The sequence below is a fragment of the Mugil cephalus genome, chromosome 4 (assembly GCF_022458985.1).
Source record: "Mugil cephalus isolate CIBA_MC_2020 chromosome 4, CIBA_Mcephalus_1.1, whole genome shotgun sequence".
Lineage (NCBI taxonomy): Eukaryota > Metazoa > Chordata > Actinopteri > Mugiliformes > Mugilidae > Mugil > Mugil cephalus.
Genome location: NC_061773.1, coordinates 25,515,703 through 25,637,598, shown reverse-complemented (window position 1 = coordinate 25,637,598; position 121,896 = coordinate 25,515,703). Strand labels below are relative to the sequence as shown.

At 41.9% G+C, this 121,896-nt stretch overlaps 5 protein-coding genes across 9 annotated transcripts in view; 2 read left to right on the top strand and 3 right to left on the bottom strand.

Annotated features, from left to right (window-relative positions):
• The first annotated feature begins 402 nt into the window (after window positions 1-402).
• phactr3b (phosphatase and actin regulator 3b) lies at window positions 403-48,306 on the top strand. 3 transcript variants are annotated; one of them, XM_047583891.1, is made up of 13 exons: window positions 403-668; window positions 18,012-18,203; window positions 18,285-18,359; window positions 18,467-18,607; window positions 21,311-21,544; window positions 21,627-21,834; window positions 23,830-24,020; window positions 26,564-26,717; window positions 44,686-44,741; window positions 45,979-46,040; window positions 46,222-46,362; window positions 47,171-47,247; window positions 47,695-48,306. In XM_047583891.1, exons 1-13 carry the CDS (start codon window positions 560-562, stop codon window positions 47,708-47,710), a joined length of 1,656 nt encoding a protein of 551 aa, XP_047439847.1. In that variant the 5' UTR covers window positions 403-559; the 3' UTR covers window positions 47,711-48,306. The 3 variants fall into 3 exon arrangements, with proteins under 3 accessions (XP_047439847.1, XP_047439848.1, XP_047439849.1); XM_047583892.1 differs by having other exon boundaries at window positions 405-668; window positions 18,012-18,170; XM_047583893.1 differs by lacking the exon at window positions 403-668 and adding an exon at window positions 14,576-14,833.
• A 4,665-nt stretch (window positions 48,307-52,971) lies between these two features.
• Window positions 52,972-56,397, bottom strand: LOC125006922 (protein phosphatase 1 regulatory subunit 3D-like). The gene is made up of 2 exons (XM_047583440.1): window positions 55,421-56,397; window positions 52,972-55,313 (listed from the first exon to the last, which is right to left on the bottom strand). Exon 2 carries the CDS (start codon window positions 55,309-55,311, stop codon window positions 54,415-54,417), a length of 897 nt encoding a protein of 298 aa, XP_047439396.1. The 5' UTR covers window positions 55,312-55,313; window positions 55,421-56,397; the 3' UTR covers window positions 52,972-54,414.
• Window positions 56,398-61,290: 4,893 nt separating this feature from the next.
• LOC125007089 (solute carrier family 41 member 3-like) lies at window positions 61,291-74,937 on the top strand. 2 transcript variants are annotated; one of them, XM_047583666.1, is made up of 10 exons: window positions 61,296-62,463; window positions 63,639-63,746; window positions 65,889-65,960; window positions 67,297-67,441; window positions 67,547-67,693; window positions 68,721-68,868; window positions 69,005-69,084; window positions 70,706-70,840; window positions 72,736-72,884; window positions 72,972-74,937. In XM_047583666.1, exons 1-10 carry the CDS (start codon window positions 62,269-62,271, stop codon window positions 73,149-73,151), a joined length of 1,359 nt encoding a protein of 452 aa, XP_047439622.1. In that variant the 5' UTR covers window positions 61,296-62,268; the 3' UTR covers window positions 73,152-74,937. The 2 variants fall into 2 exon arrangements, with proteins under 2 accessions (XP_047439623.1, XP_047439622.1); XM_047583667.1 differs by lacking the exon at window positions 65,889-65,960 and having other exon boundaries at window positions 61,291-62,463.
• Window positions 74,938-75,082: 145 nt separating this feature from the next.
• Window positions 75,083-92,770, bottom strand: LOC125007090 (carbohydrate sulfotransferase 11-like). Of its 2 annotated transcripts, XM_047583668.1 has the most exons (3): window positions 92,239-92,770; window positions 83,225-83,304; window positions 75,083-76,609 (listed from the first exon to the last, which is right to left on the bottom strand). In XM_047583668.1, exons 1-3 carry the CDS (start codon window positions 92,330-92,332, stop codon window positions 75,764-75,766), a joined length of 1,020 nt encoding a protein of 339 aa, XP_047439624.1. In that variant the 5' UTR covers window positions 92,333-92,770; the 3' UTR covers window positions 75,083-75,763. The 2 variants fall into 2 exon arrangements, with proteins under 2 accessions (XP_047439624.1, XP_047439626.1); XM_047583670.1 differs by lacking the exons at window positions 83,225-83,304; window positions 92,239-92,770 and adding an exon at window positions 77,499-77,658.
• Window positions 92,771-105,676: 12,906 nt separating this feature from the next.
• txnrd3 (thioredoxin reductase 3) overlaps window positions 105,677-121,896 on the bottom strand; it is a 19,742-nt gene continuing 3,522 nt past the window's right edge. Inside the window, exons 4-16 of the mRNA XM_047583269.1 lie at window positions 120,310-120,417; window positions 120,003-120,075; window positions 119,787-119,906; window positions 119,485-119,627; window positions 118,012-118,127; window positions 115,358-115,583; window positions 115,175-115,267; window positions 113,297-113,373; window positions 110,960-111,116; window positions 109,731-109,838; window positions 109,329-109,424; window positions 108,227-108,361; window positions 105,677-106,657 (exon numbers count right to left, since the gene is read on the bottom strand). Of these exons, the coding sequence (XP_047439225.1) occupies window positions 106,595-106,657; window positions 108,227-108,361; window positions 109,329-109,424; window positions 109,731-109,838; window positions 110,960-111,116; window positions 113,297-113,373; window positions 115,175-115,267; window positions 115,358-115,583; window positions 118,012-118,127; window positions 119,485-119,627; window positions 119,787-119,906; window positions 120,003-120,075; window positions 120,310-120,417 (1,515 nt within the window). The 3' untranslated portion in view covers window positions 105,677-106,594. The remainder of the gene's footprint in view (window positions 106,658-108,226; window positions 108,362-109,328; window positions 109,425-109,730; window positions 109,839-110,959; window positions 111,117-113,296; window positions 113,374-115,174; window positions 115,268-115,357; window positions 115,584-118,011; window positions 118,128-119,484; window positions 119,628-119,786; window positions 119,907-120,002; window positions 120,076-120,309; window positions 120,418-121,896) is intronic.

The window sequence follows — 121,896 nt, the reverse complement described above, 5'->3', positions numbered from 1 at the left end:
TCCTGTGGGAAGATGCCATTAAAATGTCCCCATTTTCTACCATTCTTACGGTGCCTTCACGGGCTGTAGGATATTTGCAATTTAAAAAGGTGGCCTCAAGTATGGGACGTCACGACCGTGAAAGGAGTCTCTGAAAGGGCTTTTATTGTACTGAAAAATATAAATGTCTTTAGTAAAGGGTACAAATATTGGATTTTCAAATGTTTTGTTCAACAGTTTGTGCACAGGAAATTCAACGTCCCCGTTTAAGACATCCGTATCTCAGATGAATCCAGCTTTCTGTGAACAGAACCTCTAGTTTCTATGCACGTTAGACACACTTTAGGTTTCCTGCTTGAAGAGTCATAAAACGGGGGTTTTTACGAGCAGCAGTTGAAGGCGGCATGATGCTGCGCGTAATGGATTTCCCCAGCGCTGCCGCTTATCGGGGACCAGGAGCCGCTGCTGCAGCAGTCTGACACATTAAGTCTGCTCCTCCACTTGATGCCGGTGACCTTGGCCGTCGGTGATCGCGCCTTTCCTGACTCCGGCTGGGCTCTCCGCTCCTCTCCTCTCTCCCATGGCATCATCTGACGGGCTGGACGAGGACTGCGTTTTGCAGCGGGGAAGATCACAGAGTGACCCCAGCAGCATCACCGAGATCCGCTTGGGTGAAGCTCACGGACCAGGTAAGAGGAGATGATTGAGGGTGGGGGGGTACACGCTTGTCGGACATCTGACATCTATATGCTCATCAGCTGGTCCATGCGCGGCGTCAGGGGTACGCATGCACCCCATTCCCTGTGCGCTTGTGTGCAGCACAGCTGAGGTTGTGTTAAAAAAAAACGTGCTTCTCTTATTCCCCTCATGTGCTCACCGCCTTGGCTGTGAGCTGTGGGCCTTCTGCGTGAAATTACCCCAATTAGGATGTTATTTACGGTGACACGATGAATCAGAGGGATTTATGTAATGCAACACGTACTGGATGAGACGTTTCCAGCTGGTGTCGTACAAGTCTCCACTGAGGACTGTTACTGTTACAACCTTATATTCATTTGATTTATTCCAGTGATGGCACGTGATGCCGGTAACCATTGGTAACCATCGGTCAGCCCCTTACTGCCCATTGCCCTTTAACTCCTCTGAAGATGATTGCATCAGTCCGTAATAAAGACACCAGGTACACATGAGTGCCCTCTGTGTGTTTCTGTGCATGTGTGGGCAAAATAAGTTCGCACCATTAGAAGATAGACTGTGCGTCTCGCCATCACACTGCAGTATGTTGAGCTGAAGAGGCTGATGCTGGTTGTGTATTTGGCTGTTTCCATGGTGATCCAAATGGCAGCAGGCAGCCTTGCTCTAACTGGGAGCCGACATGGCGTTTGTCTGTCCGCTCCACTCCACTGGTCTTTTTCCCCCCCACCCTTTTCTCCCTCCCCCAGTACGCAGCAATTCAGAGTGAAATGCCACTTGTGACTGTGAATTGTGTTTATTTGTGAGGCGGCATTTACATTTCTGCTGGGAATCACTGGGCAGGCCTGCACTGTATCTCAGTGGTTACGTAAAATACAGTTTTGAATGTGAATGATACAACATAAAGCCATTGTGAATCACTTATTGTAACTTGCACACAGCCCTTGGGGATGTGGTTTCCCAGCCGTGTGCTGTAGATCCAGCTGTAGATCAGGTGATGAACAGAGAAGTTGAAACTGTGCTGTTGTATGGGCCAAAAAAAAGGGCTTCAGGTATGAAATCATACGGACCTGAGTGGGTGTTCCAGCAGCTCTAATATACACAACGTATTATTGCAAACATACGCACTACACAACATCAGACTCCGTCACAGCGGTCGGCTATCTTTAGATATGAAGGCCACGGCAAACGCTGCAGAAAGGAGCTTCAAGTCCTCTTGCCAGCGGGAGATACTGTGTTGTTCATGCCCTCGGTTTTCCAGCGCCTGACACGTTGCTGTGGTTGTTATGGTTACGTAACAGCGTTGGTGTATGTGCAACTGGGAGACAGCACTGGCAGGATTGTCCTGTGATACTCCGTTCGCTGTCGCTTTAAACTTCACGTCCAATATCTCTCAGATCTCCCCTTGAAGAGCGTTGGATACAGAACGCATGCAAAGCTTGACGTTTCAAGCGCAGCATCGGGCTGGAGGGGGCTCACATAATGCAGCAAGTGAAAAAAAAAACGACAGCACCCCCCCTGCACACCTCCTCCTCGATGCTTGGTGTTAACCCTTTTGCAGCCCTGGCACCTCTAATGTGTCTCTGATCATGATACTTGAAGAAGAACTGTATCAAATGTCTTCATATTCCACTGTGATACTTTGGCAATGATCTGTTTCACCGGAGTCAACAGGCAGAACAGAACCGCGCAGCGTGGAATTAAATCTCTGTACATGGAGGTGCTGGAGATGGTTTAGTAGGGGGACTGTGAGAAGAGGCCACCTCGTTCCGCACAGACATCACTAGCTCTGTTTCAGATGAGCAGAACAGTAAACGCATGCAACACAATGTAGCCCAAAGGTAGAACTCGTGCTGGTGCTGCATTCGGATTTTAGCATATGTTGCAGCTAGCCGAATATATTCATTAATTTTCTAAAATAAATTGAGTCCGTTCAGCTTCTACAGTCTCCTGACAGTGTGACTTTGGAATTATAAGCTTAGTGGATTTATCCAAATTCATTTATTGTCACTGTGAAAAGGGTGACAGGTCCCGATGAACCCAAAGAGAATCATCGCCCAGTTCTGCTGTTCCTACCAGCTCTGCTTTAAGTTTCCCGTCTTTTGACTTTGCAGTTTGCAGCTTCATTGTGCCAAGTCTCTTCACCTGGACCAAGGGGCCTTTTAGTCAACTGATAAACCTGCAGTGCTCCACCTGCCCAATGGGTGGCGGTGGAGACCAAAGCAGGGCTACAAAATGTAATAAGGCCTGAACTCATGTCATGTCTGACTGGTGTTGCTCTTTTTCTACCCAAATATTGGATCGTTGGGTCATGATATTCCTATTGTTTTGTTGCATGGTCTTCATAAAGCTACACAAATTTAAAGTACAAAATAATGCAAAACATCATTGTCAGCAATTTTTAGAAAATGAGGGCAGACAGACATATGCAAACTGGCTAACGGGAACTTATTTCTAACCTTAAAACATAAGCTTATATCGTCTACCTTTGTTTTCCATATACATTAACTATTCATGGATGTTTTTTCCTGCTTGATGAGGCTTCTACAATAATGTACTGAGGTTGACTGACATCCTGAAGTTGGCCTCATTCTCAGCTCCGTATTTAAGCCCATGTGGATGTTCTGATCTGACGTGCAGCTCTAGTATCCAGAGCTTCCTCCTGGGACAAAGCCGCCCACCACCCTCTGACCACCAACCCCCGGCCTCAGTTTAGTCCTCACATTCACCATCGCTTCACCGACACCAGTTTGTCTCGTTCCGTGGTTTGAACTGGGTTTGAATGAAGACAAAGTCAAACTTGGCTCCTGGCAGCTCGCCCCACACCTTCATGTTCAGCGCACAGCTGAAGATGAGACACTGTGAGTAGCGTTCATAGCTGGAGGTAGAGAAACAATAAAGCAGTGTCACCTTCACTATGCTCAGCTGCCTCTGTGGAAATGTCGGTTGCACGACATTAAAGCAACATTTCACAAAAAATCCGTAGTTTGTCAGAAATCCTTGTCCTGGACTTAAGTTACCCTACATTCTAGTCTGCTTTTTTTTTTTGTCTGCACTAAAAGAGTCTGTGAAAGCACTGAGACATTGACATGAGTGTCATCGTAACTCAAACAGGCCTCTAACTGCAGACTGTGGAGCTCAGGTCTAGGATCCAATCATATGATCAGGATTCTCAGGCATCGTGTCAGTTCGTTTCTGCTAAATCAGTTTAACTATATTTCACTTACGATGTTGCTGCTCTGTGACCTGTGCATAAACAAGACTCAAAGAAGAAGAGAATAGATGCAGTATATTAGCTCCAGTTTCACAGTAATGACATAGTGTTTCCATCTGACTGACACCATGTGCAGCACCATGTGTTTCTTAACAGTGGAAAGCTGGTCTGGCCAAACCTGACAGGCCGATCAGATAGTTCGGTCAGGCTTTATCTGGTGATGGATGGGAGAGAAACTGCCATCACACGAGAGAACTGTTGTGCAAGCGGACAGCACACAGCAAAATAACTTTAGTTAGTAAACTGTCAGTAAGTCAAGAAGCGTTGAACTAGGTCAGCTGGACTTGTAGGATTTCTAGAAGACCTTTCGCCACTTCAAGAAATCCTACAAGTCCAGCTGACCTTACTCAACGCTTTTTGGATTACCATGACCTGGATGACTGAGAACCTTCACAGACATATACTGTCAGTATTTATGCAGGCCATGGACCGCACAAAAATATGGACAATGCATGTCCACTGCCTTGCATTTACCAAACTGATGCTGCTTTCCTGGGAATACAAGTGGCGCCATCTTGCGGGTTTAGAGTCTGGTCAGTACTCGCATTTTCCTTTAATTAATACTACACTCTGACCTACCTGCATCCTTGGAAAAAATACTTATAGGCGCCATGTTTGCTACATCAGAGGTTAGATTCTACAGTGTAACCCTATGGGGCGGATGTGCTATGTTGAAATAAATGTCTTATTTTCACTATTAACAGGCCTATAAATGTTGTTGCCAACGACTGTCAATATGTAAAAGGTCCTCACTTAAATATCCCAGCGTCTACTTACTTTAAATATCTTAAATATGAGCCTGTAAAATGCTTTGTAGCCCAATCACCTCATCAGTCATGGAGCTGTGTTTACCTTCTCCTCAGCCTCTGTGTTCATCCATCAGCGTTAAAAGGTTGAAATTACTCAACTTAATTATAAAAACTCAGAAATAGTGAAATTAAACTAATCTTACTGTTATTGAGTATTGTCATTATAGCATTAGAACGCTTGCCATAATAACTTAGTAGTAACTGAGGGAAAGTTACGTGGGAAAAAATAATATGTTGTGTCACATAACTTGAGATTAAGTGTGATTGACTGCAGATAAAACTAATGGTGAGTGCAGGCTGTGACATCACAAGGACAAACAATTGCATGCGATTTTATGTCCATGATGAAATCAAAATGGATTGCTACCACACTGGTGATCTGATAAGAAATTAATCTAGTCATGCAACTTTAGTTCAATAAGGCTGTTTTTGTTTGCATTCAACAAACTAAAAGAAGACAAACAGTTTGAATGGAAGAATTTATTTGCATGGGTTGTAAAGAATTAACTACAAAGTTTCCCACTAAAAATCAATATGATATATCATTCATACAGGACTTCAAGATTTAAACATTTTGAATATTTTAGGTCTTTTGGTTAAAAAGCCACGGAAGCGACGCACCTCATCCCCCGGATGAGATGAAGAGATGTAAGCGGCCCCCTCTTGAAAACGCAAAGCAGACATGAGAAAAGAGAACGTTTGAAAGGCGCCTGAAGAACTTACAAAGTGGGAATGATCCTGAAGTGGGTTCAAGAGCAGTTGAAAAGTGAAACGGTCAGTGAATCTGCCACAAGAGGGCTCTACTTGGCCGACGGCAAGATGTTGCATAAATGAGGTGAGCTGTCACTGTCACTGCAAGTCCTGCACTGCAGTCACAGGATCTCTCACAAAGAATAGGGACAAAGGGTTTGTCCAAGGTCGTGCTGCTTGCAGAGCGAGACAGAACAAAGACTCGGGATTACTCAGCAATACGCTGCAAGATTTACCATAACTTTGAATTAGTCCTGAAGTGAGAGGAGCTTTAAATGAATACCTACTTTGCGTTAAGTCAAGCCCTCAGATGGACAGACAGTGAGGGATGCTTGTGTTACAGTGAGCTTTGAAATCTTTAGAAATTCAATCTGAAGTTGTTAAAACTAAAAACTCAACATAGAAAATTAAACTTTGCTTAACTTCACATCCCCCTGTGAGTATTTCTGGAGCTGATGCACGTACTCAGATTTAATTTTTGGATCTCATGTCTGTTTAAAAAGTGTAAAGTCAATGAGAAGTGAATGAGGAGCTAGCGTGGAGAGCATGGTCATGATTAATGTGAAGCATTTGCACAGAAGTGATATGACTGCACCTCGGACTATAAATGAAAATGTTGTTTTGCTGAGACAGTAATAGGTTGTTCTGTGAGTGAATTTTACCCTTGAGTCTTTGGTGCAGCATTGATTTTTTTTTTTTTTTTTTTAGTATTAGTTGGCCAAGAGTCAGCGGTAAGATGCCCAATTCAAAAGCACTTTTTCTTTTTTTGCCAACTCATCTCTCATGCCACTATGCAGAGACGTCGCTGGGTCCCACTGTCCACTGGGCCCTGGGGAGCAGCGCAGCGGCCAGGACAAAAACATGACGTCACCCTCGGCCAAAGTGATGAGAGGACATAACCGCCATTATGTGGAGGACTCACATAATGTAGATGCATGTTAGAAATGCTAACATCCTCGCTACAGCCCTAATTTGATGGTTAGGTCTGAATAATAAAAGCTGCATGTGTGTATCTCTGTCTGAGGTTTGAGGCTCAATGTTGCACTAGATGCTACTGGCTTAAAATGCTAGAAACTGACTGAACTGCTGCTATTGATGAATTACATTGTATGTAAATGGCATTAAGTACTTAGCTTTGGTAGCATCCTTTTTGTTGTCCAGGCTGTTGTAAGTCTGAATGTTATCGGAGAGCAAAAACAAGTCAGTCAAATACTGTTTGAACTGTGATCCATCACTGAGATGGACAGATTGTAGTTCTGGTATTTAAGTACTAAATCCAATTGTTTGCATTTTATTTATTTTTTTGTGCTCCAAAGTATATAAGTATATACAAAAAACTAAATCTATTTGCTTTATATCAATATTAGCTGAAGTAAGTTTTATCATTAAAGCATTTGGATTAGTACTGGTGCTCTCGGGTAGAACTGTTTGGATTATTTTGATGGTAAGAAAGGATTTCAGAGCTGGGTGATAATTAATCTGATCCATCATATCCACAGTCCATTTCACATTACTCTAAGTGGTGACTTCCCGGCTTGAAACACAGATCTTTAAATGACTAGCTCTAAAAGAGGGTTATGTCAAAATGGCAAATAATAAATACAGCAGAAATAATGATGGTGCAGAAAATAGTTCCCTTGAGCTCTTGAGCTACTTTTCAGGAGAATTTTTGCATATTTTATGACAGGGCATAGACTGTGCATAAATATGGACATATTTACAAATTGGGGCTCATTTCCCGGAGATATTAGCGACGCCATCTTCTGAGTTTGGAGCGAGAGTCTGATGCACAGTCCAAGAGTGGAGCTATGGATATGATTTACCAGATATAGGATCAAGTAACTAACTAAAACAAAACTTATCAGACACTCCAGCATCCATTCTTATATTAACTACCTGAAATTACAGGAACCGTCCTTGAATAAAATTAATTTGACATGTATTTTAGTGTTTAAGTTTGGCCCATCCACATATATTCATAAGTTGCACCTTATGATCTATACTGCAGCCAGTCACCAGGGGGAGCTATACTTGCTTTGGCTTCACTTTCCTTCTTTTTCCATCTTTATACAGTATGTTGTTCTGCTGACACGGCACAACTTGCAGTTGAGAACCCACAGCTCTCTTTTGCCACTCTTCAAAATGCACTTATTGATTTAAAACTGGTACTCAAAGCAAGCAAAACAAAGTTCGTGCTTTTTCTCCAGAGCGAGAGGCATTGATTTTAACAGCCTCCTCCTGTCAACACTGAATGGTTGCTATATTCAGAGAGTCACCGAGTATAAATATCTTGGTGTCTGGCTTGATGAGTCATTTACTTTTAAACATCACTTTGAAAATCTTACCACAAAACTCAGGCAAAAACTTGGACTTTTATACAGTTTCCCCTTTGACTATCTCCAAAATATACTAACGATTGACACCGTCATTACTCCTGGACATTTTAAGACATTGCTCTCAAACCACCTCACCTCAGTGTGCACCTGCTTCACGGAGAACTGAGTACTGTTTACTGTTTAGTACTTAGTTTAATTTAGTATTTCTATGTTGTTGTACCCCAGCATCATCGCAAATGATGCAAACCTCAATGATTTTCGAGACTTAAATAAATAATAATTATAATAATATGTGGCAGGGCTTAAAGTCATGAGGGGAATGGCTGATTGGAGTAACAGATGGGTGTCGTCGTTGGTTGCTGGCCGTCTGCCAAGCAGTCATCCATAACCCCCGTCCACCTCAGCTCCACCTCTTTGCCCCTTTTTAATAAGGTTGGTGTTAGGAGACAGTCGGCCATTTCTAAGGTAACGCCGAGCTACAAAACACCTCTTCAGGAATCCTAAAGGTGACGGCACGAGAGGGTTTCGTCCGTCTTTATATGCTGTCAATGAACTGCTCGTCCCACTGTGAATGGATAAAGATTGACTCCAGCTGCTTAAAAAGCGGGAAATCAGATTAAGCAACATCTGACTCTGCGGAATAGATTTTTCTTTAATTCACTGCTTATTCCCTGGTGTTATTGTGAATGTGAAGCCAACTTTTAAGCGACTTTCACAGATAAAAGCTTCAAATGAACAGTGATACGCTTTGATTTGAGCATCTTTTTAAATACGGCTAATAGTCTGATGCTAAGCTAGTTAACGTTGTGCAATGAAGCCATCTGATATCATGGGACATTCAACATTAACATCAAAGCTAATTATTTTTTTCCTTCAGATGACAGGGAAAAATAATATAACCTGACAGTCTTGATCTCCACGTTTAGACTTGATTGAGAGGCAGCACCAGCAGAAACATTCATACTACAGCCCCCTTCCCTCCCATCCCCTTCCCTCCCCCCCCACCGCACACATACATTACTGTCTCCCCTCCCCCACCAGCAACACAATCTGAGATCTGAACCACAACAGCAACAAGGATGCATCACGTATATTGGAACTTCCGAACGCTCGTCTGTTGCGTTCACGTCCTTAAACGTACTAGAAAAATGAAAAGCAGAGTGAGGGTGAAGCTTGTGGCTTCGGTTTATTGCTCTGCATCCCACCCATGGCCGGTTTAGGGGTTTCTGTCCCAGCGGAGCTTTGCTTTTATGATTCACTGTGCTTTCTTTGTCCATGATTTGTAAACTACTTGATGCCGCCATGCACTTAAGTAGACGTTGTTCTGCATGTGCGCCCTCTTGTTGGCTCACATCCCGGTGATGTATGTGCACATGCAATAAAATTCTTAATTTTAAGAAAGAAATACAGTGGATGTGAAGCAGAAGCAGAGTTCTGCCCAGCGACTGCAGCAGGCGTGTTGGGGGGGGGGCTACTTGACTTAAGCTGTCAGCCATTTACACATAATGTATCTTTTATGAATGTTTCATGTCCTGACCTAATTCTTTTCACAGACGGGTAAGAGCAATATGTTGCACACGAGAACACAGCAGAGCATCCAGCTGATCCTTCTGACATCCTCATCCCACAACAAGGGGGTGGAAGAGGAGGCCGAATGGAAACAGAGCTGCGATATGATCACTTGGATGCCCGAGGAAGTCAAGAACGAAAGGCTGTGGACCACCGCGGCAGAGCTATTTTCAGACGTTTGTTTTTTTACGAAATCGACGCGGCATCTCACGGAGATGGAGAAAAGAAACAGCCAAGCGGGGGCTTTATCGCAGAAAGAGATACTTTGCTCCCTCCGCCAGATGTAATTAAAGCAAACGCTTAAGCCCAAAGTAGGAAGGAAGGGAGAGACTGATCACTCTGACAGACTTGACTGTCTCAGCACTGTTAAACAAGGAGGAGGAGGAGGAGGAGGGGGGGGGTTTGGAGGGGGGGTAGTAGCTGCAGCTGCAAAAAGCTGTCTCCAGAATCTGGGTGCTAGACTTGAGGCCAAAAAAATAAACGTTACAGCCACTAATCAGCACCAAAAGGATGTTCTGGTGTGACTCGAGCTTAGCCCCATGAGCCAGCATGTCCCACAACACAGACACATGACACTGGTCTAAACCACAGGTGTCAAACATACAGCTGGGGGGCCAAAAGCAGTCCGCCACAGGGTCAACTCTGGGCCGCAGCACGAATTTGCAAAGTGTGAAAATGACATAGAAGATAGCAGTTTCTGTTATCTCTCATTTTTCCACTATGTTAGAAAGAGAAGTGAACTGACCCAGGACGTTTTTTGAAGGTTTATTAAGCATAAACATTATAATTTACTCGTTCTTTTTTTGTGCTAAAACTTATAGGTGGAAAAAATTGGCGTTGTCATTACTTATAGGTTATTATGCTATCGTGTGATTGGTTCTGGAGCTACTCTAGGTCGGTCGCACCCGCTACAGGGCCCTTGCTAGCTAGTGGTTAATTTTTCATGTTGTGGAGCCATGCTTCCAATTCAAAGAGCCTCGTCTCCAATGCTACAAATAAAGTACATTTATTACACGTACCATTACCGTTTAAGGAGACAGAGGAGTAACTAACCACGACAGGATTCGCAGGAGAGAGAAGGAGAGGCAGAGGGATACAGAGTAGCCGTAGCTAACCGCTAAACAGACCAAAGATGAGTAAGTGACACTGAGATGTAAGATTCATAAAGAGTTGAGTGAAATGTATGTAAGAATTCACCACTGTACACAGAACATTTTCACGATGAAGATAAAACAGTCTGCAAACATCAACAACACATGGTGCAGAAACAGGAAGTGACGCAATATGCATGCGTGATGGATGTCAGATAGAAATCAGAAATCAGATCCTTCCAGGGCTCTGGTATGATCCTGGTGTTAAACAGGTTTTGCAGTCTTATTCCAGCACGTAGCTAACCATTTCAGTGGCAGAGGAAGACCCTGCCTCACCATATGATTCATCACATCGTAATCATTTGGTTACCCTGTAAGATTGTTGGTTAGACGAAATGTAAAGACAACAACTCAGGACTCAGGTTCCTGGGAAGTCATTAGATCCCGTCAGGCCCAGGCAGCACCCAGAGTCCGACCTAAGAATCCTGGTCTCCTCCCAACCTTGAAACATCCCCTTCAGAGGAATCCCAGAGACTATTTTGTTTGCAGCTCACGCACTCTACGCAGTCGAAAGCAGCGTCTTCCCCTCTGCTACAGTAGCCCCATCCGTCACTGTGACATTGCACTGGCTCTGAGGCTGCACAGGCTGTGGCTGTACCTGATGAATGATTCAGCAGATTTAAGGGGGATTCATTCTGGACTGAAACAGCAGCAGGGCTTTAGGAAACCTGAAATTTATGCTTTAAACCTGGCAGCACCGCCTCAACGCAAATCCTGCGTCGGAGTTAAATATCAAAGACGTCACAGTCAGTCTCCCACTTACTGCCTGTGGAGGAGCTTTGAGCCTGATGTGATATCTCGCTTCGAATTTCTGCTTTAATGCTCTTTTGAAGCAGTAAATGTTGTTTCTTGAGGCACATGTTTAAATAACAGGACGTGTTTATATAAAATGTCTTGCTGGCTGCTCCTTGTTACAACAATTGTGAATTTCACAGGAACATTGCTAGCATGCTGCTAATAATCAGATTTATAGGCCAATCAGGTTAAAATACTTTTGATTCAGAGCGGACTGCGCCAATCCGGCTTAACAGGAAAATATTGGCGCCCAGCAACCACTTAGATGTTTGACCAGATATGTCTGGCTGTAATAGAGGCATTCATTCTAATCCTGTATGTTGGTAAACATCAGGTGGCGTGATGAGTTTCCTGCGAAGGACGGGAACATGGCGGTAGCAAAACAGAACTTTTTTGTTGGAGACCTTTGAAAAGTTAATGAACCGCTCACTCGCAAAAGGCTTGAAACAACAAGCTGTTCACACAAGCGTTGATCGGTTTTACATTTAACACAGAGGACCTCCATATAGATTGACAACTTAAATACTTTTAATATGAATCTTCCAAGCTAAAGGTTTGATTATATTAACCCTCTGACATGCTGTCAGGCTGTCGATAGCTGCCCTCCGATTCATTGTGGTTAAATTCTGAAGCATGGAAGTTTTCCCATCCCTGAAAACGATGACTGATTTGCAGTTGATGCTTCCAATCAATTGCAAAGTGCTTTGGTGCAAATTGCTCCACAAATGGACACTCCATAACTGCAGTTGAGCAGTTATACTGCTGATGCATGTTTCTCCACTTTCCATCATCTCCCCAGTGGCTGCGCAACACTTAAGCGCTTCCCTCACACGCACGGATTCAAATCCCCACACATGCTAGAGTATAGCCGGGGAAAGTGCAAAACCAACAATGACCACAGCTCAGGAGCTGTAAATGTGTAGTTTTTTGGTTGTTCATTCAGTAAGATAAGACATTTGCTAATATTACCTGTGTTTTCCCTGAAGCATGGTCAGGACAAATGGAGAAGCAATTATCTGAGAAGTGTATCACAACTTTGCCCCGTAGTTGTCAGCAACTGTCAATTTGCAGCCACGTCGGCAGCAAATGGGTTTAAAACCTCTGGGAGATGACGTAGGTGTCCACAGTGCCCCCTGTCTCCAATATAAAAGCACTGAAATTCAGACATCCATGCCAATTAGCTACTGTGCACAACAACATGCTCTAAACTGACACACCAAAGTGGGAAGCAGCAATCATTAAAAACATCTGTTGTTGCAATTGATGCCACCTCAAAGCCAGACACATAGCTACTGAAAGTCTCCAATCAAAGAAGTCGTAACTTCCTAAAGTTTTCGTACTTTAATTGTAAAGCTGTTGAAAGGCAAAATATAGCAAACGTGCTACGTTTCTGTTATAACATATTTATCACCATGTTTTCTTCTTGTACAGCAGAGTCAACTACAAAACGTTGCTGCTAGTGTAATACCATTGTGATATTCCCGAAATGCCCAACTCATATGGCAATTTTTGGTCAAAAGGTGGCAGTGCGGTACTCAAAAAACTTTTTTCCGATAGACTAAGGGAAAAAATTAGACGTCATGACGGCTCCTCTGAAGTGAAGCCAAAGCAAGTAGAGCTCCCCCTGGTGTCTGGCTGCAGTACAGGTCATAAGCTCCACCTCCTCCATGTTAGTGAGTGGGGCCAAACTAAAACACATCAAAGTACTCCTCAAATGCATTTTTTTCAAGGATTGTTTCTGTCATTTTAGGCAGTTATTCACAGTTTCGCTTTAGTTTAGTTTTGTTTTAGTTATTCGACTGTAATGTTACTCCACTCACAGACTGTTTCTGTGCAGACTCTGGCTCCAAACTCGCAAGACAGTGGTATCCCAAGGTTATAGGATACCATCGTCTTGGCCAATGGGCTTTTGGACAATGTGAGGAAGTGGAGAAAGCTTTATTCATTATTTCTACAGTCTATGGTTTTCCTGTGATAACGAACGTGATAGCTAACAAAGTGATATTTAGCTAATGTTATTGCTAAAGAATAAAATGTCTATACGGCTACTGCTAAGCTACAGAGGCGGTGCCATGGATAAATTAATGAATTTACTATCCGCTCACATTGTGTGAACACTGCATTGCTGCATTGTTGCTTCACATTCCTTCATCTTCAAGCTCGGGGTCGTGTGTCAGTTCCTTATTAACTGATCAGAATTTGTGCGCACGCTCTTTTGGCTCGCCTTCCATCCGCGGCCATACCGAACGAAAGCCTCGTAAATATTGAATGAGGCCGGTGTTCGCTGAGTAGCCTACATCATTGTTTATACTGTTTGCTTACTGCTTGTGTGTCCCCGAGGACAAATCCAGACACTGACTTTTATCATCTGTGATGAAACGCAGCCCTTCCTGCTGTTAATGTATGAGTGGCCCCCTAGATCAATCTGAAACCACAAAGGCTTTGTTTACACACAACTGATGTTGCATGAATAATTAATCATTGTTCTCTATAGCCAACTTGGAGTTCATAGAAGTAGAGGGCAGAATGTATGTAAAATAGGTCTAACTATGCAGTTTGCATAAATCAGCTTGCGCTTGATGAGGAATTTAAAATGGTGTTTTTGCATTATAACAAATTAATGGTGTCAATCATGACCCCCGGCTTTTCCTTGAGCCCCACCATGATGTTTTCTTCCTTTGCTTTTGGTGGCATGTGTAGAGTTAACATATTTTGACACGCATTCAATGATAGATGTTGTGACTCATCAGAGAATGGACACAGGCCTTTCTGAGGGTGTCCTGTGGGCTGTATGGGTGGGATCATCCCACAGGTAGAGGCCATAGTCAGCACCTAGTGCTGTTTTTGCTAGAAGCTGCAGAGGCTTTTTATACATTCTCCCTCACTATATTTGATGTTTCTGACCATTTTTGCTGACTGTGATTCCTCCTGTCTCTATGGAATGATGCTACCGTGCCTCCCACGGGATAAATGAAGTGTCTACCTACACCGATCAGGCATAACATTACGACCACGGACAAGAGAAGTAAATAAGCTTGTGCCTCATCCATTCTCCGATGAGGCACAATATCAGGAAGGTGGTCATAATGTTATGCCCGGTCGGTGTAGACTGTACTACTATGTTTTGCAGTAGCAGCGGGTGAGTGTGTGCTTGTTCTTCCGCCCTCCTCCTCCCGCCCAGAGGGGCGGGGTCCACATGACGGCGGACACCGACACTGAACCAGCGCTGAGCTGCAGATGTAACCGGGACGAGCTACACTTTCTTCACTTTCTGCTGTCTCCGACGCCGCTTTGTCAGATGCCATTTTTTTGTTTGTTTTTGTTTTTCACACACAACTCTTAGACGGAGGTTTTTCTTAGAGCATTTCTATTTGTGAATAAAAGGGTCGTTGACTCGTGCGTCTCAGCCCGACCGCGAACATATGATGTGAATATTACGGAGGGCTGGAGGAGGACTGGATAGCGGCGTGTCCTGCGGTAAGTAAGTGCTCAAGAAACTGCCTTTAATATAACACTGTTAGTGTAAAGTGTTTTTTTGTTTGTTTATTTGTTTGTTTGCGTGGTCCTGGTGGTGGTTTAATAGTCCTGCGTTAATAGAGACGCGTGACTTCATTCAAGGAGCGAGTTTCTAGTAATGTGTACTTGTTTATTTTTAATTTTAGATGTATCATAAATAGCCTATAATATTTATCTGGGGAAGTTTATAAAAAAATATATTTTTAAATATAAAAAAGTGAGAGTTTTCATTTCCTATGAGCACCAGCCTCAGTGATGTGGATGGTGGATTGTTCCTCTGTGTGTTGGGCTCATTATCTACCTTTGACCTACGCTTCCTTTAAAAAATAATTCTCCTTCATCTTCAGTAAGACATGAAGATGAAGGAATCCTTCATGTTCAGTCAAGCCCCTGCACCTAACCACTTCAATAAATATTTTAACTTGCCTATTAAAAATCCACTCCCCACCACCAACCTTACATTATGCATCATTACAAGCTGGGCCGTGATTGGCTGCAGCTTTCCGTCTCTCTGTGGCAACAACCTTCCCATCCACCCAGCAACTCCCTATTCCTCATGCTGTGGTGAGTCTCTGCCTCTGAGGGCCTCTCCTGCAGCATCCTGCGTGGTAACCGTGGCAACGGCAGCCTGGCCCTGGGTGTGCTTTTCTGCTGCAGCTACTACAAGCTTGACCTGGATTTGTGGCATGCGTGACTTGGGCAAGTGACCCGCTTCTCACATTGTTTGCTGGTCAGCGAGAAGCCGAGACGCCACACGCTGCTTGTTCATGGATCAATAAACCTGCTTACGATCGAGTCTTTATCACAGGTCTGTTAAATTGCATTGAGGCTGATTGAAACAGCTGGAATAAAGCTCTTCTGGACTGAGGATTTGAACATCTTTGCTATTTTGGATTTGGTCGGCTGAACAATTTAGACATGGAGATATTTTTTTAGTTTTTCTTCTCATCTGTCAGTAGTGAGTAGTAAAATGAACGTTTGATGCACCTGTGCTGGAAGCCTGTGAATGTAGAAGCCGCTCTGAAGTTCGTCTGAGTAGTTTTGCACATTTTGGACAACTTGTTGCGACGTCAGCGATCTTGTTTTTCATGTCAAATGATGAGAAAGTCACACATTCGCTCTTGGTTTCGTCCACACACGGGCCAGTTTCCTGCAGCATCCACCCTCACTTGTGGAATCAAATCCTCACTTCATTTTTACTTCTTACTGTGCGACTTAGAGCCTGTAATTCATGTGTATGTGTTTGTGTGTGTGTGTGTGTGTGTGTGTGTGTGTGTGCATAGCTCATTTCTTACGGGATAAATGAGCAGATGCTGTGGATTTAGACGGCGCTGACAGAAAATGAGAGTGTTCATTGAGAGTCGTCCCTGTGCAGCCCACGGCTCAGCTGTGGGCTCCCCGAGGTGTCAGCTTGTTGTCGGAGCCAGACTTGTGTAGGAGGGCCTATTTTCGTCCTTTCTCCAAGGAACCCGGTTTTGTTTCTCTCTCCGTCTCTGCCGCTCGGTGACAGAAGTCGGCTCGGTCGGCCTCTGTCTGTCTGTCCGTCGGTGTGATCCCTCCTCTACAGCTTAGCCTGCAGCTTCGAGATGCCGTAGGACAGGAGTCTTCAATCAGGCCAAGGACCCCAAACTGAGGGAGAGATTAAGTAGGGACCCCCCACCTACTATATGTGTTCTATATTAAACTAGTGCTATTTATAAATATGCATTATTATTAACATTTTGCATTCAATAGTAAGCTATTCAAATAATACACAGCCTCCTGTACACAGTAGGCCCCGCCCCCTGTCACAACTGTGCCAATCACAACGCTGCATAAACAGCTAAATACTAACATACTAAACTATGTTGGATTTTTGTTGTGTGTGTATAAATTTGTGGGGCAAAATTCAATTAAATTGATTTAAAAAATGTCTAATCAACCAAAGATTTTGCGACCCTCCCCCTCCAGTACCTGTGCCCTGTTGAAGACCTATGCTATACAAACCAGCTGAGAGAAGCAGCCATCGATTGGCCTCGTCTGTGGCCAGATATCACATTCACTGCATGAAATAATCCCATTTTTCTTTTTTCTTTTTTTGGTCTAGCGTGGCAGAGACTCTGAAAATAAATCCCTGCATCTGAGGTCACTTCTTCTTTAATCTGCACATTTTATTCCTGTCAGCAATTACCTGCCAACTTACTGAATGCATATACAAAGTAGAAGCGGTTATTGATCAATCAGTGCACTATGCATTCTCCTTTTTGTTTTGTTTTTTTTTAGTCACAGTATCATTAAGGTAATTATTTGCAGCTTCATCCTCCTAAATGATCATACGGTCTAATTACCACCTTTCTTTCAACCTAAACTCCGCATCCAAACAGTCATGAAGAGAGATTTAATGCAGGACTATTATTACTCGCCTGTACTTAATAACTGCCTGGTGAGCATATCTGGGCTTTATTCTGCAGTTGGGAGAAACAAGCGTGTGTGAATGATGTAAAAAGCCGCGTTGCAAAGGCCACCTTCCTTTTAGAAGCAGCCACTCCACGCTTAGAAATTCTTTTCCCAAAAATAACGGCAAATGCACAAAAATAAACAACGAGGACGTGGAGGCTTAGCCGAGCACCGCCGCTAGCTGTCAGTAGCTGCATGTAAGATTTGATGTCAGACGGTTTAGCAGATTCCTGTGTACTTCACTGGGATAAGTATACAGCCTAAAATAGTAAAAAAAAAAAAAAAAAAAAGGCAGAAAGCAGTGAGCAACGCAGGCTGCAGATGGCTGCGCTGACCTCCAAACAGCAGATTTGATTCCTCCTTCCCCTGTGTGTCTTTCAAGGCGCGTTTAAAAAGCCTCCCATTGTCTGCGTGTTTCATGGCCGGGAAGGTCCGGCTGCCCTGAAACCATGTGAGTCACACGCAAACAACGCCATTCTCTGTCTTCTCCCTCCCCGTGCTGCTCCTCAGAAATTAGATTAGAATCAATAAGGCATTTACAAGCAGTGACCCACATTTGCCACTCTCACATGACGATGGGGTGTCAGTAGCGTTCGGTCGGCCGCGTAAGGAGCGAGCGTTGGAGCATTGATTGATGTCACTGAGTGGATCTTTGATTTCTGCAGCTTGTTTTTTTTTAAGTTGCCTGTGTTTCGTGTTGTAGATGTGATGGACCAGCAGAGGGCGCTGCATTCTGGTTGTCTGGTGTCGGGGGTCCGTACACCTCCCGTACGCCGAAACAGCAAGCTGGCAAGTCTGGGACGCATCTTCAAGCCTTGGAAATGGAGGAAAAAGAAAAACGAGAAGCTGAAACCCTCGGCGAGTGAGTGTCGCGTCAGTCACGAGACGACTGAGGGTGTGTTTGTCTCACGTTTGCTTTTCGTTTCCCACCCGGTCGGTGCACTAAGTGGCTTCTTAAACGCTTGTGTTTTTTCAGCGGCGGAGAAAAAGGCAGCTGTGAGACAGAAGAGAGACGACCCCGTCAAGAGGAGCCCGGGGGAGACGGAGACAGGTGCAAAATCAGAGACGCGCTCAGATATCAGCCCGGGCTCGTTACAGTCGACTCGTTCGGCCACATGATGTCCAACGGAAACTGTGCTCTCCGTGTGTTGTGTGCAGAGTCGGATCTTGCTTGCGGGGGCAGTGGTGAGGACCCAGACACCCCGACTCACTCTGATGGGGAGGACAGAGATGACGAGCCTGTGGCACCTCTGGCCAGCACCAACGAAGACCTGGGCAGTGACTTAGAAGCCTCCACAGGTAAAATAAGATGAGATAATTCTTTCATTTATCCCACAGTGATCACAGCACATATGCACCACTGCATTGTTTTTGTATATTGACTCCAGAGTGCATGGAGTATGATGAGAGTTGATTTTATACATTTGCAGGTCTGGAAAGGTATGGAAAATGAAAACTAGTGTATGGAATAATATTCACGTTTCATGAAATTGATCATAAAATATCTAAAAGTAAAAATGGATTGATCTGTTTTTTTTAAGGCACGGTTGAATTGTTTGTGTGAGAGCACACAGTCGCTCTGTAGATGATCATAGATGGATGATTCATGTGCAATTAGAATAAAAAGAATGTGAACTGATTTTATATGAATGAGCTACATTACCCAACGATAATCTTCTGGAAATGATTTGGTGACATAATCACATTTACAGAATAATGAGAACATCTTACCGAGAAGTCTGGAATTTAGGGTCTGGAAAACGTACCCATACTCAAAATTTCAAATGTGTAAGAACCCCGTGACTCCCAACGCTTGACACCTAGCTAGGGCAAGCTTTAAAAAAATCTGTTTTCTGATTCATATTCATCTTAATTTGAAAGATCCGCTATCAAAATCAATAAAATCCCTGCATATTTTTTATTTTTTATATATATATATATTAAATTCATGCCACTTTCTGCATCAATTCATTGAAAATCTCAAGACTGGCTACGTGCTACCAATGTCGAGCTATGCAGTGACACATGACAGACGTGAAACTAGAGGTTTAATGGTGCGTTCTATTTGTCCTCAGAAGTCAGAATCTTCGAGATTTTCAACTGGAACGTCCCCCCGAAGTCAGATTTTCTTCTCAAAAGTCGTAGAATAATCACTAACCCAGAGCTGAGTTACCAAGATGGCCGCCTCGTGTGTAAACAGTAGTTAAAAGCTCCTGTAATGTTCCGTTTATTAGCACTTCTGATTAGTTTGTGTTGTAATAAATCTGGCGCACAGACAGTGTTTTAACACATACATATGTTGAAATGCTGTTACAGTGTAATTTAAGTTTTTCATGTGTTTTATGGGAACCACGAGCCCATGTCGCGCTAACAACGGCTAAAAACAATAGCCTGGTAAAACCAAAACAGTATGAAACACCATCATGGCAAACTGTGATTATTGGTGTATCACAGTCATGGTTTATGTAAATTAAACAATTAAAACTTTTTAATGTTTTTATACATTTCTGGATCGTGTGGTCTTGTAGGTTTCATCACTGTAAATAATTCTGGTAAAAAACTAGTTGGTTCAAGTTACCTGTTGCATTTACAATGTGTGCAACTTAAATAGCCTAAATTTAGTTTAACATTATAGCAATATTAGTTAATATCAAGAATTAAAAAATAATAATAATTTCACTCTGCACTCAAACATGCGATTATTAAATACACCAAGTTTACACCAAACTATATTCAGACAAGGTCATTTAGTTTTACACCGGTAACTCAGGTGTGACGTCATTCCCGGTGCCAAATTTCACCCTCCGAGGTAAATGTAACGCAGCATAAATATTGCGGAAAACGCCACAAATCTCTGGAACCAATGACAGCGTTAGTTTTGAGATTGAATCAAATGAAATTGGGACCTTGTGAATCGGAATCAGATCTAATTGTGGAAATCGGTAGCAATGTATCCCCAAGTAGCGGTAAGAGGTGACGGTTACACTTATTACTTTTTTTTTACGTATTAGCAAGTAATCGAGTCACAGACGTTAAGATTTTAGCGTCTTGCAGCTCACTGTTTTGATTTTACAGCCTGTGACTTTGCTGTTTTGGTTCATTCTCGTTGCTCTTATGTTATTTCCAGCTGATTTAGTGAAGAAGCTCCTGTAGTCGTATATCCGTACCCTGATATAGATACAGATATAGATTAGATTAAAACCAGAGTGGATGATGCTGGTTATGAGTCGGCAGGAAACACAACTCCGAGGCGACTGAAAGGTGAACGACGCTGCCTCGCGTTAGCTGGTCGTGAACACGGGCCACTGTTTGCCAACTATTAACCTAATCAACTCGTGTTGACATGTCAGCATTCACACTTGTTTCCACTACTCACAGGAGGCCGCAAACATCCGCTGGTGGAGGTTTGAAGCGGCTCTAGTCCATGTTTGTATGGAAACAATGTCTATGTGCAGTGTGAAGCAATGAACAGTGAACATATTCACCACAGCTGCGCCGCTCAGCTGGTTTCAGAAAACCTATTTTTATAAACCCACTGTGCGAGTCTTTGGCAGTAAATGACACTGCTTATGTGATTCATTCATTCATTTTCTGTAACTGCTTGTCCTCTGTCGGGGGGCGGTCGATGGACCCTGGACAGGTCTCCAGTCTATCTCAGAGCTGACGTAGAGAGACATATTCATACTCTTTGGACAATATGCAATAAAAAGTAAATAATATGGCTGATGTAAAGGCTGCACACACTAATCAAAAGTACAAATGCTGGCCCATATACTTTTTATCATAATATATGTATGAGACACTTGAATCCACTTTACCATTTCTTAAATGTAGTAAATTCTTTGCCATATTGATTTAGTTTGATCACGTTTTGGCCGATAATATGAGAAATCCTGTTACTAAAATGTGTTTCCTTCCTCGAGCTTCAGCACGTCTCAGTTTGTCCAGCAGGTGGAGACAGAGCCCAGCCGTTGCGTTACCTCTGTCGATGCTTTATTTCAGCGCAAGATGTGACTGAAGATTCAAAGGCAGCGGGAGATCCCAGCCAGAGTGAAGACGGGGGAGATGAAAGCACCTCTCTGAGCGAGCCCAGCGAAGAGGAGACGGCGGGGAAAGTGGAGGCCGACCAGGGCAAACCGGAGGTGACGGCGGCGGCCAAGCCTCAGAGACGTGCGAGCACCCCCCCTCCGCCCAACCTCCCCGTCAAACTGCTCACGAGGCTGGGCAGCTTGGACGGTGAGTTCACCGGACACACCTGTGTCTCACGGTCACGTCCACACCGCGGTGGTGTCTCACTTTGATGGTTCCCCCCCTCCAGGTGCTCCTCCTGTGCCGGTGAAAAAGTCCCCAGCCACCCTACCCAGGAACTTCACACTTCCCAAAGACCCCCACGGCTCTCTGCTGAGGGGCAGGATCTCCACTCCAACTGGGTCCCCTCACCTTGGAGCGCTGCATCCACAGGTGCCCCCCAGCTGCATCATCGAGGAACTGCACCGCGCCCTGGCCACCAAACACAGGCAGGACAGGTCAGTTTTATCAGGAACTGGAACTTTGTGTTGCACATGTTTGTGTGTAGCTAACGAGATATTTGGTAAAAAGCTGAAGAGAGAGATACTTTGCAGCTCCCTCCTCAGTTCATAACTTCACATTGACAGTGAATGTAAATAACTTGGGTCTTATTGAGAGAACCATTGGTCGGGACCTGGGTTTTTATCCATTTGGCCGTTTCTGCTGCGTTTCTACTTCTGCTTCTTTAGGGATTTTTGTCAGTTTCGATGCTAAAGTGCATTTTATTGTGCTGCAGGCTTAAAATGATTCACTGTGTATGCAGTACACAGTAAATCATTTTAAACCAGACCATTTTAAACCAGACCATTCACCATTTATTCGCCAAAATACGACCTGACACAAAAAAAACGAATGTCAGTAAAAGGAATTTGTGACAACCCTTTACATACACGTCATTTGTGTGAAAACTGTAACATTTATTGCAAAAGTCAGTAACCGTTGTAAGTGGTTTAGTCTTCTACTGTACTACTACGCAGACCACAAGAGCAGTGTTGGACAAGTTACTTCAAAAATGTAATGCATTACTTTTTACTGTAAAGTAATTAGTTACATTATAATATTACTGTCTTTTAAAGTTACTTTCACCAAAAATAACCGTAAATATGGATTTTGTGTTGTCAGTAGATCTTATTTCATTCAGTGCAGCTCATTTCCACATCCAGTAGAAGGTGATGTGACATAATGACTAAGCTAAGCTAACGCTAACAACAGTACAATATAATGGAGCAGTTATGGCTCATGGCTCAACACAGATTAGGTTTATTCATATTGAATTCAATATTACTAGAAGCTACTACTGTTAATTGTAACTGAACCCCTAAAGGAAGCTGCACCACGCTACATGTTTCCTTAAATTACTTGTGTTATTTCTTAAGGTACAGAGATCTTTTGGTTCTGAACACTGTAGTTAAGTGAACTTAACTATAATGTTCTTCGTATCCTTTTCTCTGACCAACTTAAAATAATGAGCATACGTCCATCTGGTGAATGTAGAGTCTGACTCTGTCGCTGCAGTTCATCTTCTCCCCCAATCAGCTGTTCTCTACTAACAGGAAGTTAACATCTGCTCAGATATTTTTTCTCCTCTGCTTATCCTGAATTTGTATAAAAACACACAACTTAATTAATTTAATTAATCTTGGGTTTAAGCTCCATTGTAACGCGCATCACTGACATTTGTACCAAGTTAAATATTACAAGTATTTTTTTGTAATGCCTTATATTACCTCGTTACAGCAAAAAGTAACAAATTACAGTAATTGCATTACCTTTGTAACGCGTTACGCATTAAAGATGGAACACATCGAGGAAAGGTTAACTGAGGAGGTTCAGAGATACAAACGTTTGTACGACTCGTGTCGCCCATTGTTGGAAGTGAAGCAGGAAGTAGAAATAAAAATCAACGTAATTGGCAAAAAGACACAGCGCTGACTAGTGTTTGGGTGGAGTTATTACAGAGCGAGCCAGACTGACGAGCTCTAAAAGAGCCTTTAAAGTAGGACTGTTTAACTCTGAGGGAGGGCCTTGGTTGGCCTTATAAGATAAAGCTATTTTTAGCCTCTTCTGTCTCTTTTGAAAGCTACAGGCTGCAGATTACAGCTCTGAGTCAGCAGAGAGCGTCTTTTACACAATGCAGTTACTTCACAAAGATGAATTAAAGTCTGGAGTTAGCTAAAGAGACCTCACAAAGATTTACGTTTTGATGACGCCTTCACTCTTTCTTTACTTCCAGTAATTAAAGCTGGATTCCCTCTCATGGCCACAGCTGTTTACAGTGACTTGTAATGTTGCACATACATGAAATCCCATCTAGACAGTAAGAAGGGGAGAATCTGAGCTGTGCGCAAAAAAAAAAAAATCTTTTTAACCACTTGGCCGACTCTCTGAAACGTACGCCAAAGCCTTCACCAAGGTTGTAATTGACAGGCCCGTGTTGTGACGTGTGATCTCAGTTTCCAGACAAAGGAAGCACGCCCGTCTCCGAAACGCAGGCTGGACGGCCGTCTGTCGCGCACCTCCAGCACAGAGAGGGACGCTGCCGGGGAGTCGGAGAGCAAGAAGGAGTCCGACGAGAACAAGGAGAACTGCCGATTGGACGCATACCTGAGTGACCAGGACAGCTGGAATGAGTCTGTGATCTCTGGTAGGTCTGCTGACATGCGGACATGTGCTGTGATATTTGCTTTGCCATTAGAGTCTGGGCACCGCGTCAGGGGATAACGAAACGTCATAATCTCGGCTGATGTTTGTTTACAGTCGGAGGATGACAGGGAGATTTGCAGCATTGACGAATAGCAGACTCACTGGTGCTAAGTTTCAGCGGCCCGTCAACATCTGCTCCGTTTGGCCTAATTCTTTGGCCATTCATGTGGGTTGCGTAACGGCGCACTGTTAAAATGTCTGGGGGGGACAAACGTTGGAAAGGTGGAGCTGGAGCGCTGCACGCCAGCAACAAAAAGGGTGAAGTGATACCAACATCTGTTAGCTGCAGACGTAGTAATGGGATAGCAACCGAATGAGAAGAGATTTACAAAATGAATGAGTGCACCCCCATCCCATGGCAGTGACACTCCATCCCCAGCAGGATGCAGCCTGACACAGGCAAAAAAAAAATAATAAAATACATGAAGAACAGCACAAGGTGTTGACCTGGACCCTCCCCTCAAAGCCCCCCCACTAACATCATCCTGTTTCCTGACCCCACATGACGACACCCTCATTCTGTTTTGGAGACACAAGGTAGACCTATTATCAGGAAGGTGGTTTTATTGTTGTGGCTGATCGGTGTGTGACATATTGTGTGTTTATTTTAAGAAGGCAAATTTAACTCCCACTTTTAGTGAAAGTCTGTAATGAAAGAACCTCGTCCATTGTTCACATTGTGTGGCAGCTCTTATTGTTGTGATTGTTTCCCCCCATGTCAGTCAAATTACGATCAGCATGACATCACCACATTTAGAGAAAACCCCACACATTGAGGGTTTGTGCCATAAAATGCAGCATTGACCCACTAAAGGATAAGAAGAGAAGGACAATCATTAACCTGTGTAACTAGTGCAGGTTTCAGAACTCAGGCAAAGATGAAGGCATTTGTATAAATAAGATAAAACTACAGACGGTGCTTATTGAGCTTATAAATATTGAATCAAAACTTGTTTGTGTTTATCTTTTTGTTTTATTTTTAATTGTGAACTTGCCTCTGAACATACAGTATGTATTACTTCAACAGGGGAACCGCGACCTCTAGGGGTTCTGCAGAGGTACTGCAGGGGGGGTCGCACAACCTTTGGTTGATTAGACATTTTATATATATATATATATGTGTGTGTGTGTGTGTGTGTGTGTGTGTGTGTGTGTATGTACACACAAATTTAAATTTCTTTAAAAACATATTAACACAAATTCAACATATTTTAGTAAAGGGATAAATGGAGGCAGCAAACATTTATCTTTTAGTCAACACTTCACATAGTCACCAATACAGGAGCTGTATCTTGTATTTTTGGACTATTTGCTATTTTGCATTTATTTCATATTTACTACTACTCATCTCGACTCTATAGATTCTTCTGCCTTATTACCTCCACAGCAACCACTCACACTGTTACCTGCCTTTGCACACCATATGCTGCTTTTGCCCACCCACCTTTGTGTATTTCTTCTCTTGCTCTTTAATTTTATGCGCCACTCATTGCCCTCCTAATTGCCCTTCGGGGATAAATAAGGTTTTTCTGATTCTGATTCAGAAATCCTCACCGCAAAGCTCGCTGGTGCAGCGATGCGTCTTTCCAGCCGGCAGCTTGAACTCCTGTGCAGGTTCAACGGGAGCATAAATGCAGCAAAATCAAAGAAAATATTTGTTTATCCTTACTGCGAGAGTGGGGGTGAGATTGAACAGTATTTTCTAGAAAGCCGAGCCCGAACAAGAAGATAAAGCTCCACAAGAATGAGCTTAAAACAACAATGTTAATTCCCAGAGACTCAGGGTCCAGACCTTAATCCCAAATCCAGTTTTTGGCTTGTTTGAAAAGTGTTGTTTTCTCATGGTCGTTATTGGACATAATTTTATGACAGACAGAGTTCTGCATAAAGGAATGGGGCAACATATTTGGTTGATTAGACATTTTTTATATATATACATATTTTAATTTTAACCCTCAAATTTAAATTTCTTTAAATACACATGAACATGAGCTCCACCCTAGTCCTGTCAATCTACGCCTCCTATACACAGTAGGCCACGCCCCTATCGCTGCTGAGCCAATCACAAGTCAGCATATTACACTCTGACTCTATCATGTTCCCCGTGATTTGAATAGCTTAATATTGAATGCAAAATGATAATAATAATGTATATTTGATCTGAAAAATGTTGAAGACCCCTGCCCTAGAAGCTGTAACTGATGGAAAATTTAATTCATTAGTAGTTTAAGTGATATATTTGTAATTCAGTTTGTAATATAAAGCATAAGGACGTTCAAATATTTTTAATAAGTTAAATGCGTCATAAGACAAATTAAGAATTAACGTTATTACTGATTTCATGTTCTCAAACAGATACAAAAGTGTGGAGATGCTGTGTGGAGATCAGCATCAGTTCAGCGCGTTTAGCTGCAGAACCAGGTGTGACAGCTCGAGAAGCCACCGTGTCATTTATTGACCCTAATTTGTGCTCGAAACAAACAGGGACCCTCCCACGCAGGATGAGGAAGGAGCTGCTGGCTGTGAAGCTTCGCAACAGGCCCAGCAAGCAGGAGCTGGAGGACCGCAACATCTTCCCCGTGCGCAGCGACCAGGAGCGGCAGGAAATCCGCCAGCAGATCGAGATGAAGCTGGCCAAGTGAGTGGCTCTGTGTGGACCGAGATCAGCCCCCCCACGCCCCCCTACCCCTCCCATCATGCTGTGCCTCATGTATGTCAGTTTCATCACTCAACATAACATCACCATTGTCCACACGTTGCCGTTTTCACCTTTTCCCGTGCATTTTCCCTAACAAGTCTCCTAGAGCAGGATTATTAATGCAATGCTCACAATATTTATGTGATGTGCTGACACACTGTGAAGGGTAAACAAACTAAGCTTTACGTTTTATTCAACAGCAAAGGAATCTTTTTTTTTAAGTAGATAATGTACATAAATGCAGCTTATTGCAAAACGAAATTTATCAAAGAAATTGACACTCGAACATGCGTTATATTAACTGCCTGATATGTTTGAAAATATCATTGGAGAAAAAAATATATATTTGACGCGTATTTTACTGTTTTAGTTCGGCCCAAGTCCCCAGTAGTTGTCGAACATGCACACACACATTGTCTAGTTAAACTCTGATTAAGTGGTATACATGGTGGAGAAAATCAGCCACATTATCTGGGTGTCTTAATCAGATAAGGAGACCTCTGATATTAGCTGGCGTAATGCGTGTACATGTGCGTAGCTTGTCTAGTTAAAGTCGGATTAAGGCAATAATTTGTTTTGTTCATGTGCATGTAAACGTACATGAGATTCTGACTGAAGCAGTGTGACCCTAGTGGACACATTAGGAATAACAGCTACTTCGTCTCCTGTGCAATTTTCACACTTTGGCAGGTTGGATGTTTGACCCCCCTGCCTTAGAAAACTGTGTTCCTTCGTTATGAGGAATGCACCTAAATGGTTAACAAAGTTCACAGGCTAAATCCTGTGTAATCCACCTCAGTGATTAAAAACTGAATCGTACCTTCATAACGCTGATCAGTTTTGTTGTTCCATTTCATTTCAGAGGACGGCTCCAGTATTTCTCATGAAATCTGTTACACTGTGTGGTATACAAGCAGAATAATAACACACATTTCACAGAACATCACAGTAAACAGTCAAAGTGAGAAATATGAATTCATATTTCATTCCAGCCCTGTCACCAGAATCCGTAGTGTTTACTTTGGCGTGAAGATTTGTTTTCTCTTCTTGTTCTTCTTGGTTTTTTCTGGGTCAAGTCGTCTAATTTTTGAAGTGTGGAGCAAGATTTTCTGAAAGGCAGGGGAGGAATGCAACAGAACAGAACCGTACGTGCCGCGTTATGTAAAAGCCAATATGCTGTTATTATGGCGGCTTTAATAGGATTACAAACACAATCAAAATAGATTATTTTGTCGCAGCATGTGCTGGTAGGCTTACACAGTGTTCAGAGGGGCGAGGGGGAAGGTTCACGCCTCTGGAAACATAGTCGCATTACTGCATTTAATGTCAGAAGTTAACACTACAGTTGGCTACACGGTGGCTGATTTCTGGGAATAGACCATCAAGTGTGAAAGTAAAAGTGAGTGACTGGCTTTTTGGACTCGCAGATAGTTAACGCTGCTTGTGTAGCTTTTTTTGCACTTTACCCCATTGCGCATTATTAACACGTTTAATTGTTCTGCGTTAATACAGGCAGCCGTGATCGTAGCCTGTTAGCAAAGTGTTCACGCCTCACTTGGAGCCGAAGGCTGCTGAGCGCTTTGTCTCGAGGCCGACCTGCTTTCGATACAGAAACTGTTGTTCGCACTAATCTCAGAATGTGACAAACAAACTGCAGACCTAATTAGCTTTTTCACATGCGTCGTTACTTTAAACCACTCTCAGCTCAAAAGAGCTGGCTGAACTCACCTCGTAAGAAAAGGCCCATTATTGCTCTTTTAATATGTAATACACTTTACGGCGCTCCAATATTTCTGTCTTTTTTATTCGAAATTTATGCAGTTTAATGTCTCATTTTACTCTGAAATGAAAGCACAGACCAAATAAACAACTGAAGTTAAAACAAAATCATGCAATCAATATATAACCCAAAATATATTCTGAAAACTTTGGACTCATCATCGTAACCATCTTTGGCTGATTTTGTGAACACACATTTTTTCTTTCTAAAATGGAAATCAAATATTTTTTTTCCCAATTTTGTTGCAGAAGTTCCCAGAAATGTGTGTCACTTGCTTCTCTTTCACTCTTCTGTCCAGTTCATCACAAATCAGCTCCACGGGGTTAAAGTCTAGAGACTGGGCCATGGTCCACTCCATGTTTTCAAGCTTTCCATCTAGTTTTTATCCTGAGGTAGTTCTGGTAGAGCTTGGACTAAAGTTTTGGGTCATTATGTTGATGTGGGATGAAGCTCTGACCAACTATACCAGAGGATACTGATCTCAGAGTTTTAACTGGTGGTGTGCGTATAGAAAATCATTATAAACACATTTTAACCAGAAATATGAAATATATGTATCTCAGATTAATTCAAAACTTCAAATCCATGACATATTGTAGCATGTTGTGACGTTTCCTTGTATTTGATAGCTACTAACTGTTGCACTGGTCCAAAATAAATTACTACAATTACACGATATTGCCTTCAGTGAAAATATCAAGCAGACAGGGTCGTGGCCCCAGGCGGCAGTGACGTCAGTGCATACCCTCTATTTGGAATTGACAAGATTTTCAGATACGAGAGGGATGTAGTAGCTGTGATATCGTAGTAGTACCAAAGTAGTAGTTCTACCAATTAAACCACACACGAGGGCGACTAGAGAGTATTTCTGTGGAGTTAGAGTCTAATCATCGTTATGTAATTTTTTGCAGTCACCGCGGAGCCAGTGACCTACAGGGAGATGAGGCTCCGCTGTGTCCTGGGTGTGGTTTTATTACATAGCCAGCACCATCACAGGTCAAAGCAGCTAATTAGAGACACCGAGACTTTGATGTGAGAGAGAAAGAGAGCTGGTTTCCATTCCTGTCCGACCACACCGGGAGGAAAGCGAGCCAGCGAGCGTTTGATGAAGCCTAATTCATTTACAGCTTTGTAACCTTACTGTGAGAGATGAGTAAGACCCGATGACGTTCAGGCTAAATGAGACTGTCCGTGAGCTTCTTTGAGCCCGGCGTCATTCTTCTCCATGTTTCCCTACATCCTCGTCCTAACCATTTCACAGCTGCACGTCAATCTGGATGGTGGCAGTCGCCGTGCATGCGTCCCGTCATAAACCAAAGTCGTTCGCAGCACGCTTTGCTCCATGTGAGCTTGTCCGTGCTCACACAGGCGCAACTTGGCGTGTAGTTGCAGAATGGCTCATGACATCATGAATGCTATTAGTGAGCGTTCCAGTATGGACGTATGAAACTGTTCGTCTCTGGGGGGGGACAATATGGAGAGACACAATGGCTCTGATTATGTAAAGTGAACTCTGCTTTACGCTTGCATAATGAAAACTGGAAGTGATCAATTATGTGTAATTAGAGGGTAGTGTGACGGTGGCATGTTGGGCTATGGACAGTACACAGAGATGAGTGGGGACAGAGGTCAGAGCAGGTCGGAGACAGATTTCCCTGTTGGCCAATCAAACCAATCAATCAATCAATCAATCAATCAATCAATCAACCTTTATTTATAAAGCACTTTAAAAATTGCTGTACACAGACGTGATGACAAACAAAACAAAATTAAAATGTTGCATTACTGCAGTGATCTAAACTACTAAAATGTGCCAAACTGCGCCTCAGTAGTTAAAATGTGGCGTACTGTAGGCATTTAAATTTGACGCCAGCAACAAAGGTATCATAATCCACTGTTGGTCCAGCAGCACGGCAACATGGCAGGTAGCCGAAGGCTAGAAACGTTTTATGGACAAATGAGACCAACATGGACCTTCGTCCAAGTCAAATTGCAAAATTTACATCCTAACATTTAATATTTGGTCTTATTATTATTACTTTTACTATTTTTAAGTCCTTTGTTTGCAGTTGCGACATATTATCTTAGCTTCACAAATTTATGTACCGATGGGGAAAAAAAATGGCGGCTTAGACGATGCCTTCACTAAAACCCGTAAATTCTGGATTCCAACTCGGTATCATAGCGTTCACGTTCCAGATTAACTCCGAGGAGAAAAAAATAAGTTTGGTGTATTTTCACTGTTTGCTCAACATTAAAATATGTGCAGCAGCTGTGAAGCAGTAATTTCTGAGTTTGACAACTCAGAGTTCACTTTTTCCTAAGTTGTCTTGAATGCATCATTCACCACAGACTTTGAGAGGGGCCAGTTTATCATCCTCAGAGTTGAGCAGATTCCTTCCGTTGCGTTAGAAGAATGTTTAGGTTCCTCTTGGAAAATAAATCCACCTCCCACTACGACGACTCCCCGATGGTTCTCCTTCCCTCCCCACAATGTTGTATTATACTTAGAATTTTCACTAAGTTAAAAGCACCCACATCATAATACTATATCATTTTTTATAATATTTTACACTCATCACCTCACAACCCTTTATACCAATCTTCCTTCATCCATTCATCGTCTCCTTTTGCAAATTTCAGTTCAGTTTCACTCTATTTTTTCTATTTCAATAATGTTTTTTCCTAGTTGCTGATGCACAGTTCTTGAAGACACTGGTGCACCATTAGCCACTGTGGTGCTGATGAGCAGAACAGGCCTTGTACATTCAAAAGAGTCATATAGCTGAAGTTGGTTTCTTCTATTTGGTGAAGGGAGCGTTGTTGTGTGCCACTGAGAATGAAATAGGCCTAGCTTGTTTTTTTTTTGTAAGGATTATGACCTAATCTCCTTATCATAATGACGACTTTGTAGATATTTCATTTGTTTTATTGCAGTTCAGCATCAACAACTGAAACCTCTTGAATATGCTAAGTTTGAATAATTTTGGCCTTTTTCAACAAGTAACAACAACAATAATAATAATAATACATTTTATTTATATGCACTAAAAAAAAAAAAAAATTAAAACACGTACATGAAATATATAAGTACATATAAGTACAACAGATAAAAGTGAAACCATGGAAATGAGTAGGTCTGTCTGAATACATGTATTTGTATTTGTATTTGTTCTAGTTTGCTGTCGAGGACATTTAGTCTTATTATTTAGAAGGCTAAATTTCCTGGACTTCTCAGATAGTTGAAGTGTTTCTGTGCAAAAAGTGTCCCATGCCAACCATAAAAGCCCAGGAGTGGTCTCAGCCAGACGCTGTGTCTGCCGGCTCGGCTCGGCTCTCACAGGTGCTCGGCTCTGGCTGTGACCGACTGCTGGTCAGCAAGAGTCGTCGGCGTGATCTGAGTCGGGGTTGTGGACAGCTGAGGCGTGCCGTCGTTCGGGGCGACGGCACCGCCTGTTTGTTTGTCTGTGTCTCCGTCCCGATGACCACATGGTCGGCACGGAGAACGTGACGCTCCCTCCCGACAACGGCAACAGGGGCTCAAGGACCTCTCCCAGGCCGACTCTGTAAACACCCAGTGGTTCGTGATCGTGCTGAATGTGTTCTCTCGCTGAATGAGATGTGCTGAGCTGAACAGAGATGCGTCTGTGGAGGTGGCTAGCACTCTGTGTTCCGCCGTGGCTGTGTTTGAGTGGCTGCGGCGGCACATCGGGAACAGAACGGCCTTCATAACACACGGAGAACAATCAGCCGCTCTCACCTTGAGCTGTGTGCAGAGCACAGCAAACATGAGCGGCGGCTGGATGCTGAGGCATTCACCTGAGTTACCCTAGGCAGCCTGGTAGACGGTGTGGAAAACCATCCAGTATTTGTGTTTGTTCAGGGGAAAAAAGGTGTTTGTGTTTGAATAAAACTCAAAAAAGGGGGAAAAATTCAGTTTTTGTGAAGGTTTTTATAAAAACTAAGTATTCTTTAATTAAGCATTGTAATAATTATGGATGTATTTGGAATATTGGTTGATGTTTTGCATTAAATGATGCTAGTAGAGGTGATTCAGGCTGACTTGAAGGGTCAGAACGTGACTGTGATGATGATTTGGTGATTGTGGGTGACAATAAGGGCGACTGTTGCTCAGTAGGTTAGAGGTTCAATCTCCAGAATTTACCACATAGCGAAGTGTCCTTGAGCAAAACACTGAAATCAGAATCAGAATCGGCTTTACTGGCCAGATATGTGAACACATACAAAAACTGCAGTTGTTTCCACTGCGTGGCACTAATGCATGAATGTGTGTGTGCTTGTGTGAGCAAATGGGTAAATGTGTCTGTGACTGTAAAGCTCTTTGAGCACCAATAGGTAGAAAAGTTCTATATAAAACCATTTACCAATAGACAATAGTGTGAGTTAGCGAGCTAACAGACGAATGCTAACAGGAGAGAACATGACTCCAGACGTCTCAAACTCCACCTCCCAAAGTTATCTGCTGCCTCTGTAACCCAGTTAAGGTTAAAAAAAAAAAAAAAACTATGTAATAAAATAATGATACAGTTAAGTGTTTCGTGCAGCCAGAGCCTCCTCTGTTACAGACGCACAAACATTCACCGCAGTCACATGAGTAAAAGCAGCCATTTTATAGCATGTTTGCTTCGTTCTCTAATACAAATACTTTTAAAACTATTTGTTCGAAGTAAGTATTCGGGTTCGGCTCCACCCCTACAACCTAGGGAACACCCAGCGTCAGCTGAAAATGAACGTATAACCTGTTTAATTCATAGGATGTCTCATCTCATCTCATCTTCCATACAGCCTAATCCTGCACTCGGGTCGCGGGGGTTGCTGGAGCCTATCCCAGCTGTCATCAGGCAAAAGGCGGGGTACACCCTGGATGTGTGTTAAGACTTTGTTTTTTATATAGGTCCACCAATTATTTTAAATCTATTATCTATTTCTAAATACTACAATGTCCTCGAGCATCAGCCAGCTTTGCCACGTGGATGAAACAAGTCAGAATGGTGGAAAATTCAGACCGAAGCGTGCCAGCGAAGTTGCTCATTTCACCTATAATTTAAGAGAGGATTGATTTGAACTGCAGATTTGTTTCCAGCTTCTTCTCTTGTGCAATCTTTGGCTTTCACCATGTAATGACATCATCTCGCTTGGTGCTCGGCGATTTCTTGCCAAAAACGCGCTGATGTGCATATTCAGGCTTATAAGGTGGTGATACGAACCGACTCTATTCGCATCTAAACATAGGCTTTTGAGAAACCTTGCATTGCAATTAAAGAGCCATTAATATCAGAACTGGCAGGAGTTCTTCCATCCTCAGATGACGAAGCTGAGTTTAGATGGAAAAGACATTCTGGAGTTGTGTAGAAATAAGCCTTAAGAGCAGATCTCTTTTCAGATATCTTTTCAGAAATCTGCCTCCAAATAGCAAACACAATTCTTAGCAAACAAGTTGACTTTTATTTTCCGCTGTGATGCAACACATGCAGCCCATGGCACGTTGCATTGATTTCCATTACCTAGGGGAAGTGCACAACTCTGCAGCAGAATGCAGAGCAGTAGGCTGCCCTGGGATAGCAGAAGGGAACCCTCTGTTTCTAAATTTAGCCCTCACTGGCGGAATGGTGCAGTGGCACCCATAATCAATGCTCTATTTACGTCACAGCCTAGCTTCCCTTCCCTCTGCCCCAGTCCTGCTGATGGAGAGATTTCGCCCCCGTTCCCCCTCTGATTGAACCGTTCCCACTTCACGGTTTACTGCAAAGATCCCTGTCCCCATCTCTGTCCCATGTTACAGGCCTCAGTGCAGGAGTCATCTAGTCGTGCCCTTAGCTGAGGACATCATTACATAAATGAGACTCTGTAGACCTTCCTTTGTAACGCTGCTGAGACTTTGCTGCAACCCTCCTGATCCTCAGTGAAGCAGTTACGATCACGCATCTGATGCAATAAAAACCCTGAAGCATCAAAAGCGGCTGCTGCTTTTAGATTCTGTAGATTCATTTATTTTTTTCCTCCCTTTTTCCATCTGTTGTTTGTTCGCTCTTACACTGACGCTGCGATGGTCATGTGGTTGACCAGGCAAAGCAAAGCAAAGGGTCTGAAACACTGTCAATAATGGTGGTTTACACACTGGACCAGATAAGAGTCCAAAGGTTGAAGCAAATGAAACAAATGACTGAACCCAGCAATGTTCATGGTTCCATTTGCGAAGGATTAGCTCAACGAGATTAGCTTGTCTGACCTTCTAGGTTCTGTCTAGACATACATGTATGAAGATACGGTATCAAGATGAGCTGGTTACTGACATAACTGAATTATGAAATCAGCCTTTTTCATGAATTAGTGAAATAAGATAACTCATGCTACGCATTCTTTGCTGTTTAAATGTGCAGTAATCTGATGTTACTCTGCAGCAGAGCTCCTTAGCTAACGAGATTGTTTGTGGTTCCATGTCTGTCTCATGAAATGACCGTTCAGACTGAACTCCAGAGCTCTGTTTGCAGTGTGGAAGGGAACAAAGGCGCTTAGCATCGATGGCTGTACTACTCAGTATTTTCCCAGTATTTTCCGGTGAGCCGAGCCATGCAGCAGCCAATAATTGGATATTCGTGGTCTATAGACCAATTTCTGCTGACACCGCAACTCACTGAGTGAATCAGTGTGGGGTAACCACAGCTGCTGTTCAGGACTGCTATAAATAACTGAGAATTGCATTGGCCACACAGCAGCTGACTGCAATGTGGCAATATGAGAATGAAGGAATCCCAATCTTTGGAGTTTAAGCGCAGCCAGTGGTGACTCTGAACAGTTAGATTTACAGGGGAAACATACACCGATCAGCCACAACATTAAAACCACAGACGGGAGACCGACTTGTGACAATTGGAAACATTTGGGACCTGGCATTCCTTCATGTGCATGTCACTTAGACTTGTAGCACCAGCCTAGACCAGACCAGGCACCCCCACCTCATAGCAATGACACTCCTTGATGACAGCGCTTTAGGAACAACTCAAAAAAACATGAAGAACAGCACAAGGTGTTGACCCGGCCTCCAAATTCACTAGATCCCAAACTGATCAAGTATCTGTGGGATGATATTAGGCAGGTGGTCATAATGTTATGCCTGGTCGGTGCATATGGTGCTCAGACAGTGCCAAAGACGGCTCCACATAGACCAAAAGTGCCCAAACTAAAGCAAGTCGGTGCTGTGCTGATTATGTTACTGACATAAAAGGAGCTTCTTTCAGTGATATTACTACATTCTGAATTCAACACAATGACAGTTTCCAGGCAACCAAGGCTGTCAGACGGCGGATGGCTCCTTTTTATTTTCAGTTTCATAATCCATTTTGCCGGAGATGAAATATTAATGTATGCTCTGCTCGGGTTTCCTTCCTTCTTTTTTTTTTTTTTGTATTTTTCTTTTATTTCACTCCCCCGCAGGTAAGAAAAGTTAACTAGGCAAGCGATCGTGTTCATAAAATGTGAAACGTCTGAGTGCTCAGCTTTCTCTGAAAAGCACAGTCATGCCGGACACGACTGAGGCCTGGTGAGAGTTGGGCCTTCTTTGCTTCTATATAGCCACTTCCCTATTTGTGTTACCTTCCAAAGGTAACTGTTTTGTGAATTGGAGCATATTTCCTTCTAAGAGAGTGCATTAATGCCCTCGAGTGTCCTTTTTCTTGAAGAACTGTCTGTCTGGCTGTGGACGGAGATAGCAGCTGTTCCAACTTAGACATTGCTCCCACCATGACCCAAAACCTAGTCATGTGTTAGCTACAGCATAATGTAAAATGCTGCAGTTGTAACGTAATACACATGTCTACACCATAGATTGTATAAAGATTGAAGGCGGAACTGCTCCTCTAAAGTGAAGCCAAACTGAATTGTATATTTGAGTCTGACCAACCCAAATAATGGGCGCCATGTTTGCTACATCGGGGGGAAGATTCTACAGTGTTACCCTATGGGTCGATTTGCTATGCTGAATTAAATCACTTATTTTCACCATTAACCGGGCTATAATGTTACTGCCAACCTCTGTCAATATGTAAAAGGCCATCACTGAAATACAGTATCCCAGCGTCTACTTACTTTAAATGTCTTAAATGAACCTGTAAAATGCTTTGTAGCCCAATTGCGTCATCAGTCAATTAAATTTGTCTATCTACATGGCCATAAATTACATGCACACATGGGTTTCACAGTATATATGATATATATATGACAGTAGCTGCTATTTTTCTAAGCCTTTAGTCTCGATAACTAGCTAGCATAGGGCTAGCAAAAGAATCGTCTAACTTCAAACTTCTTTCATTTGTAAAGCGGTGTTGGACGTTTTTGAGACCATGGTACACATTAATGATGACACGACTTGGTATGGCTCTGAAGCCAAACCGAGTAGGGCTCCCCCTGGTGGCTGGAGGCTGCAGTGTAGGTCATAAGCTCCACCTCCTCCATGTTATTGGATGGGCCAAACTAAAACAACACTAAAATATGAGTCAGATGTGTTTTTTCAAGGCTGATTTCTGTCATTTTCTAATTATTTTGTTGATTAATATAATGTCGATTCATGTTCAAGTGAAATTCTTTTGGATAAGTGTTGTTGTGCTTAGTTATTTGACGCTATAGAAACAAACAGGAGGTGACATAATGGCAACCGCCGACTGCCATGCCAACCGCTTTGTAAGGTGGAAGATATTATCATTTTGAGGTTTCATAACTTGTGTGTGTGTGTGTATGTTTGTAACAGTGTGCTGCTGTTCATGGTTACAACCGTGAAATCCTTTTATTTATTACCATTTCTTTCTAAATACAGCACTTATTTTTGCAACCAGCTGACCCAACCATTGCTTTAGGTGGGAACATGTCTGCAGTCAGCTGACGGTTCAAATAATGGAGACAGTGTGTAGTTTTTGTCTTTGCGGATTCACATGGGGGATGTTTCTCACAGGATGTGCCGCTCCGATTTCTATTTGTGCCTGTGTAGCGAGCATCACAGCCAGGCATCACTGCAGCTACAGGGCTGGAGTTGGCAGATATTGTGAAGCAGTTGGAGAGACGTAAGCACCGGATGAAACAGCCTGCGCATACTGTATATGGCACGACGGGAAATCTCCTAATTACACGTTGTCACCATTTTAGCCCATCTATGTCCCACAGGCAGTAATTAATGTTATACAATGGCTTTTTTCGAGGGAACTCGCTGCGAGTACCCTCTAATTGAAATGTCAAAAGTCTCAAAGCGCCTGCACCCTCTCTGAACAGTGGTTGTTTTTCTCTTCTCTCAATGCTGAATTAGGGTTAGATCACCAGTGATCGAAGACACGACCCGTGACATACAGTGTGCTGCTAATCTGGTTTCCTGTCGCCCACTGTTAGCATTACTCAACCTATAAATAAACAGATACAGTATGATGTACTGTATGTTCTAGACCAGCAGCTGTACATATCCAGCATCGATTGCAGCATACCAGTTGACTGTGAGAGCATTTATTATGCAAACAGAATCAAAAATTGATTTTTAAATAGGTTTCTCCTGCTGCGTTTGCTAATGGGCGTCCATTGTTTGAGAAAATCAATCTTCGTTCAGTTTTTGTTTTTTTTTGTTTCAGGGCAGTTACTGTTCTTTGAAAGGAAAAGACACTTAACTTGGGCTGATTTGTTGACCCTTCCACTAGTTGATTTAAACATTTGAAACATTAATGGTCCCCAAAGAACGGATCGAATTGACTGTCAGGTGAATATTTTTGTCTTATTAAGTAACTAATGGACAGCTTAGCCATAACATGTGTGTACATTACTTTCTCAACATCTACTAAATGGATAGACAAAAAGTTTTTAACCTTTTATGGCTAACTCACTTTAGGTTGGGGCCCAATTTGATTTGAGCGCGCTGGACCAATAAGATAATAGCACAGATTTTTTCCATTTGTTTTACTGCCAAAAAGAGCAAGTAAATTGGGACAATGCTTACATTTAATAAAGTATCCTTTAAAATATGTTGAACTTTCTTGAGAAAAATAAGTGCAATTTGGTCTCATTGGTGTCTGCTATTTAGTCCTGGGTGTCAGGACTAAAGCAAATTAGTAATAGCAGTAATTTTCATTGAAAATTGACTATCTTTAATGTAATTTTCGCATTTTGCAAATTCCTGCTGTGGGCCAGATTAGACCCTCTGGCTGGTCGCTCTTGGCCCGCAGGCCGTATGTTTGACACCTGTGATTTATGGTATGTAAAACATGGGTGACTCCTATCCTGTGCTATTTCTTTTGTTGTCAAAAATGCTAAATTAAGATCTTAAATGTGATACATATTGTTTGTGGAAAGCTCAGTTTTTTCCCATACAGACTACAAAGCCAGTCCACGTTTTTGTCTGAAAGGTTTTAGTGGATTTAAATGTGAAAATCTATCTGATTGCTCTGTTTTCCGTGCTCAGATGTCCTCATGGTGAAAGGTTATTTGCCATAACCTGCGGTGTGGCAGTTGATGGCACGAGTGCGGTAACCCGTAGAGTCCGAAGCGGGGCTGCGCTATTTGAAGTTGCCTCCTCCACACTGTGTTGCCCAGCAGGTTGCTCAAGACCCAGACATGAAACTCCTCTTGATCTGTGGACCTGCAGTAAAGGGCAAAGCCGTGGAGATAAACAACCGGGCCAGATAAAGAAACGATTCTTGGTTTCATGTCTGAGTCTTTGAATGTGACCCATTCATAGATCGTCAATAACAAGGCAAGCCTTTGAAAAGCAGCTTTACATGGTGAAGACACTCGTGTTATCTATTGGCTATTTGGTAACTTAAGATTTAGAGGAGATAATGGAGGCATGTAAGAAATAAATATCCAACATCCAATCCAATTTATTCATGAAGCACCATTTTAAATAAACACAAAGGTTACATAAAACATAAAAAATCCCGAAATAAAATATCCATGCACGTAAAAGGGAAAAGAGTTCAGTCTGAAGAGGTTTAAAAGTCAGAAGAGCTTTAAAATTAGACAGTGAGGAGGTCTGTCCAATGTGCAGCAGCGGTTCATTCCACAATTTTGGAGCTGCAACAGAAAACGCTCGGTCCCCTCTGAGCTTCAGCCTAGATTCAGGAACCCTCAGGACCTGAGAGATTGGCTGGGTGTGTTGTAGGGGTATTTAAAAGCAAATACCAGAATTTTAAAATAAATTCTAAAATGGACGGGAAGGCAGTGGAGTTCAGCTAAAATAGGTGAAATGTGCTCAGACTTTTTTTGTGCCAGTTAAAAGATGTGCAGTGGAGGATTCGTTAACCCCCATACAAAGTGCATTACAGTAATCCAGCCCAGTGGTCACTGTTCCAAACATTTTTTATTTTTGCTTTAACTGGGACTACCAGTCGAAGGTTTGGACACACCTTCGCCTTCAGTTCAATGTGAATATGTGAGTAGTGTATACTCAAACCAACGTTTTCCTAAAGCGATTCTTCCATATTCATGTGACCTAGAAACAGTGGGAGACATCCAGGTCAACGGTCCTGAACCACAACCAAGTTACATAAATGGCGAACTTCTGGTAGTCTACCACTAAGGGAGGTTCCTTTAATTATTCCTGGCAACAAACCCCGCTGTCCCCCGGGCCGTCCTGGGCTCTCTCAGATTTCACATCCGACAGTGGCGTCGCCGTCCTCGGGCTCAGTCACTGAGGGGACGGAGCGAGGGATTAGGATACACCTCAGTGGGCAGTAGCAGGCCACCGCCTGGCCCGTGGCGCCTGACTCATCCCATCCCCTTCCACTTTTTATGGGCTGACATTCCCATCAGCCCTCGCTTCTTACATGCAGATCATTGCTTTGACATGCCGGCGAGTTCTCCAACAAGCGGGGAACTTTTACCTCTGACCAAACAGAGAGGCTGGGTGAGGCAGTGAGTAAAGGCCCATCAGTGTCCTTAGACAAGACAAAAAAACAAATAGGCTGACTAACTTTCGCTTTTACGGTATTTGGTATTTATATTTTTAACTCTTTAACATTCAGCTGGGTCGTGTATAAGACAGCAGTAGGTTTTTGAACCAATCAGAGCTCTGTACACGAGTTATGTTTGAGTAAATGCTGCATCCACTAAGTAACTGTCTTCTGTTTTCATTGATAAAAGTCATTGCAGGAGTCAACACAAAACAAAAAAAATTAAGGCGAACCCAACAACCCAACAACTTAGAGTGATTCTGACTTCTTTTGTGATAGAAACTTCAGAGTCTTGACTTTCAAAAGAAACCAAGACCGTGCATGAGCTCCAAAATGTTCATGAACACCATTCAGTTTACTTTGACTATGTCCTAAATAGGCATTTCCTTGGAAAAAGACCTAGGTCTAATGTAAAATGTGTCTTCTGCGGCTTTTTTAGGTTGTAGCTGATTTGATTTAGCCGGTGAACTGAGGCAGACGCTATTGACCTGAATTGTTTTCTCCAGCAGACCACATATCCCACTAGCTCCATTTAGCACATTGACTGCTGTGGTCCTGTTTCGTAAGCCCTCAGTGGTCCCAGTCACAGCTGAAGCCGTCAAAGGCCGGGGGGGGGGGGGGGGCTTATTTTAGACCTGCACTCTGGGTACCGTCCTCCCTGCCATTATTTTCACAGCTGTAGACTAAATTTTGCTCCTTCATAAAAGGTATTCCATTATTATTCCTGTCTTTGCCGTAGTCAGTCAGTCGGTGCTCAGGTGATCAGAAACTAAATAACGGTTAAATCATAGGTCTTTAACCACTAGGGTGTCCACAGAGGTACTGCAGGGGAGGGGGGTCGCAAAACCTTTGGTTCATTAGACATTTTTTGTATTATTATTTTTTTTAATTTCCTCTACAAATTAAACTTTTGTTAAATACACATTAACATGAATCCAACATCTTTTATTAAAGGGATCAGGGATAGCTGAAGCAAAATGATAATAATAATAATAATAATAATGATAATAATAATAATGTATATTTATAAAAAGCACGAGGCCGAGTTTAATATAGGACACATATAGTAGGTAGGGGGTCCTTACTCAATCTCTCCATCAGTTTGGGGTCTTTGACCTGAAAAACGTTGAAGACCTCTGCCTTACATCATTATATTTGTCAGCGAGAGCGTAACAAAAGCAAAATATGCATTTTCAGCGAGTGTTTTTCTGCCACTGTTTGTCTGTTCAGCATTCGGAGGCCGTAATGTGTCAATAAAAGTAGAAAACATAAAGGAGGCATGAAAATAAAAACCACAAACATGATTTTGTGATGTAAAAGAGTGCACTGCACGAAGACATTTTAAAGAGCGGTTGCCTAGACAGCGAACACGCTTCCACGTCCATTCAGGCTAGATGAGAGAAGAGCAGCTTCAGGTGTCATTTTGGCAATTTAAACATGGTGCCAAGTTGCCCCACTGTGAACCCAGACGTAGAAAACTGCCCGTCCACCTCAGTCATGCGAAGACTCTCCTGCTGTGGAAGACACCGTGTTCCCAGTAAACATAATGTCCCGGTCAGAACAACATCTGATCTCATCCTCTCCCCTGCCAGTCTCTGTCCGTTTTGCTGGTGTGCGTCGCGGTGTGAATATACACACATGTGATCCTTGTCCGCTGGGTTATGAATGTGGTTTTTATTATGAGCGGTTTCTTTTTTTTTTTGTAAATGCGTCGTGACCGGCAATTTCTCTTTATCCTTTCATGGGGCGAGGAGCTGTAGTTGGTAACTTTAAAAAAGCACATTTTAAATAGTGTCTCTGTGGCTCTCAGTGAGGTTTAGAAGCATGTAGTTTTCATTTAGCCCGGAGGTCTTCAACATTTTTCAGACCAAGGACCCAAACTGATGGAGAGATTAAGTAGGGCCGTCCTACCTACTCTATGTGTTCTATATACAACTCAGCCTAGTGCTGTTTATAAATATGCATTATTATCATTTTCCATTCAATATTAAGCCTTTAATAAAATATGTTGGATTAATGTCAATGGGTTATTAACCAAAAGTAAATTTGTGGGGAAAATTAAAAAAATATATACAAAACATGTCTAATCAACCAAAGATTTTGGGACCCCCCTGCAGTACCTCCATGGAACCCCTAGGGGTCGCAGACCCCTAGTTGAAGACCTACATTTTAGCCAATCACAGAAGATAAAAGTAATCTTCTCAGGTCAAATGTGGTCTACAAGGTTCGTCTCTGCATCAACGCTTAAGGTCAAAGAACCATATATGTTACATTCATTTATCTTGATTTTCTACATGAAACGAAAAGAAAAAATGTTGCAAAAGTAAAAATAAAAATAAAGTCTTTTTATGCCCCACAATAACACGCTAGGGTTGAAATTTAGATTAGTTCTCTCTCACCATGTTCAGTAACACTTTGCATCACATTAACACATCTTAACCTACTTCCCTCGGGGGAGTTGCCCAATAAAGCTGCTTTTCTTTTAGCCTTCAGACAGCTGGGTAGTCCGTCAGCGATGCCCCACAAACAGCAGCAGCTAAGGACAAAGTCACTGCACTGGGACATGATGATAAAGGCTGCAGATAGTGGTTTGGAGAAACTTGCATACACAACACAAATCCTCTGGCTTTCCTGCTCATTTATACCAGTTTCAGTAAGAATCAGAACAATTTTAATGATTTACTACGGGCAGAAACGTAGCTTTAAAGCCACGTAGCTTGAGTTAAGATAAAATGAGATAAGATACCAAAGAGAAATTAAATAGGACAAAGAGAGCAGGCAGCAAGAAAAGACATTAAATACTATTATTATTACTTAAGCTCGCCACAAATAAGTAACTTTATTACCAACTAGAGCTTTGGTTGTTGTACATTTGTGTTAAGTTGGAATAATTAGAAAAATTTGCAGTTTCTCCGTGGCAGTTTTAATCTGTGCTATTTAGTGAGGGAAAAATTGGCCACAGAAAGCTCACGGCATGTTTACTGTGCTGGTCAGGAAATTAAATTATCATCCCTTAACTCATAACCTGAGGATTAACGGAGTTTTTTAAACTGTAGTCTCGTTTTTAAACTAAAGGGAATCAGAGCAAAGTGTTTCCAGTGAGTGCGGGCGAAGGTTTTGTTTTTAGGAACCGGCTCCTTGACAGTTGTCTCACAAATTTAGCGTCAGTTGGTGTTTGAGGTGGAGTGGAGAGCGCAGGGTTGGGGGTGGGGGTTGGAGATTTATCTTGGGAAGTCATGCGAGGAATCCTAAAATTCAGGTGATGTGGAATGTTGAGGAGTGAATGAGCTGGTTTTACCAACCTGTCCCCAACACAACTAAGTAGCCTGTTTGTCCACGTGGCTGCATGTAGGCCTCCAAGACATGAATCAGATTTAAAACAGTCATTAAAGTATTTTTTAAGCAGGAATGTGGCATCTGTTTGCTGGAGTAGTTCACATCAGCCTATTTTTGAGTATGTTATTGTTATTTTTACTGTTATCATCCAACTTTCTATCAGCATGGAAGAGGCATAAATATTTAGGCTTCATGTCTTGCTGATCCTCCCATTGTCTCGTGCTTGCTGCTTCATGCTTTATTCCTCTTTGTCTGACTCAACATAAACTGCTCGTGCATTTGTGCTTCGCGTTGAGTATCACTGCGGGTTTATCTTAAAAACGGTTTTTCCTTCGCTGCAGCAGTTCAGTGTGAGTTCAGTGAGCGTGTGCGTACGTAGGGAATCTCCTCCTCAGTCCCGCCCCTTCACACTGGGCGTGTGGTTAAAAAAAAAAAAAAAAAAAAAAAAAAAAGGAGGCAGGCGCTGCTGCACCACTCAGTCCAGTCAGCGCAGCTCGGAGAGATCCACATCATCCGCAGGGACTCAGACCTCCGCTCATCTCTCCAAAAAAACTTCTTTCCTGGAACAACGCTGGCTCTGACGCGTGCTCTCAGACGCGCAGCCTGACTTTTTTGTTCCCGATGTGGAGCCTTAAATGTTTTAACATCCAAACCAGCCGCTCTTTGGACTCGAGCTGGGACGCGGTGTTCGCCTTTTGGATGTGCGGATCTCGGCGCGCTGCGCGCCGGCTCATGCACTCGGAGTGCTAGTAGCAGCAGCGAAAAGGACTGAAAATACTTGGTGCCAGCGTGGCCGGAGGAGCGACGCGAGAGAAAAGATGGTCCAGAACGTAATTCTGGTGTTTTTCCGCAGGAGACTGAGCCAGAGGCCGGCGGTGGAGGAGCTGGAGAGCCGGAACATCTTGAAGCGTGAGTGGCCAAAGCATCCACGGAGCTTTATGCTTTATTATTTATATATCTCAGATCTAAGAATAACAGCTCATAAAGTCTCTTTAAACTCCAAGAAATAAAAGTTAGGAATTGTTTGAGTTGTATGCTCTATTACTACAATTCATTTATAGCTATATTTATACACTATCTCACATATAGAGAATGTTTAACATATATTTAGAATATGTTTAAATTTAATAATAAAACTTAATAAATAATAGTAGATAATAAACTGATAACAGCTGACTAATCATGCAAAAGTTGAGCTTGCACAAATATTTTATAAAAATATGCAAAGACAAAACCAGACGCCTTTGTTTTCTGAAGTATCTTCATTGTTGACTTTTATAAATATTTCTTGTATTACTGGAGGAACATAGTTGCACCTCTACGTTTCTGTTACACCCAAATTAAAAAAACACAATCTTTCTTCTTTTGTGATAAATCCCTGACCCAAAGTCCCCCCAGTGTCGGCGTAATGTTCCTGTACAGTCTCAGAGCGAGCAGTTCTGGCTGTGTTTTTGTTTTGTAATGCATGGCCCCCACAATTCACACTATCTGAACGTGCTTTCTTCTCAAAGAAGGTGTCGATGTTAAAAATGTGGCACAGAAAAGAAATGGGCCGATTGTGAAGCAGCGACTGAAGCGGCGGCCCCTAAGGAGGGCCACCTGTGAGCAGCCTCTCACCACAGGGACATGTGTTTAAGATAAACACCAGCCCTTTGCCATCACCTCCATCATCTACCCTCAAAGTTGAGGCATTTTTAGTAGAATGCAAATATTTTGAACGAGCGTTTCCTGTTGCACCAAAAAAAAAAAAAAAAGGAATGACACCAGACGGGGACAGGTGGCGGCCATGATTTAAGCTGCCAAATAAATTTTGGATGAAAAATAGGGATTAAAATAAGTAAAGTGACATCCAGTGATCTTTGTGCTGTATCTAATAAAGATAAATCCTATTAGCGCTCTAATCTGCTCGTGTCTCACTCTCGGGTTCATATTGAGTCCCCGTCCAGAATCGTCCGTGTCCTCAGCTCCGCGGCCTCGCGTCCTAGTATTGATTCTGTCCATCACAGACATCAGTAACTGTCCTGCCCTATGATAAAAACAGCTGTTCGAAGTATTTCCAAGAGTATTTCTAGTCAGAGTAATCTAATTCAATATGCCACCTCTTTTTTATTTTGGTTCTAATGTTCATAATTTCTTGTGTCATCAGAGAGAAATGACCAGACTGAGCAGGAGGAGAGGAGGGAAATCAAACAGCGGCTGAACAGAAAGGTAAAAGGCTTTGACTGTTTGGTTCAATTGCTCCTAAAAGTGTCATTAATTTAATCCCACATTTGGGGAAATAGAACCTTAATACTTGGCCCTCTGTTGCTTTCTCTGTCACCTAATCTCTTAAAAATTGCACTGATAAGCTGAAGCAGAGCCGCCGCTGACACGTTTCTTGACTTTCCAGCTGAACCAGCGGCCGACGGTGGACGAGCTGCGGGACAGAAAGATCCTCATTCGATTCAGTGATTATGTGGAAGTGGCCAAAGCTCAGGACTATGACAGGAGAGCTGACAAACCCTGGACCAGGCTGTCGGCTGCTGACAAGGTAGCTGGAAATCCCTCTCTGTATTTTTTTTTTATTATTATTATTTTATTTTTTTTAGGATAGATCAGCACCACAGGCATTTTAACATTCAAACTTTTTTTTTTTTGGTGAAAATGAGTCATATACCCTCTTTCTATGGTCAGACCGATGGAAATTCCAGAAAAGTATTGCATTTAATTCTGCACGAAGCAAGTGGTGCACAATATCCGACAATCATCTGTTTGCAGTTCGATACTTTTGTATATATATTTATCTTTTACTCAGTCACTCTTTTGCAAAGCTGTAAGCTGCTGTTGCAGACTGTAATTTCTCCATTGTGGGACAAATAAAGGTTTTTCTAATTCTAATTTCAGTCGGTACCATCAGATCCGTAGCAAACCACGCTAACAGCTCCAGTAACTAAGACAAAAACTCATTAGCACCTCTAAGTGTCAACGTTTGGCCAAATACATGTCAGCATTTTTAATTAGTTCATCCGATCTCTGCTTCTCTGGGTCCAGACAATGTAATTCTAATTAAATACATCCTCGGGAAGCGTAGTGATACACTGCTGTGAAGCATTAGAGATGATTAGAGGATGTGATCTGATAAGATTTGAACCACATCATCCGTTTTAGTCAGACTCCAGGATCAGACTGTGTGTGGTTCGCTCCCCCCTCTTTTCTCCATTTAACCCACTTCACGGGTTAAGTTTATATAATCTGCACCTAGACAGCAGATGCTCCTCGCCCCGTTCACCACCTGAGCGACCGCGTCGGTGTGTGAGGAGTCGCACCTGAGCTCACTCGACTCTGCTTTTGCTCCGCAGGCGGCGATTCGGAAGGAGCTGAACGAGTTCAAGAGCAACGAGATGGAAGTTCATTCTTCGAGCAAGCATCTGACAAGGTCAGCGTGGGCTCTTTTCTCTCCCTTTTTTTTTTGTTTTTGTCGGCGGGTGACACCTGAGGTGTGTGTGGGAGGGGAAGGGGGAGGGGGCGGGGTCAGTGCGACTTTGCGCAAACACTCAAAGGTGCATTATCTAATGATTTCACCTCGCTGCCGAGCGGAGCTTAAATTTAGCTGCACCCAGGCCCCTTGAGATGAAAAAGTTGCACCCTTTTCCTCTGTTGCTCCGCTGTAATAAATGTCCGCGCAGCATTTCGCTTACGTTTTGTGTCTGTAGCTAAAAAAAAAAAAAAAAAAAATGGATTATCTAGGGTTGTGCTTACGCAAGACCCCATTTTTTAAGGAGCGCTGCCCACTGAGCTAATAATAGAACTCCTGATTGATGAAACGCTACTATGTGAATGTTTTAGCCCACGCTCACAATTTCCTATGTTTCCCGCTTTGCAGGTTCCACCGGCCTTAGCAAGGTTTCTTCTGTGAAGAGTTGCTTATACCTGGTTCTGTCAGAGAAGACCTTGCGCGGAGTCTTCCAGTGCCCTGGCCCACAGTCAGTGGGTGTCCTGATATTTGGGTCCAGCGAACCTTGGAGGCTATGTCTCTAGAAATGGATCTGCCCGTGGAAGGGGATGCATGCAGCAAGCTCCACTCCTGCTCAGAAGAACATCTCCTTTTAACCCTCACCTCACCTTGTCAGAGGAGCGGGAAGAATCAAGGCCATAGACAAGACTTCTTTTTCTAAACAGACTCTCTTTTGAATGAAAGGCGCCCTTTTTGACGCCGAACGGGGGGTGGAGGGGGAGGGAGGGGGACGGCGCAGGGGGGACGGCGCAGGGGGGAGGGCGAAGAGGGGGGGGTTTGCATGTGACCGAGTCGACCAGTCCCACTCCAGTTTCCGTAGTCACATCCCCAAGCTGTGTCTGAGTCCCACCGACTCAGTTGATGATAAATTTCATATCAACAGTGTAAATGTTCTTAAACAGAAACCTTGTCTGTGTACAAGACAAAATCCCTTTGTAAGCACTATTTATCGTCTGCACAATACAGGTTTTCAATTTGTAACAAACCTTCGTTTGTCTTGTGTCACAGCGAAATGTGTGATATTTAAACGTGTGGTTTAGCAAAGGTCAGAATTAGGGTGGTGAGAGCTGCTAAAACTGACTGAGCTGCAGTGGCTTCAGCTTTATCTCATTCCTGGTATGTTTTAGTGAGCAAAAAGAACCACTGCAGTGACGTTCATCACGTTGCGTCAGATGAAGCCGCAATTAGTTCACCAAATGGAGGCAGTGCTTCTTCTCCTCTCCCTCTGCTCCTCTCTGGTTCTCTTGGAGGGTGTTGGAGACGTTATCTGGCAGGTATTTACAGAGGGTTTTTTATCATATACCGTTCAGAGCCTGATTTATAGAACATTTTACTCCTAAAAACAAAAAAGTTGTTTTTTTTCTGGACTGTTGACAGTATTTTGTGATTAATGGAGTGATAAAAAGGAGATATCGAAAGTTCCCTCTGTAAATACCTGGAAATCTAATACATTAATGAAAATGAAACAAGAATTCTGAACCTCACTTTAGTCAGATTTCTGTCCCGGGTCAAACTCCTAAACTGACTGCAATTGTTCAGTTTTTTTGGGAAATATTTTTGCATCTGCGTCAAAACTAACTGAGCCCAGATATCAAATACCTGATCATTCCCAGACTCACATTAAAATGATGCAGGTGCACTTGAGGTCACAGAAAATCCTCTTTCGGGAAGTAGAAGCCTCTTACCTGATATTAAATACATCTAAAAAAAAAAAAACAATAAAAGTAAACCCATGGTGACACGGTGCAGTTTTTAGCTCCTTCTCTGACATCAACATGCATGTTATATGTGAGTCACAGTCTCTTTCCTGGCTCCGGTGCAGGAACAGATGGCAGGTCCACTTTAAGACCTCTCGCTGCTTGGAGTAATGAACCCAGCGAGAGTTACGGCAGCTGATAGTCGTGCCGTCCGGTCCAGAACCCGTGGAGTCGCGTGGGAGGATTAAGGGAAGCTCTCGTAGGTGTGAGGGGGATATCCTGACTGCCAGGTGTCCACTCATAAGACCAACGAAAGCCAAAGGGTAAACACGCACATGTCCCGCAGCATTAAGCCAAGTGTAAGCGTGACGATTTTCTGCTCTAAATACAGACTGTAAATGGTGTCATATGTCATGTGTCCACAAGAAACGTTTTTTTTTTTTTTTTCCCGGTTATTATTTACGTCACTGTAACTCCATATGGTCCCAGGGGCTGTTATTTTCAACCGTGAATAAATATACACATGAGGAAACTGGTCATATGACTGAGCAATGACAAGTCACGCAGTCCTTTTTCGAAAATACCCATAACGGCGTTTTAATGATGCATCTGTTTTTTGCATTTTTACAGCGAGCAAACGTCACCACTCACTCCTAACATGGAGCCGTCTTATGTAACTACCGGCAACAAATACAAAATGACAGGCTCAAAGAAAGGCAGCAGGGATGTGTGCAGCAACAACAACGTACTGTGGAAAAATAAAAATGAGGGGATCAATCATGCAGGCAGACTGGGGTCTGGGGTTTTTGTGTCATTGGTGAATCTAGATCAGGGGTCAGGGGAGATTAAGTGGGACCCCCTACCTATTATATGTGTTTTATATTAAACGTGGTGATATTTACAAATATACATTGTTATTATCATTTTGCATTCAATATAGACCCCTTCACAGTTTATAAACAGTGTGACTTTTCCGAAGGGGCGGAGCTTAGCTGGAGGCAAAACATCTCAAACACTATATCTTGTAAACGACAGTTAGCATATTTCAATGGACTGTTTTGGCAAGAATAAACAAGGAAAACTCATATTTTAGAGAATATACTAATACACCCACTCTCTGAGACCGTGAGTGTTATTCTAAAAAGTTGACTCTGACTGATGGGACTATATTCACCGACCCCTACGCCCTCACTCACTGGATGGATGATTTAACCATATGATAGCACAGATCACAGTCTGGTCTGTCTTTATCAAGTGAAGCCTCTCCAACAAAGATATTAAAAAAAATAAGTGCAGCCTCTGCAGGGACAAACCTGGAACACGTAACTAATGTTGCATTAGCTAGCAGTTAGCATTAGCATTACCATGTAACAAGAATCCCCCAAATAATGATCACCAAAGCCAAACCAAAGTTGTCTACAACTGGCAGTGACTGGCATGTGATAAAACTTCAAGTTAATGTTTTTGATTTTTTGGTTTTGGCACCAAAAATACAATAAGACGACGTTTTCATGGTTGACTGTGACAGTGTTCGCCTCAAGCTTCCCTCTGTTTTGCCTCCAGTTAACATAGTGACGCAGTTCATGAAGGGGTCTTTTAAGCTTTCCCTTAACCCTTTACTAAAATATGTTGGATTCATGTTAATGTGTATTTAACGTAATTTAAATTTGTTGAAGTCCTATGACCTAGAAACTTCATCTCAACAAGTGCAGAGGAGAGGCTGAAGCCCCAGTGATCTCTTATGCTGTGCTGCTGTGGCACTTCTACATTTTCATGCACGCTGCTGCTACACAATCTGCAGAGTGACAACAAGTGAAGGTTGCCAGGTTAGAAGTGCCCCCAGGGAGCTCCGAAACACAACTCAAATTCCTTCGGGGAGTCACAGCAAAACAAGAGGCTTTACAGGCAATTGAGGTTTTGCATAAAGGATGAAGAGAGGGGATTATTACCTAAAAACACAGCCCCCCTGAAAACATTTTTTATTTGATATGTGACTAGGAGTGCTTTGGTACTTCACATGAGTATTACACTCTACTTTTAGGTCTTTTCTCCTCCATTTATTTTCAGTAACTGATTACTGAGTTTACCTAGAATAACGTTGCTCCAGATTAAACACCCCAGTTGTATGGAGGGTGTCTTAAATAAGCTGACTTTACAGTATCATCTTCCCAACTTAGTCATAACAATAACAATTTAAGAAAGTGCATAATGAATGTTTTCTTTGTTCTTTCAGCGTATCTGCTGAGACTATTTTAAATGGAGCACTTTCCCCTGTGATACACGGAATGAATCGAGCATTTTTACATTGTTACATTGCTGTTTTCACTTAGTGAAGCATCCCAAAAGGCTCCACCAGTGGGAGGAGAAATGTAAACTCAAACGTGCAACTAGGACCTCAGGTCAGGCAATGGCGCCATCTTGTGCCATAGAACATAACAGCTCCTAGAGTAAGAAGGAAGCCAATGAAAAGAGATTCACGACCAAATCTCTGTCGTTGTTTCTTTGACTTTTCAATTGAAATTTAGTTTGTTTGATGGTTGTAGTTGAAAATGCATGTCTATCAATTTCAGAAAAATTACTGATATATTTATTCCCTCTTTTTGGAATAGATTGGATAAGGATGCAATGAAGGGGCTCTCTCTACCTTACACTATGAAGTGAAGGGAAATGATCAGTGTTAAGTGATCATATATAATTATTTATCTAAACTCATATTCTGGCGATTTTATACTGAATTTGTCAGCATGTTTTGCAAAAAATAAATAAAACAACACCAAATTATTTAGGGACGCTTAAGGATATTTATACTTCAGCCTAATATGGGGTCTGACCACCAGTGACTGAGACCAATAAAAGCCAGAATTCACATTATTATTATGCAGAATACAATCCAAAATCTAGACATTGCCTCAGATCAGATGAAGTAATTGCACTGAAGATTATTGATATGTGATTTGGAAACAGGCCTGATACGCTGTGCAACGGTTTGAGCGCATCGCTGTGGAGTAGCTGCTGTCATGTTTAAAGGATGCCGTCCAGCTGCAGTGACAAACACAGATGGAAAAATGTCGCCCCGTCAGCCAAACGCCGCAGCCTGCCAGAGTGCGCTCTGGAATCTGGGCTCTCATATCAGTGGAAACTGTTTGGTGAAAGGTCAGCACTGTCTGGGATCTGAGGCTCGAGCTAACGTTGCTCGCTGTAATCCCCTTCCTAAAACAAAACAAGCTGCCGAAGAATGAGGTCAAGCTCTGTTTGTCGTGGCTGAAAGCGCCAGAGCCAGCAGATCGTTACGTCTGCTCCGTTTGTGTGTATTTAGATTTGTCACCTCGTGCGTATTCCCCGTAAAGAGGCTGTCAGACATCAAATAAGGATGCCAGACCTGTTAAAGTGAGCTAATTCGTCTGCAAGTCTAAATGAAAACCCAGCAGGAACACAAAGATCCTTCCCTGACTCGGAACACGGTGGCATATTTCAAACGGGTACATATTCGAGACACCATGTTCTGCTGTTTCACGACCATCTGATACCATCAGAGCTGTTTTGGCTCAGGACTGAAACTGAACATTTTTCCTCATGGAGGCTGTGTTTCATCCCAGGATCTGACTATAACACTTCACAGTCAGTGAACTGGTCTAACTAGTCTTTATCCGTGTCTCGTTGACACTGATCAATACCCGAGATCCACTCAAATCCATGACGTTGATCTCGTCCATTATGTCCTGCTACACTTTCTGTCGAAGAGCTATTTCAGCCTCATGATTTTTTTATATCTGTCCTGTGAGTTCCTCAGATCTGAGGCCGGGCTGTGCTAAAATCAGTGGTGCATGACTTAAATACTGACCTACAAACGTGTGGTGGAGCAGACCTGCTGTTTCAGTCTTTGAGTCGTGAACAGCTGGCTCTATTTTCCTGATCCGCTTTCGAACACAAGAAAACATCACTCGTTAACTGCTTTTACACCTTTATATTACATTCTTTACAATCTGTCTGGCCATCATACATACATCAATACAATTACCAAAGAGTTAAAATGTCACATTTTACTTTTTTCTTATTAGAGCATCTACCAGTCATAAACAGAGGAAGGCTCTACAGCTGCCGGGTCTGTTTATGTTTTGGTCATTGGATTTTCTGTTCAGGAAAAGATATTATAAAACCAAAAATGAGTGGTTGTTTGAATTTAATTCTAAAATTCAAACATTCAAATTGAAATTCAAGGGATTTTTTTTATCACGGTCAAGAATGTATAAAACAACACTTAAAAAAACGGTCTACTTTCATTTTGTGTTTATAAAAATAAAATAAAATAAAATCGTCAGAAGACAGAAACAAAAAAAGCACCATTTTTCTGTTTTTTTTCATTTTGAAACCGGAAGTTGTCGTTTTCAAAGTAAGAGCATGTATGAGCTGTGTTTTAGTCAAGAGCGTCCAAATATGACTTCTATGTGGTTTCCCTCGCCCAGAATAAAATGTCTTTGGGACCTTACTCTGACGTGATTTTTGAAAACAAAAACAAGGCTTGTTATCTGCAGAAATCTCTGCATGCATATCCGAGTATTGTTAGCCAGCAGTTAACTATCCCCTGATTATATGTAGTTATTTATTAGCTGAAATAAGCGGCTTAGTTTTTCTGCAACTATCTCCTCTTCACTGACTCGTACCGATCAACGTACCGATCCATGTCCATCAGCTTCTCATACGTGCTCTTACTTTGAAAACGACAACTTCCGGCCGCACAAAAAAAAAACAAAAAAACGGGCGCCTTTTTTTGTTTCTGTCTTCTAACGATTTTATTTCTGGTTTTTAGAAGCAGTACATGAAAATCGACTGTCTTTTAAAGTTTTGTTTATCCAGTCTCGATCCTGATAAAGAAAAATGTTTTGAATTTAAATTTTTCAAAATTTTAATTACTTTTTAAACATCCTTTTCTTCCGAGAAATCCAATGACCAAAACATACACATACCTGGTTGACACTTCATTACAAGTCCAAGTAAACGCTACTTAGAAGAGAAATATCATATTAGCAAATATGAATATTGAATATTTGAATATTCAAACTATGTTGTTATCTATAAAAGCATTATTCCATGGGTGTACATTTATCTTTTATTAGCTCATCACATATATAAATGTAACATTTGAATAAGATCATTCCCTGTAGCTACAGGTCAGGTGTAGTGGAGTGCTTCTGGAAATGTGGTGTAGTAAAGACATACAGTGGTGTGATGTGCAAATACTTTAATAAAGTGGCGTATCTTAAAATGCACTAAGCAGGAAATTATAATACGTTACGTTATTCCAGCTTGTTAAGGGTTGCTGTTCAGCCTTCTTAATGTTTTCTGTCTACAGTATCTCAAGTGTGCAAGTGTTACAGCTCACCCAAGTGGCCACTCAGGTGAAATGCAGCATGCTGTCCTCACACTCCCTTGGCACTGTCACTTTGTAGCTATGGCATGACAGTTTGTAATTATGGCCATTGTTGTTGTCCCAGTAATCAGATCCTTTCACATGGTAACAGATGGCAAATTCCAACATGGCTCCCGGCTGCAAGATGAAAGGTGGGACAGGCAGAAGAAATCTGAAGATATCTGTTTCTGGAACGTTTGGTTCCCCACTCGATACCCAGGATGCCGTTGTGTCTGCGTGTGTTCTCCAGTTGGTGAAAGAGTAGTGCACTCTCACCTGTTTCTCATAAGCTAAATTCAGTACTCGTATGCTTCCTGTTATCCCCTGCTCCAAACACAGGACCTGCTCCAGACACACGCTCTGGGTCTGCAGACGTTTCTGGAAGTCCGGCTGAGATCTCATATTTTCAGGGAAGCAGGGCTTGAAGTAAGGCAGGGACAGTTCCCGCGACTTCCCGAAGGCCAGTTCAGAGCTCATCATTAACCTGAACGTCACATGTTGAGGTATTAGGGGGTGCTCTTGGACTTTGAAGACCTTTACCTGCTCCAACTCAAGACCCAGTGAGTCCACAAAGCGAACCTGCAAGCTCCTAAATGTCTTCCTCTTCTCTGCAGGAGAAGGAAGAGACTGAGCTCGTCTCCTCATGACTGTCTTGGTTGGAGGATCGCTGCGAAAGGTAGGCTTTTTATCGGGCTCCTTTACCGAGGGAACTCTGGGACTTGGAGGCCTGATCCGAACAGGAGCTTTCGGAGGCTGAGGCTTGGGATCGTAAATGTCCCGAAGACGGATGATGGTGGGTGCCCTGTTGGAGCCGCCCATGAACTGACCATTGGTTCCACTCTTCTCCTTAGCGAGCCCAGCCATATTCGTCACATTAAACATACCTTAAGAGAAACCAACCAGTGCATAACTCAATCATATAACAAAAGACAAAAGACAAAAGCAAAGGAAATGCTGCTGCATGGCCAAAAACATTCAAGGAAGATCAAACCTGCTGTCGTTGTTGCTCTCTTGAACTTGACCTTGTTTGCCGTCTAGAAGTTTCTGTGAGCCCAGCTGCAGCTACACGGCACACAAGAGCAAGGAACCTCTGCCAGCAACTGCCAGTAGGAATCTGCACGAAGCCAGGCACAACATCTCGAATTAAGGATAACTTGTGCACGTAGTCAGCGAGCCAGTAAGAAGCTTCAACAGATGCCGTCCACGAAACCGTCAGTGACCCCGACTGACACCTCAATGTAATCTATGGCTCCCACCCTTTGAGCCCAGCCCCTGACATCTAATACGAGACCCTAAGTGGGGACGGGGAGGTGTCGAGTGAATATTTATAGCAGGAGGTACGGGAGGGCCGAGTCTCTGTTCTCTGAAGATGACTTTATTGCTTCTCCACAGTCACTGACATGAATAGGCAACTGTGCCAACAAGGTCGAAAGAGGCGAAGTTCGCACTGGGTCACAGGTCCAGCTACATCTGTGAAATGCAGAATTGGAATTTGTTGACGGTGTCTGCCACGTTGTGGTGACGTTTGAATGTTGTCTATTTCAGAATAGACATCACCCTGCAGGAAAGTGCATTTCTCTAATCGCAACTAATTAACCTCGGGTTGTTGTGCCCCAGGAAGCCGAAATAGTTGGGAACAAGCAAAGTGGAAATAGTTTTATAGGATTCCTAAAGATCCTGCAATAAAAAATGAAAACAGAGCAGTGAGATCCCTCAAGAAACAGATTTCTCATGTAGCGATCACTTTCTATCAGGGACAGAATCCAGCATTTTTCAAGTGTCACGTCTTGTTTATTTAGCTCATGTTTTTAACACGATTTCTTTTCATAAAGGTAAGTTAGGCTAATGTTTATAACATGGATTACAAAGGGATGTTGCTCATTCAGCACTAAAACACAGTGTGTTCACAATGTGAAAGAAATTCAGGATTAAACAGTTACTTGTTATTGTGATTATGTTACTGTGCACTGTATAAGAATGCACTTGTATAAAAAGTAAAAAATAAAGAAGTAATTTCGTGTATGTCGTGGTGCGTTTAGACATTTATTTAAACTGTGTTTACATCATAAAAGGTTGGCATATAACGGAGACTATTTGGCTCAGTGATTAGCTTGTTACATTATGCTGCCATTATGACAAAGAGACGCTGTTTTTAGCTGAAAAACTCCAAAACTGGATGAAGTCTGACCCCTCCAAGCTCTTGAATACTTTCAGTGACTCTAGACTCTGGACGAAGGAAAGTTAATGAGGTAGTTATATATATCCAGATTCTCAAAAACTGCTCAAAAAAACAAAAAAACTTGGGGCCTGATAAGAGATTTGCCTTGTACTGGTCAGTTTGTATCTGTTTAAAGTGCAGTAAACTCTGACGGCCTGAAATCAAGTCTGGTTCAGTTTTGCTGCCAATATGGCAACGTCAACAAAATAGTCACATGACGTCCGGAGCTCTTTTGCAACACAATGCAGTTGTGAGATTTGGTGTCCTTTCGTGAAAAGGGCCTCTAGAAATTGAATGGAAAAAAATCTGGATCTGTTTTACAGTTTCTCTCCACTGGTTTGGCTCATTTCCTGAAACAGAAACGACATTCTCAAAAGAACATGGACAAACGTCCAAACTACTTGGAAACTGTTCACAACAGAACTGGATTTCTCATTCATTTAATCCCATTGTCTTAGTCCATGTCCTAATGTCTCAGTACATCTTTGCAAATGATATAGTTAGCAAGTCAAGAGGGTTGAGAATGTCCTGTGTTTTATAAGAGGGAAAAGAAAATGGCTGGGGGGGTGGTAGAGGAGCAAGTTGACAGACTGAAAGGTAAACAGTAGGGGGCTCTTCTAGTTGGCAGCAGTTTGGATTGTGAGAACAGAAAGTTAGTGAGGCACGGGGCTCAGGAGTAGTAGTTCTCCTGTCCTGTCCTGTCCTGTCCCGTCCTGTCCTGTCCTGTCCTGTCCTGTCCTGGCGAGATGGACGAGGTGAAGCTCCACGTTTCCTGCAGGGAATCATCCAGGGTGACGTGTCTCCAGGTGCTGCCTCCACACCTGCTGGCTGGAGTGGGCATGGTGATGGCCGGCATGCTGCTGGACCATGTGCAGGTCAGTGACACTGTGATGCCTGCACAATTAATTTCACAAGTTTTCTCCCTAAAGAAAACCTTAGAGTTTTATGTAGTAGCAGTTTGTTAGCATATGGTTCTAGTTATTAATATAAATAGGCCTTACTGCTATGACACGTGTTTGTGATCCATAATTCCATGAGATATTAAAAAGTGTTAAAATGTATTTTACTTTGGTGAATGATGCCTTGATGTAGTGAGTTATCTGAGGTGAAGGGCCAGAGCTGATAGTGTTTGGAGGTCACAGTGACCAAGTGGGTTTGTCAGGTGACCGAGCTCCATCTGATTCAATAAAAAAATAAAAAAGTCCAGCTGCTCATGAATTTAACTTTAATATTCAACTGCGACTGAGAAGCAGCTTTGGGGCTTGAGGTCACTGGTTTGATACGATCCATTTTCGTTTGCTTTTAGCAATAAACCTAAAATACATACACCAATAAGCCACAATATTAAAACCATGAACCTGGGAAAGTGATCTAACCTCTGTCCACACATTTATATGCATGTTTTTGCTCCTGATCAGTGTTACAGACCAAGCACAGACCACTGGGCTATGGCTAAGGGGTGTTTCTTGCATCCTAGTGCCATGTGTTCAAAAATATGACCTCTCTGTCAGAACCAGCATTAACTTGTTCCTCAATTTGAGCTATAGAAGCTCAACTGTTGGATCCCCACATGCATCAGGGATCAGGGGGACTTGGACACTTAGGACCTGTCGCTGGTCCACTGCTTTTCCTTCCTCGGACCACTTGGTAGACACTTACTACTGTAGATATGGCAAACTCTACAAGAGCTACAGTTCTGGAGATGCTCTGACCCAGGCATCTAGTCATCTTTCAAAATCTTCAAAAACCTACCAAGCTAACTTAAGCTAACCTTAGCTGCTGTTAGTTAGTAACACACATCCATGTTAGCTAGTTAGCCAGCCAGGTAGGCGACCTTGTTAAGCTAAATAAATAAAAGGAGATGTTAGATTTTTGTTTTTATTTGCAGTAGTAGCTAGATGGAAAGATAGTTCATTCATTTGATGTTGTTGTTCTAAAACTAAGACGTAGCCTCAAGTCTCAATTCTTAATAGACTCCATTCAGATTTCATTATGGATCACGTTATAAACGCTACAGAGAAAACACATTAGCCTGTGCTGCCATTTTCACTTTTTTTTTTTAAAACATTTTGAAAATTGGAAAAGAAATATATTCAACAGCAATAAAACAATATCAGCAACCAAGTTTGTTATATTTGATGAGGTCTGGTGTGAGTTTTTAACCAACAAAGTGTAGGCTTTTTTTGGAAAATGGGGATATTTTGGCCGGTCCTCACTTCTTTACAAGGCTGTTTGAGGGTTAAGATCATTTTATTATTATTATTGTTGTTGCTTAGAGTTAGGTTGAGGCTCAGGGTTAGGCACTTAGTTGACATGGTTAGGGATATGTCTGACGACCTCCTTTGAGAGCTCATGAGGAAGAGCTGTCGCACATTGTTTGTGTATGAATTACTGAGGCTTCAAAAGGGTGTAGGTATTCAGGGTGCAAATGTCAAGTATGTTGATGTTGCCCCAGCACCAAGGGCCACCTCTGTGGTGTCAAGTGTAAAATGTAAGTGGTGCCAACCATCTGGCCCGTGGTGTTTCGTTGTAGACTGTAAGCACTGTTGTATTTTTTCTTTAAGCTATTTTCATCCACTTTATTATGATGCTCAGGAGCACAGGAGCCACTCTTCTTTTTGACATGTCTGACCATGGTTAAGGCTGACATTGAATTCCAACTCTGTGTTGTAAACTTCCCTGTTGTATAGTGCATGCATCAGAAACCCAGCATGATGCACGCTATCAGTGGCATATTTTCATTATGTTATTGCAAGAAAACAACCTCAGCGGGTCATTTTTGACTTCATCTAAGGATTAACTGCTGCTAGTGGACTTGCTTCTCCAACAGCCACTCTGATCACTTCACAACACTCAGATGACTACTACATAAAGATGACTACATGAAGTTGAATTGATTGATTTGTCTGAGCATGATCAGGTCCCAGTGGAGAGGTTCTGTCAGCAAACGATGAGGCGGGCAGGGAATCCAGGGAAAAGAGTGTTTTAACAAAAATGAACAAAAAGCGCTGCATTGAGGCAGGTAAATCCAAAAGAATCATGAATGTGGCACATAAAACAACGAACATGGCATAGGGATGAGATAATTCAATGATGTGACAAGGAACAAAGGGAAGGCAGGGCTATAAATACACCTGAGGGCTGACAAGACACAGGTGAGACGCATGTGGACAATCGAACCAGTTGAAACCAATGAACAATTAAGAGACAAGGCGACACAAGACAGGAAATCCAGAACTTAAGAAAATAAAACAGGAAACGTAACACATGACACAGACAGACATGACAAACACAGGGAGACAGGTGAGACAGGAAATCCAGAAAGTTGACAAAATAAAACAGGAAACTCCAAAACATGGTCACAAAATAAAAGACAGACATAAACCATGACAGGTTCCACAACAACTGGCCATAGTTTTTGGTTGATTAGACATTTTTCATATATATATTTACATACATTTCTTTAAATACACATAAATACATATGAATCCAACATATTTTAGTAAAGGTAGTTAAGGTTTCACATGTGTCTCCAGGCGAAATCGCTGCTATGTTTATGATCACCACAAATGTTTGAAATAAAACCTGTGTAGTTGAACAGGTTAATACTGAATGCAAAATGATGATGCATATTCATAAATAGCACTAGGCTGAGTTTAATACAGAACACATATAGGAGGTAGGGGGCCTCTACTTAATCTCTCATCTGCTGTAAGTGATTTATCGTCGGAGCACTTGGAGCTTCATTTTGTCTGACTGAGGCAGATATGTGCTCACAGGGCGACTCCTTTAAAATATCTAATTAACTGCTTCCTTAGAGAGGCAGAGCTGCAGTGAATCATCACTGACCCTGAGATCTGTTGACAGAAGCTGCAGATTAGTTGTCTCTGTATTTGGAAATAGGCCATTTGGAAAGTAATAAAAGGGTCTGAGGGCTGAGGGATGAAAGCCAACTCCTCTCTGTTCCAGGCTGAGCAATTTGATTTGTTCACCCACATTAGCACATACGTCCGGGTACTGACCCACCAGCTGATCGTAGCTCGTTGCTGCTTCATCAGTTCAGATTGCAGGCAGCAGTCAGAAGGGGGAGCTGCAGAGTGGAGCTCGGACTCCGAGCCAATGCCTCAAGGACACTTTTCAGCTGAGTCACTGTCATTGTGTGTGTGTGTGTCTGCGTGGAGGTTGTGGTCTCTCTGTGTGTCAGGATATATTCCCAACAATTATTATTATAATATATATATTTTTTAAAGTGCCATGTGAGCAAATGAGTAAAGAGACGCAACTAGAGTGACAAATCTCAGAGCTGAGTTCACTTCTATGTTTCAGATCAGTTGTATGTGGAACATTTTGATTTATTACCTCTGTATCACGACACACTAAATGTTTTGTTGTGTGGAAATGAGGCCAGAGAGATGATGAGCGACTCGAATGAACACGTTAGTGGGAGTATTTCTTGTAATCAAGGAGGTAGAGCTGTGTCCTTTCCAGGCAGCAGCAGCAGCAGCAGCAGCAGCACGTGTTGGAGACAGGTACAGCACCTGCTGCTGCTCCGGCTGCGTCACCCACTCAAAAGTGAGGACATCGTGGAGCAGGGGAGGAGGAGCTTTCTATGAGTGGGGGGGGAGCGCAGCTGCAGTATCCTCTAACCTGATCTGAAAAGAAACCAGGAGGAAGAGGACGGCTGAAGAGAGAAGACTCCTGATACACAGACACATCCCACGTCATCTCCTTTCACACACACACACACACACACACACACGAATGCTGCTCGTCTTGGCCCGTCCTCATCTACAGAGCGCCGCCTCGACTCATCCGTCCGTCTGGAACCTGAGAGAAGCCCTCGGTGGGACCACCACGACATTGTCCAAGCCTTGAGACCGTCCATCGGCGAACCCTTGACACCCGTGACCGAAAATGAGGAAGGGTCTCCAGACTCACACGGGGCATCAGGACGACAGTGAGGAGAAAGACGAGGAGCTATGGATGGAGAAGGAGGAGAAAGAGTGGCAGCACGGGAGGGCCGAGAAGAAGCTGCTGGCCTTCTGGATGTCCTTGTCCCACAGGACCTGGACCTTCTTCAGGCCCCGCGAGAGACAAGGCTTCCAGCGTTCTGCCTCCGCTGCCCGTCTGCTGAAGAGTGAGGCATGAGGAGTGAGTGTGTGTGATGTGTGTGTGTGAGTGTGTGTGTGGCTGCAGTGACTACATGTGTGTGAGGGTCTGTCAGTAGCGGGTGTCAGAAGAGACCTCACAGACCTGTTGTCGAGTGTGTTGTGGACGAAAGGTTCCATTCCTCTGCTTCGTTCTCCATTTTCAAAAAACACTTTGTGTTCCTGCCCTTCGAGTCCTGGAGTGATCTGTGAAGGGCAGCAGCTTATTGAATCCTTCTTTGTAGGATTTTTTTTTTTTCTAAACTACTTGAAGGTGAAGTTCATCATAAACACAAAGCTTGTAGAAAGAGGATTTTATTTTTATTACCGCAGATCTTTACAAACTTCTCAAACCATCCGAAGTGATTGAGCTTCACAGCTGACTTTGTGCGTCAGAAGAGCTGTTCCTCCTCATCACCGAGCCCTCACGCCGAGGCTGTCCGGGCGGGGATGGGTTAGCTGGGATCAGCCATCATGGTGGTGACCCATCTGGCTCTGGAGCTCCGTTTTCAGGGCAAGAAGCTCCGGGGCTTCACGTGCAAACTGACCCGCTCGGCCCATGGCTTCCTGCCCGAAAACTCGTGGACGATCGCGGCCCAGGTCGCGCTGCCTTACCTGGTGTCTGGCCTGGGCATGGTGGCAGCTGGGATAGTCATGGATATTGTGCAAGTACGGAAAGTAATACTTTCTGATAGTATTAGTCTGTCTTTTGTCATTTAAGTCCTATAGATAGTATAAGGATTTATATACATAAGTGATGCTTAGTCATGTTTTAACTTTTTATGATCAGTAGTAAAGGTGGACGTGATGTAATCTGTGCTTACAGTAAATAAATAACATAAGAAAGGAAATAAAAAATAAAGCAATTTTAAAAAAGCATAGACTGTACATAAATATGGACAATGCATCCCCAATGAGGGGTGGCACGCTGGTGTAGAGGGTATACACGTGATGTCACAGCAAGTGGACGTCTCCGTGGTTACGGCCACTGAGTGGAAACAAGTTGAGCAGTTGAGCATTAGCAGCATTAGTTTGAATCACAGGCTTTAATATTGTCTAAACTGTAAAATTAATTTAAAAAAGGGTGAAGAGCTGCTGTGCAATTGACTGAACCAACAGATTTGAAAAGTAGTCGGAGATATTTTTTTAAGAAAAGAGAAGTAAATGTATCACTGCATTAAAAGAAGCAGCTGGAATCCAGGCACAGAAACCTGGTGTTGTGGTTCACATTTAGTGTCAGCTAATATTAATCAGGTAATATTAATTTATGCTGTATTTTTTGATGAAGTCAAACCTTAAGTTACTTCTTAAGTTACACTCTGGAGGGCTGACAGATAAGTTTGTGTTGTGATGTTGTTGTTTTGCTGTAGTTACAGCAAAATTGTATTGTACATTGTATGGCTAACGTTACTTCTCAGTAAAGCTCTTAGCGTTAGCATCTTTTATTTAGCTACATTTATCATATCTGAGATGAACTAAAACTAACTTAAACTACCCTAAACTTAGGCTAATCAGCTTTTCCAAATTCAATATAGTTCATATAGATCATTATTAAGTCCAATTGTCTTTAATTTGATCTGATAATCCACATTTTTCCAGGTCTTCCTGTATTTACTGCTACATTGCACTATGTTTTTGCCACTCAGGGGGCGTGGCCCCCGATGGCAGTGATGTCACTGTATATATATTAGGATTGATACCTCACAGAAAGAAGGTTCTGGGTTAAGCAGTTACACAAAATTAATGAATAAATTAATGTACTACAACTAGATTCCAGGACAGGGCTAAATAAAGCCATCGGCTTTGCGATGCTTCTCATGAACAGTGGGCGTTTTGTTTTTCAGCACTGGGAGGTGTTCAAAGAGATCTCTGAGGTGTTTATCTTGGTACCGGCCCTGGTGGGGCTGAAGGGGAATCTGGAGATGACGCTGGCATCAAGACTGTCAACAGCAGTGAGTGGAAATACGCTCAGACACTTACAGACACTTACAGTAGACTGTAGACTGGAAATGCCAAATACACACTGTACTGTACTTTGGGACAACAAGCACTAGCTGTTGTAGTGTTGTAGTAGTATTTCTAAGTTAGTGGCTTCCATAATAACGTCTTCCAAACATACTGCAAGTACTGAACCTTTAGCATTTACGAGTTAAACTGAGCTTTACTAAGGCAGAGATTTCATTATGGTGTCAACTTGCATCACACTTAGGGGTCAATATATAATTGAGTGATCCAGTCTTTACAAAATCCATTATTATTTATTATGAAAACAATCACTTATTAATGAAAAATGACTAGATATAACTAAAATGTCACTAAATAACCATCTGGATTTAATAACAACCACCTTCTAATTAACTAAACAATAAGAAAATGAGCTCATTCAGAATTTAGTTTTGATTGTGTTCTTTTTGTTATGTTGAGATAATCATGACGGATGTTTCTTTTTTGGCAATATATCAAATTTTATACGGAAAATAACAAATTGTATCTGTGTCTGAGGAATCACTTTCTGCTAAGTTACCCAGTACAAACACATGACATGATTTACTCAGTTGTACATATAATATTTAGAAGAAACTTTCCATAAAAATGCCATCTGGTGATTGTACACTCACTGGCCACTTTATTAGGTACACCTTGCTAGTAAATGGTTGGACCCCCTTTTGCCTTCAGGACTGCCTTAATTCTTCGCTTCATACTTTCAACAAGGTGTTGGAAACATTCCTCAAAGATTTTAGTCCATATTGACAGGATAGCATCAAACAGTTGCTGCAGATTTGTTGGCTGCACATCTATGATGCCAGTCTCTCACCTCATCCCAAAGGTGCTCTATCTATTGGATTGAGATCTGGTGACTGTGGAGGCCATTGGAGTACAGTGAACTCATTGTCATGTTCCAGAAACCATTTTGAGATTATATGAGCTTTGTGCCATGGTGCATTATCCTGCTGGAAGTAGCCGTCAGAAGATGGTCCACTGTGGTCATAAAGGGATGGACATGGTCAGCAACAATACTCAGGTAGGCTGTGGCATTTAAACCATGCTCAGTTTGTACTAAGGGGCCCAAAGTGTGCCAAAGAAATATCCCCCACACCATTATACCACCACCACCAGCCTGAACTGTTTTACAAGCAGGATGGATCCATGCTTTCACGTTGTTTATACCAAATTCTGACCCTGCCATCCGAATGTTGCAGCTGAAATCGACACTCGTCAGACCAGACAACGTTTTTCCAGTCTTCTATTGTCCAGTGTTGGTGAGTCTGTGTGAACTGTAGTCTCAGTTTCCTGTTCTTAGCTGACAGGAGTGGCCCCCGGTGTGGTCTTCTGCTGCTGTAGCCCATCTTCTTCAAGGTTGGAGGTGTTGTGCATTCAGAGATGGTATTCTTCATTCCTTGGTTGTAACCAGTGGTTATTTGAGTTACTGTTGTCTTTCTATCATCTCCAACCAGTCTGCCCATTCTCCTCTGACCTCTCACATTAACAAGGGGTTTTCGTTCACACAACTGCTGCTCTCTGGATATTTTCTCTTTTTGGGACCATTGTCTATAAACCCTAGAGATGGTTGTGCGTGAAGATCCCAGTAGATCAGCAGATTCTGAAACACTCAGACCAACAACCACACCACATTCAAAGTCACTTAAATCCCTTTTCTTCCTCATTCTGATGCTCAGTTTGAACTTCAGCAAGACCACTTCAACATGACTAAAGGCTGATTAGTTTTTTGTGTTAACAATAGAGCAATAGAGCAGGTGTACCTAATAAAGTGGCAAGTGACTGTATATGTGGCCATGAAAACAGCCAAGATGTGATCAACCGTGATACCTGTCAACCATGTTAAACTCAAAAAGTCCCACAATTATATAATGTCCCTTCGTTTCTACATGTAGACTTTAGTCATGTATGTTTCAAATATTTCTTCCTGTCAAAAGGAAGTTGTTTACTTAGTATTTACCCTGGAGGATTCAGGACGGTTTCTGCCAGGACTCTTGAGACAGTTCATATTGTTACTGACTCTGTATGAATAAATTGGAATTGAAAATTAAATAATGGAGATGAGGTTTCTATACTGACACCAAGTGAGTCCGCAGGCCAACACAGGGCAGATGGACGAGGCCCAGCAGCAGTGGAGGATGGTGTTCTGTAACCTGGCTCTCGTTCAGGTGAGACTGTGCCAACGCTCTCTGTCACTCGGATCTGTCTCCGCTGGCGTCAGGACAGTTCAGATTAATTCAAGAAGAAGCTCCTCTGGCCAATAAACACACTGAACACATATTAAAATCCAATAAAACCTTTCATCAGTGTCCTTTAACGTTTCAAATCTAAAGTGTCTGTCAGTCACAAGTCAAAGAGGAATCATCTATCTCCGTATTCACTTTTTAATACTTTCCACTCCTCATCATGTAATAAAGGTCCATTAATGGGACTAATGAACTAAAGATGTTTCATTTATTCACTTGTCTATTCTGAGTTGGCGCTTGGCACACTTGTTTGCAGTTTACTTTTTATTCTTATTTCACAAAACACATTTTGATTAATTGATTTGATGTAGTGATTTCTTTCAAACATGCAAATGATTTGTGTTTATATGAGCAAATAAATGTAAATGATGGACAGTCGATACAATCTTAAAAATAAAATAGCAATAGTTTCAGTTACAGTTTGTTTCTAAAACGAGGTGGGAAGAACTACAACTTATTTACTTCTGTCTCTTCTCCATAATTTTTTTATTAATAATAACTAACTAACTATAATTATAACTAATAACTATTAATACATAGTTGTTTCTCTCCCTGTTCCATTTGCATCACTCCTTCCTGTTTATATATACACATGCATATATCTGCATATATACATATTCAAACGTAAAAGTATACTTACATACACACATATACTTTTTATATATAAATAATATATAAATAATTAATAATTAGCTAAAGAAAATAATAACCGATTCCATAATTAAGCAGTACTCACACTCTGAATTTTGAAATTAAATCTTCCCCTTTGATCTGAAGATAGATTTCAAATGGTTTTAGCTTTAAATCAATGCTACTTTTTTACTCCAGGCTCAAAGACATGTTGTTGATTTTTTTAAAACTTTTTTTTTTAAATTAATACACATTGAAAGGATGTACAGTTCAATTTTTTTCACAAATGGAAACCATTTATCTGCTATGTCACTAATTTAGATGAACTATCCAACTGAATGTGCGCCTGTTATTTTTCCACCTTTTATATTAAATAAATATAAATAATCATAATCATTAATAACCAGTAACGTGTGTGTTGGTCACGATGAGTTGAGGGGGTGGGGGTTGTTCTTTGTTTATTACACAGTGCTTTATAATTTAATTAATGTTTTTTTTGAGTGGTTATTTTCATTCATATGTGTGTATTTGTGGCTGTGCACATATGCTCATGTGATCTGAAGTACTGTCTTGTCTTTTATTCACTGTGCTGCGGATAAATACATAAAACTTTGTCCTTCACCCACAGGTTCAAGCCACAGTTGTGGGATTTCTGGCAGCGCTCGCAGCCGTGGGTCTGGGCGGTCTGACCAGAGGGAGGGTGGATGTTACCCAGGCTGGCGTCTTGTGTGCGAGCAGCGTCACCACGGCTTTCATCGCCGCTCTGTCTCTAGGTCAGATAAAGGCAGGAACAGAGCGATGAAACGGAATAACACACAGAGGGCGGCGGAGGGAGTTCATCGGGCCTTCATGTCTTCTTCGTGTGTTTTTTTTCTCAGGTCTGGTCATGGTGGCCGTGATCATCGGCTCCAGGAAGGTGGGCATCAACCCGGATAACGTGGCCACGCCCATCGCCGCCAGCCTCGGAGACCTCATCACTCTGTCTCTGCTCGCCGGGGTCAGCACCCTCTTCTTCTCTTACAGAGGTCAGAGGTCACACATCAGAAAAGCACTGTGTTCATGTAAAGACATAAAGACACTAGATCAGTTCAGATCAGATTCGTTGATACAAAAGAAGCAAGAAACAAGAAAAAAAAGGAGACAATTTCAGCAAACAAAATCCAAATGTCAAAAAAACCAAATAGCAGAACAGATCATACATAGGAGCTTAGACACTAAGTAACAAAAGGGAATGAGACAGGGTTCAAATCCACTGGGGAACAAGACGCAGGTGAAACACATTAAGGCGGAAACATCAGAGCATCTCAGAGCAGCAACACAACAGAACACACTGCAAAGTAAAACAAGAAATGGATAAAAATGAAACCAGATCCAGATAATTCATCTAATTCAAACTGTGTGCATGGTGTATTTCAGACAGAAGAGGGCAGTAAACTTCACCTTTAATACGTTTAAAAAGCCACAGACCAGCAGCAGTAAATGTCGGATGATTTTCAGGTTGTGAATCCAAAAGAACATACACAATGTACAGGCCAAAGTTTTGGAAGCACAATGTTCACACTAACTTTCTTAAAACCCAGCGTTGGTTCTGTGTGTTTTGGGATGTATTTACTAAATGATCAGACTTTGATTTTTCCTCAGTTTACCTTCAGGTGAACATTAATGTTGCTGAATAAATGTCAGCAAAGGAAAAGAAGAAGTTTTAGTGTCGAGAAGATTTGCAAGAGTCACAACTTCAGTGCAAAAGTAAAAAAAACAAATCAGAGTTTGCATTATTCACTTTAACTCTCTGGCTTTTGAGAGTTTAGATATAAACTCCCAGAGGAGGTTACTATGAAGAAAGAAAAACTCAAATACCTGATATTTACTATCGTACTAATGTCTTCTGATAAGTTACTCTTTATATAATAATCAGGTTTAATTTGTTGTAAAGTTATACCAATGAAACTATGATCTATTATGGACAAATCTGATGTTGCCTCCAAACTTTTGGTCTGTTGTGCACATTTGGTAAATCCTTTATGCTTCATTATTTCCTGCGTTTCTCTGCAGACATGTGGTACCTGCCTTCTCTGGTGTGTGTCTTCTTCCTGCTCCTCCTCGTCCCAGCGTGGTTCATAATTACCAGTCATTCCCCGTCAATCAGAGAGGTCCTGAAGTCCGGCTGGCAGCCGGTCATTCTGGCCATGTCCATCAGCAGGTGAGAGAAGCTGTGACCGGTTACTGTCCCCTTACATTTCATCACAGTTAAATACGGCGTCTAGTTTAGGAGTTTCTATGCAGGTATCACTCAGACTCAGACGTATACTATCTTTATATATTTGTCTTTGTCCCAGTATTGGTGGCCTGATTCTGGATAAAAGTCTGAGCAATCCAGACTTTGAAGGTATGGCCATGTTCACGCCAGTCATCAACGGTGAGTAGAACATCAGAGACTCTAAGCAAAAAAAGGGCATTTGTTTTGATAATGGATGATTTATAATGTGCTAAAATGATTTTTTACAGACTTACTGAATATTAAATATTTACGCTCTTATGTGTATTCAGTGTACCATATTTATTACAATTTTTTTTTATGATTTGTACATTTAATTAGAGTTTATACCAATCAAAATGCCAGTGTTGGATAAAAAAAGAAATCAGGAATGTTTTTTTTTTATTCATTCTTCAGTTCTATACTATTAAACTTACATCATACCCACATAGCCAGAAACTACTGCTTGTAAACATTTTCCTTATGAATGGAAGATTTGAGACAAATTTCGTTCTTTAATTTAGTCTAATTGTGTAAAAAGCCCACGCAGACAACACTTCATCATTAAGTACTGAACAAAGCACAGTTTGATAGTGACACTCGACTGAAGTCATCCTGAGAAGAGCGTGAATTTATACGAAATCGATCTTTATTTCTATTCTGCGAGCCTGTACATGTGTTACTGTATTTAATATAAAATCCGCTCAGAGCGCAGCAGTTTGCAGCACAGAGAGAAGCTGCGGCTCGTAGATGTTTTCTGATGTGACATGTTCCAATAATTCACTTTATAATCCCCGGGAGATGACTTTAATTACTTTTGCCTGAAATAAAAAAAATGACTGTGGATATTGCAGCACCTCTTTGAATGTGCTCAGACAATTTAATAACATTTCTCCCGCGCGCTCTAAGATCTAAAATATTAACACTGGCATGTTTTCTTGAGGCAGCAAGCAGAGCAGGGATTTGGGGTTATTGTGTTTCAACAGTACTAATCTTTGAAGAATGACTTTTAATCTTCATAATTAACCTAATTGCTATCAATAAAAAAAAATAAATTTAAAAAAAAAGCCTCATGCCAACTGATGTCATGTGGAAATTGTTGGAGCATGCAGGAGCCTGACAGCTAATCCCATTATTTATAAGTCCTGCTGTTTCCACACCCCGGACAGTGAAGTTGTGCTAAAGCCTGAGCTGGACTTTAAAGAGCTTCAAATGTGACCCATTAATCAATCGTAAGCCATTAAAAGACTCCTGAGGGTTGAGGGGGTCTCCTCCCCGTCAGAGGAACCTCAAAGAGGAGCAGAGGGCCCGGTCTTCACTGACTTACCACAAAGCGGCATACTAAGTAGAGCGGAATAACAATAGTCTTTACATAGACCGCAAGCCTGATCAGAATGCCAACTATGCGTTCACTGGCTCCCGTTTCCGCAGCGTCTCTGCCAGCCTCGCTGCTACCAAAGAGTCCTCCGTGTATTGCCATCCCAGTACAGGAAGTGCATTTGCATTCCAATTCAGCGCTCCGCTCTCCTGCCTCGTTGACCAGAAACACTCCTCCTGTTTTGTTCAAATTATGCATTGGCTTCGAAGCTCTGGAAGCTGGGAGGTTTTCTGTGCGGGTCCCAATGAACCGGGAGCTGAGCAGTCGCACGAGGAATATGGCACAACCGTGAAATAGCCTCTCAGACTTTCAGAGAAAAGCCAGGGTAATAAAAACAACCGCTGAATTATGGAATTATGGAACTGAATCCTAAGACAAACTTGCTCCTTTTTCATGTCCACACAGGTGTTGGTGGGAACCTTGTGGCCATCCAGGCCAGCAGGATGTCCACTTACCTGCACTACTGGAGCGTCCCCGGGGCTCTTCCATTTGAAATGAGTGCAAACTGTCACGGACCCTGTGCTACCTTCTGCTCTTTAGGTTAGATACAGAAACAAATACATTGTCATTTAAAAGGTGAACGAGCTGGTTTATACTGAACTGAAACTCCTTTGTTTTTGTTCCCAGTGATTTATTGTTTTATTTATTGATTTATTTCCAGAAGCCCCAGATTTTAGAAACTAGAGAGATTCACATGCAGATTGATGAGATGATACATCCACGTTAAAATTATTTTACGCTGCCATGTACATGCAATGTGTATATATATAATGTGTGCTGCACTGTGCATATTGTGCATTGTGCGTTATAGTAGCACATTAGTCTTAAAAAGTCTGTGAGACAAGTTCAGTTGCTGTTGTGGTGTGAGGTGTTGGTTTTGGATTTGAGTCGCTCAAAACGTTTGTGCTCAGGGTGAGAGGGGTTCATTTTGTCCATTATTGATACAGGAGGACACCTGTGCGTTAACTCTGACAGTGTTAGCGTTGATTATTGTTGAATGTTTGCTGCTTATTGCTGTAAAACTGAGTTGCCTTCAGGACAGATAAACTTATATTGAATATTGAACAGAAAGGTCCTGAAGAGAAGGCAGATTTTCAGCCAATGTTACCAGATGATGATGGAGGAGGTGAGGATGGACTCGATGATGGAGGTGTAGAAGTGCACCATTATCGTCTCTCTCAGGTTGAACTTTGTCGACATTTTTTATCTGAGAGCTGATGTTCAGCTCCTATTTGAGGTCCTGGGTGATGATGGTTCCCAGGAAGGGGAAGGGAGTCAACGTTCCTCCTTAAACCTACAACCATCTCCACTCTGAGACAATCAATCTCCCACCTGTAGCCGGCCTCGTTTAATCTATTAAGGATGGTGTCGTCAACAAACTTCAGGAGCTTGACAGACCGGTGACTGGAGGCTGTTGGTGTGAACATAGAACAGTAGAGGAGAAAAGAAACCGGTTCTGATGGATCATGAGACAGATGTGAGTTTTTTCCTGTCCGACAGAAAGTCTGCGATCCACCCATGGATGAGTTGGAGATGGAGTCAGACACGCTCAGCTGCAGTAAGGTCGGGATGTTGAAGGCTGAGCTGACGTCCGCAAACACGGTCTTGTTGTAAAGTCCTGCAAAGTCCAGGTGCTGGAAGATGAACTGAAGAACCAGGTTCATTGCATCGTCTACAGACCTGTTGGCTCTGGAGGTGAACTGTAGGAGTCCAGGAAGGGTTTGCTCATGGTCTTTAGGTAGGACAGGACAGGACAGGACAGGACAGGACAGGACAGGACAGGACACGGTGCTCAGATGACTTCATTACCACAGAGGTCAGGGCAACAGGTCTGTAGCCATTACTGTCACATCCCATTTACCTCAGAGGTTAATAAACAGAGTATGACAGGAGCTTCTAATTACTGTTTACACACAGGGCGGCCATCTTGGTGACTCAACTTGTGCGTAGTGTGGATTCTACGACTTTCTGAGTAGAAAATACAACTTCTGGAGGCGTTCCAGTTGAAAATTCTGCAAATACATGTACACCTGGTCAACGCAGTGCTTCAAGGTGTAGAGTTTGTAGTGAATAGGTAGTCGAAATATTTTTATAGTCTATATCTCTTTTTATGGTTTAATAAAATGAAACCCACATTCACCCACAGTGTTGCAGGGTTCTCATCTGTCAACAGCATTAACTTGGGTTTCAAAGTCTTGCCCGAGTGGAACGTGGTCACGAGGAGCAGGGATTGAACTACCGACCCTGTCATTACCCGAGTGACTGCCGCCCTTTTATCTTCTTTGAAATGGAGGATTTAAAAAAAAAAAAAAAAATGGCTTTGCATCACAAGAATGTAATCAATCAGCATATAATTGAATATAGCGGATGGCAGAAATAACATACTTTTACTTCTAAACAGTGACTGTGGCCTCGTTTATTCTGTTTTTATCCAGATGTCAACTCCAAATCAGCCAGAGTACTGGTCACTCTGGTGGTGCCTGGTCACCTCCTCTTCCTGTACACCATTCATCTCCTGCAGGGAGGCCACGTCGCCATGACGCCCACCTTCATCATCTGCTACCTGACTGCAGCTCTGCTACAGGTCAGACCACTACCAGATAAAAGGTTTTTGTAGTTTTCTTATAGGCTGGGATACTCTTATTTAAAATGTGTCCTACTCACTATCCAGGTGGTGATATTGCTCTATGCGGCCAGCCTGTTGGTGCGCTGGCTGTGGCGAAGGGGCCTGGATCCAGACAACTTCTCCATCCCCTACCTCACAGCTCTGGGTGACCTGCTGGGGACCGGCTTTTTGGCCTTGAGCTTCCAACTGGTTCGGATGTTCAGTTCTGCTGGGACTGGAGTCTGACACGGATACAGATATGTAGTATGTGATCCTGCACGCGCTCAGTGAGACGTTTCCTGTATGCAAGTGGCTGACACGCACAGCAAAAGCTTGTTAGAGATAAAAATGAAGATGAGCATAAAAGAGCAGAGGAGGTACGTGTACGTGGATTTTTATTTGTGCCTTTATCCTGAGCCAAAGAGAGCATCTTTAGAACTGCGTAACAACAAGGCAGCTGCAAAGTCATGGTGAATGGTAACTAGACATACAACATAAAGTGGAGCATTTACCAGATCAACTCTGATTGTGGATCTGGTTTAGGCCGTAGACTGTGCACTGCTCCTCTAAAGTGAAGCCAAAGCAAGTAGAGCTCCCCCTGGTGTCTGGAGGCTGCAGTACCGGTCACATAAGCTCCACCTCCTCCGTGTTAGTGGATGGGAACTAGAGATTTTCTCACTGGTGGATCAAAAATTGCCGTAGGTGTATGTGTGAATAGTTGTTTGTCTCTCTGTGTTAGCGCTTCAGAAGACAAGTGGCTACAGAAAATGAACAAAATGAATGAACTGGTGTAGACCAGAGAGGAGCTAACAGGCAGTGAATTGTTATTATTTATCAGGAACCTCCAAAACAAAACAACTTCCCACTTGAGATATGTTTTTATGTTTAAAAGCTGGTCACAGTCCTGTCAAAGTGGCTAAAAATGGAAAACTAGTTGCCATCTTTGACGTCCGCAGCAGTGTGTGATGTTCCCTCAGGTTTGAGATTCTGTTACACATCTTCAGTGATAGCGACTCATGAGTAAAAACCAGTTCCAACATGCATTTCTTCTTCAACTCAAACTCACACAAAGAGCATAGTTAATTTAAAAACTCTGATTGTTGATCTGGTTAAGGCCACAGACTATGCACTGCTCCTCAGAAGTGCAGCCAAAGCCAGTAGAGCTCCCCCTGGTGTCCGGAGGCTGCAGTATAGGTCATAAGCTCCACCCCCTCCATGTTAGTGGGTGGGACTTCGGCCTAAGTAGACATTTTCTGGGTGGAAGTAAATCCATGTACGGAGTCCAGAACAGGTTACACGCTGTGTATAAACGATGTGTCATCCAGGTGTCATTTTTTGTGCTCAAAATATTATTTCACGCTCAGGATTCAGGCACAAATATAATATGTAGAAACAGAAAACTGGAAAAAAAAAATCTGTTGTGAAATAAGAAAAAAAAAAACTAACTTTTTGGCACTTTGGTCTTCATGTTTGTTCACTGTGGTCAGTATTTGTGCATCAGATTTTCACTGGCCTCGTTATCAACAGCACCCAGCTTATCTCTGTGGAAACAACATCCATTCACAGTGGGAATGCTGTAAAACCACTGTATTAACTGTTGTCACTTAAATGTTAGATGGCAAATGATTGTATTATGGCAATAATTACCTATATAGCTGAGTGTAAATGTATATCAAATCACATATTGCACAGTCTGAATGAATGTTTTACGTGTTTATTTCATGTAGATTTGTGCCTTTAAACCTTGATAAGCCTTGAGTTGGTCTTGCTAAATTTCTACTGGAGATTTTGTTTTTTGTTTTGTTTTTCTGTGCAGCAATGGCCGCTGAATATATCCTGTTGTATTTAATTGTTTCTATGCTTGTATGTATTCCAGGTATTGAGTACACAGATAATACTTGTGAAATTTCAAATGATTCAGTGAGCTTCTCTCTGTGTATGTGGCCATTTCAGTTGTGCGATATGCACTTTTAGACAGATGCTTGTCTTCACTGATCTGCAAATAGAATCCAAATATAGTACTATTTTCACACACCTATGTTTGACTGAACTTTGTAGTGCTGTTACACAACTAGATGACATCCGTGCAGCCTTGATTTGTCATTTCAATAAAACATTTGTGACACTAAATGTGTCAGAAAAATAATTGTTGATAACCAATATTCAAAGCAAACCAATTCTTGCCGAGATGCATTTATTTGAAAATTGCGAGAGAAACTATGTATCTATTTTGGTTTGCCTGACTTTGTCAGTCAGAAATAACACAATAAATAAAAACAATGCCATAATTACACAAACATCTCTTCCTACAGTACAAAAAAAGTAAACAGAGTCACAGTTACAAAAGTTGCTGTTGCCGTCCAGGGACGAAATAAGGCCCAAAATCAAAGGCACGTACGTTTGGAGACATTCATTATCTAAATATTCGTTTAATATTTTTATCATTATGCTACTGCACCTTGTAGGGATAAATTTGTTGTGCAAAAACATCTTTGAAACAGCAGACAACATGAAACAAGAAAGTTGAATGGCATCTCAGACATTCAAAGGCAGCGACCAGCATCCGTTTGATCGCTGGCTACAGTTAAATAAAGTTTGCCTTCTTGGTGCAACAACATTAATTTTTTGATGGAAGGTCCTTTCAAAGTTGTACCTGCTCTGTGCACAGAAGTCCTCCATCTTGAACTTTCCTTCGAGCTCCAATCAGGACATGTTTTCAGGTGCTTTTCTCTATTTAAGCAATGTTTGCGGTGTTCGTTATAAGGACTACAGAGATTAACAACTCAAAAACAAACCATACATTTAGTGTCAAGGTTCACAGAGTTCCAGTTAAGTCTGTGGGTGACTGATCCAAAGCCTCATCTAAACTTGAGGTAGGCTGGTATAGAGTAGTTAAAGAGTAGGAAGTCCATGCGATAGAGATTGTACAGCTTCTTCTGGTAAAAAGGGCTGATGTTGTGGAAGAACTGGGCCGCCATGTCTCCTGTAGTCCTGGTGCTCTTGGACGAGGTGGGGAAGCTGACCTGGTCCTCCACCCCAGCCAGCTGCAGCACGTAGCGCGAGTCCTGCTCCAGCGTTTCATATTTCCCCACCACATCGTAGTGGATGAGGCAGGGGTGGCACAGCGAGTGCACCCGCTCCCAGTGCTCGTTGAAGGGCTCCTCTCGCTGGGTGGCCGGGTCCACGAGGTAATACACAAACTCCTCAAACGAGACATCATTTCCTCTCTCCAGAGCCTCCGGCTGCGGGTCCCGCCTGTGCCGCTGCACTATCTTTGTGCCGTATCGTTTATGAAAAGCCGTGTTGTAGCTCCGGGTGAATTTGTTGCGGTACGCAGACACGAGGCGCTCGAAAGGTTCACGAACGAAGACGAACTTCAGGTAGGAGCGCAGGCGCTGGTTGATCTGGGAGGTGGTGTACTCCGAGAGGGTGCGGAGGTTTCCCGGGACGTGGGCCTCGTTGGCGGGGATGGCCAGCGGGTCCGTGTGAGACCCCGATACGCCCGTCAGAACCATGAGCACCCGCTTCCAGTTGGTGCACGCCACTTTGGGCACGTAGCAGTACAGCAAACCGTGCTGGTCGTCCACGATGACGTGCTTCAGGTCCTCAGGGATGAGGACTCTGCGCTTGCGGGTGTAGGAGCGACAGGCTTCCTCTAAAAGCTCCCGTCGACCCTGATGGATGGCCTGCACTGCAGACTCAACCTACAGGACGAGGTAAAGAAGAACGAGTCATTAGCAGCAGTCTCATATCTGACGTGTATTTGTTTCTACAGCTTCATACTCTGTTGTCAGATCCAGTTTCCTTCAGCTCAGAACGATTTAAAAAATCAGGCGCTTCCTATCGCCCTCCGACCTACAAACAGTTTCACATTCATATCATCCAGGCTGGACTACCCTCTACTCAGGTATTACCCAGACCACCACCGCCCGTCTCCAACTAGTCTAAGAATCAAAGAAGCGAGACCACATCACTCCCATTCTTGTACCATTACACTGACTCCCCATTCATTTTATGGTCTTGGTCTTGGCCCTTTGAGCTTCTCAGCCCTTACACCACCTCCAGAACCCTCAGATCCTCAGACTGTGATATGTTGGCTGTGCCACATTTGGGGGGGGGGGGAATAAAAAATCAGGGGACCGGGACTTTTCTGTTGCAGCCCTTTGGCTCTGGAACCAGAAGATATTAGGAGCTCTGTAAGACCCATCTTTATTCTTTGGCTTTCTTTGATTGGTTTTTATTTTTTCATCCGGTCAAATCCTGGGTGTTAATAGCTTTTCATTTGTTGATACATTGATATTGATCTGTATTTTACATGTTTTATACAACATGTTGAATGTGAAGCACTTTGGTGCAAATGCTCTTTGCTTTTCAGGTGCTATATAAATGAAATAAACAATGCCCTGAATTTAGAACTGAAATAGTGACACTGGTTAATGAATCCATGAATCCAACTGATTAATCGTCAAGATACAATATTTGTCCTGCAAAACATGTCTTTTGGTAAAAACTCTGTAATGAAACTGACATTTGAAGGAACTTTATGAAAGAGCCAGTTCCTGATACAATGATCTATTGAAGGAAATAACTCACCGTGGAGGTGACCTGTCGAACACTTTGAGTTTGCATTTGTGTTTGTTTCCTTTTTGCCTCAGGTGTGCACAGACGAGCTGCTGCTGGTTGTTATGTCTCATTGCTCAATCAAGCTGAACAATGCTCCAACTCATCACCAGTTCTTCACTCGATCTAACCCTGCTTTTCTGTGTTTGTTTCAAGTGTAGTGCACGCTCCAGTGATGTGCACATCGATACTGAAATATCGATACTTCTGATACCTCAGTCATTGGAGGTAATGCAGGAACACAGTGTAACTAAACTACTGAGTTGTGGCAACACAACAAACCTTGTGAAACACCTCAGGTTAAACCACAACACAGAATATGAGGCATTTATGATGAGGAGGACAGAAGAGGAGAGTCACAATTAAGTTTTTATAGTAGTTCTTATTATTTTACTTACTTTCTTTTTAGTATTTGAAACAACATTTTCACATTTTGTATGATTGTGTCCCTGTTTGGTTTTTCTGTTGTTGTATTAGCTTGGCTACATAGTAAATGAGGCCACTACCTCAATATACTTCAAATAAATAAATTACTCTGATGTTGTGTATTCTTTATGAAGCTATGATTTGAGTGTATTTACACAAAGTATTGGTATCGGATTGGTATCGCCGATACCAGCCTATAGGATCTGAAAGAAAATCGGTGGTATCAAACATCACTAGCACCCTCCGGCCTTTTCACCAGTCAGCTCCTGTTGATCTTTTACTTTCTTTTTTGGAATTTGTCCTCATTAAAAGTCCTGTCCTTGTGCCTGAACACTAGGTTCTTTATCTTGAGTTCTCCACAACATAACACTATCAGCACAAAATGAAATGCTCACAAAACACTCACAAAATTTGAAGTTTTTATCACAAAATAAACAGCCCAGGTATTTGGACAAAACTGTCTCGCTTAAGTCAGTCTATTCTTCTACTAAACCAAAGTTATCTCAGGCTGGAACTCAGAGAATTATTACCAGACAAGGACGTGAACAGTTTCTGATTTTCGCACTGAACCGGCAACTTTTACTTTTTTTTGCACCAAGAATTCTACTTCCTAATTAAAACCAGGTGACTTCATTTACAACAAACTAGTCAGATCACATACAGTTTGGCTAGTGTGTCACTAGCAGAGGTAAAGATTGGTCTTTTACAGCTCACTTTTTCCCAACCCCCCCATTTCCAAACTTGTAAACTTCAACTCCAGCCTGAGTTGGAGCTCAGTTAGGATTGGGCTTAAAATGTTTCCTGGTTTTAAATCAGGTTGGATCACACATTTACGCATAAACTTTACATCACAAACCCAACTTTGCACAAATAAACACAAAAAAAATCCAAAACTAAACAGAAGAGGAAGGAAGAACTTGCTGTAACTTTGTAAAACTGCGCAGAGAGAAAAAAAAAAATAAAGCAGAAAGCTAAACAACTGGGAATGAGATCATGTTTGGGTAGCGTTCAACACATGGGCTCATTTTTTTGCAGCACGAAAATGAGAGTTAAAATGTTTTGACTAGTTTTTCCTCATCAGCTGTTGGTTAAGCGTTGACTAATCATCCAGATTTAAAATCCTCAACATGTTTGATATTAAGTTGACGAGTCTGTGGGTAGTTTGGTCGATTTAGGAGAGAATCTCTAAACACCTCAGATTACCAGGCAATGTGGACTGATTTTCAACAGAGAGCAACATCTGGACCGGATTTTTCCTCCGATTGTCAGGAGGTGTAACGGGCCCAAAATGTGTGCAACCAGCACATTAAAGGACATCGTTTAAAGGACTTTTTGCACGTTCTGCGTAGCATGTACCAGCCTGCATGTAGCCTCTTGAAAGTGAGGAGACATATTCACAGACTCTTCTCCCCCGGTGGTCTTATAATTATGGTCCATCCTCCGGCATCCTCATGCTGCCTTGGCAAAATTACAGGTCACCCAGTTCGGCTTGGCCTCTAAGTGGCACAAAAGTCTCATTTACTTCTTTCATTTGCTCAGCCTGGCTCACCGCTGCAGCGGTCGGAGCCTGTGAGCTGAGACCCACAGTGGGACTCAGTGCCTGACCTTGTGTGTGGCTCTCTGTGTTTACCGGCAGACACCGGAACATCAAGGACGCACGTCTCGGCAGAGGTTTGTGCGCTGCATGCATGCAACACCATCCTCTCATTCTCTGCGCCCTCAGCCACGTGTATGATTTTGAAAGGTTTTCTGAGGAATACGGAATTCCTAAACCATGTGGATATCCTCGAATTAAAGCTGAGAGTCTTCTCTCTGGGGCTTTATTCATTATATAACTTGAATATATTTTGGCTAAAAAGCAAATAACAAACACCGTGACATGGGCTGCAAAATATGCAGCGCCTCTTAAAAGTTTTTCCACCGCTCCACCTTTATTTTCTACATTTTTACATAGAAATGACCCAAAACATCAAAGGAGAACCCAATCAAACAAATGCAACTAAATCATTTGCACATATCTGTGATTCATGGGTGCTTGTTTTCAGTAGCGTAAGCAGTGATAATGGCAAATAAATAAATATTTCCGGTAACTGCTGATCAGCCGTCGTCAGCGGGAACGTAAAATTGTAGAAATCTTTAGAGTGGTGCAAAAACACTTAATTTTTAAGTTTTCTTGATACGTCTCTGTCTATCAGTCAAAAGAATCTGAGTAGTCTCTGGTAAAATGATTCAATCAGGAATCTGAAGCGCTGAATAAATTCACTTAATAACCTGCAGGCCATTATCCTCCACTTCCAGTCGCCTTTCACCTAATTACAACATGCACGGGTAAAGAGACACAAAATCTGTTACAGATATGAATAAAGACATAAATCTGCCTCACAGGAATCCAGCTCCATGCCGTTTCTATTCTGACATCTTTCCCCACAGAAGGAAACCGCAAGCAATTAAAAGTAAGTGTGTTGTGCTGGAGCTGGTTTGTTATCTGGCGTGTCCACTGTCCTTCTGCTCACAGGGAGATTAAAACCTAAAAGCAGCCGCCACCGAGCCTCCAAGCGGAGCTCCTGGATCAATATTAGAAAAGATGTATGGATTAGTAGAGAAAACGAGAAAAAGCAACAATCCTCACCCAGGGGTGTCCATCAAAGAGAGTCCCTAAAGATAATAATCTAAATGGCTAAACCGAGCACAGAAACACACAATGCATTAAACTAAACGACATTCATTTAGAGCGTCAATTAAAAGGAATATTAAGACACGTGAGAGGAGAGTTTGTTGTTGAAAAGTTGAATGTTAAATACAAATACCTCAGAACCAAGTGACGCCATTGCTGCTATTTAAGAGAAAACAACTGACTGAGATAAGCCAAATAAAACAGGGAGGCGAAGCTTGGATCCAAATATAAAGCTCCATGCTTTTATGTCCTCATATTTTTCTCTGTGTGCTCTATAATTACTCATTGTAATGACTCTGCTCCAAACCACATGCGATCAATAGATGGATGAACATGTCAAATGCCTCAGTAATCTACTGCCCAGATCGCATCATGATGCTCCATAATTCCTTTTAACCCTTTAAAACTGTTTTTTGAATGAGCGTAACTCAACTTTGAATGTGTCAAAGTGTGGCTGAACACTGGGAAGTTGTGCTTTTGTCTGGAAGACTTTCGTGACATGTCAAGGGTAGAACTGCCTTCGATTTTACCTCCAAACAACTCTCTCTTCCTGGGTCTCTCCAGTTCACCTTTTTTTTCCCTGTTGGTGAGTTACGGTAATTAAAGCTAATGCAAGGCAGATGTTTAATGTCTTAAAGGGTTAAAGTTCATGTCTGAACACACAAGAGCTGTGATTGGTAGTAGCATGTTTCCTCTTTAGTATTTCTGTTTCTCACGTTGAGTCCCACAGAGCTTTAAAACGACCATGGATGTTCTACGTCAAGGCAATCCACCAAAACACTGTCAACCTAGTGGACTAGTCGGGGAATCAGGATGGTGTTGGTTCCTCCACCGTCTCCTGGTTTGCTGATTACTTGTCTGTTGTCAGTAATGTGGAGGCACCACATGGGACTGTCCTATCTCCATTTCTGTTCAGTCTTTACATCTAGAGTTCCGGGTCCTGCTACCTGCCGACATTGTCTCATGACTCTGCAGTGGTTGGGTGTATCAGAGATGGACAGGTGGTGGAGTGTAGGATGCTGATAGCGAACTTTGTGGAGTGGTCCCAGGTAAATCAATCAATCAGTTAATCAGTCAATCAATCATGGATAACCCTGACCACCCTCTCCACCAGATGATGGACAGAAAACGGAGCTCGTTCTCCGTTCTTTGAGACAACTCCAATGTCTCAAAGGACGCTATGTCTAAAGCCATATGCCTGTATGTGATAGATAACACTGATTACATTATTTCTTTTTCCTTCTTGTATACACTTTTTTCAATTCACTTATTTTTATAATTCTGTAAAAACTTGCATATAGTAGTTTGTGTTTTTCCTGTTATATATAGTATGTATGGTGTTGAGTGCCTGTACATTGCTGCTGCAACTCCATCCATCCATCCATCCATCCATCCATCCATCCATCCATCCATCCATCCATCCATCCATCCATCCCAGTTACTCCTGAATGTGGACCAAGGAGCAAGGAGCTGGTCATTGACTTCAGGAGGAAGAGACACCACATCACCCATCCAAGGCCTGGAGGTGGAAGTAGTGGACTATTACCAGTACCTGGGAGTCTACATGAACAACAGGCTGGACTGGTTGGACAAGAAGGACCCGAATAGACTCTACTTTCTGAGAAAACTCAGGTCTTTCAATGTTTTTCTAGCAGTCTGTTGTAGCGAGTGCCCTGTACTTTGCTGTGGTTTGTTGGGGGAGTAGTAGCAGCAAAAGACATCAGTAGGATCAACAAAGTGATCTGGGAGTTGCAGATGTTTTTCTCAGTGAGGGACAAGAGGACACTGAATAAACTGCTCTCCATCATGGACAATCCATCCCATCCACTACACCAAAGAGAAGTTCATTCCCCATCAGAATGATTCAGCTCCACTCCCACAGTGAACACTACAGGATTTCTTTTATTCCCTACTTTATCCAGCTGTATAACAGATGAGCTTTTTGCAACAACTAAGCTACTATGACCAATTCATTTCCCTTGTGGATCATTAAAGTCATCTGTCTCTCCGTGTCAGCGTGAGATAGACTAGTGACCTGTCCAGGGTGGACCCCGCCTCTCGCATGATGACAGCTGGGATAGACTCCAGCAACCCCCACGACCCTAGTATGGATAAGTGGTAGTAAAAGATAAGAGACGAGAGAGATCATTAAAGTCTGTCTGAAAAAAAAAAAAAAAAAAGGTTGGTGCTAGATCGGACCAATGGGACCAATGCTCTTCTGCAACCACTTTTATTATGTTGTTAGCCAAGTTAGCGCTTCAGGATAAGTTCTGAGTCACAAACCCTTAGACAATTTACAAAATTTGGGGCCAATTTGCTAGACGAGACCTTATGTTTTACAGTCATCCTGAACAGATATCTCATTGTTTTCACAATTCCAGGCTGCAGACTGGAAGAGACGTCTGTGCACACATACAAACACACACACACACTGGGTTTTGCTTAAGGTTTTTCCATGCCACCATCATTTTAGTGCTTGGTCTGGAGGTTTGTATTGATATTTATCATTACCATAAATAAAGCATGAGAAAGCCTGAATAAGAAAATAATCAAATAAACTATTTGCACAGAAAAGAGTCACTGGATGAGAGCTACTGACCTGGTCACCGTCGTACAGCGCCTGTAGAGGACTCCTCCTCGACTTCTGCCCACCGCCTCTTTCGTCCACCGTCTCCGAGGCTGAGGAAAAAGATCACATCTGTCACTAAATCTGACTGGAAGACCTTCTACAGCACGGATGTGTTTAGGTTAAAGAAAACACCAATGGTCTGGCTGCACAGACCATTACTCATAAAGTATGCTGACTAAAGCTTTTGAATTAAATGGAAACCTTCTGGGACCAATAATTACGTCCCCTCCAAAAAAATATTTTATGTAACAAACACCACCTGTCTAAAAAAAAACAAAAGGTTTCAGCTTTAAAGACCTCACTGGTTTCACCATGTCTTAGCAAAGTTATGAATGTAACATAATGACTAGAGGAGACGTGGTTATAGTGTGAATGCAGATAAAATGTAAAGAGACACGTCACCAAGTAAAATGAGACTCCAAACACGTTGTCACGGTGTCTTTCCTTTTTATGAATGAATGCAGTAATTTAAGTACAGTCAGTGGATGATTGTTAATATAAATGAATTAAAAATGAATTTGATATAAATATAGAACTTTCCTAATCATTCTTTCTTATAATACATAATGTATTAAATTGTGTATTCCATTGTACTCTCTTTAAGAATAATTCAATTACAACAAAGGCAACTGTTGTAAACTTTAAAAGTAAACTTTATTTGGTTTGTTTTTGCCACTGTTAGAGTTGCTCCAGTTTGGTTGTAATGTTAGATTAAATGAGGTTATTGGCCGTAAAGAGAGTATTGTTTCCTATGGTTTAAATGTAGCTTTGTCAGACTGTGTGAGCTGAAAGAGAGCAGAGAGAAAAGCTAGAGGACCTTGATAAGGTCAGGGCGTGTTGGCTACTAGTATGAGGTTTCAGCCCGACATCAAATTACAGTTTCACAGGCTCAGAGTCTCTTTACACAATTTCACAACCAGAACCTGGACTTAGGGTCGGGGTTAGGTTCATTTGGACGGTCTGTGGAATCCACGGAGAGAGTGGAGGTCACACTGAATCTTTGTAAGGAAACAGCTGCTCTGTACTACTGCAATAAAAAAACAACAAATTAGGTATATTTTAAAACAGAAGGAAAGCCTGGGTTATAAACAGGGGTGTGGAGTTAAAATCCACAGGTACTTAACAGAAGTACAGGGTCGAGCAACAGAATACAGTGGAGTTGCACTATAAATCAGGACATCGTCGCCTCTACAGCCCGAAACTCCATGAAGATGAAACACACAAACACATTTAAACCAGTTTGAATGAAAATATACAAACATACTTCCAAAAATGGTGCCTTTTTATTTTCAAGGCATTTTGTGACGTGCAAGTTGGACAGAATATTACTTTAAATACTATAGATACAACAAAGACTAAGAAATAAATTAACCAATACAAAATAAAAATCAAAACAAACTGTCATAATTATAATAAAAACAGTGGCGTGGGGTCTCACAGTCTCAAAGATGCTATATTTCTCTGCTTTAAAGAAATTAAATTCCTTGTTGCAGGTTGCCCAGTCTGCATCTTTTGAGGTGTTCTCTTAATTCTTTGTTTGGAGCTAAATATAATACTAATATATTCACTTTATAGGGCACTTGAAAATTCTTAATTCCAACCCTAGAGTGTTAAAGGCATAAAAGGCATAAAAACACTTTTTTACTTTTGTGAAATTTTTCAAACTTTTAAATTTTCACAGAGAAAATCAAGATTAATGAATTTACCATATATGGTTCCTTGCCCTTAAGTTGTAAACAAATGTAAGCATGTATTTTCGACCATTAAAACTGATTCAGGCACTTGGCAACAAACACATTAACACAACATAAGGACACTTCTCCATGGTACCTAATAAATCAGTTCTGCTCAGTATTCATGCAGAGGTGGACGTTGTCGGCCTGAGAATGTTTCCCTAATCTTCTCTGACTGACTGAATGTAAACCACATGCTTCTAAACCTCACTCAGAGGAACAGGGATGCAATTTAAAATGTGTGCTGAAGTTACCAAATATGGTTCCTCGCCCCATAAAGGGTTAAATACAAGAAGAAAGATGAAAAGGTGTGTAAGTAAGATTTATCTGAGTTTGAATTTCTACATGCTGTATTTTAGTCCTTTTAGTAAAACGAAGAGCCAGAGATGCTGCTGATTTCTGCTGCCAACAGGTGATTTTGCCCTTTGCCGCGAGGAACCCGAGTGATGCCTCATCCTCAACAGGGACCTGATTCATCTGAGCTGTTTTCAGAAACAACCAGTGACTCAGGAAGACATTTGCGCCACGTTGCTCCCAAAGGCCCATTTTTCACCTCCCTTAAGTGAAACACCAGTCAGCGAAGGTAACGTCTGAAACTATTTAGGAAGCGACAACTACTTGGCAGACGGCAGCAACAAGCTGAGATGGCACACTGAAAGGGCTCACTGTGTGTCATCAGTCCACGGTTAATGCGGTCTCACACAGCAAGCGAGGAAATTTACAGTTCGCATTTTGCCACGAGGTATTCGACAGAGAGCCAGGTGAAAATATTAAACATATAAACTGATTATTTTTTCATATCTGCACAGCTGGATATAGAGAACGGGAAACTGTTCATTGCAAAATGGTGCAAATAAGATTCTACAAACACACCTTCATAAGGCATGGTCAACGGTATGAAATAATAATTAAAAAAATGCCTCATATATTCCTGTTACTATAAGACTCATGAGTTCCACCAGACCCACCTAAGGACTATTCAAAAGAAGGAGTTCCATTGGTTTAACCCTGTCTAGACCCAAAACCCGGGAGCATTCCTCTTGGTGCGCACGGATCCGAGGGCTTCGGAAACGCGGAATAAAGAAAGGCTGATGTGTGCTCCTCAAGTCCAGGCCATAAACGAAGCTCTGTGTTTAGGTCCCGCTGAGAAAACTTCGGCCCCCTCCACCCCGACTTCTCCTGCCAAAGAGTAGCTTTACTGAGACACACGCCGTACAAGGGAAGGCCTGATCCTTTTACGCCACAAATGTGTGCGTAGAGGGTGTTAGTGCGAGCGTGGCGGCATGTGGGTGGCGTAGTTTCTGTTTATCGAGTCGTATTAGAATGTATGCAGATGTGAGGGTCTTTCTGATCTTGGTCAGAAGCGTGAAGATGCTCCGGGGAGCCACACATCAGTCGGCTCAAGGTTACATGGACAGTTGGACGGTTGCATTTAAACAGTTGGAAGCGCAAGTGTCCTTCTGAGAGAGGATTAAGACAGAAGACAAATAGTGACTAAAATATTGGGCAATGACATGTGCAGCTGTTGAATACACAGATATCCCAAGATGTATCATCTGGATCTTATCTGGAGCTTCTCCAACGTTTAATCAGTAACCGGAGAGTTGACTGCCAGCCACAAATGTTGAGTTCAGTAGCTAATCATTTATTCAACACAGAGTCAAATAGTGACCTGGTGAAAAACAAACAAAAAAAAAAAGTCACCAATGTTGTGCATTTATTCTGAACGCATTGGTGCATTATATATACACCAATCAGGCATAACATTATGACAGGAGAAGTGAATTACATTGACCACCTTGTGACAATTCAATGTTCTGCTGGGAAACTTTTGGATCTGGCATTTGTGTAGATGTTTCTTAGACATGTAGCGCTCACCTAGACCAGACCAGGGACCCCCACTCCAAAGCAATGACACTCCAACCCCAGCAGGATACAGGCACACACACACACAAACACTTCAGATATAACAAGGTGTTGAAATCCTCAAAATGATCCCAGGGAGGCCCCTCCTCTCTACTCATAGGACCCAAAGGCCCCCACTAACAATATTCCATGTCCATTCTCTGATGAGTCACAACTATTTTGGAGTCGCGAGATGTTATGTCTGATCGGTGCGCTTAGCTGGTTGTTAGGGTGCACCCCCTGAGAACCATGAAAATCTGCACCAAATTATGCAGATAATTTATCACCATACGAGGACCACTGAACGTCTGAGTGACAGTGATTCAGCCACTGACACTTATTGAGCAATTTCCACCTGGATAAGACAGACAACCACTCGAGAACATCAGCCATAAAAGCAGATGGTCCTAATTAAATTCTGGAGAACTCCCTGCATAGTACTTGTTGTATAATCGGCTCTGGTGGCGCAGTGTTCTGAATGTGCAGCTGGAATGGAGGAGAACACCATGACCTGTCATCAAACTTCCCCGGATGGCCGGGGATCTGACAGCAGCGAGGAGGCGGAGCCGATTTTAAACTGGCAACGGTGCAGGGTGTCATAATATGATGGGCAGGTCCTTTGCGAATGTTTTGTTCTGTTTTCGATCGGATAAAGTCGCATCCACATGTCCATGCAAGACCTGATGCCATGCGTGGCTCTGAGGAGTCCGGGAAGACAAAGTTTAATGTGGTGCAGGTGTTCCAATAAAGCCGGTTGAGCTGCTAATACTTATGACTTCCATGGCCTCGTGTCAAGCCCAGACAAGGAAGGTATGAGGCAAGGGCACCTCTCTAGCACACTGATAATGGCAGCCTCCTCGAGGCCCTAATGATGGCCTTAGGTACTGCTTGTAATTAAATCTATAGAGGTGGCTATATGACGGCCATCAACTGCATCTGCAGTGCTACTGGCGACAAGCTCTGAGTTTTAGTTGCAGAGCTATAGGAAAGAAGATCCTGACAATGCAATAAAACACAACAACACATTCCTGACCACGCTGTAGCTCACAGCCCTCCTCCTCTCCAGTCCCTGTGTCTGTGTAGCATATGGAGTAGCCACAGGTCAGATGTCCTTGCAGTAAAGATATCACACACTCTTTCTTTTCTTTTCTTTGCAGCATGTGTTACTTTTTTTTTTTTTTTTTTTTTTACCATACTGGACAATCCCAGTATCACTCAGTATCTATGTAATTATACTAAATTTAGATCAGCACTGTGAGTCCTGTGGGCAAAAGCAGGCAGATAAAAAAACAAAAAAACCAACTCACAACGGTTTCATATTGTGTAGCTCTGACTGCAGTGCATTCCTTTGTTATTTGGCTGCCCTGTTGAAACTTTATACAGTTCTTAAGCAAACAATATGACCTTTATCCCAGATGGAGGTGAAGGAGGCCCAGATGCAAATAGGACTGACTGACTGACTGGCAGCATATCTGAAACCAATTTAGATCCATTTAAAGCCGATGGAAAGACTTAATGCTTGAAACATGAGAGGCAGTCTAAGTAGAAGCTACAGAAACACAAAACACAAAAGAGGCAATGCAGATACAACTTACACTGTAAATGACAGTGAAATGAACAGTTTTTGTAATTTTGTGGAATGAGCAATTAAGTGAAATGAAAAGATTGTGGATATGGGTTTTAATTGCAGTTTGAGCTGCAGCTTCTTGTGTTAGGGTGCATAGCCCTAGCTCTAACCCTAACCCTAGCCCTAACCCTAACCCTAACTCTAACACGATGGAATAGTTATGATGGGACCTGGATACATTATTTAAGTCCGTCTCTGTGTGTAATACAAAAACAGGAAGTCTGTGAGCTCGGCCAGTGGACAATTCTCCAGAGAAACAAGGACATCTGTGTTTTTTTTTTTTTTTTGTGTCACAAAGTTGGAAAACTTTTTGGAATAACTTTCATTTTACTGAGTAAGGCGGCGTCTCATTTTTCCGGTATCTTCTTAACACACTTGTGTCATTGTCGTGTTTATTTTTACACCCAGAAGATATGGTGCAATGATATGGTGTTTAGTTTTTGTTTTTATTTCTGTGTTTGGTCTCCACCATCTAGAATAGCATTTACTGTATTTATTTTGGTTTTATTTTAGCCACTAAGCGGGAACCAATTAAAGCGGCAAAGTTGCAGGCAAACCCGAACCAAAACAATGAGCTGAAAAACAATGCAGTTGCTTTTAATCACAAAACAGATTAGCTATTACATTGATTGAAGCCAGTTTAATAGGGGAGCTACTTTGGAACACAACCACAGCAGGGATTGTGGCCCTCGCCAGAAATGGCATCCATGTCAGTCCTGAGTTCTTGAACCATTATTGGATGTGAACAAACCCAAAAACCCCCAAGGACACATTTGAGATCTGGAGCTCTGGATTGTATTCGACCACATTCTTCTTATAGTAGTGCCAACACATGTGTGCTTTGGCAACACTAACCGGCTGCCTGTTCACCTGATAGCCTCTGCATAAACATCGTTTCAGTGCATCAGATGTACATCTTGCTTCGGGAAGTATACTCCAAATCATCAGTGAACAAAAAACCGTGGGTTGAAAGTTGAGTCAGCACATGAGAAGAAAACAAAAACCTGCTATCAACAATGACAAATTGCCAGTAGAGACAAAAGAACAGCAAGTGTTGCTGCTTCTCAAGAATCTTTTAATATATTCGGTCCTTGTCATAAACTGTGATGCTTTCAGTTCTGCTTCTGTCGCAGGGGCATTCAAGTGAATTTTGCTTTGCCACTTTCTGTTGGGTCTGTTCTTGTCCGTCACATTTTTTCCTCAACAACCAGTTTGACATGTTGTCGCAGAAGCAGAGGTGTGACTAGCGGTATGATGTGTTTTTAGGGCACCATAGGCCAGTCATTGTAAATGTCATTAAACAGACCAGGGCTTATCTTGCTACGACACGTCTAAATGTCTGGGAAAGCTTGTGTGGGTTGCATTTCCAGTTGATGAAGAACATCAGCATTGTTTTTGGAACAGGGGTACAACTGCATCACACTGACTGCTGCAAACATTGCAAAAGTAAGTGAAAACCCCTCCTGTGTCAAGTGAATAGGACAGTGATGAAGTTTGTTCAGCCATTCCTGGGATACAAGTTTTGTTTATCAATAGTACGTGGTAGTTTGGATTTGACACGTTTTCGACTGTTAGTAGAAACACAGACTTGGCAGGATGGGAGAAGGTGGTGTGTCATTCTGAAACTGATACCAGGGATATAATGTTATCGTGATATATTGCATTCTCTAGTCCATAGGATTTCAACACCATGCAGTACGTTTACATGCCCGTGAAAAAAAAAACGATTTAATGCCTTAATCGGACTATAACTGGACTTGTAAACACGTTACTTCACTGAAATCTGAATTCTCTTTATCCGAAACGCTTAATCGCACTACTCACAGGTTAATGCGTGTGCGCATGATCCACAAACGCTGCGCTGGCGTAGGACCCCGGAACAAAAATAACCAAGAAAGCCGGTCGCAAAAGAAGAAGAAGGTAAACAGAGCTGGTAAAACAACCGTCTAAGTGATAGCACACATCTTGTCTGCAATAGAAGTAGCGCGCATTACGTACGAGATTTAAAAAAAAAATGTACTGTTGTTTGAAATGCCCACTGAAATGACACATATCGCCCCCTAGTGTGGAGGAGGAGGACATGTTCCTGTCAGTTATTCGATTTTCTCCACTGCATGTAAACTGGGACGAGACTGTAGTCTGTAAGTCGAATTAAGCTCAGCGTGTAAACGCACTGACTGAGGTCAAAATGGATCACTTTGATACTAGAACAAGTAGTCCACAAACACAGGCACCTGAAAAGGTCCTGACCCTCTGTCTGATAACATCTGGCCCTACCACATTTAGATATCTGTTAATTATTTTCTGTTATTCTGTAGCTTAATAGCTTAATATTGAATGCAAAATGATAATAATAATGTATATTTATAAACAGCACTAGTTTAACGTAGAACACATATATAGTAGGTAGGGGGTCCCTACTTAATCTTTCCATCAGTTCAGGGGTCCTTGAAAAACGTTGAAGATCCCATACAAGTTAAAGGTGCCTTTAAATTACTGCAGGACCTAGGTCTTTTTTGCCGGTGGGATTTATTTTTGTTTCTACTTCCTGCTTCACTTTCAACAATCGGGACTGAAACTTTAGCCACACAAACATTTGTATCTCCGAACCTCCTCGGGTAACTTTTCCTCAATGCGTTCCACCTGCATTGATCCAAAACAATCAATTTGGAAAATTGCGAAGTGATGGAAAATACTCAACAGCCAAACCACGCCACATAATTACATTTGAGGCGTGCGTCAGTTGCAGCGTTTGTGTCGGTTTCTCTGAGAAATAGAACCAGGTCACGATCTGGCATTTGGACTTTGCTCGGTCAAGTGCGTCCTACAAGATCATAAACTTTTTTTTTTTTATTTAACCTGCGATACTTCTAATAGCCCCAGAGATTCACTTGCAGTTCAACAGCACATTGATAGCTCTGAACCCTTTTGGTGCCACATAAGGCCGGTCTTTCATAGATTCCTAATAACATGTCTACTTCACACAGATCCAGAACCAGCCAAGCTCCGTCTTTAAAAAAAAAAAAGAAAAAAGTCCTTCTCACTGTATGGGCTATATATGCACTTTAGGCCCCTGGTAAAGCTGAGAATGTGTGAATGAGGCCTTTGTATGAGGCAGAGTGGGACCTGGGAAGAGGTGGAAGCAGATCCCAGCAAGGGACAACCCCACTAACCAGCCAGCTGCAACTACTCACTCCCAGCTTTCCTCCACGTAGCAGAGGAGACGCTTCTCAATAAACTTCTAGCTGTTGAAACGGTCCCTTGAACGAGATCTGTGGTTCAGAGGGAAACGGAGACGTGGAGGGACGATGTAGAAGTCTGAGCTGGATGGGTGGGGTGCTGTGGTGTCATAATGATGAAAGTGGACAGTACACACAGACAGAGGAATCCTTTAAATTTTACGGAGAGGTGTCCGTTCGTCTCCTTCCATGCACTTTTATGTGAATTGAATTATCGCTATGCCCCATCCTGTATCATTATGCCCTAAATGTCACATGATTTGTAATGATATATATAATGATGGAATTAGGTCAAATATTTGCCAAACTTTTTTTTTTTTAATTAAAGAGCCATTACATTTCAATGCTTTAATTATTCAGCTCCCTTAAAATGAATATATCAGTCAATGTGATGATGGGGTGTGAAAGCAAGTTTGAAATGTAACATAAGACATGAGTATTGTTCAGCCATTGTCCCGATTTAACAGATCTTGTGCTCACCTGGCTTCAGGCCGCTGTTGAAGTAGAAGATGACCATAAAGAAACATCCCAGGCACAAGGCGAAAACCATCCGGATAACTTTGGGTTTCCTCATCCTCAGTCTCGGCGGGGACCCACCGACAAGCCGGGCCGGATGTATATATCAGCGTGGGGGGGTGTGTGTGGGTTTGGGGTGGGGTGGGGTGGGGGGTCCGCTACTTTATCACCGATAAGAGCATCGATCCGGCTCCTCGACCTTTGCTGCTCCAACACATCCTCGCATGTCGGGTCAGGAGGAGGCCAGCGGGCTGCGGGCTCCGTGGATTTCGGTTACCGACGCGCCTGTGTGTGCAGCCGTGGAGCAAGCCGAGCAGGAGGCATTACAGCCGGGGTAGTCCGCGCAGAGGCCGCCGGCCTGGTTGTGGAAGACGAGTGGAGGGATATATATACATATATATGTATAAATATATACACCGACAGCTCTTCCCAAACGTTTGCTTAACCCCTTTCTCCCACGAAACACACCGGGAGACTCGGTTTATGACCGAGCTGGAGCTGACGCGTTGCCAAGGTGGGGGGAGTCTCGGCTGAGCCTTTCAAAATAAAAGTCCCGTAAGGGGGACTTCGATAAACCTTTTGGTGTCATTCGAGAGCTCTATCGCAGGGATGTCAAACTCATTTTAGTTCAGGGGCCACACAGAGCACAGATTGATCTGAAGGGGGCCGAAGCAGTAACACTAAGGTGTATAAATAACTCCAAATTTGTTTTTAGTGCAAAGGAGATCATGATAAAAGTGTTTGCTGCACTATTGAAAATAATGAAATAATAATAATAATATTAATAAATCTGTGCAGTTCTAGGCCTCAATGTCGTGTTTTAATGGAAAAATTGTAAAAATAACATTGTCTCAACTCAACTTTATTTATTTACAGAGCTCTTTTAAAACGGAACAAAGTGCTGTAGGTTAGTAGAATAAGAACCTAAGACATAAAACAATTAAAAGCAATAAAACAGTAAAAGAATAAACACAATAAAAACACACAAAAACAGCCGAAGAACATTTCATCTAATTTTATGACGGTGAATCACGGGGAATTCTTGGAAGTGTTTTCTATTTGTGATAAGATAACAGCATTGTCTAAATGTCGGTCAGTGAAATAGAGCAGAGAAACCACAAGGTCAAACGATATCAGCAAACAGCTACAAGGGGTTTGACCCGAGATATGCAGTAATGTGTAAAAGCATAGGACGTGAGTTCTGATGTTTGGGAATCATATTTGATTCACTCGTTAGTGTCTGCAAACATCATCAGAGACAACATGACCAGTAAAACCATTGATCTGCCAAGAGTGTTGCCACAGTTACCTTGAAAAGTAATCAGGCCAACTATTCTTAATAGTTAAACAATAACGTATTTTAATGGTCTTATTGTTTTACTGTATGACTTTGTCCTCTGGATTTTTTATTGTTGTATTAGCTCGACTATATAGTAAATTAGGTCACGACCTCAATATACTTCCAATTTTAAAATAAATAAATAAACTACGCTGATGTCTTGTATTCTTTATGAAGCTATGATATGAAATACACAACTTTTTTTTTTTGTTTTTTGTTTTTTTTTTACATAAAGTATCGGTATCGGGTCAGTATCGCCGATACCACCCTGAATTTTAATCAATATTGGATCGGAAATGAAATCGAATCAAATTTGTGTGGACGTAAGAAATCAAATACTGCCCGCTTCAATAGTTTAATAAAAGTTTAATTAAATTTTAATTGAAAGAATATTCAGTGTATTGACCTGAACTTCTGGAGATGGTGCCGAATGAAAAAATGTCATAATTTCCAAGAGTCTTTCACTGAGAATTGATAGATGATGGGTCGTTATTATTGTGATCCTGGTTTCATAGTTTAAACAAACTGTGTTGGGTTAAAGTTCTGAAAGCTCAGCAGAAATCCTTCGTCCCTTTTCCAACGAATAAAGCCATAAATCTGATTGTGTTTTAACGGTGACGCACTTCTAGTACGACACTTTGCCAAGCTATCTGCGTGACACCCGGGTCAGGATTACACAGGAAATTCTGTTTTTTAAATCTTGCCAGTGTAAAGAAGGAAGATCATTTCATGTGGATTTAATGAATCACATTTCCACCAAACTATATTCTCTTTTGAACTTTTCTAACTTTGTGTGCTGAGCATTGGTCAACATGACACCAGACGTACGTGTCCAGTGTATTGTCACCGTACACATACGATATCATGGGGAGTTGGACCAATGTAGGAAGGTATAGTAACGAAGTAGAACTACTTCACTACTGTACTTAAGTACCAAAATGCTGTATCTGTACTCTACTGGAGTATTACAGATTTCTTGTACTTCTACTTTTACTTTACTACATATTTTTGATGAGTTTAACACTTTCCCTCGACACATTTTTATGCGCTGCATCGTTCCTCGTTACAGTCATTGGTTATTTGTTTTTCCGATACAATATCAATTTTGAATGTTTTAATAACGATTTTAAAAGAAAAAGTCATGTTTTAGTGCCATAAATTGAAAATGGATCATTCAATTATTTTTTGACTCAATTTGTCCAATGGATTATCACTGTCTTCTGACATACAACTCGTATTTTAAGCAGCATTTAAAATTTCTCAGTGAACTAGAATATTGCAACATATCGCAATATCATAATATCGCAATAATGTATCGTATCGTGACTCAGGTATCTTGATGTGTATCGTGAAGTCATTGCAGATACCCACCTCTGGTACCTAACTAAAATTAGTAAAGTTAATGTGAGCTAACTAGCTAGCTAATTTTAGCTGTTGCTTTGGTGCTGGGAGCTTTCTCTAACATTATGTTTCATCAGTTTACATCAAAGCTGACCATAGCGTCCCAACAGGCAATTTGAACTTACTTTGTTTTCATCTTTCATGTAGTATTTTGTGAATGGACAGTCCACTCCTGAGGCTAGTGACTGTACATGTATACATGTACTCTATCTTGTACAGTCCTGTCCTTGTACTGCTGCTGTAGCCAAATTAATTGTGAGTGTCCTTTAGGCTAAACAATGATATTCAAACTTTTGACCGCTTTCTTTAATAACTACATAACACAATACTTGTACTTTTTCTTTCAGTACTTGAGTAGTAAATAATAAAATAAGCTTCTTGTAATACTTAAGTACAAAAAATGTTTAATACTTTAGAACTTTTACTTAAATCTGGTGCTTAAAGAACACTTCTGCAACTTCTACTCAAGTCATGCTTTGATAGAGTATTTGTACTTTTACTCAAGTCTGGTTCTCTAGTACTTTATACATGTCTGGACCAATGTGACAGGTTTTATGACTGCTCCTATTCTGAGATTTCAGGTCTGTAGATGGAGAAGCTCATGACATCAGGTCACTCCAGTCACTGCAGGACAGAAATCCAGGTTTAGCTAATTAGCATGTAGAGCTTCCTGCAGAGCTGCCCTTGACCTCTGGCCTCCCCTGCATTCCACATGTCCATCATGCCAGGAGTTTTGGATCAGAATCCCCGGGAGAAGTCGGGATGGTTTAGGAGACACGCGACTGATCAAACCCCAGGGCTGATGGCGAGACAGTGAGAAGCCTGTCAGTGTTTACTGTCTGAGAGCAGCAACGATGACTAACGGTCAGCGGCTAAGCGCTGGCCAGAAGTCAGCACACATTTCCCCAACGATTAACCAATCAGAGTCAACACTTGGTCAAAGGTTACACAAGCAGGCCTGGCACGGAAAGCTGCCAGTTTGAATCTGATCTGTGATGATGGTGATGAACTCAGATGGATTATCAAACAGGCCGACGTGAAAACAAGCGCGGGGCCCGCGGACTTCACCTGCAAAATGTCACTGAAAGAAACAAGAAAATGACCTCAAGTACTCCCAGAGTGGTGACATAGATGGCTACAAAGAGATGCAAAATGACCACAAAAAAGATCGGTAGAATTTGTGATTTAAAATAAACACAAAGAGACTGAAAACAAGTAGAAAAGAAACAAAACCACATCCAAGCAAAAAGATTACAAGGTGATGCAAAACGACAACACAACAAATGCAAGATGACACCAAATGGACGTAGAGCGATTACAGAGAGATAAAAATGACCACAAAGAAATGCAAACTTACGACAAAAGATTGCAGAGAAGTGACCACAAAAACGTAAAAATGATTACAACCAAATCACAACTACTGCAAAGAAACGCAAAATTACCACAGAGACCCACAATATGGGTCAAGACACCCCCCAAAATTATACAAAAACTACAAAAAAAACCCCAAACAAAACAAAACAAGGTAAAACATGGGTATAGAGCAGGAATGTTGAAGTCATTTCAGTTCAGGGGCCACACACAGCCCCAGGGGTCGGACCAGTAACACAATACAACATCCATGTCTGTGCCAAAATCACAGCAGCGAGTGCAAAAAAAAAAAATGTCTGAGCAGTTCCAAACTATGAACAGTTAAACCAGGCGTTTTTACATTACACTAACTTAAATTAACTTAAAAATAACAACAACTCGAAATGTTTCCCTTTGTTTTGGTGCAAAGAACCTCAAGTACGTTATGAAAATTTTTACATTTAATGAACAACCTTCACATTTCTTAAGAAAAACAAGTCATCTTGCAGTATGGTCCAAGAGGGGAGTCATGATATCGATGACCTGCTCTAACTCCACCAGTTACAAAGACATGTTGGATTATACACTGTGATTGTTTATAATTTTTTTTCTCTCACGGCCCCATGGCACCCCTTTACAGAGTGGTTGGCATGGCAATCAATTCTCATAAACTGACAGATGAACATGCATCAACAGTATATTAACTGCCTAAAGTGACAGAAACCATCCTTGAAGAAAATTATTTGACATGTATTCTAATGTTTTAGTTTGGCCCAAGTCCCATCCACAAACACACTGCCTTGAGGAGCTTATGATCTATACTGCGGCCAGTCAACAAGGGGGAGCTCTACTGGCTTTGGCTTCACTTTACAGTCCATGGTCTCATTGTTGTGTTATATCGTACATTTGTGTGTTCGAAATGAACACAAAGACACGAAACAGCTTTGAAATAAACAAAAAGGGGATAAAAATTTGTGGAAAAGAAACAACAAAATCCAGTCCAAAGCAACTGTAATGAAATGCAGGATGACCACAAAGAGGGACATGGTAAAAAATAAAAAAATTAAATAAATAAAAATAAAGTGCCACAAAACATCCGCAAAGAAATTCAAAAGGACCTCAGACAGAAACAAAACTTAATTTAGCACGGCCACAGTCATGGTCAGATGAAATGATTAATGCTGCAAATGTAATAGTTTAACTGTTACATTGTTATCTATCACCAGTTAGTAAATACATTCATTATCTTTTTATGAAATTAACTTTGATAATGATCCTTGTAACAATGACAAACAGCATTTTAATCAATGTGGCGGCCTTACGAAAACGAGCGAGACAACGCAAAGAAATGTGCATGACAGTAAAGTTGCGTCAGTGTATTTTGGCTTCAAAGAAATACTCCTAATGTCTGAAAGCTCAATAAACTACCACAGTGAATCCCTGGAGGATTCCTGGAGGAAGGCTGAGGCAATGTCTACATTTCAGCTTGATGCAGTTTGTCTGGGTAGGACAACAGAGAAACCACAAGGTCAAACGACAATCAGCAAACGGCTAAGAGATGACATGTGATAATGTGTAAACACTTCACATGAGACATGAGACATGAGACCCCATAACCCTCCAGAGGACAAGCAGTTACTGAATAATAATGACCTTTATTTATCGTCTTCTTTCGAAATAACATCACAAAGTGCTTCACAAAAACATGAAAAAGGAAATTTGCAATTTAAAAGCAGGTGCTACCGTTTGCTTTTATCATATTTATATTGTATTTTATTGTGTATAGCTACTATAGTTTCTTTTTTTATTGCTCCTGAGCTAAAGAGCAGCACTGGACAATGCAGTAAAAGCTTCTTATTCTTCTAACAAAGTTAATAAAAGTAGAACAGTTAAAAGAAAAACAATAAAACACAACGCCATACTACGGAAGCCCTAAGCTGCCATGCATTCACACATATCATTTCATCCGTTTTCCTGTGATAACGAGTTAATTTCCTCTGTTTTCTCGAGATCTCAAGTTATTTATTTCATTATCTCGGGAAAGCAAAGTTTTGTTTTCTTGAGACTTATTGTGTATGTAGCAAACATTAAAGCACAAAACATTCACCTTAATGTAGACATATTACATTAAGATGTTATTTTACTACATAAAAGTGTTAAAGGTATCCATCAGTCAGCATGACGGAGCTCTCTCGAATTAAACATATCGAGATCTTGAGAAAACAAAACTTTGTTTTCCTGAGATATCAAGATTTTTATCTCAAGAAAACCGAGGAAATTAACTCATTATCACAGGAAAACTGAAATAAATAACTGCTTAGGGCTTCCATACCATACAGTTAAGAACATAATTAAAACTCACTTAGAACTCAAGTAAAACTAAGAAAGTCTCTCCGATAAAAACATGTTTTAAGTAGCGATTAACTCGGGCAGATCGTTCCACAGCCGTGGGGCCCTGACTGCAAACACCCTGTCACATTTTGTTTTTGTCCTGGAACAGGCATTAGACCTCTACCCGTTTACCTCAAGGTACGTGTTGGCCTGTGTGGTGCTAAAAGATCAGCGATGTAGCCCAGGACTCAGCCACGAAGAGCTTTAAAGGTTATCAGTGACACCTTAAATACAGCGTACTGGGAGCTGGTGGAGATCTGCTAAAACTGGAATGATGTGATCCCTTTTCCTGGGTCTGGTTAAAAGCCTGGCAGCTGAGTTTTGGACTCTCTGAAGTCGTGCAGTTGCTTTATTGATCAAACATGCAACAAGGCTTGTTGCAGTAATCCAGATGTGATGAAATAAAATAATGTACAATAGCTTCTTTGTCTTTAAAAGATAAAATGGGCTCAGTCTGTGAATTGATAGTCAGATGGTTAAAAACTAGTTTGAGCTGTGTTGGTAACATGGGACTCAAACCTCAGGTCAGACTTAATCCAGACCCAGAGGTTATTCACAACAGTACTGATGATCTTGCAGAGGGAACCATCCAAGGGTAGAACTTACTTTGGCAGCTGTTGAGGTCCGATAATAATCATTTAATAACAATAATTGCGTAATGAACTCAGGGTTCCCATGTGTGACATGCTAAAAGCCAGGTAGACGTAGGTATCGTCTGCATAGAAGTGGAAAGAGGCACCAAAGGAAGCAAAGAAAACAAAAAAAAAGGTCCTAAAACCGACCCCTGAGGAACACCACATTTCACCATATTGCACACAGATGATTTAAAATTATTCAGAGTAACATAAAACCTTCTGTCTGATAATTGTGAGGAGAACCAGTCAAGGATTGTCCCTGATGTGATAAGGTATGATGTAATAACTTACTACACCAATTCCTGGAGATGTTGCCTTCATTGTTATCTGAATGTGTGACAAAAATGATGAGTGCATACAACAGAGCTGCTGAGAAATCTTAGAGAAGTGTAGTATTTTTACTAAAAAGCTAAAAGCAAATTGCATGAGAGAAATTATGCTAGAACCGTTAAGCATGTCCACTGTGGTCTGTCCATGGCTGCGTGGTGTCTTTCAAGTCAGGCTTCATTAACCACAATGTAGCATGACCACGGTTACCTCAGTTTGAGATTTGTTTGTTAATGTTGGAAGGAGTTTTAAGTTGCCTAAAGCTGCTAGCCTTAAAAAGCAGATTACAAAGTCACATTTTTATTACCTAATTATTTTTATTTCATCCTAATTTGATGTCTTTAGTCCCAATATGGAGTTCTACTTCCGTGCATGTAGTCAACACAACTCAGAGGAGAAATGGTGCACCAAACCACCGTCTAGCAGGTTTGTCCTATGTGAAGAGGGGGAAAGGTGATATAATGTATTGTATAACATATATAATACATGGATTCCATCTCTTTGTCCAAGTTCAAGGCTCTTATCTCAGCTGCAGAGTCACTTGATACATTGAACAGCCTCCTTCCCTACTAGAAAACCTGCCCTGAAAACTCATTTTCTGCAGAGGAGGAGGAGGAGGAGGAGGAGAACAAGGAGGAGGAGGCTCATTCTGATTTATGGGGGAACATCTTGTGCAGAAACAGCAGATTGCAGCCATGCTTGTTCATGTGAATGAAAGCAGAAAGTAATAAACCTCGCTGACACGCAGCTGATGTGAATGCATAAACTGTACTTGGACCATTTTGATGCAAAGCGATTGTGTTAACAGTGCACCTCCATAGAACTCGGTTTTAGGTCCTTGACATTATGAGGATGTAATGTTCTGAGGTAAGTTATGGTGTAAAAACTCTCATGGTGAAATGAACTGAAACTGTCTGATCATTGTTCAGGGCACACACACACACACACACACACACACACACACACACACACACACACACATCCTTGTACTTCTATCTTAGTGAGGACACTCATTGGCATGATGCACTCCCTAGCCCCTTACCCTAACCCTAACCATCTCAACTAAATGCCTTACCCTAACCATAATCTAATTGTTGAGTTTTAACCTTCAAAAGTGAGGCCAGAAAAGTGAGGACCGACCAAAATGTCCTCACTTTCCACTTTGATGGTTAAAAACTCACACCGGCCCTCAGTACGTAGCAAGTACAAGAACACACGCACACACTTGTGGGGTTAGACTGCCCTCTGAAGGCCAATGTGTGTCATTAAAAAAGAAACTAAAGTACAGGATTCAGAGGTGCTGTAAACACTGAACGATGGAAGTGTTAATGAAATGAAACATGTGAGTTTGATTGTGCAGACATGAAAGATCTGCAAACATTTATTTTTTGTTTGTTTTGTTTGTATGATGAATTACGTCTTGGGAACAAAAATGGAATTGTGACAGTCAGTGTTATTTTATTATTATCGTTTATTTTTTTTGCTGCTTATTGTGTTGTTATTTTTTAATTTAAGGTCTTTATAAATTGATTCTTGGGGTAAAGGAGCAGATTATACAACACTATTCTTCTTTCTGCTCCTTTTTATTCAGATTTGGGAACGTTTGTGTTTATATTTAATTGTTTTGTTTTAATCAATGAATGAAATAAAACTAAACTAAACTATGTTAGAGGAGTAAAATGGACATTATCCTCTCACTTGAGAGTTTATGGTTTATGTGAGTATTTTAATCATGGATTTAACTGTTCTCTTTTCCCCCATAATAATAATAATAATAATAACACATTTTATTTCAAGTCGCCATACAAAAAATGCTAAGGAAAAACAATTAAAATCACACACAGATAGATAAAAATGAAAATAAAAGTGAAACTATGGAACTGAGTAGGTCTGTCTGAATAAATAAGTTTTAATTTGGGATTTGAAAATGTTTTCCTGTGGAGTCATTCCAGAGTGTGGGTGGGGTGAGAAGTAGGACTTTGTAGGTAATGCGGAATTTAACAGGAAGTTAAAGGAGTTACAGTGGGATATTGTAACAGTTTCGTCCCGTAAGAGACACTCCTGCTTTCATCAGCACTTCTTTGATCATTACAGGAAACGAGAGAACCTCTTCCTGCTAGAACCACCACTGATTCTGACCGCATGACTCAGCTTCAAGTCAGTGCAGTTAAAAGTCCTTTCAATCAGTGACCACGTTAAACTGCAAAGGTCACGATCTGAAACGCACATGCTGACACGTTTTATTCCATATGGGTTAATTATTTGCAGAACACACAATACAAAGGGACATTCTAGTCATCATGTGTGCATAGCTGCGTATGACTTCCACCAGGGCCTCAAGCTGTAGCCGCTGATGATAAAGACTGTGTTGAAATCAGCAAGTCATGGTGAGATGATTTTCATGACTTCTCAGTGATTACGCTCCGTATTGCAAAGGCTGGAATTCGTCTGTCATCGTCCACCAATTCCTGGAAACTTCATCCTGAACTAAAACTCTCGATCTTATGTTCATGCTAAAGTATAATTACAAAGCTCTTAGTCGTCTTCAGGTTGACATGTAGCAGCCGTGGGACAGGGAACGAAAAGATTTTAGGTGAAGCACATATAAAGGCCACTTCCTTATTGAAGGGCGGTTGGGTTAAAATGTTTTTTGCATCAGTTTCAGGTCGGTTGTTGTTGCAAAATAATAGAGCTTAACGTCCCCGTGCCTTTCAGTGAGGTATATAAGGAAGTGGTTTTCATTCAGTCAATCACCGAAGAGACAAGACGGCTTTCTCAGGTCGAACATGTTTGGCAACGTCCAGCTCTGCATGAACGTTGAGCATAACTGTTTTATTCGGTACCACGAAGAAGAAGTGTCCTTATGTTGCCCCAGTGTCTGAATCAGCTCTAATGTTCTAAAATACATGTTTACATTTAAGGACAAGGAACCGTATATGGTAAATTCATTGATCTTGATTTTCTCCATGGAAATTAAACATTTTGTCTCTATTTTTTGGGAGGGGGTAGGGCTTCCAGCGGTGAACATTTCTGATCGGCTGCTGTTTGTGAAGGTTCTCGGCCGTGCAGGTCATATTAATCCCAAAGGCGTTTGAAGGAAGGCAACTGGACTTGTAGAATTACTTTGAAGACGTTGCACCACTCATCTGAGAGACTGGTGGGAAGTCAACGTTTAAATAAGAAAACTCATCCCAACCGATCAAAAACTCGCTTGACTTTTTTCTGTGATCTCAGATTAAATCTCAGTCCACCTCCTCTGTTCAGAGAAGGTGTCTCTAATTTGACGTAGGTGACTTCCTTCACTCCTCTCTCGAACCATATGTCTTCTCCGGCTAAGACTTTGACGTTGCTATCTTCAAAGGAGTGTTCTTTGTCCTTCAGGTGGAGGTGGACCGCTGATGAACTGAAGAAGCTACTTGGATGAGTTGTGAAACGTCTTCAGTTGCCTTTCTTTTAGATTTCTTTTGCTTTTTGGAGTTCTGTTCAGTTCTTATGACCCAGCCCCAGGGCGGCAACATAAAGTGGAGAGCTGATGACAGTTTCAAAAGTGAAAGCCTTTTATCCAGCCACACCTCCCCAGGTGTGGCTGAGTGGGGTGATTGAACCCAAGCACATTTGCACTGCCACTACAAGCCCAGTGGAGCAAAGGAGCATAACCTGTATCATTTTCAACCTGCTTTGCAACTACTCCTCAATCGTTTTCCAGTTTTGAATGACCCCATTTGCAAAGGAGGAAATCTTGATTTGCCCCATGATCACTGCCAAGTTCATTCCAGTCTATTGTTTTAGGGTTAGGGTCATGGCTAGAGTGGAGGGAAGCATGGAAAAGTGAGATTACATAACCTTTTTCTTTAGAAAAAACAGAAATGAACACACTTCACAACTGATTCTGCTTCATTAAAAAGATTCAGTATCTCCAAATGCTTCACCAAGCCTCCTTTTTGAATGCACAACAAAGTGAATCAATGGGCTCGTCTGACAGATTGTCCTCAATCAAATGGGTGTCGGGCCAAATAAAACTCATCAAAGCTCGAGTCGTCATGGCAGCCGGTGCAGGTGACGGCGTTTTCAGATGCGAGCCGCTGAACCCGACAAAGGCTTCACACCAGCCTAGACACTATTAATCAGGGCCGCCACTTACGGAGGCTGAATAGCCCCACAGAAACGCAGGGACCCGCGGGAAACGATGCTATTATTTCTCCTCAGCCCTCTGATGTGGGTGACCTGAATGGGCTCTCGCTTCAATGGCACGATTTTGATCCACCGTACCTGTGCGCTAGGTGCACTCAAAATATCCTTGGTTGTTTCGTCGGGTGGCTAATACAGACGTGTTTGCAACCATAACACACCAGGTACTTGTTTTAAATGTAGTGTAGCTAAGGGAACATGTGTGCACGGTGCATGAAAGAGTTTAGTAAACCCTAAGAAGATACTGCTGCATCCAACAGATATCACTCTGAGATGTGAACGTTGCTACACAGCTAGCGCTGCAACTGACCTACAGGTCTTCTCAATTTTGTTGCATAAGTTCCCAGAAATGTGTGTCACTCGCAGGGAGCTTTGCTTTCACTCTTTCGTCCAGTTCATCACAAACCAGCTCCATGGGGCTAAAGTCTAGAGACTGGGCCATGGTCCACTCCATGTTTTCAAGCTTTCCATCTCGTTCCTTTGTTTTTTTTCCAGGCACTTCTGGCATAGCTTGCACTTAAGTCCTGGGTCATTATCCTGCTGACCAACAACTAGACGCACACCAGAGGGTACTGCATGGCGCTGCACAATGTCGCAGTAGCCGTTTTGGGTTCAGGTCCCTCTGTACAAGTCACCAACCCTGGACCCAACAGAGACTTCCTTCTGCCTTCTTGGCAGCGTATAAAACTCTACGTGATGAACCATTTCATATCACCAGGGTTGCTGGAGCCTCTCCCAGCTGTCACTGGGCGAGAGGCAGGGTTTACCCTGGGCAGGTCAGCGGTCTATTGCAGGATTAACACACAGAGACAAACAAGCGTTCACACTCACACCTAGGCTCAATTTAGAACCAACAATTAACCTAACGAGAAAACACACTCACGCGCGGGAAGAGCAAACAAATCCCACCCAGAAAGGCCGGAACCTGAACACGATGAACCAAATATTTACAATTGTGATTCAGCAATCAATCCCTATCACCTTGTATCAGTCTTGGTCCATTTGCAGCGTTTCATGGCCCCGATTAGCCTCGTTTTTTAAATTCTGTTTATGTCTCGTCTGTGAGATTTCTTTCATCTAATCATACCTCAGCCGTCATGTGTGAAGAGATCTACCTGGGCCTTCACAACTAAAACTGCAGGCGGCTGCAGCTTGAAATACGTTGTGATGGTGCCGTTTGTATTCGTAGGCCTCCTCTGGCTGCTGCTCTGGTGCAACCGAATCATGGTTTTGATAGCACATTGTTGAACCCACGCTGGTGGAAGGAGGAGATATGGTTCCACGTTCACAGTGGACTTTGAAGGAAAGGCCGTCCTATCCCGGAGCCAGTAAAATGAATTGCATTTGCATCTTTTATGTATATTTTTGCCATTTTCTTGGGTCGACTTTGATGCTTCTGCTAGATTTTACACGTGTGATGTGTAAGAGGAGACGTTTTGAATCGTGTAAGTGAGTTTCTTGCTTTAGTTGTGGCGTTCATGTTGCTAAATGAAATACCGGTGTACGATGCAACGTCCTGTTTTATTACATGTCCCTATGATGTTGATGGTCTCTGTGGCATCGTAACAATCGTATTAAGAAGTGTTTTGAACGAGACCGGAGGTCATTGAAGTACTTATTTTATGTTTTAATAAGAAATTGAACAATTGGGCAACTGCACCTGACACATATGGTTTGAATGTAAAGTAGCCTTGTAATGAAGCAGTTCACAAAAACCACCCACTGTGTTGAGTCAGAGTCAAATGAACACGAAACTGCAAAAGACTGAAAATGAGGTGAATCCATCTTTTATTAAATGTTGACAGATGCAGTAGTCTACAGTGGTTTCTTACCAACAAACAAGTCATTTATACAGATGACCAATGTCACGCGCAGACAGCATTCACAACACTGTCCTCTAGGAGACCGAATAATATCTTAAACATACACATAATGCAAATAGCAATATGGAACAACAAGCATTAAATTACAGTGAAAACGCAAGCCAGTACAATCCATGTTGACATTTCCATTTGATAACTGCAAAGTGTTGCGGTGCATCACTCTGTAGATTCGAAAGATGTAGGTTTGCAGGTACTAAGGCGCCTTCTCAGTTTTCTATAAAGGTAGAAAACCACGGTGCCTCCATATAGCAAAGATAAATATTGAAAACAACCATCTGTACACAGAAGTTGAATGACGAAGTGTTTGAAGTTGGGGATTGGACGAAGGGTTTTGGGACCATCCAGACGCTTCTGCAGAGGGACATCGATCCTCGCCCACCTCAGTGTTTAAGGTTAAGAGCCAGGACGTCACAAACAGCCCCAACACACACACACATACACAAAGAGGTCGTGTGTGCTGGTGCTCCTCTTACAAAAAAGACGCTGGTGGAGCCCAGGAGAAAAATCAGCAGAGTAACCCCGCTGTTCAGCAGGCTGCCCCCCCAAAAAAACGCCCCCCTCCCAGAGCCGCTCACGGACTCCGGCTTCTCCCAGTCTCCTCTAAGCTCCAGACAGGCCCAAACGAGACGTCGGGCCGTGGTATTTCGGTTTGTCCTGAGTAACAGCCGCCCGGTAAGCCGAGCGGCTGGAGGTACTTCAGAGCTTAGAGGGTCGACTGGGAGCTGATGAGGTTTTTTTGGTGGTGGTGGTGGTGGTGGGGGGGACGCTAACGTGAGAGCAGCCCGCTAAACGAGCAGGGTTTAACCTCAGCAGCCGCTCTGAGTGATGTCTCCGCCGGAGCTCTTGGACACCTCCAAGGTGGTGAAGACCTGGAGGGGTTGGAGGAAGGCAAACAGTCAGTCAGTCAAGTCAGTCACGCAATCTGCTGGTTGTCTGCGTTTCCCAAGAGCAGCAGAAACCGAACGACTCACAACCACAGAAAGCAGAACTTCAAATGAGGACAGAATATTCAGCGTAACAGGGCAGCACTGTGAGCACTTTGTTAGAAAATGGAAATGCAAGTTATGTAAAAAACATCAAACAAGAGGTTTAATGCGCTGCAATTATCATAAGCCATTAACATAATGAATGAGTAATGCTGCTGCATAATTTAGCTCATTAATAAACTGAAGGGATCCCTGCAAACTAAAAAAAAAAAAAAAAAAAAAAAAAGATCCTCAAAATACTACACAGTTCACTACACGATAAGTCAGACATGCAAAAAGAAACGGTCTCTGTGGCTGTATAGTTTCCACTCACAGGATCTAAATTAAACTGCGAACACAAATCCCCGTCACACTCGAACGGCTGTTAACACTGTGTGAGCTGATACGAACTGTTTGCTTTCAGATTCATCGGTGAACGTGTGACGGGCTCTGAGTGTTTGCTGTTCATTCTCCTATAAAAGCTTTTGTTACAGAGCGTTTGGTTGTTTCTCGACCTCGTTAGTCAAGAGAACACGATTGCGACATGTCGAAGGCGAAATTGTTTAGTTCTGCCCGCGAACTGTTTAACAAACACCGGGTTCGTTTTAGACGGAGATCTGCAGCGTCAGGTTACGTTGTAGGTAGTGAGTTTAAAACTATGAAGTGGATACAGACAAAGAGACAAATCCACCGTCATATTTTAAAGGCGCAAACCATTTGGATTAAATTTTATAATAGATTGACAGGTTACATGCTTTTTTTAAAAGTTTAAACTGCTGTAATTAACCAAACACCACGGCAACAATAGGAAAAATGAAAACTTAAAAAATACCCTCGAGTCATTAGGGTCAAAAAAAAAAAAAAAAAAACTACTATAAAAACAACTGATTAATAAAATAATAGTAATAAAAAAATATTCCGCTTTTTTCTACATAAATCTCTTAAACAACTTCAGGACTTTACAAAACTACCAAAACCTTAATCCCTGTGAGAATTTTAACCATTTAAAAGCCAGTTTCATTACATAAAGTCACTGTTGTTTTTTATGAAGAAGAAAAAAAAGAAAACATGAATGATTTATTTTCAGTCTCGGATACGACCAAAATGATCTAAAATATCAATGTGACTGCATCATTAGTTTTTGTGTAGTATCAGATTTAAAATTTAACCTAAATTTAACCTACGACGCTCTTGTGACGTTAGCAGAAAAAACATATGTCCCATTGACTCCCATTATCACCAGGTTCCGGTAGATTTGTAAAATGCTGAAGTTGTTTAAGAGATGTATGCAGAAAAAATATGAATCAGTTTTAATAGCAGTTTCTTTTTTAATGACTGGAGACGGTTCATCCTAAACAAAATGGTCAAGAAATGAAAATCTCAGTTGAACTGAAGAATTTGGACGTAACAGTAACTAATCGTCACTGCAGACGTCTAAGAAGGAGGAAGGAAAAGTGACGTTAGAGTTCTCACCTCAGCACAGGTCGGGTGGATGCCGATGGTGTTGTCAAACTGCTCCTTGGTGGCGCCACATTTCATGGCGGCGCCGAAACCTTGTGTTACTTCTCCCGCGTTCGGGCCCAGGTAGTGGAAGCCGATGACTCGATCCTGCACGGACACGGAGTCACGTCAACCACACAGTGAGTCACAGCAGGTTTAAACAGGCTCAGAGTAAACACAAAGCAAGGTTTCACTGGAAATGGTGAAATGTTTTATTGTTTCCCGTCTTAACGATCTGTTAAGGGCGGAAGGCTGAGCTGGGAATGAGCTGGGTTATCAGCGTTCCAGTTAAAGTCGGAAAACTAGAAAACTCCTGCTTTGTCTGAATGTAACTTTGTGGAAACTTGAGTTTTTTTTAAAAAAAATCTTGATATCAACTTATATTATTGCTATAATGTTAAACTAAATTTAGGTTATGTAAAGTTAAATTATATTTAAGTTACATAAATTGTAAATAGAACCAACTCATGAGTTTTTAACTAGAATTATTTATAGTGATAAAAAACCACATGAGGCAGAAATGTATGAAAATATTCAAAAGTCTTAATCACACTTTGCCACGTTGGTGCTTCACACTGTTTGGTTTTACCAGGTTGTTGTTTTTAGCCGTTGTTAGCGCGACATCATGGACTTTTAGTTCGCATATAACACATGAAAAACTTAAATTACACTGTAGCAGCGTCTGTACGACTGATTTAATGCAACAAAAACCAATCAGTGCTAATAAACGGAGCATTACAGGAGCTTCTAATTACTGTTTACACACGGGGCGGCCATCTTGGAAACTCAACTCTGGGAGTAGTTATTATTCTACGACTTTCTGAGTAGAAAATCTGATTTTTTGGGGGGTGTTCCAGTTGAAAATTCCAACTTGGAAATCGTAAATTCCAACTTCTTGAGTAGAAATGAAACGCACCAGTAGCTCCGCCTCGTTACTTGAGCTTAGCGGTTCCTTCTAGACGCCTACATTTCCATGAGTGACTTTTTTTTTTGTCTGTACGAAGCGTATTTTGAGAGCAGTTCAGAAAACACCATCTTTGTGCCTTAATCCGATGTTACAAAAGTTTCTTCTTACATTGTCTAGTTTGTTGCAGATGATCTTGGCGTAGCATTTGTTGTTGTCCCTCCCAGGAACGGTGAACTCCAGAGGCCAGAACAGACTGTGATAGACCTGCACACAGAGACCAGATACATCGACTTTAATCTAGAGCTTAAAAACACACGGGCTTGTATTTGAAAGCTGCTTGTTTATGCCCACCGCTTGTTTAGCCACAACCAAGGGTAAAAAAGCGGAAGTTAAGCACTAATTCTGGATGCAAACAGTAAAAACAACTTTGATTAGTTCTTCAGTTCCTCAAAAAGAAAACACGTCTCAGCTGTGCCACGTTTACACATTCACTGATTTCAGGGACATAAATGACACTAGTTTCAGTGTCGGGACGTGAACCAGACGTCTCAGTGAGCGCTGAGCTGTTACCTCCACGTTGTCCTGGCCGTACAGCTCGATGGCTCTCTCCTCCGACAGGCCGCACGCGCCGTACTCCAGCGGGGTGAAGACGGTGGTGGGAACGTTGACGTAGTCACACTGAAGAGACACAATTCATTCACGGTTGGTGCTGGGTCAAATAATTCAATCAGAGCAGGTTTCAATTGTTTCAATACGCTACAGTAAATATCATTATAGGGTCAGACAGCACATGAGATATGAATGGAGGGAACCTGAGGCAGCTAATGTCAAACGTTTGAGGTGAAACTCCTTTTTAAATGATAATAATCCTGTTTGTCAATGTTTGATCTCCATGTTCAAAGACACGTTTTCATTCATTCATTCATTCATAACATGAATGACTCCACTTCTTTAGTCTTTAACAAAAACGGGGGAAATGTTTTCGCTCTGACGCACATAAATGATTTAGGTTCTGTGGTCACTGCTGGAGAATGTCACAGTTTACTTATGCAAGACTTCAAGGAAAAAAAGTAAATAAATCCTGAGCCCTTTGTCTTTAGTTGCAACGTTGCGTCAGTGACTTTGAAATAAAACACCAGCTTGGATGATGATGCATTCATGAAAACCCTTCCAGAGCAGAAAGAGGAAAAAAAAAGAAGAAATAAGTTTGGTGCAGTGTCGACCAGCTATTCATTTTAATTTTGGAAGCAGTCATTTCTGAGCTTGACGACTCAGACCTATTTTTTCAAGTTTTCCTGAATGCAGCATCGGCTGCAGCTGGATCTCAACCAGGACCCACCCGACCCGTGACGTTAGTTTGGAGAGGAAAAGCTGTGTTACGCTCATTTCATTCATTGGCAGAGGAACTCAAATGACTGGTCGAACCTGAACATTATCCCGTATCAACAAGTTACTTTTTTTTCCTGATTGCGGCCCAACGGTCCATGTCACAGATCCAGCACGGTGCCAGAACACTTTCATGCTTATGACACGTATGTGTTCATTCATTCATAACACCTCAATAATATCATCTATCCGTGTCTGGTTCTGTGATTGTCTATTGTATGAATGTGGTTAAAGTTAAAGTGTACCTGCCTTGGGACTACGGCTGAAATGTAGCATTTGTGCTAAGTCCAGCTGCTGACGGCTAACACATCAATGTTGATCCAATCCAATACACTAATAATAATCATAATAATAATAATAGACAGTTAAGGGCTCTGAGAAGTTCTCCATATTGTCTGCAGGTACCCACACACCTTGACTTTTGCGCCGGCGTACAGACGTCGTGCCAGTAACTTGCCGGCCTGAATGGCCACAGGCGTCAGCTCCCACTTTCCCTCCAGAATGTCTCCGATGGCGTAGATGTGGGGCACGTTGGTCTGTTCCTCGTCATTCACGGGGATCTTTCCATTCCTGGAGGTTCGGTTAAAGAGAGAGAGAGGTCAGAGAGGATTAGTGTAGTTTGGTTTCAGTACTGTAAAACATAAAGGACACATGGTTAACACATAAAAAAGGGGAAATTCTGTCATCATGGTCTGGAAAACACCTAAAGCCCCACAGTGTAAAGAATATGGGTGAATATGATGATAAAGACAACTTCATATGTATGTTTGCTTCTAAGCTAAATAACAGGGATGGTCCCACGACACCAGTTTGGGAAACATTTGGGTCTCACATTAACGTTACTGTCAGTCAGTAAGTTAGTGAGTCTTGGCTTCAATGTGATGTTTAACTAGTTAAATAAAGGTTAAATTAATAAAAATGCAGCAGGAACATACAATTTTATTGACAGAGTGATTATATAAAATATTTCCGATTCGTTTTGAGACCATGGAGGAGTAAATTAGACCTAAATTCATGTGGGAAACAATGCATCCTATGTTAAAACTAAAAAGAATGACATTTATTTCTGTGTATGCTAATTAAATTGAACCCATGAAAATATATCATCAATTGTGAACAAGACAAAAAGGACTGAAAATTAACTGAATAGTCGGCTAATAAATACTGCACACTCTACTGTGTTTACATGCACGTGAATTAAACAAATTGTTCCCTTAATCGGACTCTAACTGGACAACAACTGCATGTAAACACGTTTTTCCTCATCCAATTAAGACAAGACAGATAATGCGATTGGAATTCGGTTTTCTGCGTCATGTTTACGCTTTAATCAGACTTTAACTGGAAAATGTGTGTGCACATGGTCTGTGCTGCGCTGGCGTATGACCCCAGAACAAAAACATCCAAGAAAGCCGGTCACAGAAGAAGTTAAACAGAGCCTGTAGAACAGGGGTGTCAAACGTAAGGCCCGGGGGCCAAAAACGGCCCGCCAGAGGGTCCAATCTGGCCCGTGTGATGAATTTGCAAAAATTACACTGAAGATATTAGCTGAAAATCTTTGACAAAATAAGAAATTTCACAGTTGTTCATTACATGTAGCTGTACTTTTTTGCACTAAAGCAAAGGGAAACATTTAGAGTTGTCGTTATTTACCAGGTAATAAGCTATTGGGTAACTGGCCCGACCCCCTTGAGGTCAAATTGGGCTGATTGTGGCCCCTGAACTAAAATGAGTTTGACACCCCTGCTGTAGAAGAACCGTCCAAGGGATAGCGCCATCTATCTGCACCATAAGTAGCGCGCACATTACGTACGAGATTATCCATCTTGTTGTAGTTTGTCGGTGAACGACTCCTGTTGTTTATTATATGACGTAATAGGTCAACCTGAAAGAGGGGCCGCAATAACATGGTATTAACCTGAAAAGACACATATCGCCCCCTAGTGGTGAGGAGGAGGAGGACATGTCCCCGTCAGTTATTCGATTTTCTCCGCTGCATGTAAACTGGGACAAGGACCGTAGTCAGAAAGTCGAATATTGAGCATAACTCGATTTAGCTCTGCATCTGCAACTACACACAAATTACAGGGTTTTCCAAGTATTTATTATAAATTAAGCCAATATTCTAAGGTGCTGCAGCAGGACCAGTAAACCCACTGATGGCCTCCAAACCCAGTGCCCCCCCCCACCCCCCCCTCCTTGGCTGCGTGCCGACTTTATCTGAATATTATTGCGGTCATAAGACTGAGACATATGACTCAGGCTGCTCCTTTAAGCTGACCTCATGCCGTCTTAATCCCTGCTGGCTGAAATGTTCAGTCATTCATAAAACAGGAACTCCTCAAAGGCTCCATTGTCTACACTCGTAATATCAGAATTAATTATGAACACTTTAACGTAGAAGACTTTAAATCTAGTTTTACCAACTTAAGCTCCTTTCGTGACAAATGGACAGAAAGAGAAAATATTATTGATTAGGGTGAATAATCCAGTCAGAGCAGAGATGTAAAAACATAAATCACACCAAAACAAGATGTGGATAAATCATTTTGCTTCCCTTAAAAGCCTCTATAGTGTTGTGCAGCTGACATGTTAACACCAGTCAGCTTTTCTTTCCCTCTCTGGATCAAATTCCCCAGCACAGGCCTGAGCCACGGGGCGGCAACAAACTGCTGAATCACCATGAGTATACAACCAGCCTTAAAGGCACAGTTTGCTTTACATATGTAACAAAAAGGTCCTGAACTTACTTCGGGTTGACTTTGACCATCGCCTTGTCCAGACCGATCTTGTCTGTGCAGGCATCTCGACCCACTGCGATCAGCACCTGGAGGGACGAGGAAACGGTTTCACGAGCGTCCAGCAAGTAAAGAGTCAATGAGATTTGTTGGTCCGGACTCGGACTTAGTCAAATGGAAAAACTAGGAACTGCATCATATTTGCATCCCAGTTGGCACAAAAGTGCTTCCTTTCATTCTGGTGCTTTTTTGCATAGTTTATTATTAACCTTGTGTGACCATTGATCATTATTCAAACGTGGCTCCGTTCTTGCCTTTTTGACTCTGTTCCAGTTTTATGTGTGTGCATCATGACCTGGGCACAGGATTCAGATTATAACTCGTACCCTGGACGTTTCCATACGTACGTAATCTCTGGTAATAAAAGTTAAATAAGAAATCAGTGATTGAGGAAATAACGCACACGGCTCCTCATACACTGACGTGACCACATCAATAATTAACACAGAATTACACTCGTACACTCACATTAAATACTGTCATTCGTAAATTTTTACTCAAATGTATTTATTGTTTTAGTTAATCAACAGCTACGAGGACAGAACCTTTCAGGAGGCTCTTATTACTCATGAGAACTGACTAATAAAAAATCTGGAATAATTTTGCACGTTTCAACATTGTGCTTGTTTTCCCCCGTCGCTTGATCGTTTTAGGCCACGGAGACTTAAAATTATTTGAAGAGAGATGGTCAAAACCAAAAGAAACAACTCCAGACTTAAATTTATAAGAGCTAGCTAGCAAAGTCAGATTGGAAGTCAACTGTTTACTATAAATTAGATTTATTCACATGTACTTTATTTAATCAGAGGGTTTTCCCAGTGCATCATCAACCCAGATGTTGCCATGTTGGAGGCACTTGGCAAGATAAACAAAGGACTGACGTAGATGGTGGAAAATGGTGAATTATTGCCGTGAGTTTTATAGAGTGCCACATTATTACAAATCAGAGCGAACGATGCTAAAATCAGAAAAAAAAAAAAAAGAGGCGAAGCTAAGTCAGGATCTACGAGGCAAAAGTCTGGACAACATCCGAATTTGGTCCCATTTCTTGTCATTTAATTGAAATGTTGACAGCAGCAGCTCTTAACTAATCATTCATATGAAGCTACCACATGTGGCATTACTGACTTATATCCTGCTACAGTAGCTAAAATCTGCTGTATTTCTCATTGTACTCCAGGTAAAAAGTCTGACGTCTATGAGAAGGATGAACCAGATCGGGTGAAATCTGTTTGTTATTATTATCACTACACTAGAAAATTAGTTAAGAGTCACTGCAATCAACATTTCACCACCTGAACCAGGATCTGGATGTCGTCCAGATCCTGGTTCAGCTTCACTAACTACAAACGCCTTCTTACCTCTGATAACGTTTGTTATTCTTCTCCCTGATTTGTAATAACTTGTTGCAGTCTCAGTGCATCCAGACAAAAACACTGCAATTATTCACCATTTTCCACCATCTACTCTTCAGTCAGTCTGTGCGCTGTGTTTGCTTCGCCTTATGTCTCCAACATGGCGACTTTAGGGATTTATGCCGCGCCTCTAAACTTGTACCATATAATTCCACGTCTCAGCAGCTTTTTGTATTTGTGTTCTTGCAGATCGACTGCAACAGGATGCGGCTGCATGTCGCTAAATCCAACATCCACGTTATTACAGTGATTTAAAAGCAGACTGATACAAAACACATAGTGTGTAGATGGTTTTAATAGCTGGGATTGGATCATAATTAAAGGGTTTTTTTTATTAAGACGTGGATCTGAGCTTGATGAAAGGTCTGATGAGGATCAGAGAGAGAGAGAGGAGCTCGACGTAATGAACACATACCGTGTTGTACTCGCCCTCGATGATCTCATCGGTCTCTGTGGACTTGGCCGTCACCTTCAGCCTTCCAGGAGTTCCTGCCTCCAGCTCCTCTACCTGAACCATGTCAGACGGAGAACAAAGATATCACTACGAGGTTTTCACTACAAACTAGAGCTCCACACGCTCAGTCTTCTTAACGCTGACCTTTGTAGGGACGAATTTGCGGATGAACTTGACGCCGTGCTCCTCCATGTATTCTCCGGCGCGGTTCGCCATGTCCTGGTCGAAGCCCCTCAGCAGGATGGAGCGCACCATGACGGTGACGTCGAGTCCGAGCCCGGCCAGGAAGCCTCCGCACTCCAGGGCCACGTACGACGCCCCGATCACCAGCGTCTTCCCCGGGCAGTAGGGCAACGAGAACAGGTCGTCACTGGAGGACAGAGGGGGGGAAGGAGGGTTGGTGCACAGAGCAGAAGAATCAAGAATCAATCAAGAATCAAGAATCTTTATTGTCATTATGCAAGGCACAACGAAATTCTGTTCAGCAGCTCTTGGTATAAATGTACAGACCTGAGATATATAAATAATATAAATATAGAACAGGAAATATAAAATAGAATAACAAGTTAAAATAAAAAATAGAATTTAAGAATAAAATAAGATGAGATGAGAGGTAGTAGTGCAATCAAGGATATTTAAAGTGACCAGTATGAATATTGCATGTATAGCAGCATGTTTAGACAAGGAAGAAACAAGAAGAAACAAACTGTAGCTTTTACAGGGTTTAAGACCATAATGAATACAGTTTAAGACCCATTTCACATCCACACTGGGAGAAAGCAGGTCTGGAATTAGTTGCAAAATATATGAATTTATTCAGTTCTTTCACATTGGAACACAAAATGCTTAATGTAAAAATAAAAGAAGCCTTTTACATTGTGAACTGACTCGGCTGCACAGGTACTTTAGCTCTGTTTCATAGTTACGTTAAAGCGTCTTCAAAAGTTTAAACACTTAAAAGCGAGACTGAAGTTTATACATTTGTTTTAATTAAAAGTAACGTCAATACATTTTTAGGATCTTTCAAAATCGTATTTAAGACATTTTTATGAGATTTTAAGAGAATTTTAGACATTTTTAGGCCTTAAATTCAATTTATTGTATTTTTTAAGACAGGTTTATTTATTTATTTATTATCATTTTCATCAGTGTGACACATGCTGCCGCTCCAACAGTTTTTAATACTGGGCATAAAATCGTATTTAAGACATTTTATGAGATTTTAAGAGAATTTTTAGGCCTAAATTCAATTTATTGTACTTTTTAACCCTTGTAATACCCTGCTGTGGCAGGTTTATTTATTTATTATTATTATTTTCATCAGTGTGACACACGCTCCCACTCCAACAGTTTTTAATACTGGGCATAAAATCGTATTTCAACAGTATATGAGCGAGGTTCACTTAATTAAAGTTACTGTTGATTAATTTAGTAGCTAAAACTAAAAAGGTTTCTTATAGGATCTAAAATGAACCTTAAAGAGGACATGAAACACTAAATGTAGTTCTGATAATTTAAATGTGTCTCATAATAAAAAGATTTAACACATCCTGCCATTTAAGCGTCACTGTTAAAACACAGGGCGGCTCCATTGTTTCTGTGTCTCTGGATGTGACGTCATTGGCTCAAACACTTATACAGCGAGAACGACGGGGAAAGAGGAACAGATTACAAAACCAATTAAAGCTAAATACTGGGAGAAAACCTGCTCATTTCCATCATTTACCACCGTCTGTTCTCCGACGCTGACTCGCTGCACTCACAAGCAAGAATCTGGAGTTGGAATTTGCATTTTTCCAGTGTTGGATCTTAAGAAGTTTGTAAGTGAAGCTTCAAAACGCAAAAAGAAGAAATGGGAGCAAGAGACCAAAAAAAAACTGCGCAAACTGCATCTTCTTCAATAAGGACCAAAGCAACTATAACATCTGATGACGTAGGAAGTGACGTAAAATAAACATGGAGGCGAATACGCCCCAAAACATCCTCATAAATGCATTTTAAAAAAATGATTTTCTTTATTTTTCACCATGTTTTATTTCGGTATTATTTTTAAAAGATGTACACATATTAGGGGTGGGTATTGGAAAGGACTTTGTGATACGATACGTATCACGATACTTGAGTCCGATACGATATATTATGACATTGCGATATATTGCAATATTCTGCAGCTTATATATCAGATTCATTGGACAAATTGGGTAAAAAAAACAAACAAAAAAACCAACAACAACAAAAAAAACAATATAAATCCATATTCGATATCGATATTTTTTCCCCACTTGTTGCACACATTATGTTGCCGTCTGTTCTGTTTGTTTTACGTCCTCTTTTAAAATTGTTAAATTACAAAAGCTAAATCGAAAGAGATTCAACAACGGATTTAAAATTATTTAGTTAAACTCAGACGATCTGAAGCTCGACTACAATTGATGAAATGTTCCTGAAGCCCAGACACGGCTGCTTCTTACTTAAGCAGCCACGTTTGATTTAAGGCTTCGTGGGAATAAAGGAGCAGCAAGAGACAATTAGCAAACCAGCAGCATAATCATTAAAAACACCTGAGGATGAGAACATTGAGAGAGGTGGGACATTAATGGGCGCCCTGCTAAGTGTGTTTTTTAGAGATCACACTTTAAGGCCAAACACTTTACAGCAAGATGCACCTTTTTCAGGCATCTGCTGAACCCACTAGTGTAAAAAAACAGGTTCTCGATGCAGCTTCCTTTAGCCACACATGTCACTACCAAAGGCTGGTGTTGTCAGGTTCACCATGGACATGGACGTGCAGGTCTCACCTGGTGATGCAGTACTCCTTGTCTCCGGGGATCCCCAGGTAACGGGGCCTCTCGCCCGTCGCCAACACAAACCTGGCTCCCGTGTAAAACGTCTCCTTCCCTCGTTTGTTTGTTGCCTGACAGAAAAAAAACACACAAAGGAGATTTAAGTATCATCAGTGCCGACTTTATTCTAATACAAATAAGTATACCTGCTGTGTGGTTATGGGAACTACAAAAATGTCAAAATGTAATGAATAGTCTCAAAATATAATATAATAACACAATATTAGATAAATTTACAGCATAAAATCTAGGGGCTGTTAATTGGAGTTAAATTAAAAGCTACATTGGTCACATCTTTTGCAACGTTATCGCCCGTGTGATTTCAAAGTGCCATGTTGAATTACGCTCATGGTACATTCACAAATCTGCCACTTTAAGGAGCGTCGGTAAATTTCAGAGAGCATCAGATGAACCGAACCAGAAAGTTACGGCAACAACAACAGCAGCCAGTTTGTTTTAGTGTCATTTATGAGTCTAAAACTGTTTAAAAAGTGAAATGTCGCTGAACGTCGCCGTTTGTTGTCTGAGCCGAGGAGAAGAGCGCCCCCTTCAGACTCACTGCACCATTTTATATCGCTAACGTTAATGCTAACACGCTAAAAGGACCACACTTTAAAATGCCTGTATATCCCATGTAAACTGGACAGTATATTATTTTAACTCATTCTTATTCTATTTTTAAAGACAATCTATTTTATTTTGACTCTTATTCTTACGTGTGTTCTTTGTTATTCTGGGACACTAAACAGTTGTGATCTCTGTGGGGATCAGTAAAGTGATCTTGAATCTTGTATTGCTCACTAAGCCCACAGTTAGGGCTGGGTGGTTATTGGTTTATTTCCCCCTTGTGATGCGATAGCGCTTCTTAGCACGTATGGTGTCACTGCTTGAGGGGACGTGGTGAAGATGGTTCGAAGATTATGCAGAAGAACGAGAAGATCATCGACACCCAGAAGAACTTGTGCGAAAAAATGTGCCATGTCAGTTGACTGGGCTTTGTTTGTGGTTTAAAAAATAAAAAAATCCAACGCTAAAAAAAGTGTTGTTGGGCTGAAGTTGCAGCGCGAACACGGGGACACGCAAAAGTGTGGGGTTACTCATCATCACAGTAAAATAGTCCATCCTGAGTTAATCTACCGCATTAATTCCTCTTTCAACCTGTAGAAAATTTTGTAATTGTGCATGAATTTCTTTTTTTTTTTTTTTTTTAATACGGACATACATTGTTCAACCGAGCCTACCTACCCCAATGATGCTCGGCTCTAGTACCTTGACTCCTGTGCAGCATCATCTCTTTTAAAACCAGAATAATTCCAGACGATGTTTCTCTAATGTTCAATTCAGAACCACTCAGCTTTAGTTTAAACCAGGAATCTCACACTCTCCTACTTACTGAAGGTTTCTCTAAAACCACAGTTGTTCATTTACCTTGATTTTATGCGGTTCGATGAACTCTGCGTAGGCGTTGACGTAGTTGACGTCCTTGTTCCTCAGAGCCACCCTGTAGCCCCAGTTCAGCGAACCGATGTAGTTGTTCACCGCCGTCTTCATCGTCTCCCAGTTGTGTTTCACTGACGGACGGACGGACAAACAGACACTAATCAGCGGAACGGGGTTTAAACGACAAAAAAAAAAAAAAAAGCGAAGCTCCTTCGCCTCTGAATTACCACGGAGAGCCGGCGTGACGTCCCCCCTCCGCGACCTCCGCGGCCGCCGCTCTGAGCTCTCACCTGTCTCGTCGAACTCCCAGCCGAACTTGCGCGCGTCCTGTATGGCCGAGGCCAACATGGCCGTCTGGTGCATCAGCTTCTTGGGGATGCAGCCCACGTTGACGCAAGTCCCACCGAGACCTGATCCACGAAAGCAGCAGCAGCGGCGGTTAGAGGCCAATTCACAGATACTTTCTCGCGTCTCGTATTAGGGAACGTAAAAGGGACGCGTCTCACCCCAGGTGGTTCCTTTCGGCGTGGGTACGACATAATCGAGCACCATGACCTTTTTCCCCAACGCAGCAGCTTCCTGTTATCAACAGAGCCTTTGTTAATGCCACATTACATTAAATTAGTACGTGCACCACTTCTCCCTGCGAGGAGGGGAAAAAAAAAACCTTCTGGCGTAAGCGACGTTACGTAAATGACCACATCGCTCACAGTTTCACAATGAATCCCTGACAAATTTACAGCCAGAGAAGTGGCACAACGGAGCAACAACCTGCACACGGGTCATGTGCTGAAGGTGCATTATTCTTCTCACCTTTGAGCAGGCCAGGCCGCCGGAGCCTCCGCCGATGACAATGAGGTCGTAGTCGTAGGCTTCGTTCTCTCCGCTGAGCAGCTGCTGCAGGCTGCCGTCTTTATGGGCCTGCGACAAACATTAACGGGACGTATCAGTGCTGCACTCGCAGCGTTTCTGCAGGTTTCAATAAGTCACATTTAACACATTTTCCAGTCCATTGGGCAGGTCTTAAATTTAACCCATGAAGTACAAAAAAAACAAGAAAAATCGGAGTTTCTTTCAAAATAACACAAAGTAAATGTTCCTTTTGTTGTTTGTAATGTGTATATGTTTACAAATTATTTTATTTTATCTTATTTTTTATATTTTTTATGTAACAAATGCAGAGGCAAATATCTTGTATGTGCAAATATACTTGGCAATAAAGTCTTTTTGGATTCTGATTTATTTAATTATTTATTTATGGCACATATATTTAGGAAATACGGTCCACAGATTGTGGACAAATGGCCCGGAGACTTTAGAGATGAGATTTCTTTTAATAAACTCGGCTAATTCAAACCTTGTCACGTACGCAGTTCAACTTCCAGCTCTCAGTTGTAGTTTTCTTTCTGCCTACCGCTTATATTTATACTTCACAAAGAACTACATGGAACTAACTGTGCACGTCACCAACGCTTTGGACAAATGGACGTAAGGATTTAAGACTTGACTAAATGTCATTTAAGACAAAATATTAAACACGTTTAAGGCCTTAAATTGGGATTATCAGATTTTAGACTCAAGACTCTGTGGAAACACTGATTTAAGTATCTCCTCAACATGTGCACAACCCATTTCACACATAGAATAAGAGACAACAGGGTTTCACATACTCGGCCCACCCGGGTCTAATTTACTCGTAACGAATCAGAAATATTTTTGCACAATTCAAACAACGTTGTGTTTGCGTTGTTTTTCCACACATCACCTCACAATTGAACCTGCTGGAGAAAACGTCTCAGACAAGTCACGTAGCACGAGAGGCTATTTCTGTTATTTGCGTCATTGGCACTTTTCAAAACCCGATGTTTGTGCTCCTGATTTATTTTTTTATTTTTAGAGATTTACAGTCATTTAAATAAAGTTGGGTCAAAACCTCGAAGGAAACAACTCCAGAGGTAGCGTCAACTATCAGAACTTTAAAAGCTTTAGCTCGAAAAGTTAGATAGAAATTCAGCCGTTTACTAAAAATTTGGTTTATTCTGATACTTTATTTAATCTTTCATACATCTGACTATAGAATAACACGTCTCAAAAGCTTATGTTTCGTATTCCTGTAGATATCATGTAGATATAACATAAATAAATAGGTTTTAGATTAGTATCATAATTAGGGGCTTTTATTAAGATGGTAGAATCATTTTTTTTCAGAGCCACAGTCTTCAGATCTTTTCTAATTCGACTCCGATTATGTTCGTTACGTTGATTAACAGATTCTTTCATACAGAAATAAAGACATAGTGGTAAAATGTGCTGCTTTTCTTTGTCATATAATAAATAAATTTTAATCTTTGGTGCTCAGGCTTTTTAAAATACATCCTAACGTTGGGAGTTGTTGTCCGC

Coding starts and splice junctions, on each gene's coding strand:
- phactr3b (XM_047583891.1), top strand. CDS start 560: ATGGCATCATCTGACGGGCTGGACGAGGACTGCGTTTTGCAGCGGGGA. Junction 18,204..18,284: donor CAGTCACGAGACGACTGAGG/GTGTGTTTGTCT, acceptor GTGTTTTTTCAG/CGGCGGAGAAAAAGGCAGCT. Junction 46,041..46,221: donor AACAGCGGCTGAACAGAAAG/GTAAAAGGCTTT, acceptor TTGACTTTCCAG/CTGAACCAGCGGCCGACGGT.
- LOC125007090 (XM_047583668.1), bottom strand. CDS start 92,332: ATGAGGAAACCCAAAGTTATCCGGATGGTTTTCGCCTTGTGCCTGGGA. Junction 83,305..92,238: donor CAACAGCGGCCTGAAGCCAG/GTGAGCACAAGA, acceptor CTTTTTCCTCAG/CCTCGGAGACGGTGGACGAA. Junction 76,610..83,224: donor CGCTGTACGACGGTGACCAG/GTCAGTAGCTCT, acceptor CTCGTCCTGTAG/GTTGAGTCTGCAGTGCAGGC.
- LOC125006922 (XM_047583440.1), bottom strand. CDS start 55,311: ATGTTTAATGTGACGAATATGGCTGGGCTCGCTAAGGAGAAGAGTGGA.
- LOC125007089 (XM_047583666.1), top strand. CDS start 62,269: ATGGTGGTGACCCATCTGGCTCTGGAGCTCCGTTTTCAGGGCAAGAAG. Junction 69,085..70,705: donor GTTCACGCCAGTCATCAACG/GTGAGTAGAACA, acceptor ATGTCCACACAG/GTGTTGGTGGGAACCTTGTG. Junction 70,841..72,735: donor TGCTACCTTCTGCTCTTTAG/GTTAGATACAGA, acceptor GTTTTTATCCAG/ATGTCAACTCCAAATCAGCC.